We start from the raw sequence: 144,179 nt of genomic DNA, 5'->3' as shown, positions 1-144,179 counted from the left end.
ATTGCAAGCTTATTCACACCGCCTGACTCAGAACCAGCGCAAGCTGAATCACACCGCCTGACTCAGAATCACCGCAAGCTGACTCACACCGCCTGCGTACTCAGAATCACCGCAAGCTGATACACACCGCCTGAATCTGAACGACCACAAGCTGATTCACACCGTCTGACTCAGAATCACCACAAGCTGATACACACCGCCTGACTCAGAACCACCACAAGTTGATTAACACCGCCTGACTCAGAACCACCACAAGCTGATACACACCGCCGACTCAGAATCACCGCAAGCTGATTCACAACGAGTGACTCAGAACCACCGCAAGCTGATACACACCGTCAGACTCAGAATCACCGCAAGCTGATTCACACCGTCTGACTCAGAACCACCACAAGTTGATTCACACCGCCGACTCAGAACCACCGCAAGCTGATACACACTGCCTGACTCAGAACCACCACAAGCTGATTCACACCGCCTGACTCAGAACCACCGCAAGCTGATTCACACCGTCTGACTCAGAACCACCACAAGTCGATTCACACCACCTGACTCAGAACCACCGCAAGCTGATTCACACTGCCTGACTCAGAACCACGGCAAGTTGATTCACACCACCTGACTCAGAACCACCGCAAGCTGATACACACTGCCTGACTCAGAACCACCGCAAGCTGATTCACACCGTCTGACTCAGAACCACCACAAGTTGATTCACACCGCCTGACTCAGAACCACCGCAAGCTGATTCACACCGTCTGACTCAGAACCACCACAAGTTGATTCACACCGCCTGACTCAGAACCACCACAAGCTGATACACACCGCCGACTCAGAATCACCGCAAGCTGATTCACACCGTCTGACTCAGAACCACCACAAGTTGATTCACACCGCCTGACTCAGAACCACCACAAGCTGATACACACCGCCGACTCAGAATCACCGCAAGCTGATTCACACCGTCTGACTCAGAACCACCACAAGTTGATTCACACCGCCCGACTCAGAATCACCGCAAGCTGATTCACACCACCTGACTCAGAACCACCACAAGTTGATTCACACCGCCTGACTCAGAACCACTGCAATCTGATTCACACCGTCTGCGGACTCATATACTCACCACCTGACTCAGAACCACCACAAGCTGATTCACACCGCCTGACTCAGAACCACCGCAAGCTGATTCACACCGTCTGACTCAGAACCACCACAAGCTGATTCACACCGCCTGACTCAGAACCACCACAAGCTGATTCACACCGCCTGACTCAGAACCACCGCAAGCTGATTCACACCGTCTGACTCAGAACCACCACAAGCTGATTCACACCGCCTGACTCAGAACCACCGCAAGCTGATTCACACCGCCTGACTCAGAACCACCACAAGTTGATTCACACCGCCTGACTCAGAACCACCGCAAGCTGATTCACACCGTCTGACTCAGAACCACCGCAAGCTGATGCACACCACCTGACTCAGAACCACCGCAAGCTGATTCACACCACCTGTGGACTCAGAACCACCACAAGTTGATTCACACCGCCTGACTCAGAACCACCACAAGCTGATACACACCGTCTGACTCAGAACCACCACAAGTTGATTCACACCACCTGACTCAGAACCACCGCAAGCTGATTCACACCACCTGACTCAGAACCACCACAAGTTGATTCACACCGCCTGACTCAGAACCACTGCAATCTGATTCACACCGTCTGCGGACTCATATACTCACCACCTGACTCAGAACCACTGCAAGCTGATTCACACCGCCTGACTCTGAACGACCACAAGCTGATTCACACCGCCTGTCTCTGAACCACCTCAAGCTTATACACAGCGTCTGACACAGAAGCACCACAAGCATATACACACCGCCTGACTCAGAACCACTGCAAGCTGAATCACACAGCCTGATTCAGAATCACCGCAAGCTGACTCACACAGCCTGACTCAGAACCACCGCAAGCTGACTCACACCGCCTGCAGACTCAGAACCACCGCAAGCTGATTCACACCGCCCGACTCAGAACCACCACAAGCTGATACACACTGCCTGACTCAGAACCACCACAAGCTAATTCACACCGCCTGACTCAGAACTACCGCAAGCTGATTCACTCCGCCCGACTCAGAACCACCGAAAGCTGATACACACTGCCTGACTCACTGCCTGACTCAGAACCACTGCAGGCTGATACACGCCGGCTGTGGACTCAGAACCACCGCAAGCTGATTCACACCGCCTGACTTTGGACGACCACAAGCTGATTCACACCGCCTGACTCAGAATCACCGCAAGCTGTTTCACACCGCCTGACTCAGAATCACCGCAAGCTGATTCACATCGCCTGACTCAGAACCACCCCGCCTGACTCAGAACCACCACATGCTGATACACACCGCCTGACTCAAACACCGCACGCTGATACACCCCGTTGTAGCGCACAAAGACTCCGTGAGACGAATAGAGTTAAGTCGGTGAGGCTTTATTAAGCGCGTCTGTTCCCCCGCAGCTCAATAGTAGACTGGCCTGCGGGGGAGGACTCCGGCTTCTTATACTCCGCCTTCAGGGCGGAGCTAGAGGTCAACGGCCAACCAGGACCCGGGATCTGTCAGCCAATGACATTAGGGCTTCCAGTCCCACATGACCCCCAATACATACTACCACATTCACCCCTTGTCAAAAATGAACCCGGCGGGGTGATGCTTCGTATGGTGGTAAGGGTTTACAGGGCTGGTCCTGGGAGGAAAAAAAACATTCACATGGCAATACAGTATTGTACAATTTTGTCCTGTTTCAACTATTTACAGAGGGTATAGGGAGAAAAGCAAAATGTTCTTGTGAAAAGTCCATATTTTGATTTAGATCGACGCCACGAGTCGGTCGGGCGGTCTCGTCGTCCGTGTCGATCGCCTCGGCCCCGGTGGTGGTGGTGGTGCTTGTACCGGTGTTGTCGTCTCCGGGAGCCTTACGGTTTCAGCTTGGGCTTTATTCTTGGTCGGGCCTGAGGGGAGGGGAACCGATCCTCCTGGGAAGGGGGCGGTCGCGGGGTGCGGCAGTGGCAGGAAGGGGGGGGTTGGGTGAATGGTGTCGGGGGGGGGGGTGTGTGTTGCCGGCGGGCGCCAGATCCCGCAGGGAGACCGTGTCCTGTCGGCTGTCGGGGTACTCCACGTAAGCGTACTGCGGGTTCGCGTGGAGGAGGTGAACCCTTTCGACCAACGGGTCCGCCTTATGTGCCCGCACATGCTTTCGGAGCAAGATGGGGCCGCCAGCCAGGTCGGCAGCGACGTTCCAGAGGAGGACCTCCTAGGGAAGACAAGGAGACGCTCATGAGGCGTTTGATTAGTGCTCGTACATAATAACGACCGGATGGAGTGGAGAGCGTCCGGGAGGACCTCCTGCCACCGTGAAACTGGGAGGTCCCTGGACTGTAGGGCCAGTAGGACAGCCTTCCAGACCGTGCCGTTCTCCCTCTCTACTTGCCCGTTCCCCCGGGGGTTGTAGCTGGTCGTCCTGCTTGAGGCTATGCCCTTACTGAGCAGGAACTGGCGCAGCTCGTCACTCATGAAAGAGGACCCCCTGTCGCTGTGGACGTATGCGGGGTAACCGAACAGTGTGAAGGTGCTGTTCAGGGCTTTAATGACTGTGGCCGCGGTCATGTCAGAGCAGGGAATGGCAAAAGGGAAGCGGGAGTATTCGTCCACCACATTAAGAAAATATGCGTTGCGGTCGGTGGAGGGGAGGGGCCCTTTGAAATCGAGACTGAGGCGTTCAAAGGGGCGGGAAGCCTTAATCAGGTGCGCTCCATCCGGCCTGAAAAAATGCTGTTTGCATTCCGCGCAGATGTGGCAGTCCCTTGTGACTGTACGGACCTCCTCTAAAGTGTATGGGAGATTGCGGGACTTGATGAAGTGGAAAAATCGAATGACCCCCGGGTGGTAGAGGTCCTCGTGGAGGGTTTGGAGGCGGTTAATTTGTGCGTTGGCACATGTGCCGTGGGATAGGGCATCGGACGGCTCGTTCAGCTTTCCGGGACGATACAAAATCTCATAGTTGAAGGTGGAGAGCTCGATCCTCCACCTTAAGATCTTGTCGTTTTTGATTTTGCCCCGCTGTGCATTATCGAACATGAAGGCTACCGACCGTTGGTCCGTGAGTAGAGTGAATCTCCTGCCGGCCAGGTAATGCCTCCAATGTCGCACAGCTTCCACTATGGCTTGGGCTTCCTTTTCCACTGAGGAGTGGCGGATTTCTGAGGCGTGGAGGGTCCGGGAGAAGAAGGCCACAGGTCTGCCCGCTTGGTTAAGGGTGACCGCTAGAGCTACGCCGGAGGCGTCGCTCTCGACCTGGAAGGGGAGGGACTCGTCGATGGCGCGCATCGTGACCTTTGCGATATCCGCTTTGATGCGGCTGAAGGCCTGGCAAGCCTCTGTCGACAGGGGGAAGGTCGTGGTCTGTATTAGGGGGCGGGCCTTGTCTGCGTACTGGGGGACCCACTGGGCGTAGTATGAAAAGAACCCCAGGCAGCGTTTCAGGGCTTTTGGGCAGTGCGGGAGGGGAAATTCCATGAGGGCGCGCATACGTTCGGGGTCGGGGCCTATTATCCCATTGCGCACTACGTAGCCCAGAATGGCTAGCCGATTGGTGCTAAAAACGCACTTGTCCTCGTTGTACGTGAGGTTCAAGGCTTTGGCGGTCTGGAGGAATTTTTGGAGGTTGGCGTCGTGGTCCTGCTGGTCGTGGCCGCAGATGGTTACGTTGTCGAGATACGGAACGTGGCCCGCAACCCATGTTGATCAACCATTCGGTCCATCTCCCGTTGGAAGACCGAGACCCCGTTTGTGATGCCAAAAGGGACCCTTAGGAAATGGTATAATCGCCCGTCTGCCTCGAAGGCTGTGTACTTGCGGTCACTTGGGCGGATGGGGAGCTGATGGTAGGCGGACTTGAGGTCCACGGTGGAGAAGACTTTATATTGGGCAATCCGATTGACCATATCGGATATGCGGGGGAGAGGGTACGCGTCTAGTTGTGTGTACCTGTTGATGGTCTGGCTATAGTCTATGACCATCCTTTGTTTCTCCCCTCTCTTCACTACTACCACCTGCGCTCTCCAGGGACTATTGCTGGCCTGGATTATGCCCTCCTTTAGTAGCCGCTGGACTTCGGACCGAATGAAGGTCCGGTCCTGGGCGCTGTACCGTCTGCTCCTAGTGGCGACGGGTTTGCAATCCGGGGTGAGGTTCGCAAACAAGGACGGGGGTTGCACCTTGAGGGTTGCGAGGCCGCAGATAGTGAGTGGGGGTATTGGGCCGCCGAATTTGAACGTAAGGCTCTGTAGATTGCATTGGAAATCTAATCCCAGCAAGGTGGGGGCACAGAGTTGGGGAAGGACGTTTAGTTTGTAGTTTTTGAACTCCCTCCCCTGCACCGTTAGGGTAACTATGCAGAATCCTTGGATCTGTACGGAGTGGGATCCTGCAGCTAGGGAAATCTTTTGTGCGCTGGGATAGGTGGTCAAGGAACAGCGTCTTACCGTGTCGGGGTGGATAAAGCTCTCCGTACTCCCGGAGTCGACTAGGCATGGCGTCTCGTGGCCGTTTATTAGCACCGTTGTCGTCGTCGTCTGGAGTGTCCGGGGCCGAGCTTGATCGAGCGTAATTGAAGCGAGACGTGGTTGTAGTAGTGGAGTGGGGTCCGTTGTTGCCGTCCAAGATGGCGTCGGGGTGGACAAAATGGCCGCCCCCACGCGTCGTACAGGTCTGGGGCGGTCCAAGGTGGCGGCGCCCTTCCTCCCCTCGTGGTGGCTGGGACCTAAAATGGCGGCGTCTGCGGGTCGCACATGGGGCGCTGGGGGGGCTGGGGAGCGCTAGGACCGCGCGGAGTTCCCTCACCGGGGACAGCGGTGGTCGGGACCCAAGTTGGTGGCGCCGGCGGGTCAGACGTGGGGCGCGGGGTGGGGGTGAGGGGGGCGTTGGGGACGCGCAAAACTCCCTCTTCTCCGTGGAGAGTGGTGGCCGGGACCCAAAGCGATAGCACCGGCGGGTCATACATGGGGTGCGGGGAGGGGGGTTGGGGAGCGTAAGTGGCGTGCAGGGCTCCCTGTTCTCCCGGGACCGCGGTGGTCGGGACCCAGAGCGGCTGCGCCTGCGGGTCGTACATGGCGTGCTGGGGGGGTTGGGGCGCGTAAACGGCTTGCAGGGCTCCCTGTTCTCCCGGGACAGCAGCGACCTCGTGGGACCGGCACACAACCGCGTAATGGCCCTTTTTCACGCAGCTCTTGCAGATAGCTGCGCGGGCCGGGCAGCGCTTTCGGGGGTGTTTCGCCTGGCTGCAGAAATAACAGCGGGCGCCCCCGGTGCGACTCGGCGTTTGGACCGCGCAAGCCTGTGGAGTGTCCGGGGGGGGGGGGGTGGGTGGGTTTGTCGCGACGGGTACGTACGGAGCCCAATGGCCTGCCGCGCGGTCGGGGCCGTAGGCGCGGGTATTACGCGCGGCCACGTCTAGGGAGGCTGCTAGGGCCCGGGCCTCTGAGAGTCCTAGAGACACTCTTTCTAGAAGTCTTTGGCGGATTTGGGAGGAATTCATACCTGCCACAAAAGCATCGCGCATTAACATGTCCGTGTTTTCATTTGCGTTCACCGAAGGGCAGCTGCAGGCTCGTCCCAAAATCAGCAGCGCGGCGTAGAATTCGTCCATCGATTCTCCGGGACCTTGCCGTCTCGTCGCGAGCTGGTAGCGAGCGTAGATTTGGTTAACTGGGCGGACATAGAGACTTTTCAGTGCTGCGAACGCCGTCTGGAAATCCTCCGAGTCTTCGATGAGGGAGAAGATCTCCGTGCTCACCCTCGAGTGCAGGACCTGTAGTTTTTGGTCTTCTGTGACCCGGCCGGTGGCCGTTCTGAGGTAGGCCTCGAAGCAAGTCTGCCAGTGCTTGAAGGCTGCTACCGCGTTCATTGCGTGGGGGCTGGTCCTCAGGCATTCCGGGATGATCCTGAGTCCATAGTCCTTTTAGGCACGCTTAATAAATTGTAGCGCACAAAGACTCCGTGAGACGAATAGAGTTAAGTCGATGAGGCTTTATTAAGCGTGTCTGTTCCCCCGCAGCTCAATAGTAGACTGGCCTGCGGGGGAGGACTCCGGCTTCTTATACTCCGCCTTCAGGGCGGAGCTAGAGGTCAACGGCCAACCAGGACCCGGGATTTGTCAGCCAATGACATTAGGGCTTCCAGTCCCACATGACCCCCAATACATACTACCACACCCGCCTGACTGAGAACCACCGCATGCAGATTCACACTGCCTGACTCAGAACCACCGCAAGCTGATTCACACCGCCTGACTCAGAACCACCGCAAGCTGATTCACACCGCCTGACTGAGAACTGCTGCAAGCTGATTCACACCGCCTGACTGAGAACTGCTGCAAGCAGATTCACACTGCCTGACTCAGAACCACCGCAAGCTGATTCACACTGCCTGACTCAGAACCACCGCAAGCTGATTCACACCGTCTGACTCAGAAACACCGCAAGCTGATTCACACCGCCTGACTCAGAACCACCGCAAGCTGATTCACACCGTCTGACTGAGAACTGCTGCAAGCTGATTCACACCGCCTGACTCAGAACCACCGCAAGCCGATTCACACCGCCTGACTCAGAACCACCGCAAGCTGATTCACACCGTCTGACTGAGAACTGCTGCAAGCTGATTCACACCGCCTGACTCAGAACCACCGCAAGCCGATTCACAACGTCTGACTTAGAACCACCGCAAGCTGATTCACACCGTCTGACTGAGAACTGCTGCAAGCTGATTCACACCGGCTGACTCAGAACCACCGCAAGCTGATTCACACCGGCTGACTCAGAACCACCGCAAGCTGATTCACACTGCCTGATTTAGAACCACCACAAGCTGATTCACTCCGCCTGACTCGGAACGACCACAAGCTGATTCACACCGCCCGACTCAGAACCACCGCAAGCTGATACACACTGCCTGACTCAGAACCACCGCAAACTGATACACACCGCCTGACTCAGAATCACCTCAAGCTGATTCACACCGCCTGACTCAGAACCACCGCAAGCTGATTCACACCGCCTGACTCAGAACCACCGCAAGCTGATTCACACCGCCTGACTCAGAATCACCGCAAGCTGATACACACCGCTTGACACAGAACCACCGCAAGCTGATACACACCGCCTGACTCAGAACCACCGCAAGCTGATTCACACCACCTGACTCAGAATCACCGCAAGCTGATACACACCGCCTGGGGACTCCGAACCACCGCAAGCTGATTCACACCGCCTGACTCAGAATCACCACAAGCTGATACACACCGCCTGGGGACTCAGAACCACCGCAAGCTGATTCACACCGCCTGACTCAGAATCACCGCAAGCTGATACACACCGCTTGACACAGAACCACCGCAAGCTGATACACACCGCCTGACTCAGAACCACCGGAAGCTGATTCACACCGCCTGACTCGGAACCACCACAAGCTGATTCACACCACCTGACTCAGAATCACCGCATGCTGATACACACCGCTTCACTCAGAACCACCGCAAGCTGATACACACCGCTTGCCTCAGAACCACCTCAAGCTGATTCCCACCACCTGACTCAGAATCACCGCAAGCTGATTCACACTGCCTGATTCAGAACCACCACAAGCTGATACACACCGCCTGACTCAGAACCACCGCAAGCTGATTCACACCACCTGACTCAGAACCACCGCAAGCTGATTCACACCGTCTGCGGACTCAGAACCACCGCAAGCTGATTCCCCAAGCCTGTCTCTTAACCACCTCAAGCTTATACACAGCGTCTGACACAGAACCACCACAAGCATATACACACCGCCTGACTCAGAACCACCGCAAGCTGACTCACACCGCCTGCAGACTTAGAACCACCACAAGCTGATACACACCGCCCGACTCGGAACCACCGCAAGCTGATTCACACCGCCCGACTCAGAACCACCACAAGTTGATACACACCGCCCGACTCAGAACCACCGCTAGCTGACTCACACCGCCCGACTCAGAACCACCGCTAGCTGACTCACAACGCCAGCGTACTCAGAACCACCGCAAGCTGATTCACACCGCCCGACTCAGAACCACCGCTAGCTGACTCACAACGCCAGCGTACTCAGAACCACCGCAAGCTGATTCACACCGCCCGACTCGGAACCACCGCAAGCTGATTCACACCGCCCGACTCAGAACCACCACAAGTTGATACACACCGCCTGACTCAGAACCACCGCAAGCTGATTCACACCGCCCGACTCAGAACCACCGCTAGCTGACTGACAACGCCAGCGTACTCAGAACCACCGCAAGCTGATTCACACCGCCCGACTCGGAACCACCGCAAGCTTATACAGACCGCTTGACTCAGAACCACCGCAAGCTGATACAGACCGCTTGACTCAGAACCACCGCAAGCTGATACAGACCGCTTGACTCAGAACCACCGCAAGCTGATTCACACCGCTTGACTCAGAAACACCGCAAGCTGATACAGACCGCTTGACTCAGAACCACCGCAAGCTGATTCACACCGCTTGACTCAGAAACACCGCAAGCTGATTCACACTGCCTGACTCAGAACCACCGCAAGCTGATACACACTGCCTGACTCAGAAACACCACAAGCTGCTTCACACCGCCTGCATACTCAGAACCACCACAAGCTGATTCACATCGCCTGACTCAGAACCACCACAAGCTGATTCACACCGCCTGACTCAGAACCACCACAAGCTGATACACACCGCCTGACGCAGAACCACCGCAAGCTGATTCACACCGTCTGCGGACTCAGAACCACCACAAGCTGATTCACACTGCCTGACTCAGAACCACCACAAGCTGATACACACCGCCTGTCTCTGAACTACCTCAAGCTTATACACAGCGTCTGACACAGAACCACCACAAGCATATACACACCGCCTGACTCAGAACCACCGCAAGCTGATACACACCGCCTGACTCAGAACCACTGCAATCTGATTCACACCGTCTGCTGACTCAGAACCACGGCAAACTGATTCACACCGCCTGACTCTGAACCACCGCAAGCTGATCCACACCGCCTGACTGAGAACTGCTGCAAGCTGAATCACACCGCCTGACTCAGACCCACCGCAAGCTGATTCACGCCACCTGACTCAGAACCACTGCAAGCTGATACACACCGCCTGACGCAGAACCACCGCAAGCTGATTCACACCGCCTGACTCGGAACCACCACAAGCTGCTTCACACCGCATGCATGCTCAGAACCACCGCAAGCTGATTCACACCGCCTGACTCAGAACCAGCACAAGCTGAATCACACCGCCTGACTCAGAACCACCGCAAGCTGATTCACAACGAGTGACTCAGAACTACTCCAAGCTGATTCACACCGCCTGACTCAGAACCACCACAAGCTGACACACACCGCCTGACTCAGAACCACCGCAAGCTGATTCACACCGCCTGACTCGGAACCACCACAAGCTGCTTCACACCGCCTGCATACTCAGAACCACCGCAAGCTGATTCACACCGCCTCACTCAGAACCAGCACAAGTTGATTCACACCGCCTGACTCAGAACCTCGACAAGCATATAGACACCACCTGGCTCAGAATCACCGCAAGCTGATTCACACCGCCCGACTCGGAACCACCGCAAGCTGATTCACACCGCCCGACTCGGAACCACCGCAAGCTTATACAGACCGCTTGACTCAGAACCACCGCAAGCTGATTCACACCGCTTGACTCAGAACCACCGCAAGCTGATACAGACCGCTTGACTCAGAACCACCGCAAGCTGATACAGACCGCTTGACTCAGAACCACCGCAAGCTGATGCAGACCGCTTGACTCAGAACCACCGCAAGCTGATTCACACCGCTTGACTCAGAAACACCGCAAGCTGATTCACACCGCCTGACTCAGAACCACCGCAAGCTGATTCACACCGCCTGACTCAGAACCACCACAAGCTGATACACACCGCCTGACGCAGAACCACCGCAAGCTGATTCACACCGTCTGCGGACTCAGAACCACCACAAGCTGATTCACACCGCCTGACTCTGAACCACCGCAAGCTGATCCACACCGCCTGACTGAGAACTGCTGCAAGCTGAATCACACCGCCCGACTCAGACCCACCGCAAGCTGATTCACGCCACCTGACTCAGAACCACCGCAAGCTGATACACACCGCCTGACGCCGAACCACCGCAAGCTGATTCACACCGCCTGACTCGGAACCACCACAAGCTGCTTCACACCGCCTGACTCGAAACCACCACAAGCTGCTTCACACCGCATGCATACTCAGAACCACCGCAAGCTGATTCACAACGAGTGACTCAGAACTACTCCAAGCTGATTCACACCGCCTGACTCAGAACCACCACAACCTGACACACACCACCTGACTCAGAACCACCGCAAGCTGATTCACACCGCCTGACTCAGAACCACCGCAAGCTGATTCACACCGCCTGACTCGGAACCACCACAAGCTGCTTCACACCGCCTGCATACTCAGAACCACCGCAAGCTGATTCACACCGCCTCACTCAGAACCAGCACAAGTTGATTCACACCGCCTGACTCAGAACCACGACAAGCATATAGACACCACCTGGCTCAGAATCACCGCAAGCTGTTTCACACCGTCTGCGGACTCAGAACCACCGCAAGCTGATTCACACCGCCTGACTCAGAACCACCGCAAGCTGATTCACACCGCCTGACTCAGAACCACCACAAGCTGATTCCCCAAGCCTGTCTCTGAACCACCTCAAGCTTATACACAGCGTCTGACACAGAACCACCACAAGCATATACACACTGCCTGACTCAGAACCACAGCAAGCTGATACACACCGTCTGCGGACTCAGAAACACCGCAAGCTGATTCACACCGCCTGACTCAGAACCACCACAAGCTGATTCACACCGCCCGACTCAGAACCACCGCAAGCTGATTCACACCGGCTGACTCAGAACCACCGCAAGCTGATTCACACCGCCCGACTCAGAACCACCGCAAGCTGATTCACACCACCTGACTGAGAACTGCTGCAAGCTGATTCACACCGCCCGACTCAGAACCACCGCAAGCTGATTCACACCGCCTGACTCAGAACCGCAGCAATCTGATACACACCGCCTGACTGAGAACTGCTGCAAGCTGATACACACCGCCTGGGGACTCCGAACCACCGCAAGCTGATTCACACCGCCTGATTCAGAATCACCGCAAGCTGATACACACCGCCTGGGGACTCCGAACCACCGCAAGCTGATTCACACCGCCTGACTCAGAACCACAGCAATCTGATACACACCGCCTGACTGAGAACTGCTGCAAGCTGATACACACCGCCTGGGGACTCCGAACCACCGCAAGCTGATTCACACCGCCTGATTCAGAATCACCGCAAGCTGATACACACCGCCTGGGGACTCCGAACCACCGCAAGCTGATTCACACCGCCTGATTCAGAACCACCACAAGCTGATACACACTGCCTGACTCAGAACCACCGCAAGCTGATTCACACCGCCTGACTGAGAACTGCTGCAAGCTGATTCACACCGCCTGACTCAGAACCACCGCAAGCTGATTCACACCGCCTGACTCAGAACCACCGCAAGCTGATTCACACCGCCCGACTCAGAACCACCGCAAGCTTATTCACACCGTCTGACTCAGAATCACCGCAAGCTGATTCACACCGCCCGACTCAGAACCACCGCAAGCTGATTCACACCGCCTGACTGAGAACTGCTGCAAGCTGATTCACACCCCGACTCAGAACCACCGCAAGCTGATTCACTCCGCCTGACTCGGAACGACCACAAGCTGATTCACACCGCCCGACTCAGAACAACCGCAAGCTGATATACACTGCCTGACTCAGAACCACCGCAAGCCGATTCACAACGTCTGACTCGGAACCACCGCAAGCTGATTCACACCGTCTGACTGAGAACTGCTGCAAGCTGATTCACACCGCCTGACTCTGAACCACCGCAAGCTGATACACAGCGTCTGACACAGAACCACGACAAGCATATACACACCACCTGACTCAGAATCACCGCAAGCTGATACACACCGCCTGTGGACTCAGAACCACCGCAAGCTGATTCACACCGCCTGACTCAGAACCACCGCAAGCTGATTCACACCGTCTGACTCAGAACCACCACAAGTTGATTCACACCGCCTGACTCAGAACCACAGCAATCTGATTCACACCGCCTGCGGACTCAGAACCACCGCAAGCTGATTCACACCGCCTGGGGACTCAGAACCACCGCAAGCTGATTCACACCGCCTGACTCAGAACCACAGCAATCTGATTCACACCGTCTGCGGACTCAGAACCACAGCAAGCTGATACACACCGCCTGACTCTGAACCACCGCCAGCTGATACACAGCGTCTGACACAGAACCACGACAAGCATATACACACCGCCGACTCAGAATCACCGCTAGCTGTTTCACACCGTCTGTGGACTCAGAACCAGCGCAAGCTGCTTCACACCGCCCGACTCTGAACCACGGCAAGCTGATTCCCCACGCCTGACTCTGAACCACCGCAAGCTGATACACAGCGTCTGACTCCGAACCACCACAAGCTGCTTCACACCGCCTGCGTACTCAGAACCACCACAAGCTGATACAAACTGCCTGTCTCTGAACCAGCTCAAGCTTATACACAGCGTCTGACACAGAACCTCCACAAGCATATACACACCGCCTGACTCAGAACCACCGCAAGCTGATTCACACCGGCTGACTCAGAACCACCGCAATCTGATACACACCACCTGACTCAGAACCACCGCAAGCTGATACACACTGCCTGACTCAGAATCACCGCAAGCTGATACACACCGCCTGACTGAGAACTGCTGCAAGCTCATACACACCGCCTGGGGACTCCGAACCACCGCAAGCTGATTCACACCGCCTGATTCAGAATCACCGCAAGCTGATACACACTGCCTGACTCAGAATCACCGCAAGCTGATACACACCGCCTGTCTCTGAACCACCGCAAGCTGATTCACACTGCCTGACTGAGAATCACCGCAAGCTGATACACACCGCCTGGGGACTCCGAACCACCACAAGCTGATACACACTGCCTGACTCAGAACCACCGCAAGCTGATTCACACCGTCTGACTCAGAATCACCGCAAGCTGATTCACACCGCCTGACTCAGAATCACCGCAAGCTGATTCACACCGCCTGACTCAGAACCACCGCAAGCTGATTCACACCGTCTGACTCAGAATCACCGCAAGCTGATTCACACCGCCTGACTCAGAACCACCGCAAGCTGATTCACACCGTCTGACTCAGAATCACCGCAAGCTGATTCACACCGCCCGACTCAGAACCACCGCAAGCTGATTCACACCGTCTGACTCAGAATCACCGCAAGCTGATTCACACCGCCTGACTCAGAATCACCGCAAGCTGATTCACACCGCCTGACTGAGAACCACCGCAAGCTTATACACCGCGTCTGACACAGAACCACCAAAACATATACACACCGCCTGACTCAGAACCACCGCAAGCTGATTCACACCGCCCGACTCAGAACCACCGCAAGCTGATTCACACCGCCTGACTCAGAACCACCGCAAGCTGATTCACACCGCCCGACTCAGAACCACCGCAAGCTGATTCACACCGTCTGACTCAGAATCACCGCAAGCTGATTCACACCGCCCGACTCAGAACCACCGCAAGCTGATTCACACCGCCTGACTCAGAACCACCACAAGCTGATTCCCCAAGCCTGTCTCTGAACCACCTCAAGCTTATACACAGCGTCTGACACAGAACCACCACAAGCATATACACACTGCCTGACTCAGAACCACAGCAAGCTGATACACACCGTCTGCGGACTCAGAAACACCGCAAGCTGATTCACACCGCCTGACTCAGAACCACCACAAGCTGATTCACACCGCCCGACTCAGAACCACCGCAAGCTGATTCACACCGGCTGACTCAGAACCACCGCAAGCTGATTCACACCGCCCGACTCAGAACCACCGCAAGCTGATTCACACCACCTGACTGAGAACTGCTGCAAGCTGATTCACACCGCCCGACTCAGAACCACCGCAAGCTGATTCACACCGCCTGACTCAGAACCGCAGCAATCTGATACACACCGCCTGACTGAGAACTGCTGCAAGCTGATACACACCGCCTGGGGACTCCGAACCACCGCAAGCTGATTCACACCGCCTGATTCAGAATCACCGCAAGCTGATACACACCGCCTGGGGACTCCGAACCACCGCAAGCTGATTCACACCGCCTGACTCAGAACCACAGCAATCTGATACACACCGCCTGACTGAGAACTGCTGCAAGCTGATACACACCGCCTGGGGACTCCGAACCACCGCAAGCTGATTCACACCGCCTGATTCAGAATCACCGCAAGCTGATACACACCGCCTGGGGACTCCGAACCACCGCAAGCTGATTCACACCGCCTGATTCAGAACCACCACAAGCTGATACACACTGCCTGACTCAGAACCACCGCAAGCTGATTCACACCGCCTGACTGAGAACTGCTGCAAGCTGATTCACACCGCCTGACTCAGAACCACCGCAAGCTGATTCACACCGCCTGACTCAGAACCACCGCAAGCTGATTCACACCGCCCGACTCAGAACCACCGCAAGCTTATTCACACCGTCTGACTCAGAATCACCGCAAGCTGATTCACACCGCCCGACTCAGAACCACCGCAAGCTGATTCACACCGCCTGACTGAGAACTGCTGCAAGCTGATTCACACCCCGACTCAGAACCACCGCAAGCTGATTCACTCCGCCCGACTCGGAACGACCACAAGCTGATTCACACCGCCCGACTCAGAACAACCGCAAGCTGATATACACTGCCTGACTCAGAACCACCGCAAGCCGATTCACAACGTCTGACTCGGAACCACCGCAAGCTGATTCACACCGTCTGACTGAGAACTGCTGCAAGCTGATTCACACCGCCTGACTCTGAACCACCGCAAGCTGATACACAGCGTCTGACACAGAACCACGACAAGCATATACACACCACCTGACTCAGAATCACCGCAAGCTGATACACACCGCCTGTGGACTCAGAACCACCGCAAGCTGATTCACACCGCCTGACTCAGAACCACCGCAAGCTGATTCACACCGTCTGACTCAGAACCACCACAAGTTGATTCACACCGCCTGACTCAGAACCACAGCAATCTGATTCACACCGCCTGCGGACTCAGAACCACCGCAAGCTGATTCACACCGCCTGGGGACTCAGAACCACCGCAAGCTGATTCACACCGCCTGACTCAGAACCACAGCAATCTGATTCACACCGTCTGCGGACTCAGAACCACAGCAAGCTGATACACACCGCCTGACTCTGAACCACCGCCAGCTGATACACAGCGTCTGACACAGAACCACGACAAGCATATACACACCGCCGACTCAGAATCACCGCTAGCTGTTTCACACCGTCTGTGGACTCAGAACCAGCGCAAGCTGCTTCACACCGCCCGACTCTGAACCACGGCAAGCTGATTCCCCACGCCTGACTCTGAACCACCGCAAGCTGATACACAGCGTCTGACTCCGAACCACCACAAGCTGCTTCACACCGCCTGCGTACTCAGAACCACCACAAGCTGATACAAACTGCCTGTCTCTGAACCAGCTCAAGCTTATACACAGCGTCTGACACAGAACCTCCACAAGCATATACACACCGCCTGACTCAGAACCACCGCAAGCTGATTCACACCGGCTGACTCAGAACCACCGCAATCTGATACACACCACCTGACTCAGAACCACCGCAAGCTGATACACACTGCCTGACTCAGAATCACCGCAAGCTGATACACACCGCCTGACTGAGAACTGCTGCAAGCTCATACACACCGCCTGGGGACTCCGAACCACCGCAAGCTGATTCACACCGCCTGATTCAGAATCACCGCAAGCTGATACACACTGCCTGACTCAGAATCACCGCAAGCTGATACACACCGCCTGTCTCTGAACCACCGCAAGCTGATTCACACTGCCTGACTGAGAATCACCGCAAGCTGATACACACCGCCTGGGGACTCCGAACCACCACAAGCTGATACACACTGCCTGACTCAGAACCACCGCAAGCTGATTCACACCGTCTGACTCAGAATCACCGCAAGCTGATTCACACCGCCTGACTCAGAATCACCGCAAGCTGATTCACACCGCCTGACTCAGAACCACCGCAAGCTGATTCACACCGTCTGACTCAGAATCACCGCAAGCTGATTCACACCGCCTGACTCAGAACCACCGCAAGCTGATTCACACCGTCTGACTCAGAATCACCGCAAGCTGATTCACACCGCCCGACTCAGAACCACCGCAAGCTGATTCACACCGTCTGACTCAGAATCACCGCAAGCTGATTCACACCGCCTGACTCAGAATCACCGCAAGCTGATTCACACCGCCTGACTGAGAACCACCGCAAGCTTATACACCGCGTCTGACACAGAACCACCAAAACATATACACACCGCCTGACTCAGAACCACCGCAAGCTGATTCACACCGCCCGACTCAGAACCACCGCAAGCTGATTCACACCGCCTGACTCAGAACCACCGCAAGCTGATTCACACCGCCCGACTCAGAACCACCGCAAGCTGATTCACACCGTCTGACTCAGAATCACCGCAAGCTGATTCACACCGCCCGACTCAGAACCACCGCAAGCTGATTCACACCGCCCGACTCAGAATCACCGCAAGCTGATTCACACTGCCTGTCTCAGAACCACCGCAAGCTGATTCACACCGCCTGACTGAGAACTGCTGCAAGCTGATTCACACCCCGACTCAGAACCACCGCAAGCTGATTCACTCCGCCTGACTCGGAACGACCACAAGCTGATTCACACCGCCCGACTCAGAACAACCGCATGCTGATCCACACCGCCTGACTCAGAACCACCGCAAACTGATCCACACCGCCTGACTCAGAACCACCGCAAACTGATCCACACCGCCTGACTCAGAACCACCGCAAGCTGATTCACACCGGCTGACTCAGAACCACCGCAACTGATACACACCGGCTGACTCAGAACCACCGCAAGCTGATTCACACCGCCTGACTGAGAACTGCTGCAAGCTGATTCACACCGGCTGACTCAGAACCACCGCAAGCTGATTCACACCGCCTGACTCAGAACCACCACAAGCTGATACACACTGCCTGACTCAGAATCACCGCAAGCTGATACACACCGCCTGGGGACTCCGAACCACCGCAAGCTGATTCACACCGCCTGACTGAGAACTGCTGCAAGCTGATTCACACCGCCTGACTCAGAACCACCGCAAGCTGATACACACTGCCTGACTCAGAATCACCGCAAGCTGATACACACCGCCTGGGGACTCCGAACCACCGCAAGCTGATTCACACCGCCTGACTCAGAACCACCGCAAGCTGATTCACACCGCCTGACTGAGAACTGCTGCAAGCTGATTCACACCGCCCGACTCAGAATCACCGCAAGCTGATTCACACCGTCTGCGGACTCAGAACCAGGGTGTAGCGCACAAAGACTCACGAGAGACGAATAGAGATGAAGTCGATGAAGCTTTATTAAGCGTGACTTGTTCCCCGCAGTTCAGTAGCTGACTGGCCTGCGGGGGAGAACTCCAGGTTCTTATACTCCGCCATCAGGGACTTTGTCCCCCATCAGGGGAACAAGCTGATCCCCTTGTTCGCCGGGGACCGCGGCGACCTCCCGGGACCGGCACACAGCCGCGAAATGGCCCTTTTTCCAGCAGCTCTCACAAGTCGCTGCGCGGGCCGGGCAACGCTGCCGGGGGTGTTTCGCCTGGCCGCAGAAATAGCAGCGGGCTCCCCCGGGACGACTTGGCATCTAAACCGCGCACGCCTGTGGCGTGGGGGGGGGGGGGGGGGGAGGTTTGTCGCGACGGGGGTCCACGGAGCCCAAGGGGCTGCCGCGCGGTCGGGGCCGTAGGTGCGGGCATTTCGCGCGGCCACATCTAGTGAGGCTGCAAGGGCCCGTGCCTCTGAGAGTCCTAGCGACTCTTTTTCTAAAAATCTTTGGCGGATTTGGGAAGAGTTCATACCAGCCACAAAAGCATCACGCATCAACATGTCAGTGTGTTCCATCGCGTTTACCGGTGGGCAGCCGCAGGCCCGTCCCAAAATTAGTAGCGCGGCGTAGAAATCATCTATCGATTCTCCGGGACTTTGCCGTCTCGTTGCGAGTTGGTGGCGTGTGTAGATCTGGTTCACTGGGCGAACATAGATGCTTTTTAGTGCTGCGAACGCCGTCTGGTAATCCTCTGCGTCTTCGATGAGAGGGAAAATTTCCGGGCTTACCCTTGAGTGCAGGACCTGTAGTTTCTGGTCTTCTGTGACCCGGCCGGGGGCCGTTCTGAGGTAGGCCTCGAAACAACTCTGCCAGTGTTTGAAAACTGCTGCTGAGTTCACTGCGTTGGGGCTGATCCTCAGGCATTCCGGGATGATCCTGAGCTCCATAGTTCTTTTAAGCATGCTAAATAAATTGTAGCGCACAAAGACTCACGAGAGACGAATAGCGATGAAGTCGATGAGGCTTTATTAAGCGTGACTTGTTCCCCGCAGTTCAGTAGCTGACTGGCCTGCGGGGGAGAACTCCAGGTTCTTATACTCCGCCATCAGGGCGGAGCTAGAGGTCAACAGCCAACCAGGACCCGGGATCTGTCAGCCAATGACATCACGGCTTCACAGTCCCACATGACCCCTAATGCATACTACCACATTCACCCCTTGTTAAAAATGAACCCGGCGGGGTGGTGCTTCGTATGGTGGTACGGGTTTACAAGGCTGGTCCTGGGAGGAAAAACTTTTGCACGTACAGAGGTGTTTTTTTTTTTGTTTTGAAGTATTTACAGTAAAAGGGTAAAAAAGAAAACGTTCTCGTTACAGTCCACAATATAGTAGTGTTACATTGATGCCACAAGTCGGTCGGGCGGTCTGGTCGTCCTCGTCGATCGCCTCGGCCCCGGTGGTGGTGCTTGTTCCTGTGTTGTCGTCTCCAGTTTCTGCTTCCGCTTCACTTCTGGTCGGACCTGGGAGGAGGACCGATCCCCCCGGGAAGGGGGCGCTCGCGGGGTGCGCCGGTGGCAGGGAGGGGGTGATTGGTGTCGGGGGGGTGTGCGTGTTGCCGGCGGGCGCCAGATCTCGCAGGGAGACCGTCTCTTGTCGGCCGTCGGGGTATTCCACCTAAGCGTACTGCGGGTTCGCGTGGAGGAGGCGAACCCTCTCGACCAACGGGTCCGACTTGTGCGCCCGCACATGTTTTCGGAGCAGGATGGGTCCTGGGACCGCCAGCCAGGTCGGCAGCGACGTTCCAGAGGAGGACATCCTGGGGAAGACAAGGAGGCGCTCATGCGGCGTTTGGTTAGTGCTAGTACACAGTAGCGACCGGATGGAGTGGAGAGCGTCCGGGAGGACCTCCTGCCACCGTGAAACTGGGAGGTCCCTGGACCGTAGGGCCAGTAGGACGGTCTTCCAGACCGTGCCGTTCTCCCTCTCTACTTGCCCGTTGCCCCGGGGGTTGTAGCTGGTTGTCCTGCTCGAGGCTATACCGTTGCTGAGCAGGAACTGGCGCAGCTCGTCACTCATAAAGGAGGACCCCCTGTCGCTGTGGACGTATGCGGGGCGACCGAACAGTGTGAATATGGTGTTAAAGGCTTTAATGACTGTGGCCGCTGTCATGTCAGGGCAGGGGATGGCGAAGGGGAAACGGGAGTACTCGTCGACCACGTTCAAGAAGTATATGTTGCGGTCGGTGGAGGGGAGGGGCCCTTTGAAATCCAGACCAAGGCGTTCAAAGGGACGGGAAGCCTTGATCAGGTGCGCACCATCCGGCCTGAAAAAGTGCGGTTTGCACTCTGCGCAGATGTGGCAGTTCCTTGTGACTGTACGGACCTCCTCCACAGAGTAGGGGAGGTTGCGGGACTTTATAAAGTGGTAGAACCGAGTGACCCCCGGGTGGCAGAGGTCCTCGTGGAGGGTTTGGAGGCGGTTAATTTGTGCGTTGGCACATGTGCCGCTGGATAGGGCGTCGGACGGCTCGTTCAGCTTTCCGGGACGGTACATGATCTCATAGTTGAAGGTGGAGAGCTCGATCCTCCACCTTAAGATCTTGTCGTTCTTAATTTTGCCCCGCTGTGCATTATCGAACATGAAGGCTACCGACCGTTGGTCCGTGAGGAGAGTGAATCTCCTGCCGGCCAGGTAATGCCTCCAATGTCGCACAGCTTCCACTATGGCTTGGGCTTCCTTTTCCACTGAGGAGTGGCGGATTTCTGAAGCGTGGAGGGTTCGGGAGAAAAAGGCCACGGGCCTGCCCGCTTGGTTAAGGGTGGCCGCTAGAGCTACATCGGAGGCGTCGCTCTCGACCTGGAAGGGGAGGGACTCATCGATGGCGCGCATCGTGGCCTTTGCGATATCCGCTTTGATGCGGCTGAAGGCCTGGCAAGCCTCTGTCGACAGTCCCACATGACCCCTAATGCATACTACCACACAGGGCAAGCTGATACACACCGCCTGACTCTGAACCACCGCAAGCTGATACACAGCGTCTGACACAGAACCACGACAAGCATATACACACCGCCGACTCAGAATCACCGCAAGCTGATACACACCGCCTGATTCAGAACCACCGCAAGCTGTTTCACACCGTCTGCGGACTCAGAACCACCGCAAGCTGATTCACACCGCCTGACTCTGAACGACCACAAGCTGATTCACACCGCCTGTCTCAGAACCACAGCAAGCTGATACACACCGTCTGCGGACTCAGAACCATGCAAGCTGATTCCCCAAGCCTGTCTCTGAACCACCTCAAGCTTATACACAGCGTCTGACACAGACCCACCACAAGCATAGACACACAGCCTGACTCAGAATCACCGCAAGCTGACTCACACCGCTTGCAGACTCAGAACCACCGCAAGCTGGTACACACCGCCCGACTCGGAACGACCACAAGCTGATTCACACCGCCTGACTCAGAACCACCGGAAGCTGATTCCCCACGCCTGACTCTGAACCACCACAAGCTGATACACACTGCCTGACTCAGAACCACCGCAAGCTGATTCACACCGCCTGCATACTCAGAACCACCACAAGCTGATTCACATCGCCTGACTCAGAACCACCACAAGCTGATTCACACTGCCTGACTCAGAACCACCGCAAGCTGATACACAGCGCCTGACTCCGAACCACCGCAAGCTGATTCACACCGCCCGACTCAGAACCACCGCAAGCTGATTCACACCGCCTGACTCAGAATCACCACAAGCTGCTTCACACTGCCTGACTCAGAACCACCACAAGCTGCTTCACACCGCCTGCATACTCAGAACCACCACAAGCTGATTCACATCGCCTGACTCAGAACCACCACAAGCTGCTTCACACCGCCTGCATACTCAGACCCACCACAAGCTGATTCACACTGCCTGACTCAGAACCACCACAAGCTGCTTCACACCGCCTGCATACTCAGAACCACCACAAGCTGATTCACATCGCCTGACTCAGAACCACCACAAGCTGCTTCACACCGCCTGCATACTCAGACCCACCACAAGCTGATTCACATCGCCTGACTCAGCATCACCACAAGCTGATTCACACTGCCTGACTCAGAACCACCGCAAGCTGATTCACACCGCCTGCATACTCAGAACCACCACAAGCTGATTCACATGGCCTGCATACTCAGAACCACCACAAGCTGATTCACATCGCCCGACTCAGAACCACCACAAGCTGCTTCACACCGCCTGCATACTCAGAACCACCACAAGCTGCTTCACACCGCCTGCATACTCAGAACCACCACAAGCTGATTCACACCGCCTGCATACTCAGAACCACCACAAGCTGATTCACACCGCCTGACTCGGAACGACCACAAGCTGCTTCACACCGCCTGCATACTCAGAACCACCACAAGCTGCTTCACACCGCCTGCATACTCAGAACCACCACAAGCTGCTTCACACCGCCTGCATACTCAGAACCACCACAAGCTGATTCACACCGCCTGCATACTCAGAACCACCACAAGCTGATTCACACCGCCTGACTCGGAACGACCACAAGCTGATTCACACTGCCTGACTCAGAACCACCGCAAGCTGATTCTCACCGCCTTCATACTCAGAACCACCACAAGCTGATTCACACCGCCTGACTCGGAACAACCACAAGCTGATTCACATCGCCCGACTCAGAACCACCGCAAGCTGATTCTCACCGCCTGCATACTCAGAACCACCACAAGCTGATTCACATCGCCTGGCTCGGAACGACCACAAGCTGATTCACACCACCTAACTCAGAACCACCGCAAGCTGATTCACACCGCCTGACTGAGAACTGCTGCAAGCTGATTCACACCGCCTGACTCAGAACCACCGCAAGCTGATCCACACCGCCTGACTCAGAACCACCGCAAGCTGATTCACACCGGCTGACTCAGAACCACCGCAAGCTGATTCACACCGGCTGCGGACTCAGAACCACCGCAAGCTGATTCACACCATCTGCGGACTCAGAACCACGGCAAGCTGATTCCCCACGCCTGACTCTGAACCACCGCAAGCAGATACACAACGCTTGACTCAGAACCACCGCAAGCTGATACACACCGCCTGACTCAGAACCACCGCAAGCTGACACACACTGCTTGACTCAGAACCACCGCAAGCTGAATCACACCGCCTGACCCTGAACCACTGCAAGCTGATTCACACCGCCTGACTCAGAACCACCGCAAGCCGATACACACCGCCTGACTCCGAACCACCGCAAGCTGATTCACACCGCCTGACTCAGAATCACCGCAAGCTGATTCACACCGCCTGACTAAGAACCACCACAAGCTGATACACACAGCCTGACTCAGAACCACCACAAGCTGATACACACCGCCTGACTCAGAACCACCGCAAGCTGTTTCACACCGTCTGCGGACTCAGAACCACCGCAAGCTGATTCCCCAAGCCTGTCTCTGAACCACCACAAGCTTATAGACAGCGCCTGACACAGAACCACCACAAGCATACACACACCGCCTGACTCAGAACCACCGCAAGCTGATTCACACCGCCTGACTCAGAATCACCGCAAGCTGACTCACAACGCCAGCGTACTCAGAACCACCGCAAGCTGATTCACACCGCCTGACTCAGAATCACCGCAAGCTGACTCACAACGCCAGCGTACTCAGAATCACCGCAAGCTGACTCACACCGCCTGCGGACTGAGAACCACCGCAAGCTGATACACACCGCCTGACCCAGAACCACCACAAGCTGATACAGACCGCCTGACTCAGAACGACCACAAGCTGATTCACACCGCCTGACTCAGAACCACCGCAAGCTGATTCACACCGCCTGACTGACAACCACCGCAAGCTGATTCACACCGCCTGACTCAGAACCACCGCAAGCTGATTCACACTGCCTGACAACCACCACAAGCTGATTCACACCGCCTGCATACTCAGAACCACCACAAGCTGATTCACACCGCCTGACTCGGAACGACCACAAGCTGATTCACACTGCCTGACTCAGAACCACCGCAAGCTGATTCTCACCGCCTGCATACTCAGAACCACCACAAGCTGATTCACACCGCCTGACTCGGAACGACCACAAGCTGATTCACATCGCCCGACTCAGAACCACCGCAAGCTGATTCTCACCGCCTGCATACTCAGAACCACCACAAGCTGATTCACATCGCCTGGCTCGGAACGACCACAAGCTGATTCACACCACCTAACTCAGAACCACCGCAAGCTGATTCACACCGCCTGACTGAGAACTGCTGCAAGCTGATTCACACCGCCTGACTCAGAACCACCGCAAGCTGATCCACACCGCCTGACTCAGAACCACCGCAAGCTGATTCACACCGGCTGACTCAGAACCACCGCAAGCTGATTCACACCGGCTGCGGACTCAGAACCACCGCAAGCTGATTCACACCATCTGCGGACTCAGAACCACGGCAAGCTGATTCCCCACGCCTGACTCTGAACCACCGCAAGCAGATACACAACGCTTGACTCAGAACCACCGCAAGCTGATACACACCGCCTGACTCAGAACCACCGCAAGCTGACACACACTGCTTGACTCAGAACCACCGCAAGCTGAATCACACCGCCTGACCCTGAACCACTGCAAGCTGATTCACACCGCCTGACTCAGAACCACCGCAAGCCGATACACACCGCCTGACTCCGAACCACCGCAAGCTGATTCACACCGCCTGACTCAGAATCACCGCAAGCTGATTCACACCGCCTGACTCAGAATCACAACAAGCTGATACACACCGCCTGACTAAGAACCACCACAAGCTGATACACACAGCCTGACTCAGAACCACCACAAGCTGATACACACCGCCTGACTCAGAACCACCGCAAGCTGTTTCACACCGTCTGCGGACTCAGAACCACCGCAAGCTGATTCCCCAAGCCTGTCTCTGAACCACCACAAGCTTATAGACAGCGCCTGACACAGAACCACCACAAGCATACACACACCGCCTGACTCAGAACCATTGCAACCTGATTCACACCGCCTGACTCAGAACCACCGCAAGCTGATTCACACCGCCTGACTCAGAATCACCGCAAGCTGACTCACAACGCCAGCGTACTCAGAACCACCGCAAGCTGATTCACACCGCCTGACTCAGAATCACCGCAAGCTGACTCACAACGCCAGCGTACTCAGAATCACCGCAAGCTGACTCACACCGCCTGCGGACTGAGAACCACCGCAAGCTGATACACACCGCCTGACCCAGAACCACCACAAGCTGATACAGACCGCCTGACTCAGAACGACCACAAGCTGATTCACACCGCCTGACTCAGAACCACCGCAAGCTGATTCACACCGCCTGACTGACAACCACCGCAAGCTGATTCACACCGCCTGACTCAGAACCACCGCAAGCTGATTCACACTGCCTGACAACCACCGCAAGCTGATTCACACCGCCCGACTCTGAACGACCACAAGCTGATTCACACCGCCTGACTCTGAACCACCGCAAGCTGATACACAGCATCTGACACAGAACCACGACAAGCATATACACACCGCTTGACTCAGAACCATCGCAAGCTGAATCACACCGCCTGACCCTGAACCACTGCAAGCTGACTCACACCACCTGCGGACTCAGAACCACCGCAAGCTGAATCACACCGCCTGACCCTGAACCACTGCAAGCTGAATCACACCGCCTGACTCAGAACCACCACAAGCTGATTCACATCGCCTGACTCCGAACCACCGCAAGCTGATTCACACTGCCTGACTCAGAACCACCACAAGCTGATACACACCGCCTGTCTCTGAACCACCTCAAGCTGTTTCACACTGCCTGACTCAGAACCACCGCAAGCTGTTTCACACCGCCTGACAACCACCGCAAGCTGATTCACACCGCCTGACTCAGAACCACCGCAAGCTGATTCACACTGCCTGACTCAGAACCACCGCAAGCTGATTCACACCGCCTGACTGACAACCACCGCAAGCTGATTCACACCGCCTGACTCTGAACGACCACAAGCTGATTCACACCGCCTGACTCTGAACCACCGCAAGCTGATACACAGAACCACGACAAGCATATACACACCGCTTGACTCAGAACCATCGCAAGCTGAATCACACCGCCTGACCCTGAACCACTGCAAGCTGACTCACACCACCTGCGGACTCAGAACCACCGCAAGCTGAATCACACCGCCTGACCCTGAACCACTGCAAGCTGAATCACACCGCCTGACTCAGAACCACCACAAGCTGATTCACATCGCCTGACTCCGAACCACTGCAAGCTGAATCACACCGCCTGACTCAGAACCACCACAAGCTGATTCACATCGCCTGACTCAGAACCACCACAAGCTGATACACCCCGCCTGTCTCTGAACCACCTCAAGCTGTTTCACACCGTCTGACTCAAAGCCACCGCAAGCTGATTCACACCGTCTGACTCAAAACCACCGCATGCTTTGTCATGATATTCAAACATACATCATAACACATACATAATGATAGACAGACCAACAGACCAATTAGTACACATAACACGACAGCCAATCACAGACAAGAGCAGACACAGTAAAAGACAAGAAACACGACACCTCCTGGCCAGTCCATCTGGAGACAGCACAGGGCCAGGACCTCATTAGCAAGACACTCACACAGTTACAACGTGCTGAGTACCAAGTCAGATGTGTAAATAGTTAGTTGGAATAAAACTGCGTTGTACCAATCGCAACCGTGTTGGTTCGTCTGTACCTCAGAGCACCCAACACCTCATGGTACCAGTGAGTGAATCGATACCTACCGGCAAATCTGCCATCCTGAGCCATGGACACCCGCAACAAACCGCAGCCGTCGCTGGGAACCTGGGCACAAAGTGGAAGCTCTTCAAGCAGCGATTCGAACTGTTCATGCAAGCCAATGAAAAACAGGGTGCCTCGGATGAAACAAAGATTGCCATGCTCCTCACTACCGCAGGTCAGCACGCCATCGATGTATACAACTTCTTGGTGTTCGCGGATGGCGAGAACAAATCTAAGTATGACACGGTCCTCCTCAAGCACTTCAACGTTGAGGTCAATGAAAGCTTTGAGAGGTATGTCTTTCAGCATCCTGAAAGGATGAGCTCTTTCAGTGCTTCCTGACGCACCTCCGCATACTCGCGCAGTCCTGCGGTTACGACACCGCCTCAGAGTCCATGATCCGGGACCAGATCGTTTTTGGAGATGCCTCCAGCGGCCTAAACCGCCTAAAGGCCTGACCTTAGCATCTGCAGTTGAAGCCTGTGTCCTGCATGAAAATGCGACCAGCCGCTATGCCCAATTTCAGGCGACCGAATCGGCACGGAGGGGGTCCCATGCGATCGAATCGGCAAGCCAGGCCCCCCACGAGGCCGAACGCATCCAGGCAATCGAGTTTCTCCCGGCCCACGGCCCGGCGAGGGCGGCCGTTTCACGCGCTTTTTGAGGCCTCCCGCGTTTGTGCGCGCCCAAACCTACGGCAACACTGAGGGACGTGCTGCGCAGGCGCGCCCGACGCAAGACCGAACTGCGCATGCGCAGTGGCGTAACGAACGCCATGACGTCATGACGTGCGGCAACTGTGGAGCTGCACATTTAAAAGGGCAATGTCCTGCAAAAACCCGACAATGCCTATGCTGTGGCAAGATGGGCCACTACGCTGCCTACTGTCGAGCGGCTCAACCTGTTGATCTTCCACATCTCCGACAACCTCGCAGGAACGTGCGGACCATTCAGCCTCCACATCACGACATCCAAACCAACGACACAGATGACCAAGACGCATTCCGGGTTGCGGTCATTGATGCGAACCGGGTCAACACCATCAATCCGGGCGATGAATGGAGTGCCACCCTAACGGTCAACCGATCGCCGATCACTTTCCACCTGGATACTGGCGCCTCCGCCAACCTCATAGCATGGTCAGCCTTCTATGCCACGAAGGTCAGACCACCAATCCAGCCATCCCGGTGCAAGATGGTCGACTATAACGGGAACGTTATCCCGGTCATGGGATCCTGCCAGCTCCAGGTGACACACAAAACACACACGGCCACACTCTCGTTCGAGATAGTTGGCTCATCGAAGGACTCCCTGCTGGGCGCACAGGCAAGTAAGGCTCTCCACCTTGTGCAACAAATTCTTTCTCTCTCTCCAGACGGCACGTCTGACTTCCCGGATGCAGAGTTCTACGCACAGCTCCAATCGCTCCTCGCCCACAATCAGGAGGCATTCGAAGGCATGGGAACACTGCCATACACCTACCGAATTCGCCTCAAACTGGACGCCATCCCGGTCGTTCACGCACCTCGCAGGGTTCCTGCGTCACTTAAAGACTGCCTCAAGCAGCAGCTGCAGGATCTCCAGGACCAAGGGGTCCTATCCAAGGTCACGGAGCCCACGCCATGGGTCAGCTCTATGGTGTGTGTCAAGAAGCCCTCTGGCGAGCTCTGCATCTGTATAGATCCCAAAGACCTCAATAATAATATTATGAGGGAACATTATCCCATACCCAAACGGGAGGAGATCACCAGTGAAATGGCCCAGGCGAAGATATTCACGAAACTGGATGCTTCTAAAGGAGTTTGGCAGATCCAACTGGACCCGTCCAGCCGAAAGCTATGTACCTTCAACACCCCTTTCGGCAGATTCTGCTACAACCAGATGCCATTTGGCAACATCTCGGCATCCGAGGTCTTCCATAGAATCATGGAGCAGATGATGGAAGGCATCGAAGGGGTGCGCGTATGTGTGGACGATGTCATCATCTGGTCCACCACACTGCAGGAGCACATACATCGTCTCCAACGCGTTTTTGCCCGCATACGGGAAAACGGCCTGCGCCTCAACCGAGCCAAGTGCTCCTTTGGCCAGACCGAGTTGAAGTTCCTGGGGGACCATATCTCCCGGTCAGGCGTCCGTCCGGATGCAGACAAGGTGAGCGCCATCACAGCCATGCCGCAGCCGGCCGACAAGAAGGCTGTCCTAGTCTTCCTTGGCATGGTCAACTTCCTAGGGAAGTTCATTCCCAACCTTGCCTCCCACACGACGACTCTGTGCCACCTCGTCAGAAAATCCACAGAGTTCCAGTGGCAACACACACGCCAGCTGGGATGGGAGGAGCTCAAACGCAAACTAACTACGGCACCAGTGTTGGCGTTTTTTGACACGTCTCGTGCCACCAAAATCTCAACTGATGCCAGCCAATCCGGCATTGGAGCAGTGCTCCTGCAGAGGGATGACACGCAATCATGGGCCCCAGTGGCCTATGCATCGCGGGCCATGACCCCCACAGAGCAGCGCTACACGCAAATCGAAAAAGAATGCCTGGGCTTGCTAACCGGTTTAGACAAGTTCCACGATTACGTCTATGGTCTTCCACGGTTCACGGTCGAAACTGACCACCGCCCCCTGGTCAGCATAATAAACAAGGACCTGAACGAGATGACCCCTCGCCTCCAGCGCATCCTACTTAAACTCAGGAGGTACGACTTCCAACTGGTCTACACTCCAGGGAAGGACCTCATCGTGGCGGATGCCCTATCCAGAGCAGTGAGCACGCCGCCAGATGCGGAGGGGTTCGTATGTCAGGTCGAGGCACAGGTGGCACAGGTTTGGTTTTATGGACCGACTCATTAGAGTTTGCGGTTCGCCATCTCTGCTGCCTGTCTAAATATTTTAAATCTCAGCTCTTCAGCATGGGTCCTAACTACCAAAGAAAGTGAATCTTTAAATTCTTGAGTGAATGACTTCCCCAAAGCTTCACGTGTTTCTCCATCTTTAATGCCTATATCCAACAGTAAAAATTATTTTGAATTCAATATAGGTCTGCCTTGGCTGTTTTCTGGTGTTCTAAAATTTATGCCTGTATGCCTCAGAAAGCAACTCATGTATGAAAAGAATTGCTTCATTCACTGCATCATACCCAACAGATACCTCCACCAACAGCAACGCATGATGTGGGGTTGCCGGCGTTGGACTGGGGTGAGCACAGTACGAAGTCTTACAACACCAGGTTTGTTTCAAACACTAGCTTTCGGAGCACTGCTCGTTCCTCACCCGGGGAAGGAGCAGTGCTCCGAAAGCTAGTGTTTGAAACAAACCTGTTGGACTTTAACCTGTTGTAAGACTTCTTACTGAACAGCAACGCATACAGCTCATAATTCTACCTACCAACTTACTTTGTAATAGCAATGTTCAGATTTCTTTTGGCCATTTTGTTTGTTTCGCTACCTTTTCGAATAAATAAAGAATGCCTCCACATCCCTTTCTTCAAACTTTGGAAAAGCTTGTATAAATTCAAATATCTCCCCATTGGTTGATGTCTGAAAATAAGTCCCACCTCACCTTCTTCTGGTGTCGTTCTATTTCCGCCACACTTTTAAGTTGAAATTCTGATTTTCTCCCTTTTCTCTTTCCACCATTGCGAACTTCTCCATTTCCAATTCCCTTTCCTGTCTTCTTTCTCTTTTCCTCCATTCCGAGTATCTTCATTCCTATTTTTCTTTCTATTGCTAATTGTTTCATTTGTAACTGAATTTCAGCCAATTCAATTGTCTCACCCTTTGGAGAACTTGGGTCTGTCCGGTTTCCCTTTCAATTTCAAATGCTTCACTATACTTTCAGTTATGTCAGCTTCCATAGTCCTGCAGGTAATCCCAATTGCAATTTATCTGCCAATTTACTTTGGCTCTTGGTTACTTCCAGGGTTACATCTTCTGCCTTTCGGAAATACTTAGAAACTTAAACACATTTAGGATTTCAACCAGCAAAATATACCTCACAGCAACTCCAATTCTTATGTCCAGTAGCTCAGTACTTACACATACTATATTTATTTTTACAAAAGGATTTACAGATCCCATATTACAACAATAAATCCAGATTATGTTTTACTATTTGCCATCCAGTAACTTGCTTTCCACGTTTCAAAATCACTCGGCAAATGATTAACCAGCATCCTGCTCTCCACATTTCGAAATCCTGCAAGAACCCCACTTTTGTTACAATCCCAGCTGATGTTCCTACTGGACAGTCAGGTCCCAGAAATGGAATCCAAGCTCAACAGACCGTAACTAATATTTCTTTGTTTAGAGACATGGATGAACAGTCACAGAGCTGCCGATTAACTTTTAACAAAAGAATAAAACATTTATTCAATTATAATACGCTACTTCCACACGAGTATTTCTAAACTCCACTCTCAAAAACATGCCTTAGAATCTTTGCCCAAGCAATGCTTTCTCAGATGCCTCCACAAGGTTCCACTTCCAGAATTTCAATCTCTCCTTTCAGTATTCCTCTGCATTGGATAGCTATGTGCATTCAAGCAACCACACACTCACTCAGGTATTCAGCCAGGCCAACAGAACACTACTACTTCACAGGCTGTATTAAGGTGTTACCAACCTTAGGATTAGTTCAAATGTCTGGCTTCTCACTAGCTAACCTCACCATGTTTGCACCTTTAAACTCTGTCTTTAACTTAGAGCCTCTCTCTGCCCCATCTTTTAACTTCAGTGATCTGTGCCTTGTTTAGCTTCCAGTTCTTTGTCCCTTTGACTTTGGTCTTCCTCGGCCTTCTTTTCATCCAGTGGTTTGCAGAACTATCCCGTTTTTGACTCCTAGAGCTTGCTTTCTGTTCCTTACTCCATTGTCCTGCCTCTGCTGGCAGATTCCATGAGAGCTGCTTTCTGCTCAGGTACCTAGTTCCAACTGAACATCAAGAGCTTACCACTTTTCAATGTGGGCCCACGGTTGCTAAGCAACAGCTTAGTTTTTTTAAACCTCTACAATTGCTTTTACATCCTAAACCTTCAATTACAATGCAGGCACAGTTTAAAATGAAACTAAAAACCACAGACGCCATTGTTTAACATAAGCTAACTGAAATTTTAACCCTTTGTGAGAGCACACAAATACAGAAACAAAAATTAAGCTTAAAACTTAAACTGAAATTTCTAATATCCAGAATATAAATACAAATATAAATTGTTTAAGCCAACTATATTTCCTAACAATAGCCATACTGGAACAGCTTGGCTAGATGTGCGACTAGTTCTGGAGGCACAAGTCTTCAGTGCCACTGCCAAGTTGTTGATGGTGCTCATAGGCTATGCAGTATCACATATATCATTTTCTGAAAGAAACATTTTGTACAACACTAATTTCCAATAGTGAAACTTAAGCCAAGGTTTCTTTTTGTTTATTTTAGTATTATTATTTACATTCTTCCACCAGAAACACAATGTTGAAGATAACCCATTAACTGTACACACTCAGCCCAAGCTTTCTGCATCAACCTACACGGTTTCACCAATTGTTTTATTTTCATATGGAGAGCTTATAAAATCAATTAAGGCTGACATCAATTAGGGCGCTATCCTGCAGGTTATGGACAAAGATGACCAGTAGAGTTAAGAATCCTTAATGTAGGAACCCACGTAAGAATTGCAGGAAGCTGAGAAATGCCCAATTGCCATAATCCGTTTGTCTTCAGAGTCAGCTACTAATCTAGTCCAACAGAAAATAATTTGTCAAATGTGGCTTCACAAAGATTGGGTATCATGTTAACAATGCTCAGAGATCATGATCGAATATTTTCTTTTATTGCACATATACTTCATATAGAAACCTTTGAAAATTCCACCTCCTGGTGGGTAAAGGTGGCATCAGTGTAGTTCTAATTTCTCCAGACCTCGAGTTCCCAGGTACTGTTCCTGGTATGTGTTGAATTACTTGAACTTCCTCAGGTCAGGAATTGGAACATTATAATTGGTTATGCTAAAGTCCCTTAGGCTGAAAATGGTAGCGGAGGTATTCTGGTGTGTTGTAGATAAACAAGGGTAGATCAGGCTCTACACTGATATCTCCACTGTCAGTACCTTCAGGAGAGGGTGTTGGGGGGGGGGGGAAATAGGGACTAATAGGGTCAGGATGGGAGAGGTAGACATGTCCCATTGGCTCTGTTTCACAATGACTACAATGATCCCATTTCAAACATATCGAAACCAACCATGGGAAGATAAGTATCCAGGTTTAATTTGACGTTCTTTAACCAGATTTAAATTTTCCCTTCTGGACCTTTGCACAGATGTTCTCTTGTGAAATACAGGAAATTAACTTTCATACTCCCATCAGTGGAGGTTTGGTGGAATCCACAAATGGAGTGGAAGCCACAAAGAAGAGGTCCCTGTCCCCATTTCCTCCCATCTCCACTCCCAATTTAGAACTTGTTTAGAGTCAATGTGTTATCATGGGGAGAAAGGTCATGTGCAGACAATTGTTTACCACAAATCTTTGCTTTACACAGCCACCTTCTTGAGGGCAATGAGGGATGGGCAATGAGGGATGGGCAACAAATGCTGGCCTAGCCAGCAACACCCATATCCCATGAATTAACTTTAAAAAAACTAAAGCTTTAGCATTGGACTCTGCCCATTGCTGATCATTATCCCAGTACTTTGGAGATGGCATTTAAAGGTTACAGTACATCCTGAACTATTCTTAACAATCTCTGGCAACTGTTACTGCCCTGTTTGCGATGATCACAATCTCTTCTAGAATATTCCACAACATCAAAGTGCATCAGTGCTGCTTTTGGAAGTGAACCGTTTTCACGTTAAACTGAAAGTTCAGCCATCACAGCAAATTCACCCAGCAGCAGAGCAACGTCCTGTTGCTTAGTCACCTCAGCTGATGGCAGTACCTTAAAGTCTTCGATCATAATAATGGCATTTAGTCAACCTGTATTCACAGCTTTCACCTAATCTGCAACTGCTATTTTCTCCAGCGAGGCCAAGGTTCTGCCATTCAGCTTCCTGCTCGTTTTGGCCATCTTTGAGCATTTCGGTTTCAGCCACTTTTGTTTACGAATTGCTCACAGACTTGCCCTCTTTGTTGGGCCCATCAGAAAACCCCAGCAGCTTGTTTGTATTGGTCGAGGTCCAGGTCATCAGCGACTTGCAGCAACTTAATCCCATCAGCATGGTTCATCAAGGACACTAGCTTATTGATTACCCCCGACCAGTTTGGCCTGTCATAGGGTTTCCATTGCCAGCAGTGCTTCATCAAGTCATATCTGGAGGAGAAAGCAGAGGGAAAAAAAGGTTTGTTTTTTTAAAAAAACTATAGCTCATAAAATGTTCAGATTGGTATTTGGAGACTGTGACTCTATTTTACCATATGGTAGAGGGCTGTGAGGTGACAGGATAATCGTCCGTCTGAAGAAATGTTTAATCTCTCCTTTGTTCTTTGTGGCACCAAATTCCTTTTCAGAACAACTATCATTACTGAGGAAAAGTGCAGGACCTCCTGTTGGTCAGTAACTGGGGGATGTCAACACTACAATGTTAGACATAGGTTTTTGATCATTGTGTTTCATCTGTTCTGTGAAGGACAGAGAGACTTGGGGGTTTATGTGCATTGATCTTTGAAAGTGCAGGAGATATCGAAAGTAGCAGCCAGCAAAGCATACGGTTTCTTGGGTTTCATAAATGGATGTATTGAGTACAAAAGCAGGGATGTTATTAAAGCTCAGGTTAAACAACATTCGAGTATTGTGTCCAGAACTGGTTGCCACACTTTAGTAAGAATGAGGTTTCTTGAAAGGGTGCACAAGAGACTTCCCAGAATCATTCCAGAGATGAAGGATTTTAGCTACAAGGTTAGGTTGGAGAAGCTGGGCTTCTTTTCCTTGGAGTAAAGGAGAATGAGGGGAGATTTGGTAGTATACAACATATTAATGTATTTAGATAAGGTAGACAAAGTAAAGCTGTTCCCCTTAGCTAATGTACGAAGTCTTACAACACCAGGTTAAAGTCCAACAGGTTTGTTTCGATGTCACTAGCTTTCGGAGCGCTGCTCCTTCCTCAGGTGAATCCAGTCCAACGCCGGCATCTCCACACCTTAGCTAATGGTACAAGGACTGGGACAAAACAACTGGAGTTTTGATCACGAGATATGGAGATATAGCAGTGGTGGGGTGGGAATGTGAGGAAAAACCTTCTTAACGCAGCGAGTTGCAAATTGGCCTGGAACGCACCTCGGTTGGTGCAAGTGGAAATGATTGATAATTTCACAGGAAATTGGATAGGAACATGGCAAGTTGGCACAATGGTTAGCACTGCTGCCTCACACCGTGTGGGACCCGGGTTCCATTCTGGTCTTGGGTGACTGGCTGTGTGGAGTATGCACACTCACCGTGTCTATGTGAGTTTCCTCCAGGTGCACCGGTTTCCTCTTTCCAAAGATGTGGTTAGGTGCATTGGCCATGCTAAATTGCTGATGTGCAGGTTAGATGTGGTCATGGGGAAAGGGTGGGGGAGTGAGCCTAGATAGGGTGCTCTTCCGGAGGGTCAATGCATACCCGATAGGCCGAATGGCCTCCTTCTGCACTGTATGGATTCTATGGAAACAAACTTGCAAGGTCACAGGGATAAAGGAGTGGAGTGGTTCTGCAGAGAACCAGCATGGACTCAATAGGTTGTGTGGTCGTCTTCTGTGCTGTAGTTAGGCGATTAAATAAACCAGGCAAAGCACGAGGGAGGTGGTTTTGTGGAAGGAACGTGCTTGATGGATTGAATGGTCTTTTCTCATTCCATGTAGCCTTTCAATTCTCAGGGATCAAATTAAATATTTCAAAAGGAGTTCGAATTATGCATAGTTTTTATGAGAGATGAATAATTATGCACCCAAATGTTCCAGGGAACAGTAACCGGCAACAGGAAAAATACGTCCACTTCATGCATCAGAGAATACCACCTCGGGGCAGTTCAATTGACCGCCGATTTGAATACCAGTTTTCTCATTTCTTCCGTAGATTCGGTCACATCTGGACAGTGCTCAGTAATTGTGTGGGAAATGACAGAGTTCAACTAATCAGCTCCTTCTGATGCAAGTCACACTGAGAACCACCACCTGGATCAGTTAAGTTTCCTAGCTCCAGCCATTCCGGTTTCAATCGAAGAGTTCAGCATCACTCTCCTGGGTCATTAGTCCATTTTATTCTGTTGTTCTTGTCTGACTAAAAAGGGGGCCGGTTTAGCTCTGTTGGTTGGACAGCTGGTTCGTGATGCAAGGCAGCATGGTGGCACAGTGAAAGCACTGCTGCCTCATGGCGCCGAGGTCCCAGGTTCGATCCCGGCTCTGGGTCACTGTCCATGTGGAGTTTGCACATTCTCCCGGCGTTTGCGTGGGTTTCGCCCCCAAAACCCAAAAGTGTGCAGGATAGCTGGATTGGTCACTCTAAATTGCCCCTTAATTGGAAAAACTGAATTGGGTACTCTAAATTTATATTTAAAAAAAAGAAAAACACTAGTCCATTAGGATACTTTGTACATTGTGCACCAGTTTATGATCCAAGGTCATCTAATGAGAGTCCCTGGAATTTGACCAAGTTGGGATAGCAGGTGTCTTCGAAAATAGGACAAGGAGCTTCAGAGCGTTTGAGCATTGTTCTGTGAGTCTGTGTTGACCTATAGGAGTGCGCTCTTGATCATTGATTCTTCCACAATTCGAGGCAGAGTCCAATTATCACATCTCCTCACTACCACATCCTAGAGCTTATACAACACCAGGTTAAAGTCCAACAGGTTTGGGGGTGTTTTGAATCACTAGGTTTGTTTTGAATCACAGACAGAGCAACTGGAGAGAGGGATAATCACAGGTTAAGGACAGTTGCCATGAGATAATTCACACCTCTTTAACCTGTGATTATCCCCTCTCCAATTGCTCCGTCTGGACCTGTAAAGACTTAATTACCTGCAAAGACTCACATTCAAAGTATTGTCTTGCATCATTGACTTTGTCTATATACATGTTTCTGGAACCCACCTCTTCATTCACCCGAGGAAGGAGCTGTGCTCCGAAAGCTACTGATTCGAAACAAATCGGTTGGACTTTAACCTGGTGTTGTACGACTTCTTACTGTGCTCACCCCAGTCCAACGCCGGCATCGCCACATCATGACATCCTAGAGGCATTGCATAGATTTTATTTGTTATGGGGAAGCAGTGGTTTACTCTTGACAGGAGGATGTGTGCCAGTGAATGTATAGTGTTCAGTTCTATTCGCGACTCCTCAGATATTCAAAGATTTTGTGTGTGCATGCAAAAAGAACTGGGCAACATTCAAGTTTGGGCTGATAATAGGCAAGGAACATTTGCTCCACCCGAGTGCCTGGAGATGACAATCTCCAACAGTTCAACTACCTCCCCATGACATTCAAAGGAATTATCACCACAGAATCGGCAAACATCAACATTCTGGAAAGTCAACATTGACCAGAAACTTAACTGGAGCAGCCACATAGATACCAAGGCTACAGAAACAGTGATAGAAACAGTGTGTAAAATTAGGTAGAATTCTTCCATAAATGTTTTGCATGGATGGTGATGGATTATTAGTTGCAAGAATTAGATTTTAACTGATGAAAATTTCTGCAGAAGTCCCCAAAGCCGGTCCACCATCTATGAGAAACAAGTTGTTAATTAGTTAATTGGATTAGGCCACTTTTCAGAGGCTAGAGTCAGACAGTATAAAAGGTGAGCCATCTTACAGTGCTGACTTTGTTTGCACTGGGAGTGCTGAATTTGGGTGCATTTGAGTGCTACAGTGAGAGTTTGGTGACTGAGGGAGTTAGGTGAGGAGGGAGCTCTTTCATTTCATTTCCTACATTTCCTCAAAGAGCGTGAAGGGAGCCGGGAGTTTACAGAGAGTGCAGCTAACTGGGAGCAGAGTCGGAGGGCGACGTTCCCGCTGGTTCACAGGGCAGCTACATTCTGTAAGATAAGAGCGGTTTGTTTTTATGTTTTGTTTTTGTTTTTGGGGGGCAGCAAGCTACCTTTGTATCATATAGCAGAATCACAAATTTTAGAGGGTTCACTTGAGAGAGTAGCAACAGTATATATATATATATATATATTTTTTTTTTTTAAGAGCCTAAAGGGCGTTTAACCTTTTTTGTTTCCTTTTACATCTCTTTGGGAATTCAGATCTGAGGGGATGGAGGCTAGGGCAGTTGCATTCTCCTCCTGTAGGATGTGGGTGGTGAGGGACACCACTGGTGTCCCCACTGACTACACCTGTGGGAAGTGCACCCAACTCCAGCTCCTCAGAGACCGCGTTAGGGAACTGGAGCTGGATAAACTTCGGATCATCCAGGAGGCAGAGGGATTGATAGAGAGGAGTTACAGGGAGGTAGCCACACCCAAAGTACAGGACAAGAGTAGCAGTCAGGGGAAGGAAAAGGAACAGGCAGACAGGGCAGCAATCCCCCGTGGCCATTCCCCTTCAAAACAAGTATACTCTTTTGGATGCTGTTGGGGGGGGGGGGTATGACCTACCAGGGGAAGGCCCTAGCGGATTGGTCTCTGGCACTGAGCCTGGCTCTGTGGCTCAGAAGGGAAGGGGGGAGAATAGAAAAACAATAGTGATAGGAGACTCAATGGTTACGGGAACGGATAGGAGGTCTGGGGTTCCGAATGAGACTCCCGAAAGGTATGTTGCTTCCCGGGTGCCAGGGTCAGGGATGTCTCAGATCAATTCTACAGGATTCTTAAGGGAGAGGGGGAACAACCAGAAGTTCAGGTGCACATAGGCACCAACAACATAGCTAAGAAAAAGGATGAGGATCTAAAAAGTGATTTTAGGGAGTTAGGTTGGAAACTAAAGAGCAGGACAAGCAGAGTAGTAATCTCGGGATTGCTACCAGTGCCACATGTAAGTGTGGCAAGGAGCAGAGAGCGAGTGCAGCTGAACACGTGGCTACAGGGCTGGTGCAGGAGGGAAGGCTTCAGATATGTGGATCATTGGGATACCTACTGGGGATGGTGGGACCTGTACATGAAGGACAGATTGCACCTAAACTGGAGGGGCACCAATATCCTGGCTGGGAGGTTTGCTAGAGCTCTTCAGGAGGGTTTAAACTAGTTTGGTAGGTGGATGGGAACCAAAGCTATGGATCAGAGGATAGGGTAGCTGTTGAACAGGCAGAAATAGTATGCAGCAAGTCTGTGAGGAAGGATAGACAGTTGATAGGGCAAAGTTTCACTCAGTGGAATGGGTTAAAATGTGTCTGTTTCAATGCAAGGAGTGTCAGGAATAAGGGAGATGAACTTAAGAGCATGAATCAGTCCTTGGAACTACGATGTTGTGGCCATTACGGAGACATGGATTTCACAGGGGCAGGAATGGCTGTTAGATGTTTTAAGAATAGGGAGGGAGGTAAAAGAGGAGGGGGAGTGGCACTGTTAATTAGGGAGTACACCACAGCTGCAGAAAAGGAGAGAGTTGAGGAGGGTTTGTCTATTGAGTCAGTATGGATGGAAGTCAGAAACAAGAAAGGAGCAGTCACTTTATTGGGAGATTTCTATAGACCCCCCAATAGCAGCAGAGATATGGAGGAACAGATTAGGTGGCAGATCTTGGAAAGGTGCAGAAGTAACAGAGTTGTTGTCATGGGTGACTTCAACTTCCCTAATATTGACTAGAACCTCCTTACTGCAAATGGTTTGGATGGAGCAGATTGTGTCAGGCGTGTACAGGAAGGATTCCTGACTCAATGTGGATAGTCTGAATAGGGGGCAGGCCATATTGGATTTGGTGTTTGGCAACAAACCAGGCCAGGTGTCAGATGTCTCGGTGTGAGAGCATTTTGGTGACAGTGACGACAACTCCTTGGCCTTTTCCATAGTCATGGAGAGGGATAGGAACAGACAGAATGGGAAGGTATTTAATTGGGGGAGGGGAAATTATACTACTATTAGACAGGAGCTGAGGAGCATAAAGTGGGAACAGTTGTTCTTGGGGAAATGCATAAATGTAATGTGGAGGTTGTTTAAGGAGCACTTGCTGCGAGTGCTGGATAGTTTTGTCCCACTGAGACGAGGAAGGAATGGTAAGGTGAAGGAGCCTTGGATGACAAGAGAAGTGGAGCTTCTGGTTAAGAGGAAGAAGGAAGCTTGCGCAAGGTTAAGGAAGCAAGGATCTGGCACGGCCCTAGAGGATTACAAGTTAGCCAGGAAGGAACTCAAAAATGGGCTTAGGAGAGCTAGAAGAGGGCATGAAAAAGCCCTGGTGGAAAGAATTAGCGAAAACCCCAAAGCATTCTATACTTCTTATGTGAGAAATAAGAGGGTAAGCAGAGTGAGAGTAGGACCGATCAGGGATAATGGAGGGAACTTGTGCCTAGAGTCTGAGGAGATAGGGGAGGCCCAAAATGAATATTTTGCTTCAGTATTCACTAGAGAGAGGGACCTTGTTGCTCATGAGAACAGCGTGAACCAGGTTTTAACAGGTTGATATTAAGAAGGAGGATGTGCTGGAAATTTTGAAAAGCATCAGGATAGACAAGTCCCCTGGGCCTGATGGGATATACCCAAGGTTACTACGAGAAGCGAGGGAGGAGACTGCTGCGCCATTGGCGATGATCTTTGCATCCTCATTCTCCACTGGAGTGATGCCGGGTGATTGGAGGGAGGCGAATGTTGATCCACTGTTCAAGAAAGGGAATAGGGAAATCCCTGGGAATTACAGACTAGTCAGTCTTGCGTCTGTGTAAGCAAAATATTGGAAAGGATTCTTGAGAGATAGGATTTATGATTATTTAGAAAACATAGTCTGATTAAAGATAGTCAGCATGGCTTTGTGAGGAGCAGGTCATGCCTCACAAGCCTCTTTGAATTCTTTGAAGATGTGACGAGATACATTGATGAAGGTCGGGCAGTGGATGTGGTGTATATGGACTTCAGTAAGGCATTTGATAAGGTTCCTCATGGTAGGCTCATTCAGAAAGTTAGGGGGCATGGGATACAGGGAAATTTGGCTGATTGGATACAGAATTGACTGGCCGATAAAAGATAGCGAGTAGTAGCGGATGGAAAATATTGCGCCTGGAGGTCGGTGACCAGTGGTGTCCCGCAGGGATCTGTTCTGCGACCTCTGCTCTTTGTGGTTTTGGATGAGGAAGTGGAAGGGTGGGTTAGTAAGTTTGCCGATGACACGAAGGTTGGTGGAGTTGTAGATAGTGTCGAGGGCTGTTGCAGGTTTCAACAGGACATTGACAGGATGCAGAGCTGGGCAAGTGGCAAATGGAGGTCAACCTAGATAAATGTGAAATGATTAATTTTGGAAGGTCAAATTTGAATGCTAAATACAGGGTTAAAGGCAGGATCCTTGGAAGTGTGGAGGAACAGAGGGATTTTGGGGTCCACATACATAGATCCCTCAAAGTTGCCACCCAGGTTGTTAAGAAGGCGTATGGTGTGTTGGCTTTCATTAACAGGGGGATTGAGTTTAAAAGCCGCGAGGTTTTGCTGCAGCTTTATAAAACCCTGGTTAGACCACACTTGGAATATTGTGTCCAGTTCTGGTCGCCTCAATATAAGAAGGATGTGGATGCTTTGGAGAGGGTGCAGAGGAGATTTACCAGGATGCTGCCTGGACTGGAGGGCATGTCTTATGAAGAAAGGCTGAGGGAGCTCGGACTTTTCTCACTGGAGCGAAGAAGGAAGAGAGGTGACTCGATGGAGGTATACAAGGTGATGAGAGGCATGGATAGAGTGGATAGCCAGAGACTTTTCCCAGGGCGGAAATGGCTGTCACGAGGGGACATAATTTTAAGGTGATTGGAGGAAGGTATAGGGGAGATGTCAGAGGTCAGTTCTTTATGCAGAGAATGATGGGTGTGTGGAATGCACTGCCAGCTGAGGTGAGGGAGTCAGAGTCATTTGGGACATTTAAGCGTCTCTTGGACAGGCACATGGACAGCAGTAAATTGAAAGGGCGTAGGTTAGATTGAACTTAGATTAGGATAAATGGTTGGCGCAACATCGTGGGTCGAAGGGCCTGTACTGTGCTGTACTGTTCTATGTTAGGAGTATGATGGCATATTCTCCATTTGTCTGGATGACTACAGCTCCAACAACACAAGGAACTGGACACCAAAGACAAAGCACCCCACTTGTTTGGCACTCCAGCCATCATCTTAACCATTCACCCCTCCACCACTGGCACACAGTGGCAGTAGTGTGTACTACATGCAAGATGCACTACAGCAACTTGCGAAGTTTCCTTCGACAGCACCTTCATGACCTCTATCAATTAGGAGAAGGCAGAAGACACATGTGAACACCACCACCTGCAAAATTTCTCCAAGCCACACATCATCCCTACCTGGAACTATAATCATTGTTCCTTCAAGAGCTCCCTCCACTGTGGATGCACCTACACCACATAGAGTGCAGCAGTTCAAGAAGACAGCACCGCACCTTAGGAAGGATATTTTAGCGATGGAGGGAGTGAAATTTAGGTTCACCAAAATGATACCTGGATTACAGGTGTTGAGTTACAAGAAGAGATTACTCAAATTGGACCCGTGTCTGCTAGAATTTATAAGGTTAAGGGGTGATCTGATCGAAGTATTCAAGATATTAACAGGGAAAGACAGGGTAGATGAAGATAAACTATTTCCACTGGTTGGAGATTCTAAAACTAGGGGACATATGGACTGTTCAGGAGACATGTTAGGAAGAGCATCTTCACTCAAAGGGTGGGAGAGGTTTGGAATTCTCTCCCACAAACAGCAGTTGAAGCAAGATCAGTCATTACTTTTAAATCTGAGATAGATATGTTTACTTAACAAATAACAATTAAGGGATATGGGCCAAAGGAGGGTATATGGAGTTAGGTCACAGATCAGCCATGATCTCATTAAATGGCGGGACAGGCTTGAGCGGCTGAATGGCATACTCCTGCTCCTATGCTCCATTGCCACCTCTTCATTCGCGCTTCGGCGTGGGCAACAAATGGTGGCCTTGCCAGCGATGACCATGTGCCATGAAAGTGCATTTCTTTTTACCACAAAGTGTGTGCAGGACGCAAGTAGAGAGGCTTGTTTGAAAACTTTCTTTTAGCCAAGTCGTCTGGATTGAGGATTGAGGGTCACTCGTGAAGAATGACTATTTAACCAATGTACCAAAAAGATGCTGGTGTCATTCAACCATTCTCACCATCAGCTTGTAAAACCAAACCACACTCACCAACAGCCTGCAGAACTAAAACCTAACCCATAAATGCTTCCGAATAAATGCTTCCGAATATATCCAAAAGGTAGGGAAAGAAATTGGGGGGAAAAGAATATTTCAAATTGTGCAGCAATTTTTAAATTTTGTACCTTTGCCATGTTCCATAAATACATGATGATTATTTATGTATTAAAACAGAAAAAAAATTATTCCTAGATCTGTATTGTATCCAAGAGAAAAATATAGTTGATTGATCACAGAACACGAATGGCAACATAAAAATGGGGTGGGAACAGGCTTGGACGAGCTCTTGAGCTGAACAATGTGACAGCTGAATATCTGCTGAACTCATTAACCTGGATTGCTCCAGTGATTACTTAATTTCAGTTGTACATGTGCACTCAGTTCACTGCGTTCAATGATTAGTCCAAACATGGTTTTATAACAAAGTCCTTAACGCTTAACACTTAAAACAAAAACATCATTCTGAACAAAAAGCAAATGGACGAAAGGGAGAGTTAATGTTGTAACTGTGTAAAAAGGTATTTGATGTTTAATTGCAAGTAAAATGCCAGATCGGTTTGCTCATCACCAAATTGCTTGCATGTCTGAAGCGATGCCATAGATCAAACACCTACTCATGCCCCCTAGTGCTCAATGCAATGCTGCACAACACCCATAGTTACGCTGCTTCCCATTAAACTAAATATTCCACCATCAAATAGTGAGTACTTCAAATGATAAAAAGGTCCAGATTTAATATTTTATGGAATATAAAAAAGTTAACTTGTTAGGTTATAAATTATTTAGGGTGAACGTCATTTTTAATGTTCTATTTTTAAATCATTCATGACTAAAATGGTCCGGAAACATGTACACGGAATCCAACATCATGACGATTAAATTAAAATGAGAGCAAAAGAGTTACAGAATCAGAAAAAGCAGCAAGCTTCTCATGTAACTTGTGGGAAGTCCTAAATGGAGCTTAAAAGTTTATATGGGGAAGATTCACCATTTAGCTTTTACAAAGCAAGACAGAAAAGATCCTGGGAGTAGGTCAGTTGCCTGCCCTTCTCACAGGAAATAATAATGATCTTTATTAGTGTCACAAGTAGGCTTACTTATGATTGCAATTAAGTTACTGTGAAAATCCCCCAGTCGCCACATTCCGGCACCTGTTCAGGAACATGGAGGGAGAATTCAGAATGTCCAAAAAAGCAAGTCTTTCGGGTCTTCTGGGAGGAAACCGGAGCACCCGGAGGAAACCCACGCAGACAGGGGGAGAATATATTGGCTCCGCACAGCCAGTCACCCAAGCTGGGAATCGAACCCGGGTCCCTGGCGCTGTGAAGCAACAGTGCGAATCACTGTGCTAAAGATGTTCAACATGGAGTCTTAACCATGGGTAGAGTAAGAAATACACAGGATAAAACAGGGTGCCCAGGACACTAGGAAATGCAAGAGTCACACATCCCTTGTGTCCATTAGATAGGGGGTAAAAATATCTAAAACAATCAACTGACACAGAACAGGAACAGTATTTGTGTTAAATGAAAAGGCAACCTTTATATCTGCCAGGGAGCAGAGGGGCAGGAGACACTCCATCAGACAGTGCTTGTAGTATTTAAATAATAGGTACCTAGGGAGTTGGGTTGTTAAATCTGTTGTAATTTGCCTGCAAGGAGTAGCCGCATCCCATCACTTTAAGGGGTGTGTGTCATGTGATTCACCCACAGTCTCACTTCGGTGTAGAGAAGAACACAGCAGACATAGCCCCGTTGCTGAGATCTTCAAACTCTCTATCCACATGTACAAGTATAATGTTCACATACGTGTTCCTAATAAATGGGCCAACATGTTTGCACAATTCCTCATGAGCATTTGGTGCCTTTACATCGTTACAAACAATAAAACACAATAAAATCTGGTTGTGTTCAATTATGGAATTTATCACATGACCTCCCGTCTGAAATTACCCTGCCCCCACACTTCCACCATTGTTGCACCCTCCAGGCACACTGCCTTGCCACAGAAAGTTGGAAAGCAAACTGATGCACAGATATTCCAGTTGGATTTATCTTTACTGCAAGTGAAACAGGCTTTCCTGTCCCATCTCCAACATTTTTATAGCTGACAAATGCAAGAATACCAAATTTCAGACCATCCCAACAATTTATACTGCGGGAGAAAAGGGTGCTCATTGTCTGGCAAGTCATCTGTGAATGGCCGAGTTTCATTTGCCTAGAGTGTCCAGGACAATCCTGGAGAGTTGATGACCCAACAATGAGTTTTTAAATTGAGAAACTCCCAAATGCTTGGAATCTGCAGTCTCCCTGACTAAAAGGGAAAGACTCTCTTTGGATTAATTATGTTCCATAGAAGAGAAGGAGAGCCAGGGGGGAATTCCTGCACAAATAACTCGGGCACAATCAATTTGCACAGTAAGAAGCCTTACAACACCAGGTTAAAGTCCAACAGGTTTGTTTTGAAACACTAGCTTTCGGAGCACTGCTCTATCCTCAGGTGAGGAAGGAGCAGTGCTCCGAAAGCTAGGCATTCGAAACAAACCTGTTGGACTTTAACCTGGTGTTGTAAGACTTCTTACTGTGCTCACCCCAGTCCAACGCCGGCATCTCCACATCATAATCAATTTGGACATCCGTCAGCATTTCATCATCATCACAGGATGAATATTCTGGAACTAGCTACCACCATCACAGGAGCCCTATCTAAGGAGAAGGTCCACCACCACCACCCTCTCAGACAATTCAGAGGCAGCCATGAATGCAGTATTGCCAGTGATAACATAAGGAATATATTTTTTTTTAAATACACATCTGGCTGCACCAAATATATTGACAGTTCTCACTAATGTTCAATGTCCATTCAACCCTTGAAAACGTTTTTGGTCCTACTCCACTCAGTCACTCCTGGGAGTGTTCAATACCCTCATCCCATCAAGAACTGGCAGAACAACCTGTCCACACACTGTGGATGCTACTATTGTGACAGCTCTTTCAATTATGGGCTGCGTGGCTTCCTTCTCCACCCTCCAATTCTATGATTGTGTGGCCAGGTGGAACAGCATTGCTCGCTCAGAGCCCCACAAAGAACGTCTGGGTCACTGTTGATTTCAGTTCTGCCCCAGACCCCAACCGCAATGATGCTTGGATATTCCTCCTGCATTCCCCACCACCACTGGCTACCTTAGCCAGGTACTAGCGGAGCAGCTTTGTCTGTTCACCAGCCAAAATAGAAAGGATGCCATGGGGTTGACGTACAGATCAATCACAATCTATTCAAATGAGAACTCAGTAAAGGGCCTACTCAATATTTACAATGAAAGTTCCCTGTTCGGATAGTAAATAGATTGACTTACAGTGCATTGCTACTGTTAGACGGTTTGGGCATTCTATAATTTCGCTGCAGCTTTGGAAAAATTTCGAGAGGCTGAAATTCAGGATATGGAGGAGAACCTGCAAAGCAAAAGGATTAGGGAGTCAAACATTTACTGTAGAAATAGCATTTAGCTGGAGCATCAAAATAGTGTGCGAAACATCCAACTCTTGGTCACAGTACATTAACATACTTAAAATCAGAGTTTAAACATGACTTAAGACATGCAGTAACCACTACATTTAAGCACATATTCAACATAACTTTATACCTGAAGGGATTGAGGACACCTTTGTACCAGTAGATTAGCAGCAATGCAAAGTGATTTTCAGTGTGAATTTTACACTTATGAATTCATATTTTTGCCGTAGCACTGTAGACACAGCCAAAATTCAGAGTCGCACCCCAGCATGGAGGAAGAAATCTCACTCCACTCCAGAATGTCAGAATTTGACTCTAGATCGTTGGAATTGCTGCATCAAGTCCTGACCTGCTTCTGGAGTAAAGTGGATCAAGAATCCTTCTTCCTTGCTTGGGCGTAGCTCTGAGTTGAGGTTGGATCTACACTATGCTGGTAAGAAGGTAGCAGAGTAATAATAGAACTGTGCATTCAAAATTCATCAAGTTAATCTGTTTGCAGAGCAACATACCTAGAGTAACTATTTCATAGAGAAGGATCCCAAATGACCACCTGTGAATAAAAACAAAGTTTAAATACAATTTTTCACCCTCACGATTGGAGCAACTCTCAAAGCAAAAGTTCAATAAAGGGTTAATAATAATCTTTATTAGTGCTTACATTAACATCGTAATGAAGCATTGTGAAAATCCCTTAGTCGCCACACTCCGGCGCCTGTTCGGGTACACTGAGGGAGAATTCAGAATGTCCAATTCACCTAACAAGTACGTCTTTCCGGACTTTGTGGGAGGAAACCGGAGCACCCGGAGGAAACCCACGCAGACACGGGGAAAATGTGCAGACTCCGCACAGACAGTGACCCAAGCCGGGAATCGAACCCGGGTCCCTGGCGCTGTGAAGCAACAGTGCTAACCACTGTGCTATCATGCCGACCAATAATATCACAATGATTTCCCAAAAATTGTTATTTAATGGTCTTCAATTTCAAACAAACAAACAGGCTGTAATTAATGAGCGTTAGGAATTTAAATCACAGACCATTTAGCATTTGTGACATGACACTGGCATGTTTGACCAACTGTTGACTGAGCTCTCCATTTCTTGGCTTCAGTACGTGAAGGCATCATGAAAATCAGTCCACAAATGATAACGAATGGAAATGGTATAGTGGCAATGTCACTAGACTATTAAGCCTGAGGTCCAGGCTATTGCTCTGGAGACATGGGTTCAAATCCCACTACGGCAGCTGATGGAATTTAAAATCAACTGATTAATAAATCTGAAATTGAAAAGCTAGTCTCAGTAACGGTTCGGAACCGTGAAACTATCATTGATTGTCGTAAAATCCCATTGAGCTCATCTGGTTCACTAATGCCCTTTCGGGAGTGAAATCTGCCGTCCTTACCTGGTCTGGCGTACATGTGACTCCAGACCCCACAGCAATGGGTTGACTCTTTTTTAAAAAATAATTTTTATTAAAGGTTTTCATAAAATATCAATAACAAAATAAGAAAAAAGAACCCAACAGGGTTAAGTACAAAACACAATCTAAAAAAGCAACCCCCCAAACCCCTCCCCCCTGTACATAAATAATAAATTAACATTAACACCCTGACTTAACACAACAGGTGTATACACCCCTTCAGACCCTCCAGTGTAAATAACATAAACAAAAATAAAGTAAAACCCCCCAACCCCCCCCCCCCCACCCCCCCCCCCCCCCCCCCCCCCACCAAGCAGATGCTGCCATTGACCAATGTCTATTGTTCTGCCAGGAAGTCTAAGAACGGTTGCCACCGCCTGAAGAACCCTTGTACCGACCCTCTCAAGGCGAATTTCACCCTCTCCATTTTAATAAACCCCGCCATAGCGTTGATCCAGGATTCCACGTTTGGGGGCCTCGCATCCTTCCACTGAAGAAGAATCCTTCGCCTCGCTACCAGGGACGCAAAGGCCAGAATACCGGCGTCTTTCGCCTCCTGCACTCCCAGCTCCTCTGCCACCCCAAATATTGAGAGCCCCCAGCCCGGTTTGACCCTGGATCCTACCACCCTCGACACTGTCCTCGCTATGCCCTTCCAAAATTCTTCCAGCGCTGGGCATGCCCAAAACATATGGGTGTGATTTGCTGGGCTCCCTGAGCACCTAACACACCTGTCCTCACCCCCAAAGAACCGGCTCATCCTTGTCCCGGTCATGTGTGCCCTGTGCAACACCTTAAACTGCATGAGGCTGAGCCTCGTGCACAAAGAGGAAGAGTTCACCCTCCCTAGGGCATCTGCCCACGTCCCCTCTTCGATCTCATCTCCCAACCCCTCCTCCCACTTACCTTTCAACTCCACCACCGAGGCCTCCTCCTCCTCCTGCATCACCTGGTAAGTTTCCGAGATCTTCCCTACTCCCACTCCTCTCTTCCTCTCTCTCTTCCCACCCCCCCCCCCCCCGAGAGAGAATTCAACAATGCTCCAGCGGTGCCCAGAGTGAATAAAGTACCCATTTCCCACTGTGCACCCATATTACACTCTCAATCGCTCAGAGTCAATTGAACCGTGTCCTTTCTCAAACGAAAAAAGGTTTTCTTGTACTTACGTATCGCTCTTTTCTGTGATTGGCCGCTTCACAACCCTCTCTGGTGCAAGCCATTTAATCGGAACCTGGGCTGCTTTGTGGGATGACAGTGTTCCAGTTTTGTAAACATCAAAGGCCAGACTCAGGCCAGTGAGTTTAACAGTCAGATCTTCATGGATCAAAATATTCCGGGCAGCGATATCCCCATGGATTAGCCTGTGCTTTGTAGTCAGATAATCCTGTTCCAAATGGATAGACAGTCTGAATAATGTTTTGGATGCACAAAATGAGTTGTAATAAGAATGCAACTGCGATTCTGCTGAAGAAACTGAACAATTAATCAGCGGATGACCCCCAACACGGCCGGGATTTCCATTCTGTCTGTGGCCAGCTTATACCAGTTACTTCATCATAAAGTATCAGCAATGACAAACAACCAGGAGACTAAAGGAGGTTTTGTCCCAGAAATCTAACTAATCTACCAACTATGCTGAAACTATTTTAAGCTATAATAGTGATTTACAAATTACCAGTGAATTTGTCCCGGACATTCCATTAATCTGACTCAGTCATAGAATTTACAGTGCAGAAGGAGGCCATTCGGACCATTGAGTCTGCACCGGCCCTTGGAAAGAGCACCTTACCTAAGCCACACCTCTACCCTATCCCCATAACCCAGTAACCTCACCTAACCTTTTTGAATACCAAGGGTAATACCACAGCCAATCCACCTAACCTGCACATCTTTGGACTGTGGGAGGAAACCGGAGCACCCGGAGGAAACCCACGCAGACACGGGGAGAAGGTGCAGACTCCACACAGACAGTGACCCAAGCCGGGAATCGAACCTGGGACCCTGGAGCTGTGAAGCAAGTGTGCTAACCACAGTGCTACAGTGCTTCACATTAGTTTAGTATTCCTGCATTAACAAGAGAACTTCTTGTCACAAATTAAAAGATTTTTTGGAAAGCTGGAACAAAGCACAGAATGTCACATCTATAAATGTTTCTTCCCAATTTTATTTCTCCACCCCCCCCACCCCTCATCCTGCCCCACACCCTGATGCTTAGCAAAGGTGCAACAATCCCATTTGTATTTGTACAAGTGGTGTTTCTATGTAGCTTTGTGTGGAAGTTATATCTGAACACAAACAGATAATCGGTTGCTCAGTCTTCAGTGACTGAAGTCCTAATATAGACATCGTGAAAGACCAAATCATGAACTGCGTTCCAATACACCAGAAGAAATAATTTCAGGCCACATTGAATTAGTTTTCAATGCCTGTGTCACAATGCAGTCTCATAATTTCTATGGGCTTGAATTTATGTCGTAGTTCCCCAACCCCACACACCAGATATAATTTTGGAAGGGGAGGGGGGGGGGGGGGCACGTAAAATACAAGGAATCCCAGCCCACCACCTTTCTGCCCATCCCTGCCTGTTCCTCACAGTACTGTACCTAGACTGACGCCAAAAATCAACAGCCCCCAAACCATAATTAAATGAATAATTAGAGCTTGTTACCAAGACAATTAATTGGGCTATTATGCTGCCCACACCTTGGTACTATAGGAATGCACAGGCACCTGGGAGTGAGCAGAAACATAATACTGCGTATACTGAAAAAGGTCAGCATGTCGGGCAGTATCTGTGGAGAGACAAATAGAGTTTAACATTTCAGGCCGACCACCTTTTTTTGAGGGCAAGTTGAAAAAGAGCAGCAAGGAAGAGCAACCCCCCCTCCCCCCTGATAGCTCTCTGATATTGAAAATGGACATGGATCCGGAACAGTGTCGGTCGTACTGCCTGATATCGTTATTGAATGTAGACATCAAGTTATTGCTGAAGGTGTTGACTTCATGAATTAAGGGCTGCATCCCGGGGGCTCTAGGCGAGGACTAAACGGGGTTCGTGAAAGGGAGGCAGCTGTCGGCAAAGGTGAGGAGGCTGCTCAATATAATTATGATGCCTCCATCGGAACTGAAGGTGGTAGTGGTGATGGACGCAGAGAAAACGTTTGACCGGGTGGAGTGGGTATATCTGTGGGAGGTGCTGGGGCAGTTTGGGTTGGGGCAGAGGTTTGTGGACTGAGTCCGGATGCTGTACAAGGCACCGGTCTCAAGTGTGCGGACGAACCGGGTGAGTTTGGGATATTTTGGGTTGTATTGGGGGCGAGGCAGTGGTGCCTGCTCTCCCCATTGCTCTTTGCCTTGGCAATAGAGCCGCTGGCAATGGCGCTTAGAGCATTCAGAGATTGGAGGGGGACTGTGCATGGGGGGGGGGGGGGGGGGGGAAAGAGTTTCACTGTACGAGGATGACCTATTATTATACATTTCGGACCCAATGGGAGCATTATGGGGATTTTGGCTGATTCCCTGGGTACAAGTTGAACATGGGAAAGAATGAGGTGTTCCCGATTGAAGCCAGAGGGCAGGAGCGGAGGTTAGGAAAGCTGCCGCTAAAGTTAATGGGGGCAAGCTTTAGATTAGGGCGGCACGGTAGCACAGTGGTTAGCACTGTTGCTTCACAGTACCAGGGTCCCAGGTTCGGCATTTTGTGAGGAGAGGTTCCGTTGTTTCTGGGTTACCGCCCTTGTGGTTGCAAGACAAGGTGCTGTTGAAGGAGGAGATAGGGGAGAGGAAGGTGTCTGAAGTCTACAAGGAGCTGATGGATCGGAAGGGGGCCCCGGTGAGGGATATAAAGCGGAAGTGGGAGCAGGAGCTGGGAGGGGAGGTGGCGGCTGGGACGTGGGCAGAGGCCCTGTGGAGGGTGAACGCGTCCTTGTCGTGTGCGAGGCCAAGCCTCATTGAGTTTAAGGTAATTCACAGGGCACATATGACGATAGTACAGATGAGTAAGGTTTTTGAGGGGGTAGAGGACAGGTGTGGACAGTGTGCAGGGAGGTCCGTGAATCATGCCCACATGTTCTGGGTGTGTCCGAAGTTAAAGGTGTTCTGGCTGGGGTTTGCGGACGTAATGTCCGAGGTGCTGGGGGTGGAGGTGGCCCCGAGTCCAGAGGTGGAAATATTCGGGGTGTCGGAAGCCCCAGGAGTCCGGGGGCGAGAGAGGCAGATATGGAGGAACGCAGAGCCGCCGAAAGCTGGGGGTGTTGTCGAGTGAGCTGGCAAAATTTCTGAGGCTGGAGAAGGTCGTCCTGAGGGGGTTGGTAGGTGGGTTTGTTCGGAGGTGGAAGCCATTCATTTACTTCTTTAAGGAGGATTGAGGGGTCAGCAAATAGGGTGCCGGGGGGGGGGGGGGGGGGGGGGTGAAGGCAGGATGGGACAAGGGGGCAATGGTGGGGAGCGGGTGGTGGTTATTTATAATGTACAATTTTGCTTCTGCTTCAGTATGCTTTTATGAAAATGCTTGAACAAAGTATATTTTTTTTAAAAGCAGACTGCTCCTTTTTGCCATTGGTTTCATTATTCAAAACTATTGGTAGGTAGTCCCTTATTCAAGCATGTGTCAAGACAGCACCACCCAGAGGTCTACAAAGGCACAGCAAGAGGTTATAATAATAAACTTTATTGTCACAAGTAAGCTTACATTAACATTGCAATGAAGTTACTGTGAAAAGCCCCTAGTCGCCACATTCCGGCACCTGTCCAGGCACACACAGGGAGAATTCAGAATGTCAAAATTACCTAACAGCACATCTTTCGGCTCTTGTGGAAGGGAACCGGAGCACCCGGAGGAGGTATCATTTCATTCAGGGAATTCTGAGCATTAAATTATCCCCACGTGAAAGACAGGTGATTCGGGGCACAATTTAATACTTGCTGAAACTGACACCCAATTAATCAAATTCAATACAATTACGGCCAGTACATCAAGATGCATCATCTCAATTTTTTTCGAGAGCCTTGAATTTTGAAATTGGGATTCTAATGAAAGCACAGTTCCTTTGGCGGAGGGCTGTTAACTTGGGACAACCCCATAAATTATGCATTTCCCAGCACCAAATATTTTTATTCTGAAATTTGATCTTCCAGATTCTTGTATTGAAAATAGCAAGAAATCATAGATTCACTGTGCCTTTTTAAAGTTTGTTCTCAGGATGAAGGCATTGGCAAGGCCAGCATTTGTTGCCCATCCCCAATTTCCTTCAGTGAGGTGGTGGTGAGTTGCCTTCTTGAACCTCTGCAGTCTACAGGCAGCACAAAGGCACAGTGGTTAGCACTTCGGCCTCGCAGGGCCAGGATTCAATTCCGGCCTTGGATGACTGTGTGGAATTTGCACTTTCTCCCCGTGTCTGCGTGGGTTTCCTTCGGGTGCTCCAGTTTCCTCCCACTGTATAAAGATGTGTCGGTTAGGTGGGGTTACAGCGGTAATGTGAGGGAGTGGGTCTAGGTAGGGTGCTCTTTCAGAGGGCCGGTGCAGATTCGATGGGACGAATTACCTCCTCTCCTTCTGCACTGTACGGATTCTGATCTATGGTGACGGTGCTGTTCGGAAGGGATTTCCAAGATTTTTATCCAGGAAACTGTGGAAGTGCCTGAATTCCCTCCAAGAAAGAAGCGGTGCTTAGACCCACACCCCTAGCTCTTAAGTTTCTCAGCTTCAAATACCTATCCAACTCCTTTTTACGATTATCTATAGAACCATCTTTTCAAGAAAAACACTCAATTCCGATAGCTCTCTGGGTGAAAAAAATATCTTCGTGCTTAATCCTTCATTAATGATTCTGAATTGATTTTTGGTTATCGACCCTCTCCCCAGTAAAAGAAAACTTGCATTTAAAAAGCTCCTTTCAAAACTACATCTCAAAGCATTTTAAGCTAATTAAGTACTTAGTCACTGTTGCAAGTTCGGAAATGCAGCAGCCAATTTTCACACAGCAAGCTCCCACAAACAGCACTCTGACAATTACCCGATAATCTATTTTTTAAATCTTGTTTGAGGGATAAATATTGGCTATGATATCAGATATAATTCTTCTACTCATCTTCCAAATAGTGCCATGGGATTGTTTACAGCCACCTGAGAGAGAGCAGATGCAGTTTCACTCAAAAACCTCGTCCAAAAAAAGATGCATGTTCCCTCAAAATCTCGGACTGGAGTCTCTCTCTTGAGTTTTGTCCTCAGGTCCTGCAGTGAGGCCTGACTCTAGCAACTGAGCCACGGCTGACGCCTCGCAGGCTATCTGCTCTAGCAGAACCTCTCAGGATCCTGAAAATCTCTAATCCGTCACGATTTAACCTTCCCTGTTACACGGAAAATAGTCCAAACATTTTCAGCCACTTCCCATAACTGAAGTCCCTCATTCCTGATAAATCTCTTCCGTAGCTTTCCCAAAGCGTGGTGCCAAAAGTTGTTTCTAATGCACCAGCTGAGGCCTAACTAGTGATTTATAAACCCAATTAACCTATGTTTTTTTTAAAAATTGCCTTATGGCAATTGTTTTGAAAAGACCCAAATTGCACCTTCCAAAGTCATCCACTCAAAGCCACCCTTTTGCCATCATACCACCATTCGCCCTTAATACCTCCTGTATGGTACTTTGTTGAATGCCTGTTGGAAGTCCATATACACATCATCTACGGCACGACTCAGCTGAATTTTGAATATTGCCTCAAAGAATTCAATCAAATTAATCAGACAGGCCACATCGGTTGCTCTGCTGGCTTTTTTCCATTAACTCCAAATGCCTGAATGAGAGTGTAGTATCCAATTAATAAACTTATAAATTATCTGATGAATTAGCCTTTCAAAAATACCGGACAGGACTCTCCATCGGCCGGCACCAGAATCAGGAAACACGATCGGGTGGAGAATCACTCGTCAGCCGAAAATCAAGACCGGTGCTGGGCACCCAATGGAATGCCATGCTCCGGTGCCTCGACTGCGGTGTGAATCTATTCTACACCGCACGTACAGTAAATGCTGTTGGCACATCATCAATATGCCTGTCCTGGTATTCTCCTGGGCTCCCTCAATGCTCCGCCTCCGCCAGGAAGAATTATAGATGGGAAGGTTCACTCTTGGTTTAAAAGAAAATTGGGAAACTGGTGCAGTGGCTGCTGACTGGGGGTGGGAGTGATCAGGGGATGGGCCGTGTCATCAGGGATGGGCCGTGGCATCAGGGTAACCCCTGGGACCAGGGGGAGTACAGGCACGGACTGCCATTGCTACAGCCAGCAAGGTAACCACCTTGCTGCAGGCCCCATTCACCACCCACGTGGCCCGTTGTTGCGTAGAGTGACACCGGCCGAATGGGTGCACCCACCCAACCCCCCCCCCCCCCACTCCCAACTCCTCACCAATCTCCCCACCACACCAACTACCCCCAACCCACAACCCCATCTCCCCCAACGCCCCCCCCTCCCCCACCCGCGTAACCCCTAGAGTAGGGCGCCGGAGAGGGACGCAAAGCCGACATCTGGCATAGGCACCTCGGCTGGTTGTGGTGCCTGGAGTGCAATGCAGAGGGCAGAGTGCCGGGGGAACAACCGGGGAGATGGGTGTGGGAATGGGGGAGGGACATCAGGCGCAGGGGCATCCTGGCAGTCGTTGGACCTGGATAGGCAGGGGGTACATGGGCCAACATGTCTGTCTTTCACGCCCTGCAGATAATGGATTTCGGAATCCAACCAGGAATGGTTGCCATCATCCTAGCTGATGCCACCTATCCAGAGGCCACAGACCGGCGAGGAGACCCTTACGATGACGCCGAAGCTGCGACCAGCAGAGTGATCGAGCACTGCATCGGCGTCCTGAAGAAGCTGTTCAGGTGCTTGGACTGCTCTGGAGGAGCCCTTGGTATGTCACTCGGAGAGTCTCTGCTGGGGGATGCACCGAGGCTGTACAAGCAGGAGTTACTCAGGGAGGGCCCTGGAGCAGCAGAGCCTGTCCGAGAGGAACAGGAGCCAGCCGGTGAGGATGGAGAGCAGGCAGAGGAGGAGATGGGAAGAAGGCGTCGCATTAGGCCCCATGTGAATGGCAGCGCCCGTCATTCGGGGACTTGCCAGACAGGGCCTGCTACCCTCTTCCGGTGGCCATCAAGGTGATGGTCGCCCTGAACTTCTTCGCCACAGGGTCCTTCCAGGCACCATGGAACCTGTCTGGGATCTCGCACTCGGTGCACAGTTGCATCCGCCTTAACGGAGACAGTGTATGCCCAGTCGGCACAATATATCAACGCGAACCAGCCCACCAAGATGCCTGAGCAGTGTGCACAACACCTTCATTCTTTCACACTCAATGGTTCCCCACACCTTCGAGGCTCTTCCCCCCCCTGGGTGGGTGATTGGCTCCTGGGTGACACGGGATATCCGCTGCGGTCATAGCTGATGACACCTATCCAGAGGCCACAGACCGGCGAGGAGACCCCCAAGATGACGACCAAGCTGCGACCAGCGGAGTGATCGAGCACTGCATCGGCGTCCTGAAGAAGCTGTTCAGGTGCTTGGACTGTCTGCAGGAGTCCTCGGTATATCGCTCGGAGAATCTCCCACACTGTGGTGGCCTGCTGCCTCCTCTAGAACATTACGCAGTAGAAAGGGTATCATGCTGGAGGAGAGAGATGAACGGCAGGCCTCATCCGAAGAGGAGGGTGCAGGGGGAGGACGGGGTTGGGATGCGGGTCGGTGCCAGGGGCATGGTGCTGGCTGCTAGCTCATTAATGGATCTTGAATTACTTGGGAGTGGTGTCGATTCAGTGGTCGTAGATTCAGTCCCAGGGTCAGCACTTATCGAGCCCAATATTCTTCCATCAAAGGTCGTATGGCATCCAAAAATCTTTAAAATTCAATTAGAATTCTAGAGCACAGGAGAATCTTCATACCTTCATTACCGGAATTGTTTTTTCAAGAAACAGCAACCCACTCTAACCTAACTGGTTTTATTCCCCTATCCTTTCCCCATACTTGATTTTTATTTTTCAAGTCTTTATCCTTTTTTAAAAACTATAGATTCTGCTTCCCCCTATCACTTCTGGTCAGGCATTCCATGCGAACAACTCTCTACATGAAAAATTACCCCTTTGCTCTTTTGACAATCTTAAAGCTGTGTCTTCGCATTCCATGGATGCTTTCTATAAGCTATTATTGAAACACATGGAAGGTTTAAAGCATCCAACATCTTCCGGCGTAAATGAGTGACCAGAGCCACCGGCCAACAGGTTTTAGGAGAAGATGGAGTTGGCTTGTGTTTATAATTTGCCTTCTTCCTTTTGGAAACGGAGGCAAGACAGCAGAGAGAATTTTATACAAACTAATTTAATACATAGTGGCAGATCTTGGCAAGTCAATTAGTTGTGGCCCTCAAACCCTTTCTTTTGTACGTATTTTTGGTGAGGATCTGTTCCCAGCACAGGTGGCTCGCGTGTTCCAATTCAGGTCATGGAATTGTAATGTTAACTCTGCTTCCCTCTCTGCCTGACCTACTGAATATTCCCAGCATTTTCTGTTCTTATCTCAGATTACCATCTTCTTCACCATTTTATTTTGGTAAAGGTTAGCAATAGTCTGGACCAAGAGCAGAATAAACCTTCCTCTAATCTGACAATTAGATAGATTGTCCAAATGTGAACCTGATTATTTGTTGCAGTATTTAAGCCGCCTGACTAAAATAATGCTGGTTAGTCCAAATATTGTTTCATTGGACAGAACTTTATGTGAAACTGGGTTAGATGCAAACTCAAGCCTCAGGTATAAGAACATGAACCAGTACAATCCAGTCACATTAAGCATTTCTAACAGTTAAAATTCATGGCATAGCTTTACTTTGACTAACTATAGCATCTACCCAGTTTCACCAATGAAAATGCAGGGCAGAAATTCAGGAGTTATCTCTGGTGCTCATAAGTTAAAGCAAAATTCAAAGTGTGAACCTACCAGTCCACATGCCACTTGTTTTGCAATGCTGTATACACTTTTCTCTGTGAGACCCTGTACAACTTCTCCAGATCGAGCTTCAGTCTATCAATAGAAACAAATTAAATGGCATGAGAAAAATAAACTGGGGACTCCAGGTAAACCCTCAACATGATCAGGGAAAGTATACAATAAATTTCAGTTTCATTCCACCATGTCGAAAGACGGTGTGAATCTGGAAGATAACAAAATGTTCATTGTAGAGTATTTCAATACTTATCATATTGAATATTAGAACTTGGATGCAGACCCAGAGATACATCAGCAAGTTAGAATAGACCCATAGAATAGACCCAGAGAACGGGGCAGAAGGCGGCCATTCGAGTCTGCACTTACCCTCTGAAAGAGCACTTGGACCCATTCCCCCACCGCTACCCCAGTAACCCTACCTAACCTGCACATCCCTGGACACTAAGGGGCAATTTAGCATGGCCAATCTGCCTGACCTGCACATCTTTGGATTGTGGGAAGAAACCCATGCAGACACAGGGAAAATGTGCAAAACGCCACACGGATAGAAGGGGCCCACACCATATTGGACGCAACAAGAATGAAGTGGGAGGAGGACCTGGGGATCGAAATAAGGTGGGGACTCTGGAGCGAAGCACTGCATAGGGTCAACTCCACCTCCACTTGTGCAAGGCTCAGCTGTCCGACCTCTCGGAATCTCTCCAAATGGAGAAAATCAAATTCGCTATCCGAGGGTCAGACGTCGGCTTCCACAGAACGTGGGAGCCATTCACCCAATTGTTCCGAGACCTGTTTGTGGCCAACAAACAAGCAGAAGAATAGCTAGGTAGCCAAGAAACAGGGGAGAGTAGCCAAAGCATGAGAGGGAGAGATAGACCGGGAAGGGGGGGTGACAGCTAGATCTAAGAGGAAGGAAAGGTGAGCCACGGGGGGGTAGAGGGAAGAGACGGAACAATAGAAGAGAGCCAGGGAGGGGGAGGGGGGAGGCAGGGAAACATTAACAAACATAACGTCCACAGGAACAGAGAAAACGGGGAAGACAGGAGGGCCGCAGAAGCGGAACGAGACGACAACGGCAGCGAACTCCGTCTGGGAGAAGCAAGGGACGACAACACCACGAACAGATGCCTACTTAGGTGTGTAAATAATTTTGCCAAGTGTCCAGAGCTGCTGCTGTTGAGCGGGGGCATTCTCAGGGAAAATTAAAACGGCAGCAGCAGCAGCGACCCGTAGGGGAGTGGGGGTGAGTGCTCCGTTGGGAGGGTGTGGGAAGACTGAGGCGCGTGGGGTCACGTCTAGTCAATTGCTATTGTATATTCTCTTTTTGCACTATGTTAATGTTCACTCTATTTTGCTGTGTTAGGATTATTACTATTTATTATGAAAAACTTTGCAAAAAACTTTAATTAAAAAATATATATTTTTTAAAACTCCACACGGACCTGGGAATTGAACCCAGGTCCTTGGCACTGTGATGCCGCAGTGCTGACCATTGTGCCACCCAGTTATTGATTTAGAAACTTCTGCAAAAGGATTGTTTACATTCGTGGCCTAGAAATGACTGACAGGTCCGCAGAGGGGGAAATAATGTTTTTTCCCTTAATATTTATAAGGCAAAAGGTGGTCAAAAATACTACAGGATATAGGATGGTCAGCGCAAAAACGGGTGAGTCAATCCATCCAGTCTGTGCCGGTATGCTTCTATACATGAGCTGTCTCCAAACTTGACTAGCACACTCAATGTAGTTTCCCTTTTAAAATGATTTTATCTGCTCTGTTTGAACAATGGTTTGTAGACGAGAATTCAACTTTTTAATAATTCTCTGCAAATAAATATTTCTATCCTTTGCTTTACTTGTTTGTGTTGATCTTGGAACACTGTCCATAAGACCATAAGACATAGGAGCAGAATTAGGCCACTCGGCCCATCGAGTCTGCTCCGCCATTCAATCATGGCTGATATTTTCTCATCCCCATTCTCCTGCCTTCTCCCCATAACCCCTGATCCCCTTCTTAATCAAGAACCTATCTAACTCCGTCTTAAAGACACTCAATGATTTGGCCTCCACAGCCTTCTGCAGTAAAGAGTTCCACAGATTCACCACACTCTGGCTGAAGAAATTCCTCCTCATCTCAGTTTTAAAGGATCGTTCCTTTAGTCTGAGATGGTGTCCTCTGCTTCTATTTTTTCCTACAAGTGGAAACATCCTCTCCACGTCCACTCTATCCAGGCCTCGTAGTATCCTGTAAGTTTCAATAAGATCCCCCCCCCTCATCCTTCTAAACCCAACGAGTACAGACCCAGAGTCCTCAACTATTCCTCATACGACAAGTTCTTCATTCGAGGGATCAATATTGTGAACCTCCTCTGGACCCTTTCCAAGGCCAGCATATCCTTCCTTAGATACGGGGCCCAAAACTGCTCACAATACTCCAAATGGGGTCTGACCAGAGCCTTATACAGCCTCAGAAGTACATCCCTGGTCTTGTATTCTAGCCCTCTTGACATGAATGCTAACATTTCATTTGCCTTCTTAACTGCCAACTGAACCTGTACATTAACGTTAAGAGAATCGTGAACAAGGACTCCAAAGTCCCTTTGTGCTGCTGATTTCCTGAGCATTTCCCCATTTAGAAAATTGTCCATGCCTAAATTCCTCCTTCCAAAGTGCATTACCTCACACTTTTCCACATTGTATTTCATTTGCTGATTCCAGAAGGATTTGAATGACACCAGCTTGATGGAGTTGGCTGTCAGCCAATGGAGTGACTCAGATTGCCTGGCCTCGTCAATGGGTCTTGCTGATTGGTTCTGCTGTCTCTGGAATGTTCCTTCATTCCTCTGTGAAACTGTTTTATTGTCTTTCAGTTTAGTTTCTGGGATCAGAGCTGGAAGCATCTATTCTGGCTCTCTCGGAGTTGTTTAAACCTCTCTGAAAATCTTGTGAGGAAATTCTGCTCTATCCTCAGTAGGGCCAGAGGTCAGTCTGGTGACAGTGGAAATCAAAACTCTGGCTAGAGCCAGGCTGAAGTGAGACAAAGTGTCTTAAGAATTAAACCGGCCTGAGGCTGTTCCTTTGAGCGAAGGCCCAGGTTGATAAATGTTAAAGTGCCTCTCCAGAAGAAATCCGATTACCTTGGAGTACTGAATGAATGCCCTGCCAGAAGACCATCTCTAACATCACATGGGTGGCTGAGATCACGAAGCATCCTGGGAGGACAGCTTGCTGAAACAACTTCAACATTTAAAACAAGGGCACTCGTATATAATTTTAAATTAATTTCCTTATTATTCCCCCCTCCCCTCGGTGTGTGTTAAAACCTCCTCATAACATTTGAAAAGCATCTGGATTTGCCCTTAACTGTGCCATGATCTACAAGGCTATAGGCCAAGAACTGGAAAGTGGGAATAGGTTGGATGGCTCCTCGTCAGCCAGCACAGATACGTTAGGCTAATTGGCCTCCTTCTGTACTTGACATTTCCATGATTCTATAGTCAGTTATCCATATATCTGGAAGGCCTCTAGCAAGTCCTCCCTTAACCCTCTCAGCTGCAATGGAAAATCCTTAACTTACAACTCTGTCTCCATTATAGCAACTCTTCAAGTTTGGAAATTAATATCTCTATCTACTCTATTTAATTATTTTACCATTTTTAAATACCACAATTAGGCTATCCCTCAACTTTCTAAATTCAAGGGAAACAAGCAAATATTATTCAATCTATTCTCATAGTTTAACCCTTTAAGCCTAGTAGAAGCCGGAATATGGGCAGCACATGGGCTAGCACTGCTACCTCACAGCGCGAGGGACCCAGGTTCAATTCTGACCTTGGATGGGGTTTGCACATTCTCCCCGTGTGTACGTGCGTTTGCTCCGGTTTCCTCCCACGGTCCAAAGATGCGCAGGCTGGGTGGATTAGCCATGGTAAATTGCCGCTGAGTGTGCAAAGGTTAGGTGGGGTTATGGGGATAGGGCAAGAGAGTGGGCCTGGGTAGGGTGTTCTTTTGAAGGGTAGGTGAGACGCGATGGGCTGAAAGGCCTCCATCAACACTGTAGGGATTGTATGGATTCTATGAAGGGTAAATAACATTTAGGAATGACAGGAAGTTAGGAAATGGTGGTGGGGTAGCTTTGCTTATTAAGGGCAGTACGGCAACACATTGGTTAGCACTGCTGCCTCATGGCACCAGGGACCCAGGATGACTGTCTGTGTGGAGTTTGCAGGTTTTCCCAGTGTCTGCGTGGGTTTACTCCTGTTATTTCCCACAGTCCAAAGATGTGCAGGTTAGGTGGATTGGCAATGCTAAATTGCCCCTTAGTGTCCAACAAGATTAGGGTGGGTTACGGGGATAGGGTGGGGGCCGGACCCTAGGTGGAGTGCTCTTCAGAGAGTGGGTGCAGACTCAATGGCCTGAATGGCCAATCTATCTGTCCTAAGGTGTAGTATTCCAGATGGAACATGACCAAGGCATACCTTTGTATTCCAGCCCCTTTGAATTCAACGTCAACATTACATTAGCCTTTCTGATTAGATTTTGTACCTGCATACTTGCTTTTAGTGATTTGTAGAAACAAACACTATAATCATGTTAAAATAACCCTAGATCAATTCTTTGTTTCTTTACTACAATTCTTTGCCTTTTGTTCCATTACATATATATTTGTTACTCAAGATCTCACACCCTCTAATCTACCCTTTTGTTCTACCTCCCCCCTTTACCTTTCAACAGCATAAACACCATCACATTTCCGCCTCCCTCAAGTTCTGAAGGAGTCAAATTCGACTCAAAACATCAAATCTGTTTCTCTCTCCACAGATGCTGCCAGGCCGGAGTAGTTTCATCACTTCCAGTTTTTATTTACTACAATTACATTGCTCATCTAGATACGTCTCTTCTCACTAAGAAAATCATCCCATTTTCATTCCTTGGACCAAAGTAAATAACTTCATTATTCCCCACATTGAATTCCATTTCTACAATTTTTGCCTGCTCATTTAATCTATGTCCGTTTGAGCTTCATCCTCCCACCAACACAAGGTATTGCTCCTGTGGTACAAACTTGCATATAGAATTCCTTTATCCAGGTCACTGATCTGATGTAAAGCGGAGGACTACAATGGAGATCCTTGAGGGACACCACTTTTCACATTCTGCCAATCAGATCTATCCCTACTCTCGGTCTCCTACCCCCAATCAAATAGTGGCCCATGTTACCCCCAATTCTGGAAGCTTTCATTCTTGCTGATAATCTCTAGAACATAATCTTCATCTGCCTTATGGCAATCCATAAAGGTGACATTCTTAGTCATGTGATGAATGTTGGAATTTCTTATATAATGTATCTGGTGCAGTAATGGTTTTAAAAGCCTGGGTTAGGATGTATATATATATATATATATATATATTATATATACCTTCTGCACTGTAAATTCTATGACAATATGATATATTTATATATATATATATATATCTCTGCTGTAGTAATATTGTTTAAAATCCTGGTTTAAAAGACGGCAGACTCTGTGGTTGCAGATGGTGAAATTAAGATGTAAAAGTGAGATCATCCTTCTTTCAAACCATGGTTATGTTTGCAAGGAGAGGCCTAATGTGTTTTTGTTATGATTTCTGGGGAGTAGATCATTAGAAACATTTGGTGGGACCCTCTGGATCCCTAGCCGCGTGTTTCTCGGCTGCGCACCATTGACTGGTGGCAGGATTCTGTATTCACACCGCTGGTCAATGGGATTTCCCATTGAAACTACCCCATGTTGCCACGAAACGCGCTGGCGAGGGTGCTCTGCCAGCAGGGAAAGTGAATATCCGACAACTGGAAATTCTATCCTTTGTGTTTAAACTTAAGCAAGTGGGTCATGGGATTGGAGTGGGAGGGAATGATATAATTAATGGGGGGAGCCAGAGCTGTGGCAGGCAATCAGTTTTTGAGTTAGTTGCTGGAAGCTGTGAGTTGAACAGCCACTTCTTCAGAGGGCGGTTTGAGAACCTCAGCATTAATCTGACAGGATCTCTCTCTCTCTCCCTCTTCCATCAGTCTCTTAAAAGAACGCTTTATCCAAAAATAGGCCAGCAATCCTGTGTTTCCTGACTCTATTTAAAAGTGGTTTTTGACCTGTGATGGGTTTTGCTCGATTAGAGATAGGTATCAGTTCCAAGTTAAAGTGTTTCTTTTTATTGTTAAGCATTGCTTAACTGGTAATTGTAAGCTATATTTCAGTGATGTTCAGGAAGTTTAATACTGTGTTAATACCAAAGTTTGTTTTAGTATACTCTTACCCAATTTTTGCATTAATCCTTTCTGAAGCGATGTAGCTTTTCCTCAGTTTTACAAATTTATTTAAAAAAATATTGGGGTTCCGGTCCTGTATCTAGGCAAATGTTGGGGTCTGGTCTGGGATCGTAATGGACACTCCTGTATTGACCATGTTAATGACCCCCTTAAAAAATTCAAGTGAGCTAGTCAGACATCACAAGTTAACATTGGCTCTCTGGTTAAGTTCATCTTAGTCCAAGTACTCATTCAAATGATGCAGCCTCCCAACAACGGGCATCAAACTGGTAGATCTGTAATTTCCAGACCCGTCAGCTCAGCTGGAGAAGACGACCAAGGTGGCTGGACCTGGAAGCAGATTGGAGTAATATCTGGAATAGTTTGCCTTTTTAGTTAAGACTGTACCAATGGAACTTGGAGAGAATAGAGCTGCTGTCACCTGGGGATCAAACTAACTCTTCGAAGGAAAGGAGCTAAAATTTCTCGAGAGGAAGAAAAAGTTTTAAATAATTTTTGTGACTCAGTGATTACTGACATCTGGATAGATTGCTGAGAAATTCAAGGGACTAGTCATGGTTGTGTCTGCTATGCAATTGTGGTCCGTTTGTGATAAGTTTGACTAGTTTGCCTGTTAATTTTTGCTTGCATCATGTTAATTCTAAATGTTATATAGTATATGATAGATAATATTGACTTTGTTTTGTTAACTCGTATATGCCATGTGATGTACCACCACATGGACTCCCGTGGTTCAAGGTGGTGGTGAGCACCACCTTTTGAAAGGCAATTAGGGATGGGCTCACATCCGATGAATGAATAATTTGACATAAAAAATACTTGACGCTTTATTCTCTTAGTAAACATCTGGGATTTCAAATAAAGACAGAATTAACTAAAGTGGAATGAGAAAATAGGTTAGAAGGTAATATTTAAGGAGATATTTCATAGCTCTCAAAGATATACAGTGTTCCATTGAGAAAGAAAGACTCCAAGAGAAGGACGCACAATTTGGATAACAGTAGAATGGCATCAAATTGAAAGAAAAGACAAACAATGCTGTAAAAAGTAGCAGTAGGCCAGAAGATTGGAAAGTCTGTAGAAACCAGCAAAGGATGACCAACAAGAGGTATAAATTAGAATACAAGAGTAAACAAGCAACAGCAGACAAATATATAAAAGAGGAAAACAATAGCTAAGCATTGGTCCCTTAAGAGGTGTAGAATGGGGAATTAATAACGGGGGACACGTAAATGGCAGAGGCTTTGACCAAGTACTTTGCATTTGCCTTTACAATAGAAAACACAAAAATATCCCAATAATAACAGAAGAAAAACAAGGGGCAAAGGGAAGGAAGGAACTTAAAACAATCACAATTACGAGAGGAAGTGTACAAGGAAAACTAATGGGACTATAGGCTGACCAATCCCCTGGGCCATATGGCCTTTATCCTATGATCTTAAAAAAAGTGGATGCAGAGATAGTAATATTCTAAAAATCTTTAGATTAGAGAAAGATTCTATAACGATTCCAGCAATTTGAAAAACAACATGTAACACCAGAGTTCTCCAAGAATGTAACAAGCGGTAACAAGCGGGGTGGATAATGGGAAATTCGAAAATGTTGGACTGGATTCTCTGCCGCCGGTAGCAGAATTCCCAATGGGGTGGACAATCCAGCGGTGTCAAAAAAAAACAAAACAGGATCGGTGCACCCTTCCAATGCTCCAGTCCCCCGGTGACGGAGGTATCAAGGCTCACGCCCCGCACCAGCGGGAGCATGCAAATAGACCAAATTGACCCATTTGAATCCGATTAGTGGATGAAGCCCGCATGGCTATCCAGTCCCCTGGACCGGGATGCACGTGGGCAAGAATTGGTGCAGGTATTTCCCAGCATGGCCCTGGCACGGTGACCTCAGAGGTAAAAGGGGCAACTGTGAGTGAGTTGCCACAAAGTTCACCGTAGGGCCTCCCCTCCCCCACATAATGCAAAACCTGTCTACCAGCCCCCACCTCCCCCATTACAGAGACCCTTGCCTGGAAATTAGAGAGCAAACCAAATCGGGACAGTGAAAAGTTCACTGCTTTAAAACTCACCTGTGCCCTTCAGAGGTTCAGGCAGATCAAGCAGCACCTGTAAATTCCGAGAAGACGTAAACCACAACAGTTGGATTTAACTCCCTCAGATCTTTAATATTCAAGGCTTTCATGCATATCAATGTGAAATTGTTTTTACTAGGCTGTGACTGACAGTGTGCACAGCCACTGTGGGGGGAGGGGGGGGGGGGCGATCTCTTATATGGGGAGGGGGGGTGATCTTTTATCTGGGATGTGAGTGGATTATGGGCAAGGTGGGTCAGATTTCAGATTTCAGCTTCTCACCCAACTCAAACCTACCTGCCTTAGTAGATTAAAGTCACCCCCAATGAATTTACACGATGTATTTTCTTGTCTTGTGATTGCGACCAATTTTCTTCCTCTTAACCTTTCGAATCTCCCTTATTGAAAGAAAATGATTTGTTCCCAGGCGCTAAGAACCAGAAACGTTCCCACTAAATAAAATAAAAAATCCTGCCACTAGTTGATCCAGTTAAGACCAGGAACATGGTGGATACAAAAATTGCAATCTGACCTTCCAAATCAAACACATAAACACATACATAGAATTATAGAATCCGTACAGTCACTCTCCTGACTTGTCTCTTGTGAGTGATAAACAGGCTTGAAGCCAGGAGGAGTGACCCACCGAAGGAGGCCTTTCAGCCCATCAAGTCTGCACCAACCCTCAAAGAGCACCCTAGCCAGGCTCCCACCCTATCGCTGGAACCCGTAACCACACTTAACCTGCATGTCCCTGGACACTAAGAGGCAATTCAGCACGGCCAATCCACCTAACCTGCACATCTTTAGGAGGAAATCGGAGCGCCCGGAGGAAACCCACGCAGACACGGGGAGAATGTTCAAACTCCACACAGACAGTGACCCAAGGCCAGAATTGAACCCGGGGCTCTAGTGCTGTGAGGCAGCAAACCACTGTGTCACCCAATGTTTAAGATTGCGTGCCAATCAAGCAGGCTGCTTTGTCTTGGATAGTGTTGGGATATTTAGAGTTTTGTTGGAGCTGCACTCATCCAGGCAAGTGACTCTCACCCTCCTGACTGGTCTCGTGTGGATGATGATCAGGCTTTAAGTCAGGAGGAGAGTTACCCACTGCAGGATTTCCATCCTTGGACCTGCTCTTGTAGCCACAGTATTGATATGGTTAGTCCAGTTCAGTTTTTGGTCAACGATTATGGCGATGGCATGATCGTTATTTAATTATAATTACGAAACTGACACTTTTAGTAATGCCTCATTAAATACTCAGGAATTATGAAATAAAATAAGTTATTCACAAACCTCACGTAATTGCCACAAGGAGTGCAATAGGCAACCCCCACTCACGTACTCCAAAAACAGGTACAGAGGCTGTCTGTCCGTCCGACATCCCAACAGTTTCACAATGGACTCATGGTTACAGATTTTCATGTGGAACTTAAACAGGTCCAAGAACTCTAACACCTCCTTCGCATTTGCATTATCTGGGGAATACAAGCCAAAAGCACTCTTCAGTTTTATAGATTATGGACATTGAGAGGCTAGAGAAAACAAGCAAGGATCAATCAAAAACTTTACAACTAGCGTCCAGCTGAACGTGGGACTAGGATTTGGGATGGTCTCAAGGGAGCGCGCGACCCTCCTCACAGCATCTGGAAGAGCACTTCTGTTCCCCCTGGCCCTGGATAATCTCTTCGCCTTTCCCTCCAGCTTCCAACTTGGCAGAAAAGCCATCCAAGCTCTGACTCTGGTTATGAAAGACTGGAAAGGACTTCCGGTTGCGGCTATGCGGAGCTACGTCGCATGTTCAGCAGCTCCCGCTAAAAACTGACTTTTGGGCTCTTTCCAGGGCCCGTAACGGCACTTGTTCGACGTTTCCCGGTGTGGGAAGGGGAAAACAACATTCCCCCGATAGTGTATGGCTTGGACCAGGAGTGGGACGATTTTTAAAAAGTGGCATTGAAGCAAAGAAAGGTGCGAGGGAGGAAGACCAAGTTGGCGGCGGGCGGAGACCAGGCAGCGTGGAGGCAGCTGGCGCAAGAGCAGCAGGAGCTTCTCCAGCACTGTTTTAAGGAACTAAAAGCAGAGCTGCTGGAGCCAATGAAGGCTTCAATCGATAAGCTGCTGGAGACTCAGACGGCCAAGGGGCGGCGATCCGGGAGGTCCATCAGAAGATCTCGGAGAACGAGGACGAGATCCTGGGCCTGGTGGTGAAGGTGGAGGCGCACGAGGCGCTCCACAAGAAATGGCAGGCGAGGTTCGAGGAGATGGAGAACCGGTCGAGGCGGAAAAACCTGTGGATCCTGGGTCTCCCGGAGGGGCTGGAGGGATCGGACGTGGGGGCCTACGTGGTCACCATGCTGAACTCGCTGATGGGAGCAGGGTCCTTTCAGGGCCTTTCAGGGGCCCTTGGAGCTGAAGAAGGCCCACCGAGTGCTGGCGAGGAGGCCCAAGCCCAGCGAGCCGCCGCGGGCTGTGCTGATGCGGTTCCACCGGTTTGCTGATTGAGAGTGTGTGTGTTAAGGTGGGCCAAGAAGGAGCGGAGCAGCAGGTGGGGGAACGCGGAGGTGGCAAAGAAGAGGGCCTGTTACAACCGGGCGAAGGCAGTGCTGCACAGGAAGGGGGTGAAGTTCGGTATGCTGCAGCCGGCGCGTCTGTGGGTCACCTATAAGGATCAACACCACTATTTCGAATCCCCGGAGGAGGCGTGGGCCTTTGTTCAGGTCGAAAAACTGGACTCAGGCTAAGGGTCGGGGATGAGGGGTCGCGGTGGAGGGATGGTTGGGTTGTTTTGAGGGGGGGGTTCTTTGTTTTTTGGGGGTTGATTGGGCATAGTTTTAATTAGGTCCGCCGGGCAGGCTCGTGGTGGGGGGGTGGGGGAAAAAGAGGCCTGGGTTGGGGGTAGTGGGACCGTCCTGGAAAGGGTGCTGCGCCAGGGGAGGCGGGGACGGGCAAGTGGAAAGCGCGGGCTTTTTTCCCCACGTTTAGGGCTGAAGGGGCGGGGCCAGAGCTGGGAAGCGCGGGCTTTCTCTCCCGCGCTGGGAGTGGAATGGACAAGATCCCGCTGGTGGTGGTGGTGGGGTGGGGTGGGGGGGGGGCGATGGAGCAGTGGGAGTGGCCGGGGTCAGCAGACTTACGGGATGGGGGGGGGGGACCTAGCTTGTGGGGGGACCCAGGTTGCTGTTGGAATGGCCAAGGGGGAGCTGGAGTTGGTAGAGGAGGTCGGGGCGGGGGTCTGCTGCTGTGGGGAACGGGTCATGCGGGGGGGCACAGGCGTGTGGCTTGCATAGGAAGGGATATGGCTAGTCGGTGGGGGAGTGGGGTGAGTAGCCCCCTGATCCGGCTGATAACCTGGACTGTAAATGGACTGAATGGGCCAGTCAAGCGGGCTCGGGTGTTCACGTACCTGAAGGGGCTGAAGGCGGATGAGGCCATGCTTCAGGAGATGTACCGGAGGGTGGCGGATCAGGTAAGGTTGAGAAAGGGGTGGGTAGGGCAGGTGTTTCATTCGGGTTTGGATGCAAAAAATCGAGGGGTGGCGATCTTGGTGGGGAAGAGATTGTCGTTCGAGGCGTCGAGTATTGTGGCAGACAATGGCGGTAGGTATGTAATGGTGAGTGGCAAGCTGCAGGGGGAGCGGGTGGTGGTGGTCAATGTATATGCTCCGAACTGGGACGATGCGGGGTTCATGCGGCGTATGCTGGGCCGGATTCTGGAGACAGGGGGCCTGATAATGGGGGGGGGGGGGGGGGGGGGGGGGAGTTCAACACTGTGCTGGATCCGACATTGGATCGCTCCAGGTCTAGGACGGGCAGGAGGCCGACGGCGGCCAAGGTGCTGAGGGGGTTCATGGACCAGATGGGAGGGGTGGATCCATGGAGGTTTGCGAGGCCGGGGGCCAGGGAATTTTCATTCTTCTCCAATGTTCACAAGGCCTATTCCCGGATTGACTTTTTTGTCATGAGCAGGGCGCTGATTCCAAGGGTGGAGGATACGGAGTGCTCGGCGATAGCCATTTATGATCATGCTTTCCACTGGGTGGACCTCGAGTTGGGGCAGGAGAGGGACCAGCGCCCGCTGTGGCACCTAGAGGTGGGGTTGCTGGCGGACGAGGAGGTGAGCGGGCTGGTCCGGAAGTGTATAGAGAGGTACCTGGAGGCTAATGACAATGGGGAGGTGCAAGTAGGAGTGGTCTGGGAGGCGCTGAAGGTGGTGGTCAGAGGAGAGCTGATCTCCATTAGGGCACACAAGGAGAGGGGGGAGAGGAGAGAGAGGGAGAGGTTGGTGGGGGAGGTGGTGAGGGTGGATAGGAGGTACGCGGAGGCCCCGGAGGGATTGCTTAGGGAGCGGCGTAGCCTCCAGGCTGTGTTCGATTTGTTGACCACCAGGAAGGCGGAGGCGTAATGGAGAAAGGCGCAGGGGGCGGTATATGAATACAGAGAAAAGGTGAGCCGTATGCTGGCGCACCAGCTTCGGAAGCGAGAGGCAGCTAGGGAGATCGGGGGAGTTAGGGATGGAGGAGGGAACACGGTGCGAAGTGCCGTGTGTATCACTGGGGTCTTCAGGGACTTCTACGAGGAGCTGTATCGGTCAGAGCCCCCTCTGGAAGAGGGAGGGATGGGTCGCTTCCTGGACCTGCTGAGGTTTCTGAGGGTGGAGGAGGGGCAGGTGGCGGGGTTGGGGGCACCGGTTGGGTTGGAGGAGTTGGTCAAAGGGATAGGGAACATGCAGGCAGGGAAGGCACCGGGGCCCGATGGGTTTCCAGTTGAATTTTCTAAGAAGTATGCGGACCTGCTGGGCCCGCTGTTGGTAAGGACCTTTAACGAGGCAAGGGAAGGAGGGGCTTTGCCCCCGATGTCTCGGGCGGTGGTCTCCTTGATCCTGAAGCGGGACAAGGATCCCCTACAATGTGGGTCATACAGGCCGATCTCACTCCTAAATGAAGATGCAACGTTGTTGGCGAAGATTTTGGCCATGAGGATAGAGGACTGTGTGCCGCAGGTCATTCACCAGGTCATACACGAGGATCAGACGGGGTTTGTGAAAGGGAGGCAGTTGAATACTAATGTACGGAGGCTCTTGAATGTTATAATGATGCCGGCGATGGAAGGGGAGGCGGAGATAGTGGCGGCGATGGATGCGGAGAAGGCCTTTGATAGGGTGGAGTGGGGGTACCTGTGGGAGGTGTTCGAAAGGTTCGGGTTCGGGGAGGGGTTTGTCAGGTGGGTGAGGCTGCTGTATGAGGCCCCGGTGGCGAGCGTGGCCACAAACAGAAGGAGGTCAGAGTATTTCCAGCTACACCGGGAGATGAGGCAGTGGTGTCCCGTCCCCACTGCTCTTTGTGCTGGCGATTGAACCCCTGGCCATGGTGTTGAGGGAGTCGAGGAACTGGAGGAGGCTGGTGCGGGGTGGGGAGGAACGTCGGGTGTCGCTCGATGCGGATGATTTGCTGCTATATGTGGCGGACCCGGTGGGGGGAGTGGCGGACCCGGTGGGGGGAATGCCGGAGGTGATGAGGATTCTCAGGGTGTTTGGAGATTTCTCCGGGTACAAGCTTAATATGGGGAAGAGCGAGTTGTTCGTAGTGCACCTGGGGGACCAGGAGAGGGAGATTGATGAGCTCCCACTAAAAAAGGGCAGAAAGGAGTTTCAGGTACCTGGGGGTCCAGGTGGCTAGGAGTTGGGGGGCCCTGCATAAGCTTAACTTCGAGGCTGGTGGAGCAGATGGCGGGGGAGTTTAAGAGGTGGGACGTGCTGCCACTCTCCATGGCGGGTAGGGTGCAGTCAGTTAAAATGACGGTGCTCCCGAGGTTTTTGTTCCTGTTTCAATGCCTCCCCATCCTGATCCCTACAGCCTTCTTCAGGTGGGTTAACAGGAGCGTTATGGGGTTTGTATGGGCGCTGAAGACCCCGAGCCTGAGAAGGGTGTTCCTGGAGCGGTGCAGGGATGGGGGGGGGGGGGGGGGGGGGGGGGGTGTTGGCGCTGCCTAACCTCTGTGGGTATTATTGGGCCACCAACGTAGCAATGGTGCGTAAGTGGGTGATGGAGGGGGATGAGATGGCATGGAAGAGGCTGGAGATGGTGTCCTGTGTGGGCACGAGCCTGGAGGCGCTGGTGACGGCGCCGCTGCCGCTTCCTCCAACGAGGTATACCACGAGTCCGGTGGTGGTGGCTACCCTCAAAATTTGTGGGCAATGGAGACCCCACAGGGGGGAAGTGAGGGCCTCGGTGTGGTCCCCGATTCGGGGGAACCACCGGTTTGTCCCGGGGAGGATGGATGGAGGGTTTCTGAGCTGGCACAGGGTAGGTATTAGAAGGATGGGGGACCTGTTTGTGGACGGGAAGTTCACGAGCCTGGGTAAGCTGGAGGAGAACACCCCGGGGAACACCTTCAGATATGTGCAGGTAGGGGCGTTTATTCGGCGGCAGGTGGTGGAGTTCCCACTGCTGCCGCCACGGGGGGTCCAGGACAGGGTGCTGTCGGGGGTGTGGGTTGGAGAGGGGAGGATCTCGGCAACGTATCAGGTGATGCAGGAGGAGGAGGCGGCCTCGGTGGAGGAGGTAAAAGGGTAAGTGGGAGGAGGAGCTGGGTGAAGAGATTGATGAGGGGATGTTGGCAGATGCCCTGGGGAGGGTGAACCCTTCCTCCTCTTGCGCGAGGCTCAGCCTCATACAGTTTAAGGTGCTGCATAGGGCTCACATGACCGGGGCAAGGATAAGCCGGTTCTTTGGGTGCGAGGACAGGTGTGCTAGGTGCTCAGGGAGCCCAGCAAATCACACCCACATGTTCTGGGCCTGCCCAGCGCTGGAGGACTTTTGGAAGGGTGCAGCGAGGACGGTGTCGAGGGTGGTAGGTTCCAGGGTCAAGCCGGGCTGGGGGCTCGCAATATTTGGGGTGGCAGAGGAGCCGGGAGTGCAGGAGGCGAAAGGGGCCGGTATTCTGGCCTTTGCGTCCCTGGTAGCCCGGCGAAGGATTCTTCTTCAGTGGAAGGATGCGAGGCCCCCAAGCGTGCAATCCTGGATCAATGATATGGCGGGGTTTATTAAGTTGGAGAGGGTGAAATTCAACTTAAGGGATCGGTACAAGGGTTCTTCAGGCGGTGGCAACCGTTCTTAGACTTCCTGGCAGAACGGTAGAAGATGGTCAGTAGCGGCAGCAACCCGGGCGGGGGGGGGTTCGTTTTTCTTTTTTCTTGAGTGGGTACGTATTTTTGCCTTTGTGTTGATGAAGGGTGTTAATTTATTATTTAGGTATATGCGTGGGGGGGGGGTTCTTTTCTTTCTGTATTTTGTTTAAATTTGAATAAAACTTTTTTTTTTTTTAAATTAAAGACTGGAAGACCTACAAGATCTATAAAGACTCCTGCCTACTTTAGACAGGCATGCTGTGGGAGAACGAGGAAGCGTCAAGCCTACACAGGTAAGTAATTTGCTCCTTCGGAACTGCTCACCACCCTGGTAGCGCTAACGAAGAACATAGCTCCTCTGAGAAAATAGCTCCCTCTGCTGACAAAACTCTGCTTCAACCTCAATAGCAGAACATTCCACATACATCACTGCAGGAGAAATCATTTCCACCACAAGCGATTAACACAGACAGAACAAAGTCTTGAACGAAAGAGACCATTCAGCCCAGAGACCTTGTATGATCATTTAGTTAAATCTTAATTTTTTTAATGGTATTATTGGCACAGATCGCAGGCCGGACATACAGCCCAAGAGTACCCCAAGTCCCAACATGCTGACCTCCGTGGGAATTGTCCTGAACATTTGAACTTCCGATGGCCAATTTCTCCAACCTCCGGGACCCTCCATGAGTATCCCCGACCTTGAGCTACAGTTGGAGACTTCAGACAGTTCGGTAGAACTTACCCAAATGGTTACCCAGAAAATGTTACATTACAACCAGATCTAACTCTAACAATCCCTCCCACCTGACCCAACTACAGGCACCCCCCCACCCCCCCCCCCCCCCCCCACCCCCCAATTGCCCAGCTTCTCCTCCCATCAAGACCAGGCTAAACCCCATCACCAACTACCTCTCCCAAACCTAGCCACCCTACACATCCATTCACTAACTTACCATCAGCAGCTGGCGCTGCAAAAACATAGCAACATCCAAACATGAGAACGCGGTAGGCAGCTCCCTCCACTGTCACTAAAAGACAGTGAAAATGACAGAACACATCACCATGTCGCACATCAGGACAACCTCCAACGTTCAAAGGTCAGATGATCTTTGTTTCGGATTGAACTGGGAGGCTGATAGATGACTCCAAAAAAACAAAAACTGCTTTCCCCAGAAAACCGGTCACATCTTTCACACAGAAATACAAGTTAATTCATATAGGACTTTGCTTCAGAAAAAGCGTGAAGGAGAAGCACCATTTAAGATTTGTCATAGAAGGGGGGGGGGGGATGAGCATGGAGATAATAATTTAGATTTGTTTATTTTTAAGTTATTTAATTAAATGCAGATGTTAGCCCCATCTATGCATGAACAAATTCTATGTTTAAGGGCAAAGGTCACTTGAATAAAACGGTTCGGAACGGTCAGCTTCAAATACTCACCCAAATGATAGCTAGACGAATAAATAATTTCAAAATTATAAAGCACACACAACCCATAATGCCATGACCCCATCACACTTCAACCCTCACACTTCCATGTGAAAAGGCTTCTAATTGACTATCAGATGATGCAATGGGTACATTGTTTACAATCAAGGCACACACCACTGGGGCATTTATAGTTTAATATATAGTTTCCCTGCAAGGCATCAGCAGCAAGTGTTACTGCAAAGATCTTTCAACTGAAATTGTCTGATTCATTGCTCCACTGTTACATCAATTAACATTTCCCCATTTCGGTTGAATTTTAACCTGTAAACTATGTATTCACAATGAAGTGGGCTGAACTTAAACAAAGCTTTAAAAAATGGACCCCGAGCGGTGGATACTCACCTTGCAGAAGAGCATGATGATTTGGGAGACTTCCTGACATTGTGACCCTGCCTCCTGCCTGGCAGTGCTCGCCCATGTTATCTTCAGGGTTTCAGTATTAATGGCAGAGAGTCGGGGAACTGCCTCCTGAAGCAGGTCCAAGGCGGGAATGAAGGTGGGCAGAATGTTAAACACCCTAGCCCTCATACTTCACCCCCCTCATGCCCACTCCATGCTCCTATGCCCCTTCACCATAATTTGCGCGTCGTATGATAAGATGCTCATGAAACTATCAAAAACTTCTCCAAAAAATTGCTCTCTCAGGAATTCAAACTGTTCTTCTGAAGAAAGTTCTCTATCCCCTTGATGACTTTTTCAACAATGCTGAACTGAATCCATTAATGGGGGTTGAAGCTCAGCCAAGCATTAATAATGAGTCAAGAAAGATCCCAAGAGCTAAATAAACTAAAATAGTGGAGGAGATGGCCCCCGTTGCACTACTTCACTGCTAAACAGGTGAATGAGCCGTCAATCAAATAAGTCACTCATTGGTTCAGTTGTTTCAAAGGCTTAACAGATGGCTGGGCTGTCAATAAATATAAAGATTAAAGCATAGGGTCCAAGTGGCATATTCAAATCGGAATACCAATGCGTGCAAGAGAGTACTTTATGCATCTGAAACTTCCACAAAAATGATTTTAACAACCAAGTTCAACATCAATCACTGCATTAAAACCAGATTATTACATAGCATCTAATTATAAATATGACATGTGAAATTGGTAACAACATTTAAACATGTTTGTCAAACGATTCCTGACTGCGGAATAGGCATCCTCCAAGATTCAACACCCTTCTGACGTGACGAGGTTCACACAAGATTCAGAAACCCACTCCACCTCACGGAAAACCTCAAACTCAACTAAACATAAAATGGAGGTCAATTTGGCATTCCAACATCAGTTAGTAAGTATGTTGGGTTAGGACCTCCCATATATCCTGCACCATTCACAATGGCAGCTGGTGGGCATTGATTTCGTATTTCAGGTCTCCAACACCAACCACAGCCCCGCATCCCAACCTCCATTCACTTGAGTTTGCACTGTGTCAAGATATCGATAAGTCGGCATTCATCCCTACAGCCCCACAACCACAAGTACTACTGTTATTGAGCACGACCAATGTTTACTATTGTGCCTCTTGATTCAACTCAATTTAAGAATATTTCAATGGTGTAGTTTCCGAATCATAAATCATTCCCACATTGCAGAAGGAGGCCATTCGGCCTATTGAGTCTGCACCGACCCTCTGAAAGAGCACCCTACCCAGGCCCACTTCCCGCCTTATCCCGGTAACCCAACCTAACCTGCATATCCTTGGACTGTGGGAGGAAACCAGAGAACCCAGAGGAAACCCAGGCAGACAAGGGGAAAACGTGCAAACTCCATACTTTTTACTTTTCCGCATTTAATACTATCCTGTGCTTAGCCTATAGGATTTAAACTATTGAAATGGAGCAAAGAGTAAGATCTGGAATGTCTTGGAATTCAATATAGTACAAGAGCTATCAATTGAAAAATAATGTCAGGTTCTACGAGGATCATATGGGTCATATATGCTCTAAATTGACAAAAAAAAGTTAAACTGTACAAAAGGAGTATCTTTATACAGCCCAAAATGGACTCTAGGTGAGACCTTAGCTTTCGGAATACTATTTATCCCTCTGTTAAAGGCTGTAAGAAGTAGAGTTGAGTAACTAAAAGAAGAAGAAAGGTGTGATTAGAAAGCATGAAGGAATATTGCTCACTTACCATGGAGAGACTTAAACACGGCTTTCACTTCCCCAGAGCCGTCCATAGTAAGGATATTGGCCTTGTATATTGGTCCATAGCTCCCAGTCTGCATATACTCCAAACTCCCAGTTAGGCTCTCGGCAGGAATTTCCCACCGGCTTAGAGAGGTGTCCCTGCCTGCCAGAATCCGTTCTATTGCATTCGTCATCGATTCATATTCATTCTCCGACCGCTTCACAGGCTGAGGTTTGTCTACACAAAGATTCAGGTTCAAGGACTACAATTACACTCAACAAGTTAAAGAGGCTGTAATCAAACAAATACAAAGATGGAAGAACTGGATGAGGTGCAGACATCGGATGGCATGTAGAAAGAGCCCTGGAATGCAACTACAGGACTATGACGGGGGTTCAGAATGTTGTAGAAACCAAAACTTAAGGAGCCCAATGATCAGGATTTCAAAGTAAATGACATTGAGAAAGCAAACACAGAAATCAGATTCAGCAGGTACTATCCCCACTGGAGGTAATTACAAAACAACATCAAGCAGTTTCCAGCAATTGGTTTTGGAAGCAGAAAACACAAGTGAGCATTTGAAATTGATTTGATCGTCCTCACACACCATGTTTAGCAGGTGACTACAAGACCCCTTTTATTCCCTCAGCATCAATGCTGAGCTTGCTCTCTTAGTGCAAGTGCGGTCGATTTATAAGACACCCTTTGTGGGTATGGAGCCAACCCTCACGAGGTCACTGATAACATCCTACACTGCCCAAACCTTCTGCATCAGTGTCATTGCATCCAGCTGCCTCGTAAACACTTTTTTAAAAAAGAGGAAACCGAAAGGATAAAAAGCAAAATAATGCAGATGCTGAAAAATGAAAGGATAGTTGGACTGTTGTTCAAACTCTGTTCAGACTTGATGGGACGAATGGTAACCTTCTGTTCTACATAATTCAATGATAAGGATGGAGAACTTCACACAGTTGCTCCTGGTACCAATTTAATAATTCTTCACATTCAACAATTCTAAAATCACATAACTTTCCTTCAGGAATTCCTTTCCTCTGTTCCCATTACACCCAAGCTGGGATTACCCAATTATTCTCCTTTAAAAATCCATCTCCTTAAACATTCACTCCACACAGTGGCAGAGGTGTGTACCATCTACAAGATGCTCTGTGGCAACTTGCCGAGGGTCCTTTGATGGCACCTTCCAAACCCACAACCTCTACCCATCTAGAAAGACAATGCAGCAAATGTGTGGAAATATCACCAGCTGGGAGTTCCCCCTCCAAGCCATACAACATCCTGACTTGGAAATATATCGCCGGTCCTTCACTGTTGCTGGGTCAGAATCCTGGAACCCCCCTCCCTGACAGCACTCTAGGTGTACCTACACCATGTGGACTGCAGCGGTTCAAAAAGGCAGTTCACATTCTCCAGAGCAATGAGGGGTGGGAAACAAATTCTGGCCTAGCCAGCGATACCCACGTCCTGTGAAAGAACAAATAATATGAGAAACACCCCGTTAGTTGTACATTGCATCTTGGCCCATAGACCTGCAGAACAGAAGGACAAAGCTCCCAACATTTGCAGCCTGTCTCGGGTACAGAGGATTGCCCACCTTGCAGTATTATGACGGGAGCACGTTCCCTCTCTTGCTTCATCTTGCAGGTCTTCCATATGACTATAATGATCAAAACCACTGATGAGACGCCAAGGATTACTGGGATGATGATAACCCCATTGTTTATACCATTCATATCTGTGAGGGAGAGGAAGAGACAGATATCTGTTGCGTTACCCTCCTTATGGCAAAACCTCAAATGCACAACACCCAAGTTTCCATTGATTAAATCTTCTGTGACACTGAAGCCAGGAGTTAGAATGATTCAAGACAATGTGGTGAGCGATAATGAGGAATGCTCCCGCTATTCTGTCCTACGAAGGCTAGTGTGTCCATTTCACCATTTGGCACACTTGCCATGGTGTACTTTCTTTGAGTGGAATTGCCAATTCACTGTGGGGGTGAAGCAATTCGGCAATCTAGAACCAGACACTTCATGAAGTTGCAACAACAAAATATTGCGGGTGAAATAAAAACTAGAAAAAGCTGGAAACACCCAGGTCAGGCAGCATCCGTGGAGCGAGAAACAGCATCAACGTTTCAGGTCCAAAGCTCATCAACCTTATTTTTAACCAGTCAGTCGAAATTATAAAAATCCATCTTATCTGATCCTAAAAACTAGGTTTTTTATTGGAAATAAGACGAGCTGAACCTAAGCATGCATTTGCTACACCACTGTAACCTACATTTATATTTTTAAAAATAATTAATGAGAAGCATTAAGATAATGAAGTGCACCATATAAAAAATATAGAAAGGAAGGAGTTGCATTTATATAATGCTTTTCAGGACCACGATTTGTGCTAAAGAGTTTAACAGCCAATGACGCACTTTGTTGTAGTCACTATTAAAATGTAGGAAATGTGACAAACAATTCGCACACATAGGGGGAGATGGTGCGAATGGTATTGTCACTGGGCTAGTAATCTAGAAGCTGAGGCTAATGCTCTGGGGATCAGGGGTTCAAGAACCACTGTAGGTGTTAGTGGAATTTAAATTCAATTAATAAAAATGATGCACTATCAATTACGACAACACGAGAGTAGAATGTAATTGAGGCTTTATTACACAGATGTGTGGCCGCCTACAGCAGCTCATGAAATGGCTGCTGTTCGGAGAGCACACACATTTATACTCCACCTCCTGGGCAGAGCCAGCAGGCAGGGATCTAACCTCGTACCTGTAGTACAGGGGCCTCACCGTAATACCCATATATACAATATAATACAATAGTGGTGACTACCACATTCACCCCCTGTTAAAAATGAGTCCAGCGGGGGTGGTGGAAAAGTATATACAAAAAGATTGGTTTTAAAATTACAGAGGTGATAAATTTGGACGATCGGGCGCCTTGATCTGTCATTGAGAGCGCCGCAGTGCTGGTGGCGACTCAGGCGTCGGCCTGGTCTTCGGGGACTCCGGGAGCGTGTCGAAATCCTCTTCATCCCCGGGTGGGAGCAAGGGGAGGACGGATGGTCCTGGAGCGAGGGCTGCGGTGGGGTGCGCCCCCAACTGGTGCCAGATCCCTGAGGGGGACTGTGTCTTGGTGGCCGTCGAGGTACGCTACGTAGGCGTACTGCGGGTTTGCACGGAGTAGCTGTACTCTCTCAACCAATGGGTCCACCTTGCGGACCCACACGTGCTTGCGGAGGAGGCCACATTGGGAACGAAACCCCGGAGGTGGACTTCCTAGGGAAGGCAAAGAGACGTTCATGGGGGGTTTCGTTGGTCGCGGTGCGACCGAATGGAGTGAAGTGCGTTGGGGAGGATCTCCTGCCAGCGGGAGGCCGGAAGATTTCTGGACCGTAGGGCCAGCTGGATGGCCCACCAGACCGTCCCATTCTCCCGCTCCACCTGCCCGTTTGCCCTGGGGTTGTAGCTGGTCGTCCTGCTCAAGGAAATGCCCCTGTTGAGCAGGTACTGCCGCAGCTCATCGCTCATAAATGAGGATCCCTGGTCACTGTGGACGTAGGTGGGGAAGTCGAACAGAGCGAAGATGCTGTTGAGGGCTTTGATGATGGTGGCAGACGTCATATCGGGGCATGGGAACGACGAAGGGGAGTCGGGAATACTCATCGACCACATTAAGAAAGTACGTGTTGCGGTCGGTGGAGGGGAGGGGCCCTTTGAAGTCCACACTGACGCATTCAAAGGGGCGAGAGGCCTTCACCAGGTGCGCACGGTCTGACGTAGAAGTGCAGTTTACACTCCGCGCAGAACTGGCAGTCTCTGGTGATCGCCCTGACTTCCTCGATGGAGTCGGGCAGATTGCGGGCCTTAATGATGTGGGAAAAGCGGTTGACTCCCAGGTGATAGAGATCGTCATGCAGGGTCCGGAGTCGGTCCACTTGTGCGCTGGCACATGTACCTCGGGACAGGGCATCGGGAGGCTCGTTGAGCTTACCGGGGCGATACAAAATCTCGTAATTGTAGGTGGAGAGCGCGTTCCTCCACCTCAAGATTTTATCATTTTTGATCTTACCCCGCTGTGTGTTGTTAAACATGAAGGCAACCGACCGTTGGTCAGTGAGGAGAGTGAATCTCCTGCCGGCCAGCTAATGCCTCCAATGTCGCACAGTTTCAACGATGGCTTGGGCCTCCTTTTCGACAGAGGAATGTCAAATTTCGGAGGCATGGAGGTCGCGGGAAAAGAATGCCACGGGCCTGCCTGCCTGGTTGAGGGTGGCGGCCAGAGCGACGTCTGATACATCGCTCTTGACTTGGAAGGGGAGAGTCTCGTCGATCGCATGCATCGCGGCCTTGGCGATGTCGGACTTGATTTGGTTGAAGGCCTGGTGAGCCTCGGCCATCAGTGGGAATGCGGTGGATTGAATGAGTGGGCAGGCCTCGTCCGCATAGTTTGGGACCCACAGGCATCGTTTGAGGGCCTTGGGGGAGGGGGATTTCCATGAGGGGGCGCAGCGATCGGGTTCGGACCCTAGAACTCCGTTCTGAGCCACATAGCCGAGGATGGCTAATCGGTTCGTGCTGAACACACACTTCTCCTTGTTGTAAGTTAGGTTGAGGAGTGTGGCGGTGTGGAGAAATTTGGAAAAGTTAGCGCGTGGTCCTGCTGGTCGTGGCCGCAGATGGTGACGTTGTCCAGGTACGGGAAAGTGGCCCGCAGCCCGTACCGGTCAACCATTCGGTCCATCTCCCGTTGGAAGACCGAGAACCCGTTGGTGACACCGAAGGGACCCCTAAGGAAATGGTAAAGGCGGCCGTCTGCTTCAAACGCAGGTACTGCCGCAGCTCCTCACTCATAAATGAGGATCCCTGGTCACTGTGGACGTAGGCGGGGAAACTTGTGCCCCGTCTTACGGATGGGGAGCTGGTGGTAGGCAGATTTCAGTTCCACTGTCGAGAAGACCCGGTACTGTGCAATCTGATTGACCATTTCAGATATGCGTGGGATGGGGTACGCGTCGAGCTGTGTGTACCGATTGATGGTCTGACTGTAGTCAACGACCATCCTGTTCTTCGCCCATTTTCACCACTACCACTTGGGCTCTCCAGGGGCTGTTGGTGGCCTCTGATACCTTCCCGCAGCAGCCGCTGGGCCTTAGACCTGATGAAGGTCCTGTCCTGGGCGTTGTACCGTCTGCTCCTGGTGGTGACGGGTTTGCAATCCGGGGTGAGGTTTGCAAATAAGGAATGCAGGTCGACCTTGAGGGTCGCGAGGCCGCAAACGGTAAGGGGTGGTAGGGGCCCGCCAAACTTCAGGGTTAGGCTCTGGAGATTGCACTGGAAGTCCAAGCCGAGTAGCAAGGCAGCGCAGAGGTTGGGGAGGTCAGAGCGCAGGAAGCCTCTGAACTCTATGCCCTGGACGGTGAGGGTGGCGATGCAGTACCCCCGGATCGCCACGGAGTGGGATCCAGAGGCCAGGGAGATGCTTTGGTTAGCGGGGTGTACCACAAGGGAGCAGCAATTACCGTACCGGGGTGCACAAAGCTCTCAGTGCTCCCGGAGTCCAGAATGCAGGATATTTTGTGCCCAACGACCTTCACCTTTGTCGAAGCGGTCGCGAGGTTGTGCGGTCGAGACTGGTCGTCAGCAGTTGCAGGCGATGAGCGGCCCGATGAGGTGCCGTACGGGCAGGGGTCCTGAGGCGGGTAAGATGGCGGCGCCCACTGGCCGCATGTGGGGGGTGCCGGGTCAACAGCGGCGATTGAGCGGGCCTGGCACTGGGGGAGGGGGATTTCCATGAGGGGGCGCATGCGATCGGGGTCGGGCCCTAGAACTCCGTTCTGAACCACATAGCCGAGGATGGCTAATCGGTTTGTGCTGAACACACGCTTCTTGTCGTAAGTTAGGTTGAGGAGTGTGGCGGTGTGGAGAAATTTAGAGCGGTTCGCATTATGGTCCTGCTGGTCCCTTCTTGCCACAGGCCTTGTAGAGAGCGCTCCACGCCGGACAGCGCTGCGGGGGGTGTTTTGTCTGTCCGCAGAAGTAGCACTTGAGTCCCCCGGGGTTGGTTGGCTGCCGCGCGGCGCAGGCATGGGGCGGTCGATGATGGGGTCCACGATGGGGTGGCCACTGGCGGGGTCCATGATGCACAGGGGGGGTGGGCCGTGCGGTTGGTGGCATAAGCCTGTATGTTGCGTGAGGCGACCATGAGCGAGAGCGCTAGTTTCTTGGTCGCCGCGAGGTCAAGCGTGGCCCCTTCTAAGAGGCGCTGGCGGATGTAGTCAGACACTATGCCCATAATGAACGCGTCTCTCATTAGCAGTTTCAATTGTTCAGTGGCCGAAATGGCCTGGCAGTCACAGTCTCTCACCAGGGCGAGCAGGGCACGCCAGAAATCTTCCACAGACTCACCGGGAAGTTGGTGCCGCGTGGCTAGGAGGTGCCTGGCGTAGGTCTTGTTGGTCCGCTGAGCGTAATTCTCCTTCGGTAGCGCCATGGCCTCTGCATAGGTAGGCACGTCCTGAACGAGGGGAAAAACATTGGAGCTCAGCCGCATGTACAGAATCTGGAGCTTCTGTGCTTGGGTCTGGTGCAGACCCGATGTATGCTTCAAAGCAAGCTAGCCAATGTTGGAAGTCCTTTTTGGCACTGTCTGCTTGAGGATGCAGCTGCAGGCAATCCGGCTTGATGCGGAGGTCCATTTCTGAAAAGTCTCTGTAAAAAATTGATGCACTATCAATTACGACGAGACGAGAGTAGGGAGTAATCGAGGCTTTGTTACACAGAGATGTGTGGCCTCCTACAACAGCTTATGAAATGGCTGCTGTTCGGAGAGCACACACATTTATACTACGCCTCCTGGGCGGAGCCAGCAGGCAGGGATCTACCCCCGTACCTGTAGTACAGGGGCCTTACCGTAATACCCATATATACAATATAATACAACAGTGGTGACTACCACAAAAAAAATCTGGAATACAGAGCTCGTCTCAAGTAATGGCAATCATGAAACTATCGATTGTTGTGTGGCCGAACGGCCACCTAAGATGGCGTCCTGCATAGGATGCTGGAAGAATTGGCCAAGTTTAAGGACAAGCAGGCTGCAGATCAAATAAACCATGATGAATAAACTGCCACCCAGACTCGCCAATACAAAGGGAAAAGGCCATCACCAGGCCATCCCAGGGACAATAGACTCATGTCAATAATCCTCATCTACCAGACACAACGGCACCTGCATTCCTTATTTGGAAGGGCTTACATGCCCCAGACACCTACAAACATGGCCGGGATACACGCCCCACAATCAAGGTGGCAAGCTCGGATTGGACTTGGATCGATCAGGGTGATCGAACCCTGATTGATTGATTGGTAGCATCGCAGGGCCCGCCCAAAAGGGCGCAAAATCAATGAGATTAAAAAAGGTACTGCACCAACCCACAATCACTCTGCAGCAACAACGGAACAGCGGTGCCCTTCACCGGCCAACACGAGGAAAACCATCATGCTACCAACCGAAGGAAGACCAGAGCCTGGAACAGACCCGACCAAGGACCGGACACAGAGGACTACAGGAAGCAACAGTTGTAAAAACCCGTCTGATTTACTAATGCCCTTTACAGAAGGATATCTGCCATCCTTACCGGGTCTGGTCAGCTTGTGACTCCAGACACACGATGTGGTGGACTCTGAACTGCCTGCTGAAATGGTCTAGCAAGCCACTCAGGTCAAGGGCAATTAAGGATGGGCAACAAATGCTGACCTTGTCAGTGACGCCCACATCCTGTGAAAGATTCGGGTTTTTTTTTTTTTTTTTTAAATCGCAGAAACAGCAATGAGATAATGACCTAACAATTGTTTCTGGTGTTGCTGGTTGAGAGTTAAATATGGGAAGAATGCCCTGCTCTTCTTCAAAATATTGTCGCAACATTTTAAGATAGAAGGGGATCTTAGCAACTCAGGTGAAAGACAGCATCTCCAACAGGGCCACAGCCCCTCAGTGCTGCACAGGAATATCAGCGCTAGGTGTGTGGAGTGGGATCTTCCTGGAATCTATTATCTTCTGACTCAGAGATGGGAATGCCACCACGGATTCCAGGAAAAAATTTAAATTGAACAAAGAGAAAAAGATAAAGAGAGACTTACTACATCGATTTGAGGTGCTGTAATTGCACTGCAGGCTCATCAGACTTGGAGCAGATGGTGCGAGGCAGCTGACAGGATCTGGAAAACAGACAAACATCAGACATGAGGAAGAGGAAAAGCCAATAACGTGTCAGATATACTCAAATTCTAGAAGCAGGAGACATAGATTCAAGGTAAGTGGCAGAAGGTGCAGAGGGGACAGGAGGAAGAACTTTTTTTTTTTTAAAAAGCACAGAAGGCAGTCTGGAATTCACTGCCCGAGTTAGTGGTGGAGGCAAAGACCCGAAAAGTTCCTGGATCTGCACCTTAAGTGCTGTTAGATATGTACCGGGTGCAGGAAGGTGGGATTAGAAAGGGCATCCGAGTGTCCTCGGGCTGGCATAGACAAGATGGGCTGAATGGCTTCCTTCTGTGCTGTAACTTTTCTATGACTCTCATCTATTCTATGACTGCATTCTGATCCGTTGGTTGTGGAATTTCTTAGCTCTATTACTTGCTGCTTATGCGGTTTGGCACACAAGTAGTCCTGTGTTGTTACTTCATTAAGTTGACACCCCATTCTCTGGTGATAAGACCCTAAGACATTAGGAGCAGAATGATTCTCCTGCCTTATTCCCTTATCAATTAAGAACTTATCTATCTCAAGTGACTTGGCCTCCACATCTTCTACGGCAATGAGTTCCACAGATTCACTATCCTCTGGCTGAAGAAATTCCTCCTCATTTCTGTTTTAAATGATCGTCCCTTCAGTCCGAGGCTGTGCCCTCGTGTTCCTGTTTCTCCGACTAGTGGAAACATCCTCTCCATATTCACACCAGGCCTCTCAGTATTCTATACGTTTTAAAGAGATCCCCTCCTCATCCTTCTAAACTCCATCGAGTACAGACCCAGGGTCCTCAACTGCTCCTCATATAAAAAGTCCTTCATTCCGGGGATCATTCTTGTGAATCTCCTCTGGACTCTCTCCAAGGCCAGCACATCCTTCCTTAAATACGTGGCCTAAAACGGTCATGTTCTGCAGACTGGCCGATATGAATGATGCACTACAGAACATCTAGTTTAAATTTATTATGAAACAACTGCATGATAAAGATAGCTAGGATAAATAAAATAATAAACTAACACTATTTAACTATTGCAGAGCTACTGCAACATACGTCTATCCTCCAACTCGACCGGTTCTCAACTCCCCAGCCACAGGGTCACGTGGTGGGTTTTACACTGCCACCTAGTGGTCGGCCGTGTATAACATTATGTACAGAAATGCTTTATGCATGTTATCACATCCCCTTTCCGTTGCAAAATTAAATTATTCACATACCATTTACATGTTTAGAATTTTTAGTCTTTCACATATTCAGTATTTCTGGCTTGTGCCTTATCCTTGCAGACCCAAGTGTCTGCTGAACTTGTAAAGGTACTTCATCTTCTTCAGTGTTTGTTGTTTGTGTTTGATGTTCTTTGCGTATTGATGTATTTCCTTCTTGTTGTACTTGCTCCGTATGTTCTTCAGATGTTTTGGGACTGTTGCATGCTTCTGGTGGTGGCATCACAAACCATTGGCGTACTTTGACCAATATTCTTCTATTCCTTCTCAAGACAGTCCCCTTCATCCGTAATGATAAGATACGAGTTTGGACCTGCTTGTCGCAGTAGCTTCACCTGCTTAGACCATCCATTTTCTTTGGAGTCTGCTAATCTCACCGTGTCCTCTGGCTGTAGAGGTTGAAGTCTTTTGACAGACCTATCATAGAATCCCTTCAGACTCCGTTTCTGAGAGGTGAATTGTCTTACCAGCGAGTGGTTCACGGGCTCATGAGGAAAAAAGAGTTAAAGTAGGCCGCAGTTGCCTGATCATCAGCATCTGAGCAGGCGAGAGCCTGTTGACGTGGTGCCGAATGATGGCTGAGGAGTGCAAGATAGGTGTCATCAAGGCTGTCTAAAAGCACTAATGATATGCATTCCCCTAACGCCGCTGTGCGAGAATCAGGAGTTTGAGCCCGGGGCGGGTGGATAGTGTATAAAGGAGGTGGAGGGAAGTGGGGCTGGTCAAGGTGAGGGATTTGTATTTGGAGGAAGGGTTCGCCAGTCTGGAGGAGCTAAGAGAGGGGGGGTAGAGCTGCCGAGGAGGAGCGAGTTCAGGTATCTGCAGGTTAGGGACTTTGCACGAAAGGTCTGGAGGGGGTTCCCTAGGTTGCCGGGGTACATTCTGCTAGAGTGACTGCTACTCCCCGATGTGGAAGGAGAGGGAAGAATTGGGGATATATACACAAGTGGCTGGGGGAGCAGGGAGGGAAGCGGGTGGTGAAGATCAAAGTCAAATGGGAAGTGCAGAACAAGGGGAGATCAATTGGGGAGCATGGAGTGAGGCATTGCGTAGGGTAAACGGGACCTCCCCTTGTACAAGGATGAGCCTGATATTTAAAGTGGTGCACAGGGTGCAGATGACTCTGGTGAGAATGAGTGAGTTCTTTACAGGGGGTAGCAGTTGAGTGTGAGAGGTGTGGGCGGGGGCCAGTGAATCATGCACACATGTTTTGGGGTTGTGAAAAATTGGGAAGATTCTGGGCGGGCGTGTCCGCAGTCTCAACAAGGATACTGGAGGAGGTGATGGATCCGGACCCTTTGGTGGCGATATTTGGGGTCTCAGAGAAGCTGGAGCACATGGAGGGGAGGAAGGCCGATGTCTTGGCCTTCGCCTCTGATTGCACGGCGGTGAATTTTGCTGGAGTGGTGGTCAGCATCGCCACCTGGGGTAGCGGCTTGGTTAGGTGGCCTATACAACTTCCTGCAATTAGAGAAGATAAAATGAGTTAAGGGGCTATTCAGGGGGGGTCTGAGGAAAGATGGGGGATGTTTGTGACCGTGTTTGAGGGGCTGTTCGTCGCAGGGGAGGGGTGAAAGAGAGGAAAAATCTGTACAGACTGGATAGTTGATTGTTGGGAAGTATGTTTCCCGGGGTGTTTGTTCGCTGTAACCTGTTTTGATACATGTTTGCAAAGAACGATATGCATTCCCTTTGCAGCCTACCTGTTCAACTGAAGGTAATGCGGACTGGATGTAACATGTTGGAAGTCATACTGCTGTGCAAATTCAGTCCACACATAGCCGTCAAAACAATGACCATTATCGCTATGACCACATTGGGAATGGCGTGTCGTACAAAAATTTCTTTGATATTCATCGTGCTGTAGAATTCGACAGCTGCGCTATCTCCGGGTAGGTAGAAAAATAGTCTATGACCAGAAGGTACTCCTTTCCATTTAAATGGGAAAGATCCATGCCAACTTTCTGCCATGGAGGTGTGACTGTCTCGCCCATATGCACAGTTTCCTTGCTCTGCCTGCGTTGAAATCTTTGGCATATTTGACCGTTATTCACCATCAGCTCAATGTCAGCGTTGATCCCAGGCCAATAGACTGCCTCCGTGGCTCTCCGCTCGCACCTTTCCATCCCCAAGTGCCCTTCATGAGGATCATTGACCGTAGTGCCTGTGGAATGACAATGCGCTGATTCCGCAGCAAAAGTCCATTCACATCACACTTATTTCTGCTCGTACATTGTAGAAACTCGAACAGGATCCTTTGAGCCATCCTTCATGGATATACATTCTCACTATCTGCAGGATTGCGTCCTTGGCAGTTTTTTATTATTTTAGATTTGTTGTCAGAGACTGGCAGAGACTCTTCAGCAGGTTAATGTGGACCTGTACATCCTTATTGTGGTCGTCACCCCTGTTGTATTATATTGTATATGGATATTACGGTAAGGCCCCTGTACTACAGGTATGGGGGTATATCCCTGCCTGCTGGCTCCGCCCAGTAGGCAGAGTAAAAAAGTGTGTGCTCTCCGAACAACAGCCATTTCGTAAGCTGCTGTAGGAGGCCACACGTCTCTGTGTAATAAAACTTTGATTACATTCTACTCGCGTCTCGTCATAATTGATAGTGCATCAATTTATTACAGAGATCGTTGTTATTATGGGGATTGACGTTGTTATTATGGGGATTGGCATATCTTGCTGATTATTGTTTATTGTTGATGGGTGTAAATGTGGGAGAAAATGTGAAAAAGGAAGAGAATAAAAATATTGTTTTAAAAAAAAAATTTATTACAGAGATTTTTCAGAGATGGACCTCCGCATCAAGCCAGATTGCCTGCAGCTGCATCCTCAAGCAGACAGCGCCAAAAAGGACTTCCAACATTGGCTAGCTTGCTTTGAAGCATACATCATGTCTGCGCTAGACCCAAGCACAGAAGCTCCAGATCCTGTACACGCGGCTGAGCTCCAACGTTTTTCTCCTCGTCCAGGACGCACCTACTTACGCAGAGGCCATGGTGCTACTGAAGGAGAATTACACCAGGCACCTCCTATCCACATGGCACCAACTTCCCGATGAGTCTGTGGAAGATTTCTGGCGTGCCTTGCTTGCTCTGGTGAGAGACTGTGACTGCCAGGCCGTTTCGGCCACTGAACAATCAAAACTGCTAATGAGAGACGCGTTCATTATGGGCATAGTGTCTAACTACATCCGTCAGCGCCTCTTAGAAGGGGCCACGCTTGACCTCGCGGCGACCAAGAAACTAGTGCTCTCGCTCACGGTCGCCTCACGCAACGTACAGGCTTATGCCACCGACCGCAAGGCCCACCCCCCTGTGCATCGTGGACCCCGCCAGCGGCCACCCCATCGTGGACCCCATCAGCGACCGCCCCATGCCTGCGCCGCATGGCAGCCAACCAACCCCGGGGGACCCAAGTGCTACTTCTGCAGACAGACAAAACACCCCCGGCAGCGCTGCCCGGCGCGGAGCGCTCTCTGCAAGGCCTGTGGCAAGAAGGGACATTTTGCTACAGTGTGCCAGGCTCACTCAATCACCGCTATTGCCCCGGCATCTCCCACACGCGGCCAGTGGGCGCCGCCATCCTCCTCTCCTCAGACCACATGCGGCGCGTGGGCACCTCCATCTTGCTTGCCTCAGAACCAATGGGCACCACCATCTTGCCTGCCCAGGCCACGTGCGGCGCGAGGGTGCCGCCATCTTGCCTGCCCCAGGACACGTGCAGCCCGTGGGGGCGGCCATCTTGCCTGCCTCTGATCCCCTGCCCATCGGGCACCCCACCGGCCGCTTATCGCCTGCAACTGCCGACGACCAGCCGCGTCTCGCCTCGGTCACGATCGACCAGTCTCGACCGCACAACCACGCGACCGCTTCGACAAAGGTGAAGGTCGACGGGCACGTGATATTCTGGACTCTGGGAACACAGAGCTTCATCCACCCTGATATGGTAAGGCACTGCTCACTCGCGGTACACCCCGCTAACCAAAGAATCTCCCTGTCCTCCGGATCCCACTCCGTGGCGATCCGGGGATACTGCATCGCCATCCTCACCGTCCAGGGCATAGAGTTCAGCGGCTTCCGGCTCTACCTCCTCCCCAACCTCTGCGCTGCCTTGCTACTCTGCCTGGACTTCCAGTGCAACCTCCAGAGCCTAACCCTGAAATTCGGCAGGCCCCTACCACCCCTTATTGTTTGCGGCCTCACGACCCTTAAGGTCAAGCCGTTTTCCCTGTTTGCAAACTGCACCCCGAATTGCAAACCCGTCGTCACCAGGAGCAGACGGTATAGCGCCCAGGACAGGGTCTTCATCAGGTCCGAGGTCCAGCAGCTGCTGCGGGAAGGTATCAGAGGACAGCAACAGCCCCTGGAGAGCCCAAGTGGTAGTGGTGAAAACCAGGGAGAAAAACAGGATGGTCGTTGATGACAGTCAGACCATCAATCGGTACACGCAGTTCGACGCGTACCCCATCCCACGCATATCGGAAATGGTCAATCAGATTGCACAGTACCGGGTCTTCTCGACAGTGGACCTGAAATCTGCCTACCACCAGCTCCCCATCCGTAAGGCGGACCGCCCATACACTTAATTTGAAGCAGACGGCCGCCTTTACCATTTCCTATGGGTTCCCTTTGGTGTTACCAACAGGGTCTCGGTCTTCCAACAGGAGATGGACCGAATGGTTGACCGGTACGGGCTGCGGGCCACTTTCCCGTACCTGGACAACGTCACCATCTGCGACCACGACCAGCAGGACCACGACACTAACCTTTCCAAATTTCCACGCCCCCTCATGGAAATCCCCCTCCCACTGCCCAAGGTCCTCAAACGATGCCTGGGTTTCTTTTCGTATTACGTCCAGTGGGTCCCAAACAATGCTGACAAGACCCGCCCACTCATTCAATCCACCGCTTTCCCACTGAAAGCCGAGGTTCACCAGGCCTTCAACCGTATCAAGGCCGACATCGCCAAGGCCATGATGCACGCAGTCGACGAGGCGCTCCATTTCCAAGTCGAGAACGTGTATCAGAGGTCGCTCTGGCCGCCACCCTCAACCTGGCAGGTAGGCCCGGCATTCTTTTCCCGCACCCTCCAGGTCTCCGAAATTCGGCACTCCTCCGTCGAAAAGGAGGCCCAAGCGATCGTTGAAGCTGTGAGACATTGGAGGCATTACCTGGCCGGCAGGAGATTCACTCTCCTCACTGACCAACGGTCGGTTGCCTTCATGTTTAACACACAGCGGGGTAAGATCAAAAATGATAAAATCTTGAGGTGGAGGAACGAGCTCTCCACCTACAATTACGAGATTTTGTATCGCCCGGGGAAGTTCAATGCCCTGTCCCGAGGTACATGTGCCAGCACACAAGTGGACCGACTCCGGACCCTGCACGACGATCTCGGTCACCCGGGGGTCACCCGCTTTTACCAGTTCATAAAGGCCCGCAATTTGCCCCACTCCATCGAGGAAGTCAGGGCGATCACCAGAGTCTGCCAGGTCTGCGCGGAGTGTAAACCGCACTTCTACCAGCCAGACCGTGCGCACCTGGTGAAGGCCTCCCGCCCCTTAGAATGCCTCAGCGTGGACTTCAAAGGGCCCCTCCCCTCCACCGACCGCAACACGTACTTTCTTAATGTGGTCAACGAGTATTCCCGATTCCCCTTCGCCGTCCCATGCCCCGTTATGACGTCTGCCACCGTCATCGAAGCTCTCAACACCATCTTCGCTCTGTTCGGTTTCCCCGCCTACGTCCACAGCGACCGGGAATCCTCATTTATGAGCGAGGAGCTGCGGCAGTACCTGCTCAACAGGGGCATTGGCTCTAGCAGGACGACCAGCTACAACCCCAGGGCAAACGGGCAGGTGGAGCGGGAGAATGGGACGGTCTGGAGGGCCGTCCAGCTGGCCCATACGGTCCAGAAATCTCCCGGCCTCCCGTTGGCAGGAGGTCCTCCCCGGCGCACTTCACTCCATTCGGTCGCTCCTGTGCACCGCGACCAACGAAACCCCCCATGAACGTCTCTTTGCCTTCCCCAGGAAGTCCACCTCCGGGGTTTCGCTTCCAACGTGGCTGGCAGCTCCAGGACCCGTTCTCCTCCGCAAGCATGTGCGGCTCCACAAGGCGGACTCGTTGGTTGAGAGTGTACAGCTACTCCATGCGAACCCGCAGTACGCCTACGTAGCATACCCCGACGGCCGCCAAGACACAGTCTTCCTCAGGGATCTGGCACCAGCTGGGTCCCCCCCCCGCCCCGGTGCCACCCTCACCTCTCCCGGCGCACCCCACCATAGCCCCCGCTCCTGGAAAATCCGTCCTCCCCTTGCTCCCACCTGGGGATGAAGAGGATTTCGACACACTCCCGGAGTCACCGAAGACCAAGCCGATGCCGGAGTCGCCACCAGCACTGCGGCGCTCTCAATGACAGATCAAGGGGCCCGATCGTCTAAATTTGTAACATTCGCTGTGATTTCAAAACCAATCTGTATGTATATAGTTTTCCACCACTCCCGCTGGACTCATTTTTAACAGGCAGTGAATGTGGTGGTCACCACTGTTGTATTATATTGTATATATGGGTTTTACAGTAAGGCCGTTCTACTACAGATACGGGGGTAGATCCCTGCCTGCTGGCTCCGCCCAGTAGGCAGAGTATAAATGTGTGCGCTCTCCGAACAGCAGCCATTTCGTAAGCTACTGTCGGAGGCCACACATCTCTGTGCAATAAAACCTCGATTACATTCTACTCTCGTCTCGTCGTAATTGATAGTGCATCACTTATCCAGCTAGAGTGGCTCCTCATTGCCAGCAGCTCTGGAAAGCGTGTCAGCAACAATAAGATGTTTACCCGGCGCATACACCAACTCGAAGTTGTACCGTTGCAACTTCATAATCATTCGCTGAATCCTCAGTGACATCTCGTTTAGATTTTTTTAATAATGCCAACCAGTCGCCAGTCTCCACCTGAAGGTTGGAAGCCCAGACACAATCATGGAACTTTGTTAGCCCATTAATGAGCTCGAGGCACTCTTTTTCGATTTGTGCGTATCTTCGTTCAGTGTCAGACATCGTCCTGGATACGTCACTGGAAGCCAGTCTCCTTCCAGATCCTGTCCTTTTATCCTTATGATTACCCGCCTGATGCACAATCAATTGCACAAAGACGAGAGTTGAATACAACGGAGGCTTTATTGCTCTAAGATGTGTGGCCTCCCACAGCAGCTGGCGAAATGGCTGCTGCACGGAGGATACACATATTTATACTCCGCCCGCTAGCAGGCAGGGACTACCGTCGTACCTGTAGTACAGGTCCTACCATACATCACCTAATACAGGTGTAATAGAGGTCATGTTTACAAAGCATGTGTCCTCTAAGCATACTTCATCAATAATGCTGATACTCTTTGCTTGTTCAGGCCCTCTCCTGGAACATGGGTTGCAAAATGATTTCTGCCATTACAGTTGGCGCATGATTTTCCATAAGCAGGTTATTTCCATGGCAAATGCCGTTTGCCACATTGCGAACATAAAATGGAGGATCGGGTCGGCCACTCAAAATGGCAACCTGCACTGGGAGCACTTTAAAAAAAATAATTCGGTTGCAATCGTGCCTGCCGCCTCTTCTGCCTTCGCGCCAAAATGTCGGAAATTCAAAGTGCTGATCCATTTTGCTGCAAGCTCACTACCATGACGCATTTTGATCGCACTTTCGAATTGCAGGTCTGTTTCCTGCAGAAGCCATTCAGGCACATCATTGTTTTGAGATCCCGAAAACTATCTGATCACGAATCATTGATGACTGGAGTGTGCACGGCTGCACCTTCAATCGCAATTCTGCGAGGAGGCTATCGAATGCCTCTCCCGCATTCTGGGTGCGGCCTGGAATATATAGCGCTCGAAGGTTTCATTGCTTTTAGGGGAGCAATGACAATCGAATTGTTTAAGAACTCCATTGAAGCTTTTACTATCAGCCTTGTTTTCAAAGACAAAAGTGTTGAAAATGTTAATTGTTTGGGGACCTGCTACAGTGAGCAGCAACACGATACACCTCTCTCGGGCTGTACCTGCAGACCAAGGGCTGAAACAGAGTTTAAACATCCTCCAATTCTCGTCTACGTTACCAGTAATCTGAAGATGCCAGGCTTCGAATTTTTACCGCGTGTTGAGTAGTTGCCAGTAGCTTACAAGGTTAGTAGCAAAGACACGTTTTCTTGCTTTTCCTTCAAAGTTAACTTTAGTGGTTCGGATTTTTTTCGTGCAGAATCTTCAAGTTCTTAGTAAATCATCAATCCTGACACCACGTCATGTTCTGTAGATTGGCTGATATGAATAATGCACTTCAGAATATCTAGTTTAAATAGTTTATTATGAAACAACTGTGATAAAGATAACTAGGATAAATAAAATAATAAACGAACACTAATTAACTATTGTAGAGCTACTGCAAAATAAGTCTATCCTCCAACACAACCTACTCCCAGCTCCCCAGCGCAGTGATGGGTTTTGCACTGCCACCTAGTGGTCAGAGGTCGTGCATAACATTATGTCCAGTATTGTTTTATGCATATCACAAAAACTGCTCACAATAATCCAAATAGGATCTGACAAGAACCTTATACAGCCTCAGAGTACATCTCTGCTCTTGTATTCTAGCCCTCTCGATCTGAATGTTAACATTGAATTTGCCTTCCTAACTGCCAACTGAACCTGCATGTTAACCTTGAGAATCCTGAACTAGGATTCCAATGTCCCTTTGTGCTTCTGATTCCCGAAGTCTTTTCACATTTAGAAAAGTCTATACCTCTATTCTCCCTACCAAAGTGCATCACCTCACACTTTTCCACATTGTATTCCACCTGCCACCTCCTTTGCCCACTCTCCTAGCCTGTCCAGGTCTTCCTGCAGACTCTTTGCTTCCTCAACACAACCTGTCCCCCCAGATACCTTTGTATCATCTGCAAACTTAGCAACAATGCCCTCAGTTCCTTCTTCCAAATCATTAATGTATGTCGTGAATAGCTATGGGCCCAACACTGACCCCTGCAGAACACCACAAGTCACCGGCTGCCATCCTTATAAAGACCCCTTTATCCCCACTCTTTGCCTTCTGCCAGTCAGCCAATCCTCTATCTATACCAGTACCTTGCCCCCAACACCATTGGCTTGTATCTTATTTTGCAGCCTCCTGTGCAGCACCTTGTCAAAGGCCTTCTGGAAATCCAAATAGATGATGCCCACTTGTTCTCCTGTGTCTAACTTCCTTATTACCTCCTCAAAGAATTCTAACAGATTTGTCAGTTATAACCTCCCCTCGACAAATCAGATATGCCTTGTGCTGCTCCTGGCATGCCCCCCTTATTGAAAATAATACCCTAACCGTTTCCCAATGAGTAACAGCTGCTCTCACTTACAACTGAGGCATGTATTTCATTGCAACAGGATTGCAATATTAACACAGTACATGAAGCAGGTACGGCTGGGAATAAGAGGATTTTTCGATCCCCAAGATAGATTGTGAAGAGACTGCCCACAGACAGGGCCAAACCTCACGTGCTGCAATTTCTGGGACTTCATCTCTGGCCTATTCTGGCCCTCGATGACCCTCTTCCAGGGCAGCTAGATTCTGCTCGGATGTCGAGCTCCTCAACTACAAAGATCACAAGTCATAACACCAACACCCAAATAATCCCACCCCCTCTCATTTCAGGAGGGTCAACAGCCAGCCAAAGCATCAGGCAGAAATTTTGCTCCATTTCACTTGAACCCTCTGAAATTTTAATTCAAATTGTTATTTTGCAAACTTTCAAAATGTTCTTTTAACGCTCTCCGTTCTCAAAATCTTCTTTTCTGCACTTAAAGCAAAGACTTCTGCATTTCAGAATTTATACCCTCGGGCACTTTAGCATCAGTGGTGGAGAAGATTTTAGAAACAATCAGAGAAAATGAAAATCAAAAGGCATTTGGGAGAGTTTGAATTTATTTTGAGACCAGAATGCAGATTGTGCTCGAATAATCTAATTGAATTTTTTTGATGGGGTAACAGTGCATATCGATAAAGGGAAATAAATGAGATTGTTTACATGGATTTTAAGAGCACATTTGATAAAGCTCCACATAAATGGCTGGCTCACAAAATTGAACCTTGTGAAATAGGAGGAATAAAATCTCAGAAAACACCATGTCACGGGTAAATTGTGAATTTCCCCCCCCACCCCCCCACCAGACTGAAGGATGGTGGGAAGTGGTGTTTTCCAGCTGTCAGTGTTAGGGCCACTTAATGCCTTGGATACTGGAATATAGTCTGTGTAGAGGTATTACGGTACCTAGTAATGCTGGAACACCATTGGTAGATATTGTATGTTTCCCATTGGTTAAACTGTATGGTAGCTCCACCCTGCAAGGCAGGGCATAAGAGCCCGTGCCGCCCCAGCAGCCTTCTTTCTGAACCCGAGCTGCTGGAGGAAACATCCAGCTTATTAAAGCCTTCAGTTGGACTACAACCTCGCTTTAGTAGTCATTGATCGTGCATCAAGGATATTTTCTGAATATGCCAAACTTGGAGTTTTGACAAAATGTGTGGATGATACTGGAACAGGGCACAGATAGGTTAGTAGAACGATTAAATCTTCCATGCAGCAGATGGAATTTAATACACCAAAATATAATGCGATGCGTTTTGGCCGAAGGGAAGAGGGAGAGGTAATATAGCCTTAATGGCACAAGATCATGCAGTAACATGGGGCTGCATGTGCACAGAACTTACAGGTGGCAGGACACATCGAGAGCAAAGCATCTCGGATCTTGGGCTTCATAAATAGAGACATGGGCGGAATTTAATGGAAAGATTTCCTTTGTGGCGGGGTTTTTCAGGGACTTTCCCTGCCGGCCCTGCGGCGAGTTCCCCATCGCTATCAAATGACACTTAAGTCACTTTTTTGGGCCCTGGGGAGTTTCTCACCGGTTTAGCCTGGGGAGCTGAACTCAGAGATCGTGCCACCATTTTGAAAATGTGCCCCGATCCCAAAGTGAGCGTGTGGGTCCTCCACCCATGGACGACGTCATCCTCCCCCCTTCAAGTGAGGTCACCACACCCCCTTACAGGCCTCACCCTGCAGGACCTCCACCCATCACGTCCCCCAACCTCCAGGGCCCCTACTTACCTGCTATGCAGCCCCCTGCCTTTCAAACTCCCCCCTCCTTTCATGGGCATGGCCCCCCTCAGGCCCTAACCCTTGGTAGTTCCACCCTGGCATCTGGGCCGTGCCATGGCGCCCACATTCCAGGGCAGAGGCCAGGGAGCCGCGCTGCTCTATCCCTGACCACCCTGGGGTCTCTGATTAGGCCCCAAAAGGGTACTGCATTCAGTTCTGATCACACCTTTGGAAAGATGAGGGTTCTGGAGGGTGCAGAGGAGATTTTAGCTGCAAGGTTAGATTGGAAAAGCTGGGGTTGTTCTTCTTGAAGCAAAGGAGATTGAGGAGAGATGCGATAGAGGTGCATGGTTTTGTGACAGGTTTGGGTAAGGTAGATATGGAAAAACCGTTCCCAGTAGAGACAGTACAAGAACTGGGGAACACAGATTTAAATTTGTGGGCATGAGATATTGGGGATGCAAAGAAGAACTTCCTTATGCAGCGAGTGGTAATGACATGGAAGCTGCTGCCTATAAACATGATGGATACAGAGACAACGAATGACTTCAAAAGGAAATTGGATGGAGGCTTAAAAGGAAAATCTTGACAGGTTACAGGGATAGGCGGGCAAATGGGATTGACTGGATTGCACCATGGAGAGCTAGCATCGACCCAATGGGCCGAATGGCCTCCTGCTGTGCCACAAATGACTAACTGGAGAAGCTGCCAAACATTTGCCACAAGCTGCAATTGCTTTCCAACTGAACCCAAGGAGGTACGTCCTGGCTCCTTACTCCCTCAGTCTCGGTCTGAAATTATAGCTACCCACACATCCTGGTATATGGAGTCCTTCCCCCCCTTTGCTTATACGCAACATATGTAACATATGAATAAGAATTCCTCATTTTAAAAATGGCTATTCTACCGTGGTACCACGAAGCAAACTCAGGCAACCGGGGAATGTGGCTCCATCTGCCCATCACCTTGTTATTCAGTGAACTCTCCTGGATCAGGCTCCTGTGTGACGTTTCCTGGTCCGTAGCTAAGCCTGGCCTCATTGGCAGAACCTGTAAACACCCACCTACTTCCCTGTGTACACTCCAACACAAAAATTCAGCCTAATGAACAATAAACCTAATGAAACAAACAGCAATATCCCTCAAGAGTATATTATATAATCAAATCACGCCACGATTTGAGCTGTTATCAGTGCGGCAGCTCCTATTCCTGGAGGACAACTCATGGCATGGTCTGGATGTTAAATACAAACTGTAACAAACAACCATCCTGTTAAGCCACTAAATAGTGAATGACTCAGGAAATGGTGCATACATGGCATATAGCATGCTCACATCAACTGTACCTGTGGCCTCTAGTTTCTGTGTTATGTGATTAGAAAGTTGAATATTTTAACAAAACCTACAGAAATAGGTAGGAGAGAATGGACCTGCCAACCCCCTCCCACTAAAATGGGAGAACGGAGTACACAGCAGGTTAAATTGATGCACCCTGCTGTTCAAAATTATCACTGTGTGTAGCCAGTGTTCCGAGTGCTGCATACCGACTTCCTGCTGATGTGTGCAGCCAGGCATCATGAGAAGCTAGTATTGCTAAAGGGAGCCTGAACATTTTCAGTGTGAAATGCTGTGGTTCCAAGATGTGGTTTGAGTTTTTGAAAACTGAATCCAGGTATTCAACATTCAACCCATGTTCGCATGTAACCATTCCATTCTCGCCAAGGACAGACGCAGGTAACGTAACAAACGTAACATATTTGAGGTTTCAAAAGACATTTGACAAGGTAAAACCTTGTGGATCAGAGGCAAATGTCAGAACGTGTTCACCACAGGACCAAGTAGTAGAATGATAGAGAGATGACAACAAAACAGAAGAGAGCGATCAGGGATTAAAAGGGATTCTTCAGATTCACAGAAGCTGGAAAGCGGTGTGGTCCACAAGGACCACTGGTTCATCTTTTATATCATTAACTTAGACTTTGAAATCGTAGGTACAATTTCAAACACTGCAGGTGACTGGAAGTTGGGAGCTCCCATGGAGGGAGATTTCAACTCCCAAAAATGGGCGGCGACGCGTTGTAATCGTTTGTGAACCTCAACTCACCCACTTCATTATTTTTCAACAACCAGAGGAAACAAACCCAGAGGAAACAGTCTTGCTTTAACTGTCTCAAACCCCTGCATGGTTCGAAAAACCTTCACCAAAATTTATTATTAGCCTTGCTTGCTCAAAACAAAAATCTTTTTTTCTCATCCCTGGTATCTCTTAGCCAACCCAGTCAAGTGAATCTACACCATACCCTCTGCTACTAATTTCGATTTCATACTGAATTGCCCCAAATTGCACACAGTACTTAGGATATAAACGAGGTGGGGGGGATTAGGGGGACTGTGGCCATCATACTAACATGGGACAAGCTTGTTTCCCCCATGTGCTTTCAACACTATTGAACTATATACATTGCACGGAGGGAGGACGGAACCATTCTTATAGTTTGAATGAATGTGGAAGAAATAGCAACCGTGACATAGTTATATTTTTATAAACTGATACTTTCTGCCCGTTGGTTACGGTTGCCCTTTTCTGTTCGCCGGCTTTGCGGACCAGGTACATGGGGACAGGAGAACGTGGGACAATTTATACAGCCTATGGTCAGATTATGAAAACAAATCCCGCTGGGCGAGGCATCAATACAAAACTGGGAGTTACGGAAACCTCTCCCATGTAAAGAGCAACTAAGACAAAAAGATTCATCAAAAAGGAAAGAGAAGGACTTCCGCTTGTGACCATGGAGTGATGGTCCCATAAAGGGCTGTCCCTGTTCAAAGTCACAGAAAAGGGCTCTTTTTACCCAGATCCGGGTGGAATTTTGATGAAAAGGCGTAGGTGAATGTTAGAGGAGTAGTTTACCCCTGGAATGATATGCCTTCTGATCACCGGACCCGGCAGAAAACAGTGAGAGGTTTGGCTGGAAAGTTGAAACAGTCTTGTGCTTCACAGACAGTCTCTTCCAGCATGCAGGCGGGGGAGGGGCAAGCTGTAAGGCCCCAGATACAGGAACTGATGACTTTTATCAAGGAGGAATTCCATAAACAGAGGAAAGAAATGCATGAGAATCATGCAAAGGCCATTGCAGAAGCTGTGGCCCCCTGAAGAGTACTTTGGAGCGGATGGAGAGGTTTTTGGAGGTGCAGTGGTCACAGATTCGGGAGATTGAAGGAGTGATCTCGGAACACAGCGATCATGTGGTGGCTCTGGAGGTGGAGGTGGGGCTCCTAGAAGACCCTTGTAAAATGCTGAGGGCAAAGGTGGAGGAGCAGGAGAATGCCTCGAGAAGGCAGAACGTGCGAATAGTGGGCCTGCCTGAAGGAGTGGAAGGTGTGAGTGCCACGAGGTACGTCTCGAGGATGCTGGCGGGACTGGTGGCAGAAGGGGTGCTAGATAAGGGGGGGGGGGGGGTTCTGTTCAATGTTGAGATTGTAAGGAGTTGTAGGGGTGAAAGGTTTATGTGGGAATGGATGTTCCCATCCCCCCTCCTGTTTTATGGGACTGTTTGTGTTTAACATCGGTTTGTTTGCTTTTGGAGAAGGCTACCTGGAGTTCAGGAGAAGCCCTTGTTTGGGTGGGGGAGGGCAAGGCCAGCAGGAGGCCTTCTTCTTTGAGCTGAGGAGTGGGGGGGGGGGGGGTGTGTCATTAGGATGTGCCTTTGGGCAGGGCAGCCACGCTAGCAGGTTATGCTGGTGAACGGAAGTGAGGTGGTGGAGGAGAAGGGGGAAAGCCGGGGGGGGGGGGGGGGTTCTGCGACACGGCAGGGGGTGAGAGATGACATGGTCAAGGGTGAAGAGGCCATCTGGGATGGGCTAGGTACAGAGTGGAATTAAAGGGGCAGGAGTTAAGTGGGGAAGATGACAGACAGTAGAGGGGATTGGAGGTGCAAGCCTCCGGCAACGTTGGCAACGTGGAACGTCCGGGGACTGAATGGGCCGGTTAAAAGGTCGCGGGTGTTCGCGCACCTCAGGAGCTTGAAAGCGGGGGTTGCCTTTTTGCAGGAGACACACCTCCGTGTGAAGGACCAGGTTAGGTTAAGGAAGGGGTGGGTCGGGCAGGTTTTTCACTCGGGGTTTGATTTGAAATTGAGGGGTGTGGCAATTTTAATGAGCAAAAAAATGGGATTCGTGAGTGCGAAGGAGGTGAGGGATCCAGATGGGAGATATGTGATAGTGAGTGGGGTATTGGAAGGGGCACCAGTAGTGTTGGTAAATGTGTATGCCCCAAATTGGGATGATGTGGGTTTCATGAGGGGGTTGCTGGCAGCAATCCTGGATTTGGCCACGTACCAGTTGATCATGGGAGGAGATTTTAACTGTGTCCTGGAGCCGAGGGTGGACAGATCGAGCCCCAGGTCGATGGGTAGGGTACGAATGGCGAGGGAGCTGGGGGGGTTTATGGAGAGAATGGGTATAGTGGATCCATGGTGTTTTCAGAACTCAGTGGGAGGGAGTATTCCTTCTTTTCACATGTCTATAAGGTGTATTCGAGGATTGATTACTTTGTAGTGAGTCGGGAGATTTTGGTTGGGGTGAAGGGGGCAGAATATGCGGGAATAGTTATCTCGGACCATGCACCCCACTGGCTGGATATTCAGTTCAGTACGGGACGAGAGCACAGGCCGGGGTAGAGGTTTGACTCGGGGTTGTTCGCGGATGGATGATTTTGTGATAAGGTGCGGTTGGCGATTAGGGATTATGTGGAGTTCAATCAGAATGGGGAGGTGTCGACGGGCATTTTTTGGGAAGCACTGAAGGCAGTGGTCCGGGGAGAAATTCTCATTTACGGTTCGTGCGAATAAGGAAAGGAGGGAGGAACATGACCGTCTAGCGAGCGAGATAGTGGAGGTGGACAGGGAATATTTGAGGGTGCCCACCATGGAGGGATTGGAGAGGAGGAAAATGTTGCAGGGGCAATTTGACAGGCTGACAATGGGGAGGGCAGTAGGGCAACGGCATAGGGCAAGAGGGGTGCAATACGAGTATGGGGAGAAGGCATGCTGGCGCACCAGCCTTGGAGGCAGGCTGCGTCCAGGGAAATACTGAAGATCCGGACTGGAGCTGGGGATGTGGTGTCAGAGCCAGGGAAGATAAGTGAGGCATCTAGAGTGTATTACCAGGGACTTTATGAGGCAGACCCAGGAGGAGAGGAGGGGGACATAGGGTGGTTTCTGGATGAGCTAGATTTCCCCAGCTGGAGGAAGCAAAGATGCAGGCGTTTGAGGAGCCCCTGGGGCTGAGGGAGGTGCTGGATAGTATCAGGGGTATGAAGTTGGGGATGGCCCCTGGCCCGGATGGGTACCCGGCAGAATTTTATAAGGAATCAAACAGGCTTCGTGAAGGGCAGGCAGCTCACGAGTAATATAAGAAGGCTGTTGAATCTGGTAATGAATCCGTCGAGAGCTCTGGTACCGGAGGTGGCGGTGTCCATGGACACGGAGAAAGCATTTGATCGGGTGGAGTGGCGGTACTTGTTCGAAGGTTTGGGCTTGGGCCGAGATTTGTGGCACGGGTGCGGTTGCTGTCTGTGGCGCCAAGAGCGAGGACGAATGATAGGAGTTCACAAAGCTTTGACCTACACAGGGGTACGAGGCAGGGGTGCCCGCTGTCGCCGCTGCTGTTTGCGCTGGCCATAGAGCCTTTGGCGATGTCTCTCAGGGGGTCGGCAGAGTGGCAGGGGATAATGAGGGGACAGAGGGAGCATCGGGTGTCGCTCTATGCCGATGACCTCTTGCTGTTTGTTTCAGATCCATTGGAGAGTGTGGGAAGGAATATGGCCTGTTGGAGAGGTTTGGAGGGTTCTCGGGATACAAGCTGAATGTAGGGAAAAGCGAGGTATTCCCGGTGAATGAGCTGGCACGGCGGATGCCAATTACGGTAGCAAGGGATAGGTTTAGGTACTTGGGGATTGAGGTAGTGAGGGAATGAACATGGCTCCATAAGTGGAACTTAACAAAGCTGGTGGAGGAGGCCACGGAGGATCTTAAGAGGTCGGTTACACTGCACTTAACGTTGGCAGGGAGGGTCCAAGTGGTGAAAATTAATATTCTGCCGATGCTCTTGTTTATCTTTGAGGCTCTCCCGATCTTTATACCAAAGGCCTTTTTTCGGAAAGTGGACACAAATCATCTCTGACTTTGTATGGGCGGGGAAGGTGCTGAGGGTGGGGAGGACCCTGCTACAGAGGTATGGGCAGCAGGAGGGGTTGGCATTGCCAAACTTCCTTCATTATTATTAATGTGGACAAGGTGCGGTGGTGGTGGGAAGGAGAAGGGGTAGAGTGGGTTAGGATGGAGGAGAAATCTTGTCTAATCTGAGGGCTATGGTGACGGCAGCATTGCCAATGGCTCCAAGTAGGTATTCAGGGAGCCCAGTGGTGCAGTCCACGGTGAAGATATGGAATCAGCTGAGGAGGCATTTTCAGGTGGAAGGGATGTCGGTGCTAACGCCGCTGTGAGAGAATCATGGGTTTGAGCCGGGGGGGGGGGGGGGGGGGGGGGGGGGGGGGGGGGGGGGGATGGATAGTGTATATAGGAGGTGGAGGGAAGTGGGGCTGGTCAAGGTGAGGGATTTGTATTTGGAGGAAGGGTTCGCCAGTCTGGAGGAGCTAAGGGAGAGGGTAGAGCTGCCGAGGGGTTGAGAGTTCCGGTATCTATAGGTTAGGGATATATATTATATATATATATATATATATATATATATATATATATTATATAAGTGGCTGGGGGAGCGGGTGGTGAAGATCAAGGAGAAATGGGAAGCGGAGTTGGGAATGGAGATCAATTGGAGAGTATGGAGTGAGGCACTGCAAAGGGTAAACGGGACCTCCTCTTGTGCAAGGATGAGCCTGATACAGTTTAAGGTGGTGCACAGGGTGCATATGACTCGGGCGAGAATGAGTGGGTTCTTTCAGGGGGTAGCAGATGAGTGTGAGAGGTGTGGGCGGGGGCCAGCGAATCATGCGCACATGTTTTGGGGTTGTGAAAAATTGGGAAGATTCTGGGCAGGAGTGTTTGCAGTCTTAGCCAGGATAGTGGAGGAGGGAGTGGACCCGGACCCTTTGGTGCCGATATTTGGGGTTTCAGAGAAGCCGGAGCTCATGGAGAGGAGGAAGGCCGATGTCTCGGCCTTCGCCTCTCTGATTGCACGGCGACAAATTTTGCTGGAGTGGCGGTCGGCATCGCCACCGGGGGTAGCAGCATGGTTGGGTGACCTGTATGACTTCCTGCGGTTAGAGAAGATAAAGTATGAGTTAAGGGGCTCAGCAAGGGGGTTTGAGAAAAGGTGGGGGATGTTTGTGGCCGTGTTTGAGGGGCTGTTCATCGCAGGGGGGTGAGGGGGCGGAAAAAAAGAGAAAAATCTGTACAAACTGTATAGTTGATTGTTGGGAAGAATGTTTCCCGGGGTGTTTGTTCGCTGTAACCTACTTTGATACAAGTTTGAATAAAATGCGTTTAAAATAAAAAGGAAAGAGAAAGTCTCCATTTTTCTTTGGCAAATAGACCTTTGGGTCACACAGTCATGTTCAAACAATGAAATTGCACCTCTAATGACAGCTATAAAATATCAGTTAATGATCAACCACAGCATCGGAAATTTCTAATAATCCTTCCATGGGTTACCTTGGTGCATCAGAGTTGCTCGAGTCACCACATGATTTTGTAACATCAGATCCCTGGTGCCATATGCAACATATACACGAGATACCTTTGGGAGACAATAGTATGGCCGAAGCTTCCCAGCCGTTCACGTCCTGCCGAGGGCACACCCCCTCTGTGGGTTTCACGGTGGCAAGGGGAGTGCATTCAACAGGAAACCCCGTTGACAACAGCGGAGCACGATCCCACAGCCGGCAATTGATGGGCCGCCTCCCGCTGCTGCAAAACACGAGGTAGATCCCACCCTATAAATGCGAACACCTCAGAACCAAACGTCATCGACAATCGATCTTCTCAGTTCAGAGGCTGTGGCAAGAGTAGAGGGCAGGATTCGTTGAGAGACTAAGTGCTGATGCCGGGACGGAATGGCAGGTGGTCTACAGTCCCGATGGCGGCGCCAGTCCTGGACAAATTCAGGTCATGCTAATTGGCCAGCACTCGTGCCACATGGAACTAATACAATTCCAACTCACACCGGCATCGGATTCACTGCAGCCAGGATTGGCACCAGAGAGACTGACCAGCTGGAATGCATATAAACACTCCACTCCAGCCAAGAAGATGCCACCCTGAGATTTGCAGGTGCAGAGTTGGAGATACTGCCGCATGCCGTGGAGGAGAGGCAGCACACCCTGTTCCCCGGGGTGGGAAGGTAGTTGCCAGCTGCCTATATCAACCGAGCTTCAGCTCAGGTGGCAGAGACCATGACTGCCGGGGGCCTCACCACAAAAGACCGGGCAGCAGTACCGGGAAAAGCTGCACGACCTCCTCAGGACGGCCAGGGTAAGTCACCAGCTCAGTGCCCCTGACACCATCCCGTCCCACAATCCATCAACCCCCCCTTTCTCCCAGATCCCCCCCCCCTCCCCACCAATGCCCGGTAGGCAGTGCTGGGTTAGGGTGGGCAACCCCCTGGCCAGAAATGGTGAGTACCCAGCTCCGAACCGCTGGCACAACCCATATCCCACATCCTTCAGCCCCCACTCCCATCCAGGAGGGAGACTGCACCCCAACCTGCACCACATGCCAGCACTCATACCACCCGCCATTGCCAGGTGCCCCGCACACTCATGCCAACAGCCGCAGACACCCTGCATGCCCACATCCAAGTGTCTCACACTGTGCATATCTGTCCCCTGCAGGAGAAGGCAGCCCACAACGCAGGGAGTGAGAGACGACCCGAGGGAGCACACTAGCCCCGTCTCCCTTCACTGTTGCGGAGCAGAGGGCGTTGGACCTGGTCGGCAGGATGGGTGAGTGAGCAGTCAGAGAGGCGGAGGTCGGCATGAGACAACAAAGTGAGACCCTAATGCATTGCTATGTCCTAATGCCACCTCACCCCCAACCATCCCCACCCGCACACTAACCATGTGTCTGGTGTTGTGTCTTGCAGGGTCACCACCAGCCGATGGGGAACCAGCTAGTGTCCCCTGCACCCAGCAATCCACCGGGTGACAAGGGGAGACCGTCCGGGGCGCCAAGCTTTCTGCCGCAACCCCTCGACACCCAGGAGCACACGGTGGCACAGAGGTTGGCACTGCTGCCTCACAATTCCAGGGTTCAATTCCGGCCTCGGGTGACTGTCTGTGTGGGGTTTGCATGTTCTCCCAGTGTCTGCGTGGGTTTCCTCCCACAGTCCAAAGTGCAGCTTAGGTAGAATGGCCACGCTAAATTGCCCCCAAGGTTAGTTGGGGTGACGGGGATAAGGTGGAGGCATGGACCCAAGTAGGGTGCTCTTTCCAAGGGCCAGTGCAGACTCGATGGGCCGAATGGCCTCCTTCTACACTGTACGGATTCTAGGATTTCTATGTGCGGGGACAACACCAACTTCTTGTCACTGCTCTCACCGGCACCCTATACCATCCCAGAGACACCCACCTCGGTTGGGCGCTTTAGTGAAGTGGCTCCTGGACACTATCTGGTGTGCACGACACACATGCTGCAGTACAGCAGGTGGAGGTAGGAATCAAGGGGCAGCCCGACTCCAGAGACTGGTTGCCATCCAGGTGGCTCTCAGGCTTCTGGAAAGGGAGGTCCCATCAATGTTGGAGATTCAGACACAGAGCCGGGGACTACATGAGGGGGAGTCCATCCAGCGCCTGCAGGAGACGGTGCCGACCGTGCTTGCCATGGAGGAGTCCAACCGCTTGCAGGAGCAGGGGGGGCATTGAGCAAGAGCAGGAGGTGGGTCCGACCGTGCGTGCCACCAAGGTGGCGTCCGTGAAGGCCTTGGGTGCAAAGGTTTCGGCCACAGCATGGGTCAGGAAGCCCTGTGGCACATTATGCGGGCAGTGGCTGAGGCACAGGACAGGGTGGTCATGTCACATGCGGCCATGTACGAGGACCACATGAGCATTGCTGTGGCACTTCAGGGCATGGCCCAGTCACAACGGGCCATGGCTGCAGCTGTCGAGAGCATTGGCCTGGTGCTGGCTGACATGGCCCAGTGCCCCATGGCTGCGAGCATGATGTCCCTGATCAAGTCGGGAGCGGGCCTCCAGGATTGGCAGCGCCCCTGGAGCTCGCTCCCACTGCACCCCTGCCCCAAAGAGTAGCCGGGGGGCCATCGGGGTCCCCCAAGGGAGGAGGAGCTGATGGGGCTTGTGCCGGTGACACGCGCAGGGGAGGTGCCGGGACACCGCAGAACCTCAGAATCCCCATCACCTATCCCTTGTGCATCTGATGGGCAGCGGGCAGAGCAGGGTGGCACCACTCAACCTGAAAGCCTGTCAGTCGCTCCAGAAGACAGCAGCCAAAGGGAACCCAGGTCACTGTGCGGGGTAGGCAACAGGCCGCCTCCACTTCGGATATACCGCCTGGTGGTACCGCCTAGGAGGAACATTAGGGCACACAATGTTGGAAAGGTAGGCAACAGTTAAGTTGCAGCACATAGGCTAACACTAGGGGCTAGGGCACAGTACATAGCACTGTAACAAATAAACACATATGCACCAACATTCTGACCTGCCTCGGCCCTCTGGCAGGGTGTGCCAGTTGGGTGTTACGAGGATGACATAGACCAGGGCTCCCAAGGCAGTGGGGAGTAACCCCAGTGGCTGTCCTCGGAGGCAGCAAGCACAGCGATGAGAGATAGGGGGACACTGTTTGGTAGGGCCAACCGTGCGTGACTCAGTCACCGCTTGCCACCCCCCGAACACCCCAGACCGCAGCCCCACCCCGCCTCCCCGGAAGGGCTATGGGGCCGTGTGATGGAATGGCTAGCACTCACGCAGGGATCACCTGGGCGGGGGTCGGGCGTTGCTAACCACCAGAGCTCATCGCGGGGTCAACATCCTCCGGCCCATGGACCAGACCCGCTGGTCAACATCCTGTGAAGTTGGCGGGATGGGACAGGTGAGCTGCCGGTGGCTATGCCCCAGAGTTGGTGAACCTGGTGCCTATTAGATTGTCCCGTGCACCACAATCCTGGTGCAGAGGTCGTGCAGCCTCCTGTGACTGGCCGGGCCCCCATATCCTGCCCACACCCTGGCCCTTCTCCACATCTTCCTCGTCAGACGAGGTATGCCATTCATCTATCTCCTCCCCCAGCTTGTCGCTGCACTATGTTGTGGAGGATGCAGCAGGCCACTAAGATGCAAGAGACACTCCCAGGGCTGTATTGAAGGGCCCCTCCAGAGCGGTCCAGGCACCTGAACCACACCTTTAGGACACCACTGCATGGGCATCGTTCTAATGGTTCTCTGCATCGGTCGGAGGCCTCTGGATAGGCGACTTCAACAGTGACCGCAGCAAATAATCAGTCACCCAGAAGCCAACCTCTCAGCGATGGGAGCGCCTCAAAAAGGTACCAGGCACTGTCGAGCGTGTCAGGACAAAGATGTTGTGCATGCTGCACAGATGTGCATTTTGTGGTCACATACCAGCTGCACGTTCATGGAGTGGAACCCCTTTCAGTTTGTGAAGATCACCTCTTATGTGCTGGTGCCCATAGCAGACATGCGTTCCATTGATCACCTCCTGGACCTGGGGTATGCCAGCGATTCCTGCTGCCCGGGCAGCCTGGTGGGTTCGGTCCACGCTGAAGGCAATTGTGCCGCCTGGGCATCCGTCATGGTGTAGATGACCTGTGCACAGAGGTCTGGGAGATCCCAAACAGGTCCCCACTCGGCGCCTTGAAGGACCCCGTGGCACAGAAGTTCAGGGCGACCATCACCATGACAGCCACTGGGAGCGGGTATCCTCCTCCATACCCACACAGTTCCAGAGGCACCATGATCCGGCACAGATGCTCCCTGCTCAGCCGCAGCCGTTGGCCACAGATTGGATCCAGTATACAAGAGGCCTGATGTGATGCCTCTTTCCCCTCCTCCGCCTGCTGGGCGGCCGGCTCTCCATTGTCACTGACTGGCTCTTGCTTCTCTGGGATAGGCTCCTGTTCTGCAAGGTCCTCCGAGCAGCTCCTGTTCGTGCAGCCAGGCAGGTGCCAACCACATCCAGTTGTACTTCAAATTCCATTTTCTGCAGGGGGTAGAGGGCAGACATATTAGCAGGATGAGTACTCCCATGCCCAACCAATGGGCTACATGGTGGCCCTGGTCTGCACTGCAGACCCTGCTCCCGCATTTCCCCTTCCCGGTTGGGACAATAGTGTGCCTTGGGTCTTATCTGCAGCGCCTACTTACCATGGGCAAGGTGGATTGGAGCAGGGGCGCAGTGAGCAGGCCAGGCGTGGTGACGGTCGATGGTCCTGTGGGGTGGGCTGACTGATGGTGCCACTGGTGGGGCATCCACCTTAGAGGGGGAGGGAGGGGTGGGGCAGTGTGCCAGTAAGGGTTATGGACTATTGGCTACGCTGGGCCAAGCACAACTTGTTAAGTGGGTCGGCTGGGTCTGGCTGGTGCCGTTTTGCACATTTACGGGTCATGATGGGCAGTCAGTGGAGTGCGCAGCCAGATGGCTGCCTTGCAGGCCGCAGCAATGGCGGCCCATGCCCGCCCACCCTGGTCTTGGTTGGGACACCCCAAACACATGGCCCGTCTCCTGGTCGCACTCACTCCCCCCCCACCCCCCACCCAGCCCCCATTAATCCACGTGGCCCTGGCAGTTGCTTCTCCGCCCCACCCACAACCAGCAGCACAACTGTCAGCCCACGGTTGTGCCTTTGGAAACTTGGCTCACCACCTCTTCACACTCAGCAGCCACGGTGCCCACTTCCAGTAACCACACGGGAACCACACTGGCATCACTTCTGCCTGGTGGAGGCGGAGCGTCACGGCAGGCCAGTCACATTCTGGTCGGGCCTGTTAATGACATGCTAACGGCTATTCCTGTACAATTTGCATGCCTATGCCAGCACTACTATGGAGGCGTCGGAGCACGGCCTTCCATTGGACGCATGACCCTGACCTCTATTCATCGGCTGACGCACCATTCTCCGTCCAATTGCGATTCCGCCTCAGACGGAGAATCCCGCCCAGAGTATTTTTTCTATAGTTTGAGTTCTCATTTTGTAATCTCATGGTTTAAAAATAAAAAATACATTCCTCTCAAAACGATTTCTGCAGCTGCTCATCATCTTCTGACTTTACTTGAAGTATATCAGAATGAAGTCTGCAAAGTTAAGATGGTTGATCAACATATGTGATAGAAAAATAATCACTGTGCATCATTATTGATCTTAGGAGGTGTTGTAGCACAGTGAGCAACATCTCTGCCTCAGAGCCAGAAGCTCGGTGTTCAAGTCCCATTCAAGGACTTGACCAGGCAGTAAGAGCAGGCGAGATTCCTGGTCAGCTATGTGACAGGAACCTCCACTAATACTATAACTCCAGGCTACAACAGCATGCAGATAAAAGAGTATGTTGGCACAGCAACGCTCCCTTTGGGGTGCTGGTTGGCTGGGCAGCCGTGTGGATCAAAATGATGCCAACAGGGGCTTCCGGTTGCGGCTATGCAGAGCTAAGTCGCACGTTCAACAGCTCCCGCTAGAAACGGACTTATGGGCTCTTTTTAGAGCCCGTAACGGCGCTTGCTCGACGTTTCCTGGTGTGGGAAGGAGATAGCAACATTCCCCCAATAGTGTATGGCTTGGACCAGGTGTGGGGCAATCAAAAAGGTGGCAGTGAAGCAAAATAAGGTGCGAGGGAGCAGGACCAAGATGGCGGCGGGTGGAGACCAGGCAGCGTGGATGCAGTGGGCGCAGGAGCAGCAGGAGTTTCTTCAGCGCTGCTTTAGGGAGCTGAAAGCGGATCTGCTGGAGCCGATGAAGGCGTCAATCGGTAAGCTGCTGGAGACCCAGACGGCCCAAGGGCGGCGATCCGGGAGGTCCGGCAAAATGTCCCTGAGAACGAAGATGAGATCCTAGGCCTAGCGGTGAAGGTGGAGGCGCACGAGGCAATCCATAAAAAATGGCAGGAGAGGTTGGAGGAGATGGAGAACCGGTCGAGGCGGAAGAACCTGCAGATCCTGGGCCTCCCGGAGGGGTCGGACGTGGGGGCCTACGTGGTCACCATGCTGAATTAGTTGATGGGAGCGGGGTCCTTCCAGGGGCCCCTGGAGCTGAAGGGAGCCCACCGAGTGCTGGCGAGGAGGCCCAATCCCAAAGAGCCGCCGCGGGTGGTGCTGGTGCGGTTCCACCGGTTTGCTGATCGGGAGTGCGTGCTAAGGTGGGCCAAGAAGGAGCGGAGCAGCAGGTGGGAGAACGTGGAGGTCCGGATCAACCAAGATCGGAGCGCGGAAGTGGCGAAGAAGAGGGACGGGTACAATCGGGCGAAGGCGGTGCTGCACAGGAGTGGGGTGAAGTTAGGCATGCTGCAGCCGGCGTGACTGTGGGTCACCTATAAGGACCAACATCATTATTTTGAGTCCCGGAGGAGGCGTGGGCCTTTGTCCAGGCCGAAAAATTGGACTCTGACTGAGGGTCAGGGGGCCGCGGTGAGGGGATGGTTGGGGATTGTCGTGTTGTATTTTGAGGGTGGGTTCTTTGTTCATTGTTGGTTCTTTGTTTTTCAGGGGTTGGTTGGGCACTGTTTCGGTTGGGTCCGCCGGGTGGGCTCGTGGAGGGGGGTAGGTAAACGGCTTGGGTGGTTGATGGCCGGCAAGAGGGGTGAAGCCCGAGTTGGGGGCAAGGGGACCGGGCCGGAAAAGGGAGCTGCACCAGAGGAGGAGGGGCCGGGTGAGTGGAAAGCGCGGGCTTTTTCCCGTGCTGGGAGTGGAAGGGGGAGGGGGAGAGCCTGCTGGTGGGCAATGGGGGGGGGGGGGGAATTCCACACTGGGAGTGGTCGAGGGAGTGACGGGAGTGGGCAGGGTCAGCAGGAGTCGGCTGACTTACGGGAGTGCAATCGGGTGGCCAAGAGGGAGCTGGAGTTGGTAGGAGGAGGTCGGGGCAGGGGTCTGCCGCCGTGGGGACCGGGCCGTGCGGGGGGCGCAGGCACGTGGCTGGCCTAGGAGGGGATATGGCTAGTCGGCGGGAGAGGGGGGCAGGTAGCCCCCCGATCCGGCTGATAACCTGGAACGTAAGGGGACTGAACGGGCCGGTCAAACGGGCCCGGGTGTTCGCGCACCTGAAGGGGCTGAAAGCAGATGTGGCCATGCTTCAGGAGACGCAACCGAGGGTGGCGGGTCAGGTAAGGTTGAGAAAGGGATGGGTAGGCCAGGTGTTTCATTCGGGCTTGGATGCAAAATAATCGAGGGGTGGCGACCTTGGTGGGGAAGAGAGTGTTGTTCGAGGTGTCGAGCATTGTGGCAGACAATGGCGGTAGGTATGTGATGGTAAGTGGCAAGCTGCAGGGGGAGCGGGTGGTTTTGGTCAATGTATATGCCCCGAATTGGGACGATGCGGGCTTCACGCGGCGTATGTTGGGCCGGATTCCGGACCTGGAGACAGGGGGGGGGGGGGGGTGGATTTCAATACGGTGCTGGACCCGGCACTAGATCGCTCCAGGTCTAGGACGGGTAGGAGGCCGGTGGCAGCCAAGGTGTGGAGGGGGTTCATGGACCAGATGGGAGAGGTGGACCCATGGAGGCTTGCGAGGCCAGGGACCAGTGAATTCTCATTCTTCTCCCATGTCCTAAAGGCCTATTCCCGGATTGACTTCTTTGTTAGGAGTAGGGCGCTGATTCCGAGTGTGGAAGATACTGAGTACTCGGTGATAGCCATTTCCGATCACGCTCCGCATTGGGTAGACCTTGAGCTGGGGGAGGAGAGGGACCAGTGCCCGCTGTGGCGCTTAGAGGGCGGGTTGCTGGCGGACGAGGAGGTGAGTGGGCCGGTTCGAGGATGCATAGAGAGGTACCTGGAGGCTAAAGACAATGGGGAGGTCTAAGTGGGGGTGGTCTGGGAGGCGCTGAAGGCGGTGGTCAGGGAAGAGCTGATCTCCATTAGGGCCCATAAGGAGATGAGGGAGAGAGAGGCTGGTGGGGGAGATTGTGAGGGTGGACAGGAGGCACACGGAGATCCCGGAGGATGGATTGCTTAGGGAGCGGCGCAGCCTCCAGTCCGAATTCGATCTGTTGACCACCAGGAAGGCGGATTTGCAGTGGAGGAAGGCGCAGGGGGCAGTATATGAATATGGAGAAAAGGCGAGCCGGATGCTGGCGCACCAGCTTCGGAAGCGAGAGGCAGCTAGGGAGATCGGGGGAGTTAAGGATTGGGGAGGGAGCATGGTGCGAAGTGGGGTGGGTATCAATAGAGTCTTCAGGGACTTCTACGAGGAGCTGTATCGGTCCGAGTCCCCACTGGAGGGGGAGGGATGGGTCACTTTCTGGACCGGTTGAGATTCCGGAGGGTGGAGGAGGGGCAGGTGACAGGGCTGCATAGAGAGGTACCTGGAGGCCCTTGGTGGGGTTCGAGTAGTTGGTCAAAGGGATAGGAAGCATGCAGGCGGGGAAGGCACTGGGGCCAGATGGGTTCCTGGTCGAATTTTCTAAGAAGTATGCGGACCTGCTGGGCCCGCTGTTGGTAAGGACCTTTAACGAGGCAAGGGAAGGAGGGTCTTTGCCCCCGACGATGTCTCGGGCGCTGATCTCCTTGATACTGAAGCGGGCCAAGGATCCCCTACAATGTGGGTCATACAGGCCGATCTCATTCCTAAACGTTGTTGGCGAAGATTTTAGCCACGAGGATAGAGGATTGTGTGCCGCAGGTCATTCACGAGGATCAGACAGGGTTCGTGAAAGGGAGACAGCTGAATACGAATGTACGGAGGCTCTTGAATGTTATAATGATGCCGGCAGTCGAAGGGGAAGCGGAGATAGTGGCGGCGATGGATGCGGAGAAGGCCTTTGATAGGGTAGAGTGGGGGTATCTGTGGGAGGTGCTGAAAAGGTTTGGGTTTGGGGAGGGGTTTGTCAGGTGGGTTAAGTTGCTGTACGAGGCCCCGGTGGCGAGTGCGGCCACAAACAGAAGGAGGTCAGATTATTTTCGGTTACACCGGGGGACGAGGCAGGGGTGTCCCCTGTCCCCCCTACTCTTTGCGCGTGCGATTGAGCCCCTGGCCATGGCATTGAGGGAGTCGAGGAATTGGAGGGGGTTGGTGCGGAGTGGGGAAGAACATCGGGTGTCGCTCGATGGGGATTATTTGCTGTTATATGTGGCGGACCCGGTGGGGGGAATGCCGGAGGTGATGAGGATTCTCAGGGAGTTTGGGGATTTCTCTGGGTATGAGCTCAATATGGGGAAGAGCGAGTTGTTCGTTGTTCACCCAGGGGACCAGGAGACGGGGATTGGTAAGCTCCCACTAAAAAGGGCGGAGAGGAGTTTCAGATACCTGGGGCTCCAGGTGGCTAGGAGTTGGTGGACCCTGCATCAGTTTAACTTCACGAGACTGGTGGAGCAAATGGAGGAGGAGTTTAAGAGGTGGGACGTGCTGCCACTCTCCCTGGCGGGTAGGGTGCAGTCAGTTAAAATGACGGTGCTCACGAGATTTTTGTTCCTGTTCCAGTGCCTCCCCATCCTGATCCCAAAGGCCTTCTTCAGGCGGGTTAATAGGAGCATTATGGGGTTTGTGTGGGTGCAGAAGACCCGAGGGCGAGAAGGGTGTTCCTGGAGCGGTGCAGGGTTAGGGGGGTGTTGGCACTGCCTAACCTCTGTGGGTATTATTGGGCCACCAACGTGGCAATGGTGTGTAAGTGGGTGATGGAGGGGGAGGGGCGGCATGGAAGAGGCTGGATATGGCGTCCTGTGTGGGCACGAGCCTGGAGGCGCTGGTGACGGCGCCGCTGCCGCTTCCTCCACGAGGTATACCACGAGCCCAGTGGTGGCGGCTACCCTCAATTTGGGGGCAATGGAGACGTCACACGGGGGAGGTGGAGGCCTCGGTGTGGTCCCCAATACGGAGGAACCACCGGTTTGTCCCGGGGAGGATAGACGGAGGGTTCCTGAGCTGGCACAGAGCAGTTATTAGAAGGATGGGGGACCTGTTTGTGGACGGGACGTTTGCGAGCCTGGGTGAGATGGAGGAGAGGTTCGGGGCCCCCCCGGGGAACACCTTCAGATATATGCAGGTAAGGGCGTTTGTGCGGCGGCAGGTGGTGGAGTTCCCACTGTTGCCGCCATGCAGTGTCCAGGACAGGGTGCTGTCGGCGGTGTGGGTTGGAGAGGGCAGGATCTCGGCAACGTATCAGGTGATGCAGGAGGAGGAGGAGGCCTCGGTGGAGGAGCTAAAAGGGTAAGTGGGAAGAGGAGTTGGGTGAGGAGATTTATCGAGGGGACGTGGGTGGATGCCCTGGGGAGAGTGAACTCTTCCTCCTCTTGCGCGAGGCTCAGCCTCTTACAATTTAAGGTGCTGCATAGGGCTCACATGACCGGGGCAAGGATAAGCCGGTTTTTTGGGGGTGAGGGCAGGTGTGTTAGGTGCTCAGGGAGCCCAGCAAATCACACCCATATGTTCTTGGCGTGCCCAGCGCTGGAGGACTTTTGGAAGGGTTTAGTGAGGACGGTGTCGAGGGTGCTAGGTTCCAGGGTCAAGCCGGGCTGGGGGCTCGCAATATTTGGGGTGGCAGCGGAGCCGGGAGTGCAGGAGGCGAAAGAGGCCGGTATTTCGGCCTTTGCGTCCCTGGTAGCCCGGCGAAGGATTCTTCTTCAATGGAAAGATGCGAGGCCCCCAAGCGTGGAATCCTGGATCAACAATATGGCGGGGTTTATTAAATTGGAGAGGGTGAAATTTGCCTTAAGGGGATCGGTGCAAGGGTTCTTCAGGCGGTGGCAACCGTTCCTAGACAGAGCGTTAGAAGATGGTCTGTTGCAGCAGCAACCCAGGGGGGTGGGGGGTTCATTTTTCTTGAGTGGATGTGTATATTTGCTTTTGAGTTGATGATGGCTGTTAATTTATTATTTATGTATATGTGGATATGGGGGGGGGGGGGGGTGGTTGTTCTTTTCTTTCTGTATTTCATTATTGATATTTTGTGAAAATTTGAATAAAAATTATTATTTTAATTTTTTTTTTTTTTTTAAATGATGCCAACAGAATTGGGTTCAATTCCCGTTCTGGCTGGAGTGGATGTGGCCTACCCATGCTGGAGGTGATTGTGCTTTGCATCAGACCTGCCTTTGGGCAGAGAACGCAAGATGATCATTGGTCCGTTACATTCTGGCACAAATGGAATTTCAAATTCTTTGAAGCGACCAGAAGATGGATACCTCGACTGCCAAAAAAATGGTTAATAAAATACCTCAGACTGTTTTTCAGAAGATTTAGACCTCAGAATAGATTTGTTTATTGTCACATGTATCGAGGTATAGGAAAAGTATTTTTCTGCTTGCAGCTCCAACGGATCATTTAGTACATGAAAAGAAAAGAAAATTCATAATAGGGCAAACACAAGGTGCACAATGTAAATAGCGAGGCACCGGCATTGAGTGAAGCATACAGGAGTGTAGTATTAATCAGGTCAGTCCATAAGAGGGTTGTTTAGGAGTCTGGTAACAGCAGGGAAGAAGCCGTTTAAAAAGTCTGTTTGTGCATGTTCTCAGACTTTTGTATCTCCTGCCCGATAGAAGAAGTTGGAAGAGTAAGCCGTGTAGGAGGGTCTTTGATTATGCTTCCCTATTTCCCAAGGCAGTGGGAGGTGTATAATCATGGAATTATAGGGGCATTATGGTGCTGTTGGTTGCTGGGGACAATCAGATTAACAGCTAATGAGGAGAATGGCTCTGGATGAATGTAGTACTGAACTTCTTGGGGCCTTATACCATGGTTCATTTTTATTCATGGTCTTGGAGATCTTAAATACTATTCTTAAGTATACACGGAGTTAGCCGTTCACAATTAGTCAAGTTTACTTAACAAATCGAGGTGAATACGCATGCATGTTTTTTCTCTGAATTCATTCATGGATGTGGGCGTCGTTGAATGGGCCAGCATTTGTTGTCCGTCCCCGTGTGAAGGTGGTGGTGGTCTGTTTTCTTGAACTGCTGCAGTCCATGTGCTGTAGGTACACCCACAGTGCAGTTAGGGAGGGAGTTCCCGGATTTTAACTCTGCGACAGTTAAGGAACGGCGATATTTCCAATTCAGGATGTGGAGCTTGGAGGGAAACCTCCAGGTGGCAGTGTTCCCAGGTATATCTGCTGCCCATGTCCTTCTAGATGCTGACCGTTGTGGGTTTGGAAGGTGTTGCCTCAGGGGCCTTGGTGACAGATGGTACTTAATGCTGACAAGCTCAATTTTGGTTTGGAAGTTTGTCAATGGGTGGGATTCTCCGGCCGCACCTGCCCAGCGACCGGAGACTCCCACCCGAGCCCATGGAGATCTTGCGGCAGGCAGGGCGGACGTATCCAGCCCAGTTATGTACATTTGAGGTTAAAAGGTCATGGAGATAACCTGGGAAGCAGTCTGTCAATTGTTAAAAATATGCACAGTGGGAGGAAGATATAGAGAAAGCAAGTTGGATATTAGGCTGTTGTCATTAGCACTACGAGCAATGTGCAAATCCATGAGTTGTGAAGGTATCTCACAGGCGTCTCAGCAACTGTCCCCTTTAAGATAGAGAGTGCACAAAACATTTAACCGTACCACGCATTGAAATAATCAGGTCACGCTCAAATAAAATTGAGAGGAATAATTGCTGCGGTGCACAAAACAGTATTATCCAAGGCTCTGGTGTATCCACACTTTCCACAGATATCATAATTGATGGTGAAGTATATTGATCTGGAAGGGAGCAGAATTGAGAGTCTAGGAAAACACCAAATTCTAGAGCTCTTGGTTCGGAGGTTAAGATCCAAGAATTAGTGTTATTTGAGGAACTGCAGGATTAAAGAGATAACTTTGAAGTGACAGAGGGATTGGATACAGTGCCAATAATATGCCTGTCAAATCTGCAAACCATTCGGTTAGATGAGAGGATACATTTCTTTTCAGAAAGTGGAGTGCCATAGTGTCAGAGGTTTACAGCTTGAAAACATGCCCTTCAGCCCAACTTATTCATATCACCCAGTTTTTACCACTAAGCTAGTCCCAATTGCCCACATTTGGTCCATATCCCTCTATACCCAGCTTTCCCATAAAACTGTCCAAATGCTTTTTAAAAGACAAAATTGTACTCGCCTCTACTAGTGGATGGCATGGTAGTGGTTAGCACTGTTGCTTCATAGCGCCAGGGTCCCGGGTTCGACTCCCGGCTTGGATCACTGTCTGTGCAGACTCCCGGTGTCTGCGTGGGTTTCCTCCCACAAGTCCTGAAAGACGTGTTTGTTAGGTGAATTGGACATTCGGAATTCTCCCTCAGTGTACCCAAACAGGTGCCGGAGTGTGGCGATAGGGGCTTTTCACAGTAACTTCATGTAAGCCTACTTGTGACACTAAAAGATTATACTGCCTCTGGCAGCTCGCTCCAGACACTCACCACTAATGTGAAAGATTGCTCCACTGGATCCTTTTGTATCTCTCCCCTCTTACCTTAAACCTATGTCCTCTTGTTTTAGACTCCCCTACCTTTTGGGAAAAGATATTGACAATATACCTCACCTATGGCCCTCATTATTTTATAGACCTCTATAAGTTCACCCCTAAGCCTCCTATGCTCCTGGGAAAAAAGTCCCAGTCTATCCAGCATCTCCTTATAAAGTCTAAAAGTGTTAGGTGTCAGAAAAATATCACTGAAACCGAAAGGAGGAATCTGCAAGACAGTTTAGACGCAGACCTTGTTATAATGAAACATGGGCAATATCAAGGTGAGAGAGAGGAACAACTGGATATTAATGAGATGTGAATGTGAGACGGATGTGTGGAGGGATGAGAAAGGGCAAGATCAGGAACCAGCACATCGGGGAGGCTGGGGAGAGAGGGGGGGGGGGGGGGTCAGTGAAGGCTGGGCGAGCATCGAAGAAAGTAGTCAAGAGGATATTAAAATGGTCTAGACTTCTGTTACAGGGAGAGAAGAAATGCGGTGGTGTGACTGTCGGGAGATAGGACTGGCAGGAAGGAGAAGAGCAAGGTCTAAGACCAGATGAAAAGATGGGATGGTCAACACAGGATTGCCAGAGGAATGGGTGACTGACAGGGTTCAACCAATATTGTGGTGACGTCAACTAAAATGGAAGGGAGAACAGAAGAATGAAGCAGCATTCTGAAACACTTGACAAACATACTATCCCCAAAGAAAACCTCGACAAAATTGTAAGTTGCTCTGATCCGGAGGGATGTGGAAAAATGTAATTTCCTGCACCAGGAATTTCCTCACAGCTTCTCCCGATTGAGAGCCAGACCTAAAGTGAAAGAAAGATTGGCAAAAATCAGTTACAATTTCTTAATCTATGCAATTTTATAGCTGAGAAGATATGACCTAAAGACTGCTCCATAGTTGCCACCAACACCACTCAAGGAATGTATCGACAGAGCACTCCAACCACTGCTGGTTTTGCCACTGATCGACATTTCTAAAGGAACAAAGTAAATGCCATCCCCAATACCTTGGCTTGAGATTTTGCGGACCCGCTAGAGGGGATGGGGGAGGTCATGCGGTTACTGGGGGACTTTGGGAGCTACTCGGGGTACAGGTTGAACGTGGGGAAAAGTGAGCTGTTTGTAATCCACGCTAGGGGTCAGGAGGAGAAACTGGGAGAGCTCCCGCTCAAGCTGGTGGAGAGGAGCTTTCGATATTTAGGTATACAGGTGGCTAAGAACTGGGATGCCCTACAAAGGCTCAACTTGTCTCAGCTGGTAGAACAGATGGAGGGAGACTTTAAAAGGTGGGACATGCTCCCGCTTTCCCTGACGGGAAGATACAGACTGTGAAGATGACGGTTCTTCCCAGATTCTTGTTCGTCTTTCAGTGCCTCCACATTTTCATCCCCAAATCCTTTTTCAAGCGGGTGAACAGGATCATCACGGAATTTGTGTGGACAAATAAGACCCCTCGAGTCAAAAGGTTATTCTTGGAGCGTAGCCGGCGGGGGGGGGGGGGGGGGGGGGGGGGGCATGATTAGGAAGTGGGTAATGGAGGGGGTCGGCACAGGGGCGGCTAGAGGCGGCGTCATGCAAAGGCACCAGCCTAGGGGCACCACTAGTAACGGCACCGCTGCCGTTCTCGCCAGCACGATACACCACAAACTCGGTGGTGACGGCAGCACTGAGGGGCTGGGGTCAGTGGAGGAGGCACAGGAAGGAGATGGGGGCCTCAGTTTGGACCGTGATACGGAACCATATAGGTTTGCTCCGGGCAGGATAGATGGGGGGTTTCAAAGCTGGCACAGGGCAGGAATTAGAAGGATGGGGGACCTGCTTATAGATGGGACTTTCCCCAGCGTGCAGGCGCTGGAGTAGAAGTTCAGCCTGCCCCCGGGAAATGCTTTCAGATGCCTCCAGGTTCGGGACTTTCTCAAGAAACAGGTGGGGACACTTCCGTTGTTACCCCCTCGAAGTATACAGGACAGGGTTGTGTCTGGCATCTGGGTACGAGAGGGGAAGGTGTCGGACATATATCAGGAGCTGCAGGAGGCGGACAAAGTCTCAATGGAGGAGCTGAAGGGCAAGTGGGAGGAGGAGCTGGATGAGGGCCTGTGGGCTGATGCCCTGGGCAGGGCGAATTCGTCCGCATCATGCGCCAGGCTCAGTTTGATTCAATTTAAGGTGGTGCACCGGGCTCACATGACGACGGCGAGAATGAGCAGGGTTTTTGGGGTAGAGGACAGGTGTGTGAGATGTGCAGGGAGTCCGGCGAACCACGTCCATATGTTCTGGGCATGCCCGGCGCTTAAAGAATTCTGGCAGGGCTTTGCGAGGGCCATGTCCAGGATTTTGGACACGCGGGTAAAGCAGAGTCCAACAATAGCGATATTTGGGGTGTCGGAGGATCCGGGGGTGCAGGAAGCGAAAGTGGACAAGGTGTTGGCCTTTGCCTCCCTGGTAGCCCGGAGCGGATCTTGTCAATGTGAAGGGACTCGAAACCCCGAGCGTGGAGACCTGGGTTAGCGATATGGCGGGATTTCTCAGCCTGGAGAGAATAAAGTTTGCCTTGAGAGGGTCCTTGATGGGGTTCTCCCGACGGTGGCAACCTTTCCTGGACTTTCTAGGGGAGCAATAAAGTGTCAGCAGCAGCAGCAACGGGGGGTGAGGGGGAAAAAGGGGGGCTCAGGTGGGGGGGGGGGGGGGGGAAACTTGTTGATATAACGTGTGTTTTCGTTTTGTATACAGATAGCAGCCACCTTGTTTTGTTAAATATTTTTCATTTACTGTTTTTTTATTTTTGTTATGTAAAAGTCCTGGTTGAAAAAAGCTTTAATAAAAATAATTTTAAAAAAGAAAAGAAAATAGCCAGTGGGTGTATTTAGCAGAAGAGCCCTTTATGAACATACACCAAGATAATAAGAAGGCTGCACGGTAGCACATTGGTAGAAAGACGTGCTGTAGGTGAATTAGACATTCTGAATTCTCTCTGTGTACCCGAAGGGGTGCCGGGATGTGGCGACTCGGGGCTTTTCACAATAACTTCATTGCAGTGTTAATGTAAGCCTACTTGTGGCAATAAAGATTGGGCGGGATTCTCCCCTACCCGGCGGGGCGGGGGGGTTCCGGCCTAATGGAGTGGCGGGAACCACTCCGGCGTCGGGTCGCCCCAAAGGTGCGGAATTCTGCTCCGCCGGCTGGCGGGAAAGGCCTTTGGTGCCACGCCAGCCGGTGCCGAAAGGTCTTCGCCGGGCGACGCATGCGCGGGAGCGTCAGCGGCCGCTCACGGCATCCCCGCACATGCGCAGGGGAGGGGGTCTCTTCCGCCATAGTGAAGACTATGGCGTAGGCGGAAGAAAAAGAGCGTCCCCACGGCACAGGCCCACCCGCGGATCGGTGGGCCCCGATCGCGGGCCAGGCCACCGTGGGGGCAGCCCCCGGGGCCAGATCGCCCCGTGCCCCCCCCCCCCCCCAGGACCCTGGAGCCCGCCCGCGCCGCCTTGTCCCGCCATTCAAAAGGAGGTTTAATCCACGCCGGCGGGCGAGGGTTGACAGCGGCGGGACTTCGGCCCATTGCGGGCCGGAGAATCGCCGGGAGTGGGCCCGCGACTGGCACGATTCCCGCCGACCGGCGCAGCGCGAATCCTGCCCCAGCCGAATCTCTGGTGGCGGAGTATTCAGGACACGGCGGGGGAGAGATTCACGCCAGCCCCCGGCGATTCTCCGACCCGGTGAGGGGTCGGAGAATCACGCCCATTATTATTAACTGACATCTTCAGCAAGGCTCATTGTATATATCCAATTTCTTACTCAGGACATTTTTCAACTGAAGCTTGCTCAAAACTAACTGAGAAGCTAATTAAATTCAAGGACGGCACAGAGGTTAGCACTGCTGCCTTAAAGCGGCAGAGACTCCGGTTTGATTCCAACCTGTGTGGAGGTTGCACATTCTTCCCATGTCTGCGTGGGTTTCCTCTGGATGCTCCAGTTTCCTCCCACAGTCCAAAGATGTGCACGTTAGGTGGATTGGTCATGTTAGATCGCCCTTAGAATTTACAGTGCAGAAGGAGGCCATTCGGCCCATCGAGTCTGCACCGGCTCTTTGAAAGCACACCCTATCCAAGCCCACACCTCCACCCTATCCCCATAACCCAGTAACCCCACCCAACACCAAGGGAAATTTTGGACACTAAGGACAATTTAACATGACCAATCCACCTAACCTACACATCTTTGGACTGTGGGAGGGAAACCGGAGCACCCGGAGGAAACCCACGCAGATACGGGGAGAACGTGCAGACTCCGCACAGACAGTGAACCAAGACGGGAATCGAACCTGGGACCCTGGAGCGGTGAAGCAATTGTGCTAACCACCATGCTACCGTGCTGCCCTCTAGGTGAGGTTACAGGGATAGGGTAGAGGAGTGGGCCTAGGCAGCGTGCTCTTTCAGAGGGTCGGGCTGACTTGCTGGGCCGAATGGCCTCCTTCTGCACTGTAGGGATTCTCTGATTCTATGAGAATACTATGCTGCTTAGCTGCTGCCTTGGCAGAACAGTGGATGGGAAGAGCAAATCAAAAAAGAAGCATGACGCTAATTAGCACCTTTTACAAACATCTCGCAAAGTGCTTCTCAGCCAATAAAGTGCTTTGGAATTGCAGTCACTGTTGAAATGTAGAAAACACAGCAGCCAATTTGCTAACTTTAATGTGCTGTACAACAGTGAGATAAATCAGCTCAAAATTAGTTAACTCCAAAAACAGGCACAGAGTTGCATTATACAATTTAGTGTGCGCCAATTAAAAATAATGCAAGCAATGGGGAGGCAGTGGCGTAGTGGTATTATTGCTGGGCTAGTAATCCAGAGACCAGAATCATGCTATGGGGACCTGGGTTCGAATCCCGCCATGGCAGATGGTGAAAATCAAATTCAATAAAAATCTGGAATTAAAAGCCATGGTGACCATGAAACCATTGTCGATTGTTGTAAAAATCCATCTGGTTCACTAGTGTCCTTTCAGGAAAGAAATAGGCCATCCTTGCCTGGCCTACATGTGACTCCAGACCCACAGCACTGTGGTTGACTCTTAAATGCCCTCAGGGATGGGCAATAAATGCTGGCCCAGCCAACGACACTCACATGAACGAATAAAAAAATAAATAATGCAAGCATCATACAAACTTAGCACTGCCTTCTAATTTAAATGATACTGTGCAGCCCAATGCTGAACACATGGTTGAAAGGCTACCCACCCAGGGGCCTAAGCATGTACAAAAGCCAGCACCACTAAAAGCTATCCTGCAGCACTTAAAGGCAAGGTGTGATCTGCAGCAGACACCAGCAGTCAAGAGAATGTCTGACGTAAGAAATGGCAGAGAGCGTGTTCCCAGTTGTCCAGAGGCAGCATCTAAGATCTGGTGCAGGCACTGGGAAGGAAGACAGATGTCCTGTATCTAATGTTGGCCCTCCAAACAAACAACAAACATTCAGTAGGCAATGGGAGCGGATATACAGACGTTACTAGGATATGGTCACCCCAAGCAACCAGATGCAGTGCAGGAAGATGTTGAATGATCTCATAGCAGTGATCAAGGCTAGTGAATGCTTTTTCCAATGCCATATCCCAGTAACCTCAGATAGGCCTAAGACCGGATGGAAAGATGAGATAATAAACACAGCAGGATTGGCAGAGGAACGGGTGACTGTCAGGGCAGATGACAAAGAGTACAACCAATATCGTGGTGATGCCAACTAAAATGGAAGGAAGAACAAAAGAATGAAGCAACACCCAATGGTGATGCAGCCCCTGATGGCCAATGCCTCAGTTTTGACCACAGCACAAGCAGAAACCAGAGGACACAGAACATCTGAGCTCTGGGAGTGTCACTCGCACCATGGATCTGCTGCCAGCTCTGGCGAAGGGAGAGATTTCATGCTCCTACCACTGGCACTTTGTTAGTGCCCTTCATACTGTCCTTCAAACTGCTGCCCCCCCCATTCCCATCCCCCTCCCCCTCCCTTAAAGCCAACATGCTAGTCCAAACCAGACCTTCTTCATCCTGAACGGTTCAAGAACATCCTGCAAGATTATGTCGAGTGAAAGTCAGCAGCGTTTCACCAACCCCACTGTAGCAGCAGTGTGTAGGAGCACTAGGACACAAGACAGGCATTAAAGGAATGCACAAGAGGTGAACATTGACTTTTATATGGAATATCGGTTAGCATTGGTATTGTTTTGTGGTGCTTTTCATTCCAGCATTGCGGCAAAGTGGACATAATGATGATCTATAATCGAAGAATGGCTGGAGCCTTCCAGATCAGATTTCACCAGCAAGGCACACCAAAGCGATGACTTGTTCCTTAAATCTCCAAATGTCCCATCTGTTCTGTCCCCTTCATTTCAAACAGAGAGCAAACCCTCACATTTCTCCACAAACTCAAACAGGACCAGCTCAAAGTCATCAGCAACTAACCTGCATGCTGGTGGCTCCTTTATGCTTCTAAACACATGTTCGTCTGGTCAAGCTGAACAGAGAGCATTAGCTAGATGGCAAGATCAGAAAAGGCAACACTTGCAACAAATCAGCACTGCACACTGACATCGCAATTTCCCTACTCTGCACATATCTTTCACACATTGATAACTCTTATGCTAATGTCCTCACCAAGATAACATTGGGTGTGCACTGAAAATGTGCGTTTGGCGCAAGTGTCATCTTGAACTCAGATGAGAACCTATAGTGCCCCATAGACACTATGAAACCAGACAAGGGATGTTTGCGACATTGTCAATAATTATTTTGCATCAGTAGTTACACTACTGGAAGAGGGCAGCATGTCAGACAACCCAAGGGGACTAATAGAGTGTCAGGGACAGGGATTCACCAAAATCAATGCAAGCAAAATAAGAGTGCTAGAGTGACAAATCCCCAGGACCAGATGGTTTCCATCCTAAAGGTTATAAAGGAAGGAGGTAAGAACATTGCACCCCAATTATTATCTTACAAAAGGTTCTCTCGAATCAAGAACATTTCATTAAATTGGAAAATTACACAAGTCACTCTGCTATTTAAGAAATGCAAGAGAGGGAAACCAGATAAGGCCACTCTCACATCAGTCGTTGTGCATTACTGAATTAAGTAGGGGCAGGATGACTGAACACCTTAAAAATTCTGCGGATCAGAGAGCGCCAGCATGGAGTTTATAAAGTGTGAACCAGACTCCATTTTTTGAACAGGTAACTAAAGAAGTGAACAGGTTAATATCAATGATGCTGCTTATATGGACTTTCAACCATTTCAATTAACATAAGTGACCAAGTAAACAAAATTAAATGAACTGAGGGTTAAATTAAAGGTACAGTTCTTTAAACGGAAACCACCTTAAGTAAATCACAAGTGATAAACTTCACCGCCAGCCAGCAGGAGTCGAACCAGGAATCTTCTGTTCCGTGGTCAGACGCATTATTCATTGCGCCACTGGACCACATGCCAAATTTACATCTTTGATGTATTGGTTTGGCCCTGCGAGTTATTACTAGCAATACATTTTTAGTCCCATGTCAAGAAGGTGGAGACAGAATTCAATCCATGCTGCTGGCGTCGCTCCGCATCACAAACCAACCGTCCAGCCAACTGAGCTAACTGGTGTGGCACAAAAGTTCACCATTTACCATGGTGGGAATGAAACCCGAGTCACCAGAGGATTGCCACTGCTCTCTAGAATAACAGTCCAGCAACAATCATCGTCAACATTCACTCCCTCCACAAGGCAAGGAAACACACTCCTTGGGTTTGGCACCTCAGACCAATCAGCCATCCTGACAAGTTGTGGAAAGCTTCGTCCCTGGGTGAAGGCATTTGATAATGTTCCTCATTAAACTCTGCTGGCTATGGTTGAAGCCCAAGAAGGCAAATTAGGGATAAGGGACAGATACTATAATTGGCAGGGTATGACTAGTTAGTGTTCTGCAAAGATCTGTGTTGGAGCCTCAATGATTCAGCACATTTAGTAATGACTTACACAATGGGATTTTTAAAAAACACATATCTAAATTTTACAATGGCACAAAGATAGAACAGTACAAAGTCTTACAACACCAGGTTAAAGCCCAACAGGTTTGTTTCGATGTCACTAGCTTTCGGAGTGCTGCTCCTTCCTCAGGTGAATGAAGAGGCATGTTCCAGAAACACATATATAGACAAAGACCAACCGCAGCATCGTCATCAAACCAGCAGACAAAGGAGGGGCCACTGTTGTACTGAACAGAACGGACTACTGCAAAGAAGTATACCGACAACTGAACAACCAAGAACACTACAGACAGTTACCCGCAGATCCGACCAAGGAACACATCCGCCAACTTAACAGACTGATCAAGACCTTGGATCCAGATCTTCAGAGCACCCTACGTGCTCTCATCCCACGTACTCCCCGCATTGGAGATCTCTACTGCCTCCCGAAAATACATAAGGCCAACACACCAGGCCGCCCTATCGTTTCAGGCAATGGGACCCTGTGTGAGAACCTCTCTGGTTACATCGAGGGCATCTTGAAACCCATCGTACAAGGTACACCCAGCTTCTGTCGCGACACGACGGACTTCCTACAGAAACTCAGCACCCATGGACCAGTTGAACCAGGAACATTCCTAGTCACAATGGACGTCTCGGCACTCTACACCAGCATCCCCCATGACAACGGCATTGCTACAACAGCCTCAGTACTCAACACCGACAACTGCCAATCTCCAGACGCAATTCTGCAACTCACCCGCTTCATTCTGGATCACAACGTCTTCACCTTCGACAACAAGTTCTTCATCCAGACGCACGGAACAGCCATGGGGACCAAATTCGCACCCCAATACGCCAACATCTTCATGCACAAGTTTGAACAAGACCTCCTCACCGCACAGGACCTTCAACCGGCGTCATACACCAGATACATCAATGACATTTTTTTCCTTTGGACCCACGGCGAAGAATCACTGAAACGACTACACGATGACATTAATAAGTTCCATCCAACCATCAGACTCACCATGGACTACTCTCCAAAATCAGTTGCATTCTTGGACACACTCGTCTCCATCAAGGACGGTCACCTCAGCACTTCGCTTTACCGCAAACCCACGGATAACCTCACGATGCTCCACTTCCCCAGCTTCCACCCTAAACACATTAAAGAAGCCATCCCCTATGGACAAGCGCTCCGTATACACAGGATCTGCTCAGACGAGGAGGAGCGTAACAGACATCTACAGACGTTGAAAGATGCCCTCGTACGAACGGGATATTGCACTCGACTCATCGAGCGACAGCTCCAACGCACCACAGGGAAAAACCGCACCAACCTCCTCAGAAGACAAACATGGGACACAACCGACAGAATACCCTTCGTCGTCCAGTACTTCCCTGGAGCGGAGAAACTACGTCATCTTCTTCACAGCCTTCAACACGTCATTGATGACGATGAACATCTTGCCAAGGTCATCCCCACACCCCCACTACTTGCCTTCAAACAACCGCGCAACCTCAAACAAACCATTGTTTGCAGCAAACTACACAGTCTTCAGAACAGTGACCACGACACCACACAACCCTGCCATGGCAATCTCTGCAAGACGTGCCAGATCATCGACATGGATACCACTATTACACGTGAGAACACCACCCACCAGGTACGCGGTACATACTCGTGCGACTCGGCCAACGTTGTCTACCTCATACGCTGCAGGAAAGGATGCCCTGAAGCGTGGTACGTTGCCGAGACTATGCAGACGCTGCGACAACGAATGAACGGACATCGCTCAACAATCACCAGGCAGGAATGTTCCCTTCCAGTCGGGGAACACTTCAGCAGTCAAGGGCATTCAGCCTCTGATCTCCGGGTAAGCGTTCTCCAAGGCGGCCTTCAGGACGCGCGACAACGCAGAATCGCCGAGCAGAAACTTATAGCCAAGTTCCGCACACATGAGTGCGGCCTCAACCGGGACCTGGGATTCATGTCGCATTACATTCATCCCCCACACATCTGGCCTGCAAAATCCTACCAACTGTCCTGGCTTGACACAATTCACACCTCTTTAACCTGGGGTTACCCCATCTCTGGATCTGTAAAGATTTAATCACCTGCTAATGGTCCCATTCCAAGCATTGTTTGGCATCTTTGAATTTGTCTATATATGTGTTTCTGGAACATACCTCTTCATTCACCTGAGGAAGGAGCAGCGCTCCGAAAGCTAGTGACCATCGAAACAAACCTGTTGGACTTTAACCTGGTGTTGTAAGATTTCGTACTGTGCTCACCCCAGTCCAACCGGGCCGGCATCTCCACAACAAAGATAGAACACCAGGGTAAACAGTGTAGAAGGAAGCATAAAACTACAAAGATATCAATAAATTAAGTGAAGTTGAAAAACTGTGGTCAATGGACTTTGGTGTAAGCAGACGTCAAAAAGGATGGAACAGGGTACTTTCTAAATGTTGGAAAGCAAGAAACAGTGGAAATGAAGGAGGGGGACTGGAGTCCAGGTACACAGATCATCAAAATGTCATGAACAGGTACAGAAAGTATCAAAAAGGCTATTGAATTCTGGCTTTTATATCCGGAGGATTACAGAAACTAGGCTTGTGTTCCCTAGTATTTTTGAAGGTTAAAGGCCGATCTGATTGAAGTTCAAGATCTGAGAAAACAGATAGGGAGGGGAATAAGAAATCAAATAGGGCAAGAGAGAAAAACTGGTTGGGGACTTTAGGATCAGGAGGCATCAGCCTGGGCTTCCCCTCCCCCCCCCCCCCCCCCCCCCCCCCCCCCACACCATGTTTTACATCAGCGGGAGGCAGTTCACCATTGGCCACAGGCGGGATCTTCTAGTCCTGCCAAAGTTCATGGTGTTTTGTACGTCTAGCCTGTCCCGTCTCCAGGAAACCTGCTGTGGTTGTTAATTTTACATCTGAAATTGATACTATTTTTATTGTCCAAAGTTATTCAGGAATGCGGAAGACTGGGACCAACACATTTGTCAAATGCAATATCAAATCATCACAACGACCTCAACATTTTAACATTCAATACAGTTACTGCATGTAAAACAGGATGAAGGTCCACACGATGCTGCTGGATTATGTATAGCTATCCCTCGTTTAAAACGCCTCCTACGTTCTGAAAAAGCAGCGTGCTAAACAAAAGTCACTTTCCCATTAAAAAATGTGAAATAAGAGTGGGTGACATTCCTGACCTGTAGTTTTTACATTAAAAACCATTAGCTGCCTTGTACCTAGCCCAAAGTCCCCATACCAACTAACCCACTAGCTCCTACCAGCCCACCAGCTTGTCACTTCTCATTTGCCGCATCTTCAACCCGTCGCTTCCCTCCCCAGTCCTCCACTCACTGACCCTCCTGCTAACCTCTTCCCTCCCCAACCCAGCTGCTCACTGCCTCTTGCACTCGCTGACCTTTATTCTCATGAATGCTCACTGTCTCACAGTGTGACGCTCAGGAGAGGGGTGGCAAGGAAGAGGAAATGGGCAAGGGGGAGGAAATGAGGAGAGAGGGGGGGGCGGGGGCGGGGCAACAAAGCTGTAGTTTGTTTTCAAAAAGGCTGAGCACAGTCAATGAAAATGTGCGATGCCTGTCCTGCGATCCGGAGCAAAGGACTACGAAGGAGGGAATGCATAGGTTCGGCAAAGCATTTCAAAAAGAGTGGAATTCTGTAATCAAAAAGGTAGAATTCCAGAAATAAAAAGGTGGAAATATGAAACTATCCCATGACCAATGGATTTTTGCTGCACATCCGTCATCTGACGGTAGATGGGATTAGGGTTAACCTGTCCGAAAACCAGTTTTCAAAGCAAAGAACATGGAGATGGTTTGTCCAACTCACAACAGAACTTTCATGGGGAGATGGGGAAAAGCATTAGTGAAAATTGGTCTCCGTGCCGAAGGTGGGGCCGCTATAGCAGTTTTGCTGACAAATCAAAAGTCAAAATAATAATAATAATAATCTTTATTATTGTCACAAGCAGGCACATTGTCACATTAACACTGCAATGAAGTTACTGTGAAAAGCCCCTAGTTGCCATATTCCGGCACCTGTTCGGGTACACAGAGGGAGAATTCAGAAATGTCCAAATTACCTAACAGCATGTCTTTCGGGACTTATGGGAGGAAACCGGAGCACCCGGAGGAAACCCACGCAGACCACAGGGAGAACGTGCAGACTCACACAGTGACCCAAACAGGAATCGAACCTGGGATCCTGCCGCTGTGAAGCAACAGTGCTAACCACTGTGCTATCGTGCCGCCCACTTGAGGGCAGTCCCAATTGCATCTCAATGAAGCTAGGGCAATCTTAAGAGGTATTCAAAATGACAATTACGCTGGCTCACAATACATCCCACACAATAGGTGTGGGAAGATAAATGCATCCATAGGACACCAGGAGGGGCTAAATTAGTTTGTCCTGAAAACAGGCACAGGGATGCAATGTGTGGATAACCTGCCCCCACAGTCGGTGTACTGAATGATGGGAAAATCTGCACAACAATTCCTCTTCCATACATCCCACAATCACTTCTGACTTACAAGCTGCAGATGATGTCTGCTCACCTCACCTCTTCTCCCTCACCTCCCCTCATCAATCCCGTACCTGTTTTCTTTCCGAAATCCAAGAACTGCCAACCTGTCTAGGGAGTGCAGAAGGAAGATGACCCTGAAGGTGGAATAAGCACTTTCATAGTCACAGCCGCCAGCTTGGTATGGACATTGCAGATAACTAGAAGGGATATAATAGTGGTGGAATCTGCACAGATGCTGGGAATATGAAAGAAGATAGCACAGGTTCCACCTCACTGGAGGCTGAGGTCACACACTAGTGGACTCAGATGACGACTTTGATGGACAGTGCTGCAGGATAAGGCTGACGGTGTATACATGATCATATGCTTTGTGCACCAGAAAACCTGCCAGAAAGCCAGTGTTCAACGCAAAGAGCATGGAGATGGTTCGCCCACCTTGCGCCAGGGCTTTAAGGCAGAGATTGGAGCCCATCCTTTCCAACACCAGATGTCTCAGCGTCAATGTTTCAGTGCCGCAGCTCCTATACCCATCTCCTCCGCAAACGTGCGGACCCACAAGGCGGACCCGTTGGTCGTAAGGGTACAACTGACTTCCGGTTGTGGCTATGCAGAGCTGAGTCGCACGTTCGGCAGCTCCCGCTAGAAACGGACGTTTTGGCTCTTTTTAGAGCCCGTAACATAGAACATAACAGCGCAGTACAGGCCCTTCGGCCCCTCGATGTTGCCAACCTGTGAAACCAATCTAAAGCCCATCTACACTATTCCCTTATCGTCCATATGTCTATCCAATGACCATTGAATACCCTTAGTGTTGGCGAGCCAACTACTGTTGCAGGCAGGGCATTCCACACCCTTACTACTCTCCGAGTAAAGAACCTACCTCTGACATCTGTCTTATATCTATCTCCCCTCAGTTTAAAGCTATGTCCCCTCGTGCTAGACATCACCATCCGTTGGAAAAAGGCTCTCACTGTCCACCCTATTCAATCCTCTGATCATCTTGTACGCCTCAATTAAGTCACCTCTTAACCTTCTTCTCTCTAACGAAAACAGCTCAAGTCCCTCAGCCTTTCCTCAGAAGATCTTCCCTCCATACCAGGCAACATTCTGGTAAATCTCCTCTGCACCCTTTCCAATGCTTCCACATCCTTCCTATAATGCGGCGACCAGAATTGCACGCAATACTCCAAATGCGGCCGCACCAGAGTTTTGTACAGCTGCAACATGACCTCATGGCTCCGAAACTCAATCCCTCTACCAATAAAAGCTAACACACCGTACGCCTTCTTAACAACCCTCTCAACCCAAGTGGCAACTTTCAGGGATCTATGTACATGGACACAGATCTCTCTGCTCATCCACACTGCCAAGAATCTTACCATTAGCCCAGTACTCGGTCTTCCTGTTATTCCTTCCAAAATGAATCACCTCACACTTTTCTGCATTAAACTCCATTTGCCACCTCTCAGCCCAGAGCTGCAGCTTATCTATGTCCCTCTGTAACTTGTAACATCCTTCCGCACTGTCCACAACTCCACCGACTTTAGTGTCATCTGCAAAATTACTCACCCATCCTTCTACGCCCTCCTCCAGGTCATTTATAAAAATGACAAACAGCAGTGGCCCCAAAACAGATCCTTGTGGTACACCACTAGTAACTGGACTCCAGTCTGAACACTTCCCATCAACACCACCCTTTGTCTTCTTCAGCTAACCAATTTCTGATCCAAACTGCTAAATCACTCTGAATCCCATGCCTCCGTATTTTCTGCAGTAGCCTACGGTGGGGAACCTTATCAAACGCTTTACTGAAATCCATATACACCACATCAACTGCTTTACCCTCATCCACCTGTTTGGGTCACCTTCTCAAAGAACTCAATAAGGTTTGTGAGGCACGACCTACCCTTCACGAAACCGTGTTGACTATGTCTAATCAAACTATTCGCTTGCTCAACGTTTCCCGGTGTGGGAGGGAGATACCAACATTCTCCCAATAGTGTATGGCTTGGACCAGGAGTGGGGCGACCAAAAAAGTGGCAGTGAAGCAAAAGAAGGTGCGAGGGAGCAGGACCAAGATGGCAGCGGGTGGAGACCAGGCAGCATGCATGCAGTGGGCGCAGGAGCAGCAGGAGTTTCTTCAGCGCTGCTTTAGGGAGCTGAAAAGCGGATCTGCTGGAGCCGACGAAGGCGTCAATCGATAAGTTGCTGGAGACCCAGACGGCCCAAGGGGCGGCGATCCGAGAGGTCCGGAAAAAGGTCTCTGAGAACGAAGATGAGATCCTAGCCTAGCGGGTGAAGGTGGAGGCACACGAGGCAATCCATAAAAAATGGCAGGGGAGGTTCGAGGAGATGGAGAAACCGGTCGAGGCGGAAGAATCTGCGGATCCTGGGCCTCCCGGAGGGAATGGAGGGGTCGGACGTGGGGGCCTACGTGGTCACCATGCTGAATTCGCTGATGGGAGCGGGGTCCTTCCAGGGCCTCTGGAGCTGGAGGGGGCCCACCAAGTGCTGGCGAGGCGGCCCAAGCCCAACGAGCCGCCGCAGGCGGTGCTGGTGCGGTTCCACCGTTTGCTGATCGGGAGTGCGTGCTAAGGTGGGCCAAGAAGGAGCAGAGCAGCAGATGGGGGAACGCGGCAGTCCGAATCTACCAAGATCGGAGCGCGGAGGTGGCAAAGAAGAGGGCCAGGTACATTCGGGCGAAGGCGGTGCTGCACAGGTGGGGGGTGAAGTTAGGCATTGTGCAGCCGGCGCGTCTGTGGGTCACCTCCAAGAACCGGCACCATTATTTTGAGTCGCCGGAGGAGGCGTGGGCCTTTGTCCAGGCCGAAAAATTGGACTCGGACTGAGGGTCAGGGACGGGGGGCCGCAGTGAAGGGATGGTTGGGGAATTGTGGTGTTGTATTTTGAGGGTGGGGGTTCTTTGTTCATTGTTGGTTCTTTGTTTTTCGGGGGTTGGTTGGGCACTGTTTCGGTTGGGTCCACCGGGTGGGCTCGTGGAGGGGGGCAGGTAAACGGCTTGGGGGTGTCGATGGCCGGCAAGGGGGGGGGGGTTGAGGCCTGAGTTGGGGGCAAGGGGACCGGGCCTGAAAAGGGAGCTGCGCCAGAGGAGACATGGCTGGGCGAGTGGAAAACGCGGGCTTTTTCCGCTCTCGGAGTGGAATGGGGAGGGGGAGAGCCTGGGGGTGGGCAATGGGGGGGTGGGGGGGGGGGAAAGTTCCACACTGGGGAGGGGTCGAGGGAGCGGCGGGTGTGGCCGGGGGTCAGCAAGAGTCGGCTGACTTACGGGAGTGCAATGGGGGGAGCAATGCAGCTTGGGGGGGGGGGGGGGGGGGGGGAAGAGAACCGGTTGAGTCGGTAGAGGAGGTCGGGGCGGGGGTCTGCCGCTGTGGTGAACGGCCGTGCGGGGGGGGGGGGGGGGGGGGGGGGGGGGGGGCATGGGCACGTGGCTGGCCTAGGAGGGGATATGGCTAGTCGGCGGGGGAGCGGGTAGCCCCCTGATCCGGCTGATAATCTGAACATAAGGGGACTGAATGGGCTGGTCAAGCGGGCCCGGGTGTTCGCGCACCTGAAGGGTGCTGAATGCGGATGTGGGCCATGCTTCAGGAGATGCACCCGAGGGTGGTGGATCAGGTAGGTTGAGAAAGGGGTGGGTAGGCCAGGTGTTTCATTCAGGGTTGGATGCAAAAAACCAAGGGGGTGGCGATCTTGGTGGGGAAGAGAGTGTTGTTTGAGGCGTCGAGCATTGCGGCAGACAATGCGGTAGGTATGTGATGGTAAGTGGCAAGCTGCAGGGGGAGCGGGTGGTGTTGGTCAATGTATATGCCCCGAATTGGGACGATGCGGGCTTCATGCGGCCTATGCTGGGCCGGATTCCGGACCTGGAGACAGGGGGCCTGATAATCGGGGGGGGGGGGGGGGGGGGGATTACAATACGGTGCTGGATCCAGCAATAGATCGCTCCAGGTCTAGGACGGGCAGGAGGCCGGCGGCGGCCAAGGTGCTGAGGAGGTTCATGGACCAGGTGGGAGGGGTGGACCCATGGAGGTTTGCCAGGCCAGGGGCCAGGGAATTTTCATTCTTCTCCCATGTCCACAAGGCCTATTCCCGGAGTGACTTCTTTGTTATGAGTAGGGCGCTGATTCCGAGTTTGGAAGATACTGAGTACTCGGCGATAGCCATTTCCGATCACCTCGAGCTGGGGGAGGAGAGGGACCAGCGCCCACTGTGGCGCTTAGAGGTGGGGTTGCTGGCGGATGAGGAGGTGAGTGGGCGGGTCTGAGGGTGCATAGAGAGGTACCTGGAGGCTAATGACAATGGAGAGGTCCAAGTGGGGGTGGTCTGGGAGGCGCTGAAGGCGGTGGTCAGGGGAGAGCTGATCTCCATTAGGACCCATAAGGAGAGGGAGAAGAGAGGGAGAGGCTGGTGGGGGAGATTGTGAGGGTGGACATGAGGTACGCGGAGGTCCCGGAGGATGGATTGCTTAGGGAGCGACGCAGCCTCCAGGTCGAATTCGTTCTGTTGACCACCAGGAAGGCGGAGGCGCAGTGGAGGAAGGCGCAGGGGGCGGTATACGAATATGGAGAAAAGGCGAGCCGGATGCTGGTGCACCAGCTTCGGAAGCGAGAGGCAGCTCGGGAGATTGTGGGAGTTAAGGATGGGGGAGGGAGCATGGTGTGAAGTGGGGTGGGTATCAATGGGTTCTTCAGGGACTTCTACGAGGAACTGTACCGGTCCAAGCCCCCACTGGAGGAGGGAGGGATTGGTCGCTTTCTGAGATTCCCAAGGCTGGAGGAGGGGGTGTTGGTTGGGTTGGAGGAGTTGGTCAAAGGGATAGGAAGCATGCAGGCGGGGTAGGCACTGGGGCCAGATGGGTTCCCGGTCGAATTTTATAAGAAGTATGCAGACCTGCTGTTGGTAAGGACCTTTAACGAGGCAAGGGAAGGAGGGGCTTTGTCCCCGATGTCACGGGCGCTGATCTCCTTGATCCTGAAGCGGGACAAGGATCCCCTACAATGTGGGTCATACAGGCCGATCTCATTCCTAAATGTAGATGCAAAGTTGTTGGCGAAGGTTTTAGCCACGAGGATAGAGGACTGTGTGCCGCAGGTCATTCACCAGGATCAGTGAAAGGGAGACAGCTGAATACGAATGTACGGAGGCTCTTGAATGTTATAATGATGCCGGCGGTGGAAGGGGAGGCAGAGATAGTGGCGGCGATGGATGCAGAGAAGACCTTTGATAGGGTAGAGTGAGAGTACCTGTGGGAGGTGCTGAAAAGGTTCGGGTTTGGGGAGGGGTTTGTCAGGTGGGTTAAGTTACTGTATGAGGCCCGGTGGCGAGTGTGCGCACGAACAGAAGGTGGTCAGAGTATTTTCGGTTACACCGGGGGACGAGGCAGGGGTGTCCCCTCTACCCCCTGCTCTTTGCACTGGCGATTGCGCCCCTGGCCATGGCATTGAGGGAGTCGAGGAATTGGAGGGAGTTGGTGCGGGGTGGGGAGGAACATCGGGTGTCGCTCTATGCGGACAATTTGCTGTTATATGTGGCGGACCCGGTGGGGGGAATGCAGTAGGTGATGAGGATTCTCAGGGAGTTTAGGGATTTCTCCGGGTATGAGCTCAATATGGGGCAGAGGGAGTTCGTTGTTCACCCAGGGGACCAGGAGAGGGGGATTGGTGAGCTCCCACTAAAAAGGGCGGAGAGGAGTTTCAGATACCTGGGGCTCCAGGTGGCTAGGAGTTGGTGGACCCTGCATCAGTTTAACTTCACGAGACTGGTGGAGCAAATGGAGGAGGAGTTTAGGAGGTGGGACGTGCTGCCACTCTCCCTGGCGGGTAGGGTGCAGTCAGTTAAAATGACGGTGCTCACGAGATTTTTGTTCCTGTTCCAGTGCCTCCCCATCCTGATCCCTAGGGCTTTCTTCAGGCGGGTTAATAGGAGCATTATGGGGTTTGTGTGGGCGCAGAAGACCCCGAGGGTGAGAAGGGTGTTCCTGGAGCGGTGCAGGGATAGGGGGGGTTGGCGCTGCCTAACCTCTGTGGGTATTATTGGGCCGCCAACGTGGCGATGGTGCACAAGTGGGTGATGGAGGGGGAGGGGGCGGCATGGAAAAGGCTGGAGATGGCGTCCTGTGTGGGCACGAGCCTGGAGGCGCTGGTGACGGCACCGCTGCCGCTTCCTCCACGAGGTATACCACGAGCCCTGTGGAAGCAGCTACCCTCAAAATTTGGGGGCAATGGAGACGTCACAGGGGGGGGCGAGGGGGGGCCTCGGTGTGGTCCCCGATTCGGGGGAAACCACCGATTTGTCCCGGGGAGGATGGACAGAGGGTTCCTGAGCTGGCACAGAGCAGGTATTAGAAGGATGGGGGACCTGTTTGTGGACGGGAAGTTCGCGAGCCAGGGTAAGCTGGGGGGCCCCCTGGGGAACACCTTCAGATATATTCAGGTGAGGGCGTTTGTTCGGCGGCAGGTGGTGGAGTTCCACTGTTGCCGCCACGTGGGGTCCAGGACAGGGTGCTGTCGGGGGTGTGGGTTGGAGAGGGGGAGGATCTCTGCAACGTATCAGGTGATGCAGGAGGAGGAGGAGGCCTTGGTGGAGGAGCTAAAGGGTAAGTGGGAGTAGGAGTTGGGTGAGGAGATTGACGAGGGGACGTGAATCGTACTGGTTCGTTTTTCTTGAGTGGGTGTGTATGTTTGCTTTTGTGCTGATGATGGCCGTTAATTTATTATTTATGTATATGGGGGGGGGGGGGGGGGGGTTGTTCTTTTCTGTCTGTATTTTGTTGTTGATATTTTGTGAAAATTTGAATAAAATGTTTTTTTTTTTAAAAAGGGTACAACCACTGCACGCGAACCCGCAGTACGCCCCCCCGATGTGCACCAGGACACAGTCTCCCTCCGGGACCTGGCACCAGCTGGATCCCCACCCACGGCCCACCCCCCCTCCCATTGCCCCGGCGCCACTCACCCTCCCCCGCGCACCTCACCACAGCCCCCGCCCCAGGACGATCCATCTTCCACTGGTTCCACCCGGGGATGAAGACGAGGACAGCATGCGTCCGGAGACACAGGCGACCAAGTCGGCGCCCGCATCACCACCGGGACCGAGGCGATCACAGCGGAGGATCAAGGCACCCGACCGACTAAACTTGTAAACTTTGCCTGAACTGTAAATTTTTCCACCAAACTCTAAAATTTTCCACCACCCCCGCTGGACTCTTTTTTAACAGGGGGTGAATGTGGTAGTCACCACTGATTGTATAGTAGTTGTAATAACAGTATAGTAGATGTAATACGGTAAGGCTCCTGTACTAGAGGTACGGGGGTAAATCCCTGCCTGCTGGCTCCACCCAGTAGGCGGAGTATAAATGTGTGTGCTCACCAGAGCTACTCCCATTCTGGTAGCAGCTGAGGAGGCCACACATCTCTGCTTAATAAAGCCTCGATTATTCTCTACTCTCGTCTCGTAGTAATTGATAGTGCAGAAGTTAAGAGAGAGCACCAGCTGGGGCATAGAGATCCAAAATGGCAATGTTGACATCCAACCAGTATTGCACACTAACTAACTTCAGGATTTGCCTGTTCTGCATGCTGCTGGCAAACAGGAGGTTGTACAAGCTCAACCCCACTTACCAATCTGTCATTTGGCACACTCCTTGTGGAAATGTGCCCTGAACACCATTTGGTATACTCAGGGATCATGGTGCTCAATAAAATGTGCGCTACTGAGTCCAGGTTCACCCAATAGTGCCTTCCAATGCCACAGGTACTGTCTATACACTTCATCATTCTGTCATTGGAATTGTGGAAATCAGGTAACAAAACACGCAACAGTCTTTTTCCAACTCCCCAAAGCCTGTCCACCATCTACAAGTCAGCCATATGGTGCAATACTCTCTGCTGGCATCTGGTGGAATTCAAATTCAATTAATAACATTTGGAATTAGAAGCCAGCGTAATAGTGACCATGCAATTGCCATAAAAACCCATCTGGTTCACGAATGTCCTTTAGGGAAGGACATCTGTCGTCCTTACCGAGTCTGGCCTACACGTGACTCCAGACCCATTGCAATGTGGTTGACTCTAAGTGCCCTCTGAAATGGCCAAGCAAGCAACTCAGGGCAATTAGAGATGGGTGATAAACACTGGCCTCACCAGCGAGGCCCACATCTCATGAAAGAATGCATTTCTTAAGCGAATAGGGAGAGAGAGAATTTACTTTGATTGGTGGAATATGACAAGTGGTGCTTCCCAGGGTTCTGTACTGGGGCCACAGCTTGTCACAATATAGTCATGCCTTGGATGAAAGATTAGATAATAATTCATATCCATATTTGTAGTTGCCACTAATTTAGGATATATGTGAATGGAAAATATTAAAATATTACAGAAATAAATAAAAAGGCTAATAGAATTCTGGGCAGCACGATGGCACGGTGGTTAGCACTGCTGCCTCACGGCTCCAGGGACCAGGGTTCAATTCCAGCCTCGGGTGACTGACTGCGTGGAGTTTGCACTTTCTCCAACTGTCTGTGTGGGTTTCCTCCGGGTGCTCCTGTGTCCTCTCACAGTCCAAAGATGTGCAGATTAGGTGGATTGGCCATCCTAAATTGCTTCTTCATGTCCAGGGATGTACAGGTTAGGTTATGGAGAGGGCGGGGGGGCAGGGGTTCGGCCTCAGTAGGGTGCGCTTCCAGAGGGGGAGTGCAGACTCGATGGCCGAATGGCCACTTTCGACACTGTAGGAATGCTGGCCTTTATCTCAAAGTGTCTGCAATTTTAAAATGCTTCAGTTGTACCGAGTATTGGTTAGATGTTCAGTTTTTGACACTGGACATCAGGAAGGATAAACTGGTTTGGAGGATATTCACCAGAAGGATAGAAGGGCTTAAAGAATTACGGTCTTTAAAATGACAAGGGGATGAATCGAGAGAAACTACCTTCCAGAAAGGGGCATAATCTTAAAATTACAGCCAGGCCGTTTAGGAGTGAAATCGACATTTTCCTCAAGGGTTAATGGAAATCTGCAACTAATCTTCCCAAAATGAATTGTGGGACAGTTAGAGCTTTCAGGTCAGCGATAGACGGAATTTTGTTAGGAAAAGGTGTCAAGGCACATGGAGCAAAGGCAGACAAATGGAGTTCATGTGCAGATCAACCATAATGTAATTAAATGGCAGTACAAGTTAGAGGGGCACAATGGCCTCCTTCTGCTGCTATAATTAATGCAGCTTAATCAATCCTAACTTTCTCCAGCTCAAATCTTAAATAAGATTTATCAGCCACTGTGGTCAGGGGATGCAAGTTGCAGCAACCACTGCACCAATTAAAGCTAAAACCCCCAACTTTAATCCGTAACCTGCCAAGCCCGCGTGACTCGGCACCAACCCCATCAACTGCTCCCAGAGTAGTCTCTGCAATGTTGGGGGGTCCACCCACAGTTTATGCCTCCGGTTATTTGTCTTTCTCACCCGCTGGTACTTAAAACTTCCCTCAGACACCTTGCTCCTCATGTTGAAAAACATAGGATGGGGATAGAAGAATCATTAAGCTTTATTCATGGATGCGAACTGCCTAGAAATTAACATATTAATTACACACAATTCAGACTAGCCAATTGGACTGCAAAAAGAAGTCGTCAATAGCAGCCTTGGTGAACCCCAATGGTCCTACTGGAAAACCACCCTTGCCCATTCCTTGGCAGTCAGATAGATCGATGCCAAAATGCCCACAGTTGATGACATGTAAAAAGAAACCTTCATTCTGTTCTGACAGACTCTGCTTTCACATAACACATGTCACAGGCAAAGTGGAATCTAAAACAAAGAAAGTGTTGGAAATATTCAGCATGTTGGAGAGCATCCATGGAGAGAGCCCAATTGTTGACTTATGAGTGCAAAGGGAGCTATTTACCCTGTACCTAACTTGTGCGCTGCCTGTATAAAAGGGAACTTTTAGGGATCTAACCTGTACTCTACCTGTCCTGGAAGTTCTCAACTCTAGTTTTATTCCCCTCTCTCATTCACTCCACAATGTAGCCCAGTTGAGTTTGTCCATGTTTATTATGATGGGTCAGACTTCACTGGCGTCTATTGCAAGCAATTGGTGACCCTGGAATAGGGAGATCAGGAAACCCACCCGCCCAGCAGAAGCTTGTCAATGTTATAACGCAGACAGAGGACAGCACCAACCTCAGCTTTGGCAATCTCCCACACCTCAGGCATGGGCACCCCTCAATCAGCACTGGCGTAAAATCGGTACAAAAACTGGGCAGCGGCTGCTCCCAGATTTAACTCCAAGACCCTCTCCCGCCAGTTTACATTTATGGGGTTCAACCTTTCTCAATTGTCCAAATTGTCTCCGTTTTCCCCCCAACAGGAGGGAGGGATTTCTCAATGAACAAATACACGTGCCAAACTTCACATTTGCTTATTTTTTAAAAAATGAAATGAAAAGTACCATGTACCACAGCAGCCGGTCACGGAGGGGGGTGAGTGAAGCTCTCGTACACTGTCACAGATTTCCCAACTCAAGTCTGCAGCATGAAGGATTTCCACCCGAGGTTAACCACATTCGCTGCTTTAATGTTCACGGCGCAATCTGCAGGTGGACAGGCGCATCCCTGATAACTGATATCTTCTCCTTGCTTCACTGATCCTTTCCTTTATCTGGGTGTAGTAAACACTGTTGGGAAGGTTAATTGCTTTAGTGAGCAGGGTAGCAGCCAAAGGTGAATCTAATAATGGGAGGGTGCAGTTCCTAATATAAATCAGCTCACCTTCTGGAGGATGTGACGCACTGTGCAAGGGTGTGGCTCTGGGGAGGTACAATTGCCCAGATATCTCAGCCTTGTGGCAGCATCAAACAAACCCCCAAACTAAAGGAGGGGGACCTTTGAATCCATGTTGCAATTTCCAGGCGACTGCAGTTTGGGATGATTTTGTTGATTGGCGTCAGACACAATTGTTTTAATTGGCAGCAAGGATGCTACAGGCACCAAGAAATCAAGTGTTTTCTCAAGCGGAGGCAGAACCATTAATAATGCTGCCTTACAATCAAGCACAACGAAGCCCAAAACAAAAGGGTAGCACGGTGGTTAGCACTATTGCTCCACAGCACCAGGGATCCTGGGTCCAGTTGGGTCACTGTCTGTACGGAGTCTGCATGTTCTCCCCGTGTCTGTGCGGATTTCCTCCGGGTGCTCCGGTTTCCTCCCACAGTCCCTAAAAACGTTCTTGTTAAGTGAATTGGACAGTCTGAATTCTCCCTCAGTGTACCCGAACAGGCGCCAGAGTGTAGCGACTGGGGATTTTCACAGTAACTTAATTGCAGTGTTAATGTAAGCCTACTTGTGACACTAATAGGGCAGCACGGTAGCACAAGTGGATAGCACTGTGGCTTCACAGCGCCAGGGTCACAGGTTCGATTCCCCGCTGGGTCATTGT

The 144,179-nt window shown here is 50.7% G+C and overlaps 1 protein-coding gene across 2 annotated transcripts; it reads right to left on the bottom strand.

Moving 5' to 3' along the window:
* Window positions 1-33,024: 33,024 nt before the first annotated feature.
* On the bottom strand, window positions 33,025-143,476 carry LOC140392846 (tyrosine-protein kinase STYK1). Of its 2 annotated transcripts, none has more exons than XM_072478569.1 (11): window positions 143,194-143,476; window positions 120,853-120,969; window positions 86,110-86,187; window positions 79,555-79,695; window positions 77,946-78,179; window positions 68,493-68,674; window positions 58,796-58,879; window positions 49,984-50,201; window positions 47,906-47,946; window positions 47,239-47,335; window positions 33,025-34,915 (listed from the first exon to the last, which is right to left on the bottom strand). In XM_072478569.1, exons 3-11 carry the CDS (start codon window positions 86,147-86,149, stop codon window positions 34,744-34,746), a joined length of 1,209 nt encoding a protein of 402 aa, XP_072334670.1. In that variant the 5' UTR covers window positions 86,150-86,187; window positions 120,853-120,969; window positions 143,194-143,476; the 3' UTR covers window positions 33,025-34,743. The 2 variants fall into 2 exon arrangements, with proteins under 2 accessions (XP_072334670.1, XP_072334671.1); XM_072478570.1 differs by having other exon boundaries at window positions 143,201-143,476.
* Window positions 143,477-144,179: the final 703 nt, after the last annotated feature.

Source organism: Scyliorhinus torazame, chromosome 16 (assembly GCF_047496885.1).
Source record: "Scyliorhinus torazame isolate Kashiwa2021f chromosome 16, sScyTor2.1, whole genome shotgun sequence".
NCBI lineage: Eukaryota > Metazoa > Chordata > Chondrichthyes > Carcharhiniformes > Scyliorhinidae > Scyliorhinus > Scyliorhinus torazame.
Note: the sequence above shows the minus strand (reverse complement) of the source record. Positions and strands in the feature narration are given on the sequence as shown.

Bases quoted from the DNA above. Each gene is read 5' to 3' on its own strand.
- LOC140392846 (XM_072478569.1), bottom strand. From the start codon at position 86,149: ATGAGCCTGCAGTGCAATTACAGCACCTCAAATCGATGTA. The intron at 58,880-68,492 runs GTTTGTGAATAA...TTCTATTGATAG, and splicing joins CCTTGTGGCAATTACGTGAG to ACTGAAGCTCGATCTGGAGA. The intron at 34,916-47,238 runs GTAAGTCAATCT...TTTCTCCTCCAG, and splicing joins TCTAACAGTAGCAATGCACT to ATATGACTTGATGAAGCACT.